General features: G+C 44.7%; 1 protein-coding gene across 1 annotated transcript; it reads right to left on the bottom strand.

The window, feature by feature from the left end:
• Nucleotides 1–29,522: 29,522 nt before the first annotated feature.
• On the bottom strand, nt 29,523–102,185 carry LOC141989953 (SITS-binding protein-like). The gene is made up of 13 exons (XM_074956895.1): nt 102,013–102,185; nt 100,124–100,200; nt 97,318–97,486; nt 96,152–96,596; nt 84,912–85,083; nt 76,841–77,048; nt 76,170–76,320; nt 74,297–74,497; nt 71,682–71,950; nt 65,141–65,277; nt 51,049–51,170; nt 48,183–48,362; nt 29,523–31,724 (listed from the first exon to the last, which is right to left on the bottom strand). The coding sequence occupies exons 3-13, from the start codon at nt 97,362–97,364 to the stop codon at nt 31,551–31,553; spliced, it is 2,106 nt and encodes a 701-aa protein (XP_074812996.1). The 5' UTR covers nt 97,365–97,486; nt 100,124–100,200; nt 102,013–102,185; the 3' UTR covers nt 29,523–31,550.
• Between the last annotated feature and the right edge of the window lie 41,994 nt (nt 102,186–144,179).

The following is a 144,179-nucleotide window of genomic DNA, read 5'->3' as shown; positions in this document are numbered from 1 at the left end:
TGCCAAGATGTCCTGGGAGGTGTGCTCCCAGCCTGGAGCCTGCATCGGAGATGTTACAGAAAGGTTGTAAAGGCTCATCTGTCTCTCTGATCACTATCCCATACTGCTCATTCATGTGGACATTAATGATACTGCTCGGCATGACCTGAGTACATGGAAGTAGAAATGAAGGTACTGGGGGCATAGGCTGTGTTCTCGTTCACCCTTCCAGTTCAGGGCCCAGGCCCAGGCAGTGACACATGCATCATGGAGATGACTGCATGGCTGAGCAGATGGATCGCTTTGGCTTCCTTGACCATAGTATGATGTTCCAGGAAGGTGGTCCACTGGGAAGGGATGGGGTCCACCTGACTAAGAAGGAGAAGATTATCTTCACACATCAACTTCCCAACATAGTGAGGAGGGTTTTAAACTAGATTCAAAGGGGGCAGGTGACAAAAACCCACAGGTAAGTATAAAGAAAGGTGACCTTAACAGAGATCTAGATGTTAGGGGGGGACACACATGAAGACCAGAAGGAGGGGAGAAGCAGACCAGTTGAAAGTCTATGGGTAAAGATAAAAGTGGGGGGAGAAAGGTTGGCATCATGTAAGGTCTATAGGTCCTTGTCTAAGATCACCAGATCAGGAAGAGGAGGTGGATGAGGCATTTCTACAGCAAGTAACAGAAATATCCAAAACACAAGACCTGTTAATAATGGGGAACTTTAACAACCTAGACATATGTTAAAAAAAATGGCAAAACTAAAAATTTCCATTACATTTTTGGCATGTATGGGGGACAACATTTTGTTTCAGAAGGTGAAGGAAGTAACCAGGGAGGGCAGCCATTTTAGATTTGATTCTGACCAACAGGGAAGAATTTGTTGAGAATCTGAAGGTGGAAGGCAGCCTGGGTGAAAGTGATCATGAAATGATGATTTAATGATTTTAAGGAAAGAAAGGAGTGAGAGCAGCAGAATAAGGACAATGGACTTCAAAAAAAGCAGACTAACAAGATCAGAGGACTGGTAGGTAAGATCCCATGGAAAGAAAGTATATGAGAAAAGGAGTTCAGGAGAACAGGCGGTTTCTCAAGGAGACAACATTAAAGGCACAACTTCAAACTATCCTGTTGTGAAGGAAAGATAGGAAGAATAGTAAGAGGCCAATATGACTCCAGTAGGAACTCTTTAATGACCTGAAAATCGAGATGGAATCTCATGTAAAGTGGAAACATGGATGAATTGCTAAGTAGTAGTAAAGAATAGCACAAGCATGTCGAGATAAAAATCAGAAATGCTAACGCACAAAAAGAGTTATACTTAGGAAAGGCTATAAAAGGCAATAAGAAGAGGTTCTATGAATACATTAGGAGCAAGAGAAATACAAAGGAAAGTGCACGTCCTCTACTTAGCTGGGAAGGAGAGCTAATAACTGATTACATCAAGAAGGATAAGGTTTTCCCTGTTTTGCTTCAGTCTTCACTAAGGAGGTTAATGGTAACCAGTTACTCAACACAGCTAATTATCAACAACAAGGGGAAGGAACGCAAGCCAAAATGGAGAAAAAATAGGTTAAAAATATTTACATAAGTTAAATGTATTCTAGTCAGCAGAACCAAATGAAATTCATCCTAGGGTACTTAAGGAATCAGTTGAAGCAATCTTGGAACCATTAGCAATTATCTTCAAGAACTCATGGCAGACAAGTGAGGTCCCAAAGGTCTGGAGAAGGGCAAATGTAATACAAAGGGAACAAAGAGGATGCAGGAAATTATAGAAGTTAGTTAACTTTGATTACTGGAACAAATTATTAAACTGTCAAGTGTAAGCACCTAGAGGATAACAGGTTATAAGAAAGAGCCAATCTGGATTTGCCAAGAACAAATCATGTCAAACCAACTCTAATTTCCTTCTTTGACAGAGTGACTGGCCTAGTGGATGGGGGGAAGCAGTGGATGTGATTATTTTGATTTTTAGTAAGGCTTTAGCGCAGTCTCATATGACATTCTCATAAGCAAACTAGGCAAATGTGGTCTAGATGAGGTGGGTACACAAAAGATTGAATGACTATACTCAAAGAGTAGTTATCAATGGTTTGTTGTCAAACTGGGAGGCTGTATCTAGTGGGGTTCTACAGGGGTCAGTCTTGGGTCCAGTACTAGTCAATATTTTCATTAATGACTTGGAGTGGAGAGTATGCTTATAAAATTTGCAGTGACATCAAGCTGGGAGGGGTTGGAAGCACTTTGGAGGACAGGATTAGAATTCAAAATGATCTCAGCAAATTGGAGAATTGGTCTGAAATTATCAAAAGGAAATTTCAATAAGGTCAAGTGCAAAGTATTATTCTTAGGAAGGAAACAAATCAAATGCACAGCTACAAAACAGGGAATAATTGGCTAGATGGTAGGACTGCTGAAAAGGTTCTGGGGATTATAGTGGATCTCAAATTGAATATGGGTCAACAATGTGATGCAGTTGTGAAAAAGGCTAATATTCTGGGGTACATTGACAAGAGTGTCATATGTAAGACATGGGAGGTAATTGTCCCGCTCTACTTAGCACTGATGAGACCTCAGCTAGAGTACTATGTCCAGTTCTGAGTGCCACACTTGAAGAAATATGTGAACAAATTAGAGAGAGTCCAGAGAAAAGCAACAAAATGACAAAAGGTTTAGAAAACCTGACCTATGAGGAATGGCTTAAAAAAAAAAAAAGCTGGGTATGGTTAGTCTTGAGAAAAGATGACTGAGAAGGGACATGATACTCTTCAAATATGATAAGGGCTGTTATAGAGAGGACTGTGATCAGTTGTTCTCTGTGTCCACTGAAGTTAGGACAAGAAGTAATGGGCTTAATCTGCAGCAAGGGAAATTTACCTTAGATATTAGGAACTTTCTAATTTATAAGGGTAATTAAGCTCTGGACTAGGTTTCCAAGGGATGTTGTGGAATCCCCGTTTTTGGAGGTTTTTTAAAGAACATATTGGACAAACACCTGTCAGGGATGATCTAGGTTTACATGGTCCTGCCTCAGTGCAGGGATTGATGACTTCTCGAGGTCCCTTCCAGCCCTACATGTCTATGATTCTATGTCATCGCCATCTAGTGGATAGATTCAGAATGTTGAACTGTGTGCCATGTACCAAGAGCTGAGCGGATAGTGCAAATTATTTGTGAATATTTCTTTGAGTTCTAAAACAAGTTTATTAGTATTATCTATTATTTGCCTTACAGTAGTTCTCAGAGGATAGTGCTCAGAGGCCCCAGTCAGCAACCAGCCTGCACTGTACTCGGTGCTGTATAAATATGCTAGTCCCTGCTCCCAAAGAATTTACAATCTAAATAATTCAACCGTGTTCACAACCCTTTTTTGCTTGCTTTCAATGCACATTCAATGGTTTGAACTTTACTAACATGAACACTTGCAAAAACTAGGTTTTAAGCTTGAACTTTCACTGACAGCAAATTTCAGTGTGCAGCCTTGTCTTACTGTAGAACAGATGCTGCTATGCTACTTTTCCAGGGCTGGAATCTTCACACACTTGCAGGATGGCAGGAAACAGTAGAATCCTCATTTCAAGGGACAAGTGGCACTATAACCCCTTTGTCTTGTTTTTGACTGTCTCTTTCAACCCACTGTCTTTAGAGTTTCTAAAAGAAAGTTCAGGGGCTCATGGAAAAATCTTGGAATTTGACTTTCTTGAGTCCTGTGATAAACATACTTCCAGTCATGCAAGACTAGGGTGATTCAGAATTTAACTAACATGCTTTATAGTAGACAGGAGAGGAGAGACCAGTAGCTCCTATAGAAAAGTAGAATCTTAAAGTGCCTGTGATGTGGTTCTCAATAAAAAGGATATTGCTGAGCTAATTATTTTTGGTTTTCACTGTAGACCAGAACTCATTGCCATTTCTTTAATTAAACAAACTTATTTTTCACACACACAATAATAAAGGGCAAAAATGGAAGCAGCATGGTCTAATGGATAGAGCATGGGGACTCGGGAGACCTGGATTCTACTTTGGGATCTGCCACTGATCAACTGTATGACCTTAGGCAAATCACTTCACCACTGTGCCTCTGTTTCTCCTCCCACCCTTTGTCTGCCTTGTGTATTTAAAAGGTAAGCTCACTGGGGCCAGGAACTAACTTACTATGTGTTTCTATACCATCAAAGACAAGAGGACTTCATTGGCTATTTGGGCCTGTCGCTGCTACTGTGAAACTAATAACAATAATTAATAACAATTGTTCGTAATGGGTATCCATGCTGTCTGACCCATTTAATTAATGGTGCCTGAGCCAAAACCCATTGAAGTCAGTGGGAGTCTTTCCACTGACTTTAATGGGCTTCAGTTCAGGCCCAGGGTAAGCAGAGCCTGTGGAAAAGCATGGTGTGGCAGTTTTACTACTTTTTTGGGTGGGTGGGGTGGTAAATCTTTCCCCAATTTCACACCAAATTTGCCATAGTAGGCAGCATGAGATTTGTACTGAATATAATTGGATTCCTCTGTGGGAATGGATTGAAAGATTTCCTCATTAGTTTTCTTCTAACCTGGTCCTGATTCCTTGATTACTAGAGCTTTACAGCTGAGGTACTTATTTGCTTATAGCCCCAATCCTGCAAATTACTGTGTGTGGCCAGACCTCTGTGCTCACATAAATTTCCACTGACGTCAATGACACTCTGTAGCCTCAGATTGGTACCAGGATCTGCCTGCATGAAACAAGCTGCAGGATTGGGGCCTCATTTATTCCTTATGAATTTTTAACCTTAACCCCCCCCCCACCCCCCCAAAAAAAAATCCCAAAAACCCCCCAAACAAACAAAAAGGTTTTGGTTTAATAATTGCTTTTGAATTCACTGATGAATTTTGTTTTGCATTTCCCTTTTTGCTTCAGATACTGACTGCAACATCAATAGCAAATTCTGGACATTAACAAATACACGTTCTTGAACATAAAAAATGTTCAGCAATATTTTAAAAGCTGAAAAATCACAAGATTCATAATTTAGTTTTCATGTTCCAGTTAAGTCTATTCTATTTTGTTCTATTCAGAGTCTTATGCACATCACCATAGTATCTGAGTATCTGTCAGAAGTGCAGTAGGCAATTTGACTAGCACCTATCACATCTAGTTCTTTCTTTCCTCCTTCCTTCCCCAGAAGGAAATTGTAGGGGGTTATTTTTTAGTATGTATAATTTAGCATCTTTATATGTACACCATTTTATGTATTTATATTAGAAAAACAAGACTGAGAAAGTGTGTTTGCACTTGGAGAAGAGGGTGGTGAGGTTTGCAGTAATCTTGACCAAAATGTATCAATATAGAGTATTTTGAGTCTAAAGGCAAGCACCTAAAAAAAATATTATTTTTCAGATTTTTAGCAGAAATTGAAGTATTTAATTCTGTTTAACTGGCTCAATGAGGATTTACAGATGCTGGGAGGTTTATTATTCTGGTTTGTGTGTTTATTAAGACCTTGGCTAGTCAAAATATTTGCTACAACCAAAAGAAAATAAAAACTGAACTACAGACTTCAGCCCCTTTCAAGATGTGCAATGAAAACTGAGACAGTTTACAAATGATTATTAAGCAGTTGGTGGACTTTTTACAAATGTTATATGTTGTCAGTGGACTTTGTCCATAAGCACACTGTGGCTGAACAGACAGTGTCAAATTCACCCCCTGTGTTATTCCACTGACTTCTGTGGTTTTTCACCAAGGACAAATTTTGCCCAGAATGTCTAAAAAGCATGTGGTTAATAAAGATCCAAAAACAGATAAGGAAAGGTGAATGCAACCACAAATGATAACAAAATTTGTAAAAGCATTTTCCAATACTGAAAGAAGATAGTTTATAATGATTTTGTAGAATGTTTAGTGCAAACAGATGAGCTTTAGAGAAAAAGTTTTCACAAGTGATTTTTTTTTTTTAAAATAAAAAGTTTCTGACAAGGGGGTAGTCTTCCAAAGCCATGTGATCTGCATTCTTGTTTCCTTCTACTTTTATTGCTCATACAAATTGCTCTCAAGGTTTATGTTAGTGGAGATAATGGCTTTAGGGACTGCACAAATGCCCTGCTTAGCAATTAGGATAATATCACACATCATGCATGCATTTTTTTAAATTTAATGAAACACCAAGGGAAAAATTGGCTAACTTTAGACTGTCATCTGCGTATGGAATTATTAAAGCATGTAGTGCCAACAAATCTGAACATTGCCTTGAATGAAAAACATCTTATTCTAGGAACATTAAGAAATTGAATCAGTCAGTCAGTGGGCTCAAATGGCACCTATATACAGATAATGCTTCTGAGAAAGATTTAAAATGTATAAGTCATAGGAAAATGCAATATTCCCATTTCACAAAGTTGTCTAAGATTATAATTAATTATATTTGGCTCCCAATGAATTCCATAGCTAGGTCTGGTAAGGAATGGTGTCCCTAGCTTCTGATTGTCAGAGGGTTGAGATGGATGGCAGGAGAGAGATCACTTGATCATTATCTGTTAGGTTCACTCCCTCTGGGGCACCTGGCATTGGCCACTGTTGGCAGACAGGATACTGGGCTGGATGGACCTTTGGTCTGACCCAGTATGGCCAATCTTATATTCTTATGTCTGGAGCGGTGTTTCTCCTAGTATGGTTTAAAAGAGGAAGGCATTCTTCTGTGTGATCAGTGCCTGATATTTATGGGAAAATGTTAGGCTCTTCACAGTGATCGATTTTAAGTGGACTTCCTAGGAAATTGAAACTAAATTGCTTTAAATCATGAGTCCTATATAGCCTGAAAAGGTAAAATTTTGACAGTTACAAGCATCTGAAAGTGACCCTGAAGAAAGTAAACCTATGCAACCTATTAGACATTACTCAACTTAAAAAGAAATCTTGACCCATGATGTTATAAAAGTAACCTAAAATAGGCTGCTACATCCATATTTAGGCTCCTAAATAAGAGATCTTCTTTTCAAAATTGCTGACCTTAATGGGAATTGAAGGGCATAAAGCACCAGGCCACCTGTCGAGGTTCCCTCCCCACTCTGAACTCTAGGGTGCAGATGTGGGGACCCACATGAAAGACCCCTGAAGCTTATTTCTACCAGCTTAGCTTAAAAACTTCTCCAAGGCACAAATCCTTCCTTGTCCTTGGATGGGTACTGCTGCCACCACCAAGTGAGTTAAACAAAGATTCAGGAAAAGGACCACTTGGAGTTCCTGTTTCCCTAAAATATCCCCCCAAGTCCCTTCACCCCCTTTCCTGGGGAGGCTTGAGAATAATCTACCAACCAAATAGGTAAACCAGGTTCTTAAAAAACTGAACTTTATTATAAAGAAAAAAAAGTAAAAGAAGCACCTCTGTAAAATCAGGATGGAAGGTAACTTTACAGGGTAATCAGATTCAAAACACAGAGGATTTCCCTCTGGGTAAAACTTTAAAGTTACAAAAAAAAAAAACACCAGGGATAAACCTCCCTCTAAACATAGGGAAAATTTACAAGCTAAAGACAAAAGATAATCTAACACGCCTTGCCTTATTTACTTACTCTTTTTGCAATATTGAGACTCATTTTAGGAGGAGTTTTCTGACCCGATGCTTCTCTGCTTCCCCAGAGAATATACAACAAAGAGCACAAATAAAGCCTTCCCCCCAGATTTGAAAGTATCTTCTTTCCCCATTGGTTCTTTTGGTCAGGTGCCAAGCAGGTTGTTTGAGCTTCTTAACCCCTTACAGGTAAGGAGGAATTCTAGGCTACCCTTAGCTGTATGTTTATGACACCACCTATATAGGAACCTAAATGTGAATGTAGGAGCCTAACATTAGGCTATTTTTGAAAAAAAATTGGCCATAGGTGTTAAATTGAACAGACCTGTTGGCCAGTGTGTTCAGTACCTTGCTGAAGAGTCATTTCCAATATGATAAAATCCTTTGTTAGTGCAGAAGTTTGAAAAAAAATAGGCCCTGCTGCCCTCATGTGGCTAATGCTAACAAAAAGAGAATTGAAAGAGAGAGAAAAATCTCATGTTTCAATCAATCTCTAACTATTTAGGGATTAGGCCGTCAAGGGGTCAGATTACCCACATCTGCCTACTGTGCGGGTTTTTGCCCCTACCTCTGAAGCATTTGCTACTGGCCCCTGTCAGAGACAAGATACTTGACTAGATGGTCTAGGATCTGACCCTATATGGCAATTTGTATGTTCCTATAACATGAGAAAGTGCTGTCATACAGGAGAATTTAGCCCTACAATCTAGAAACCTGATTCTCTACTACCTCACACTTTGTATGGTCATTTACATCTGTGCAAAATGAATATAAAATGTAGCCAAAGTAGGACTCTCCATTCACTTGTAAACACACACACACACACACACACACACACTTATTTCCCTTCTCCCTTTAGTCTAGGCATCAAGACTTGGAGTGTGTGTGTGTGTATTTCTATTGATATAGATATAGGGAGCCCTTATGTCTGTTCCTTTTCATAAAGTTCTTTTGCTAAATCTGGTCTAAATGAATCACATCTAATTCATAACTGGCATTTAATAACTGGAGGTTGAGAGTGGTAGAGACAGCACTGCCAACTCATATGATTTTATTGTGAATCTGATAGTATTTATCCTAAAGCCCCAGATCCTGCAGTCATGTCAGTGCTGGCAAATCTCAGTTTTCATGTTAAAATAAAAGTAACTTCTTGACCTCACATTTGCAGAGAAAAAGCTTGAAAATGCAAACCCTAAAGGCTCAAAAGACAGAAGGAAAATAAGACCCCCAAATTTATTATATTAAAAAAAAATCATGATTTTTGTACGCTTCAGGTTGACAACACGGATAAAATTTGTAACAGAATGTTTCAAGGTTCTACCATCTTATTTTTTTCCACATTTCCACTTTAAGTGCCTGCACAAATTGTTCTGCTCTCTGATTTTATACTAGATTATAAGCAGTGGATATAGGGTGATTTTAATTTTCTTGAGGAATATTTGAAATTCCCCCAAAACTGAGAGCTAATTCTAAGTTTATTTCTCGTTTCTTCCCCAGTACTTCCTGGATTTCTCATTTCATCCTACTCTAGTATGAAATATGCTATGAGAACTTCTTGAACCAGTCATGGGATTTTCCTGGTGGTTGGCTGTAGCCAGAAAGCAGATACTTTTGCAAAACAAAACAAAAAGTCACCCACCACTCTAAACCAGGAATGTATTTTTTTGATCCCTGACTTTCCAGTATTAAACTGTAGGCCCCAATCCTGCTGTGAACTTCACAAAGGCAGACCCCTTGTGTCCACATGGAGCCCTACTGAAGGCTAACAGCACTCCACAGGGCACAGGGGTTCCTCTGAATGAAGCTCATTGAAGATCAGGACCTTTAAATGTAATTACTATTTCCTCTAAAACCCCTCTAAAACAGAATTGTTTAAAAGAGCTTAATTTTCTGCATTTCTTTTGACGTTTTAGAGCAGAGGTGGGCAAACTACGGCCCGCGGGCCACATCCAGCCCGCGGGACCCTCCTGCCCGGCCCCTGAGCTCCTGGCCCAGGAGGCTAACCCCTGGCCCCTCCCCCACTGCTCCTCCTCCCCCCGCAGCCTCAGCTCACTGTGCCGACGGCGCAATGCTCTGGGCGGTGGGGGTGGGAGCTCCTGGGGCAGTGCAGCTGCAGAGCCCGGCCTGACCTGGTGCTCTGTGCTGTGCGGTGGTGTGGCTGGCTCCAGCCGGGCAGCGCGGCTGTAGCGCCGCCAGCCACTGGTGCTCCAGGCAGCGTGGTAAGGAGACAGGGAGCAGGGGGGGTTGGATAGAAGGCTGGAGAGTTTGAGGGGGTGGTCAGGGGCCAGGGGTGTGGATAGGGGTCAGGGCGGTCAGAGGACAGGAAACAGGGGGGTTGAATGGGGGCAGGGGTTCCGGGGAGGGGCAGTCAGGAAGGAGGTGGGGTTGGAGGGGGGGTTGGATGGGGTGACGGGGGGCAGTCAGGGGTGGGGGTTCTGGGGGCAGTCAGGGGACAGGGAGAAGGGGTGGTTGGATGGGACAGGGGTCCCGGAGGGGCAGTCAGGAATGAGAGGAGGGGTTGGATGGGGCAGGGGTCCCACCATCAGGTAACTGGGGGGTTGGATGGGGCAGAAGTCCTGCGGGGGGGCCGTCAGGGGGCAAGAAGCAGGGGTGGGGACGGATGGGGGGCAGGGGCTGGGCCACGCCTGGCTGTTTGGGGAGGCATGGCCTCCCTTAACCGGCCCTCCATACAATTTCCGAAACCCAATGTGGCCCTCTGGCCAAAAAGTTTGCCCACCCCTGTTTTAGAAATTAGTTAAGTACTAATTGGAGGCCAAATTCTGCCACCCTTACTCACCTTTAGTACCTTGATGTTGATGGAACTGTTCATGAAGAAAGGTACTATTCAGCATGGAGTAAGGATGTGAGAATCTGGCTGTAAACAAACAAGGAGTTACAGTCATTCCTCTCCCTCTCCATCTTTTTATGACTTGCCACTTTGAAACAGAGTAAAATCAACACTTATTTATTTAGCCTGGGATTTTCAAAGGGTTCTAAGAGAGAGAGGCACCCAACTTTTATCTGCCTTCAATGGGAAGTAGGCACCTCTTATAGGCCCCTTTAAAAATATCTTGGCTTTGTATACAATAAATATCAAACATTCTCAACCCCTCACAAATGCCTGCAATTATCTCCCCTGAGTGGGGTTAACACAGAGTAACTTTTAAATGGGGTGTGATGCTGGCAGACCAGGTGACAGCTCATGCTGAAATGCCAGGTCAATTCACTTGTGTATTAGTATAGATCGAAGCAATTGTTAAATGGATAAGGGTGTATTTGGTGTTTTAACTTCATGAAAACTAATGGGATGTTACATGCATTGTGTTTACTTATCTGTAGCCTGTTATAATGTATAGCAAACATTTACGTTGTAAATGTTCCTGTAGCTAAATAACCCATCAAATGCAGAAGCCACCTTGTGGTATTCAAATGACTAACTTTAACAGAAAAATGCTAATTTCAAAGCAAGTGGTCATTGCTTTTGATGATCAGAGGTCAAAGACTCTAAATGCATTCCTCACTCTCTTTCATCAAAGGAAAAGTCCACATGGGTAGTGACGCTGCCAGCTTGTTTTCTGTAATAAGAAGCTATAAGAATGGATTAAAGGAAAGATCCTTCATCTCTGGACTGTTTGGATTCTAACAGGGTGGAATAACTGGACGAGAAAACGGAGATCCCTAGAGTTATTGTGGGTAGCCCTGAGACACTTTTGGGAAACTGGCAGTTTATTACGTCACTGACACCATTTGGAATTATAGACTGTGACTCACCTGTACCTACATTTTACCTGCTTTAGCTTCTCAATTACTCATTCTTTTTTTCTCAGCTAATAAACCTTTAGTTAGTTTACTATAGAGTCGGCTACCAGCGTTGTCTTTGGTGTGAGATCTAGAGTACCAATTGGTCTAGGTTCAGTGACTGGTCTCTTGGGACTGGGAGCAACCTGATGTGGTGTGATGTTTGGTTTAAGTGACCTTTTATCACAAAGTCCAGTTTGTCAAGGTGGGAAGATAGCTGGGAGAGTTCAAGGGGACTGTCTGTGACTCCATGGGAAGACTAGTATAGTGATCCAGGAGTTCACATTTGTTACTGGCTTGGTGAAATCTAATTACAGAACACACCACCAGTTTGGGGTGTTTGACTTGTTTTCTCACAGTCTGCCCTGAGGTAAGCACTCACAGCTGTGAGCTACTCCAGACAGTGTGACATGGGGAAGCATGCAAATCCCGTGGGTTTTGCCCAAATGCATGCAACTCATAGACGTTAAAGTCAGAAGGGACCATCATGATCATCTAGTCTGACCTCCTGCACATTGCAGTCCACAGAATCTCACCCACCCACTCCTGGAATAGACCCATAACCTCTGGCCAGGGGTGGCTCTACCAATTTTGCCGCCCCAAGCAGGCGCCACCGAATTGCCGCCGCCGCAACAGCACTGGAGCTGCCGCTGAATTGCTGCTGTGCCTGGAAGAGCAGCGGAGCTGCCGCCCAAAAGCCACGGCAGTGGGAAGAGCGGCGGAGCTGCCGCTGAATTGCCGCCGCGGGACACGGACTGCTGCCCCATTCTGAATGCCGCCCCAAGCACCTGCTTGGAAAGCTGGTGCCTGGAGCCGGCCCTGCCTCTGGCTGAGTTACTAAAGTCCTCAAATCATGATTTAAAGACTTCAAGTTCCAGAGAATCCACCATTCACACTCGTTTAAACCTGCAAGTCACACATGCCCAGTGCTGCAGCGGAAGGTGAATCCCCCCCAGGATCCCTTCCAATCTGACCTGGGGGGAAATTCCTTCCCGACCCCATAATATGGCGATTAGTTAGACCCTGAGCATGTGGGCAAAACCAACCAAGCCGACTAAATGAATATATATGCAAATTTGCCATTTGCTAGATTTTTGTCAGGGGATGTTGGCAGGTCCGTCCCTCCTGCCATCACCCTCCCAGCTGGAGCCTCTGGTTCTTCTGGCTGCCATTAGCATGGCTGCCCCATTGTCATTTTCAGGAGTGAATGCAGACAGTGGTTCTGCATATGAGATCTTTTTGCTTCCTTATATTTAAAGGGGTCATACCTTCCTAATCCTATCAGGGCATGTATCATCACTTCATTGAACGACTGTCAATTCTGGAGGCTCCCTGTTGGATTTTCAGCAGCCCAAAGGGTCATTCATGCCTCTGGCACCTGCGTCACCCAGAGCGTCTATTCCAATATTCTGGTTGTTATAACCAGTCTCTTCCAAGAGAGGGAATGTCATGCCTTTAAGTAACTATATGAGTGGGTTGCAAGGATGGATTGGTACTCACAGGAGAATGTATTAAATTATGTTTCCCCTTTCTTTGCTTTACAACCGAGGGCACTAGCACAGGGGAAAGTGAACTCTAAAGACATTGGCGAGAGCAGCTGGTGTTTCCAACGGAGTTCCAAGGAATCTGACAGCACTCAACGTGAAGTTTCAGTGGAGGCAAGAACAATATTAGAACATCCAGCAAGGGTCTTGTGTTGCTATTGTTGAACCACTGGCCAATAACAAGTATCAATGGTGTAAAAGTTGTCATATGCAGGGCAGTGTTAAGGAATGTGTTTACATGTAAGGAAAATGTTTAATAGCCAGATCGCCTTAGTGGGATGAGATACATGACAGGGCACCCTCCGTCTAAGAGAGAAGAGAATTTTTTGTTTTTAGAAAGTAGCATGATGCACTTTTTTCCCCAGAAGATTTTGTTTGTTATTGTCAAAAAAGCAATACTAGACCTGTAACGCTAAATTACTAAAAAGAAAAACATTATGGATTTGGGTGAGAGGGAGGAAGGGATCATTCCTGAATAGTTAATTCCTTTGAAAGAGAGTCTCAGTTACAAAAAGTTGGGAAACCCTGAACTAGATGGACTATTGATCTGGCCTGTTATGATGGGCATTATGGTCCAAGATTTATTCACATATTTATCTGTTCCTAAGTAAATATTTATGCTAGTACATTATCATCCGCCTGGTTTATATCTACTGGTATCTTGCTGGCAAACCAAGCTGGGCAAATACTATACAGATATTACATCTAATCTATTAGCAGGATCCTAACAAATAGAAACAGCTGATAGTTGGAGCTGATTTGATTTCTGTTCAAACTCTTTATGTACCAGCCAAGAAGTCATGTTCCAGGAAACAGGGAGACAGGAACAACACTGCTTATTTACCAGGTCACTGACTCTTTGAGATCAGTGAAGTTCTGCACTTGGGCCATTCATTGCTGCTGCTGCTGGATCTCCTGCCTGAAATGATACCAGTGCATTCGTGGGTAGGAAAAGGGGGAGAGAGTGGCCATGGAAATGAAAAACTGGAACCCTGCCATTTTGCAATTGAAAATCCCAATTTATACTGGTTTAAAGCAGTATGATGAAGATTCCATTTTGTATGGAATCTCCTATCTGGTCAGGTTCTTATCATAGAATCATAGAATATCAGGGTTGGAAGGGACCCCAGAAGGTCATCTAGTCCAACCCCTGCTTGAAGCAGGACCAATTCCCAGTTAAATCATCCCAGCCAGGGCTTTGTCAAGCCTGACCTTAAAAACCTCTAAGGAAGGAGATTCTACCACCTCCCTAGGTAACGCATTCCAGTGTTTCACCACCCTCTTAGTGAAAAAGTTTTTCCTAATATCCAATCTAAACCTCCCCCATTGCAACTTGAGACCATTACTCCTCGTTCTGTCATCTGCTACCATTGAGAACAGTCTAGAGCCATCCTCTTTGGAACCCCCTTTCAGGTAGTTGAAAGCAGCTATCAAATCCCCCCTCATTCTTCTCTTCCGCAGACTAAACAATCCCAGCTCCCTCAGCCTCTCTTCATAAGTCATGTGCTCTAGACCCCTAATCATTTTTGTTGCCCTTCGCTGGACTCTCTCCAATTTATCCACATCCTTCTTGTAGTGTGGGGCCCAAAACTGGACACAGTACTCCAGATGAGGCCTCACCAGTGTCGAATAGAGGGGAACGATCACATCCCTCGATCTGCTGGCTATGCCCCTACTTATACATCCCAAAATGCCATTGGCCTTCTTGGCAACAAGGGCACACTGTTGACTCATATCCAGCTTCTCGTCCACTGTCACCCCTAGGTCCTTTTCCGCAGAACTGCTGCCTAGCCATTCGGTCCCTAGTCTGTAGCGGTGCATTGGATTCTTCCATCCTAAGTGCAGGACCCTGCACTTATCCTTATTGAACCTCATCAGATTTCTTTTGGCCCAATCCTCCAATTTGTCTAGGTCCTTCTGTATCCTATCCCTCCCCTCCAGCGTATCTACCACTCCTCCCAGTTTAGTATCATCTGCAAATTTGCTGAGAGTGCAATCCACACCATCCTCCAGATCATTTATGAAGATATTGAACAAAACCGGCCCCAGGACCGACCCCTGGGGCACTCCACTTGACACCGGCTGCCAACTAGACATGGAGCCACTGATCACTACCCGTTGAGCCCGACAATCTAGCCAGCTTTCTACCCACCTTATAGTGCATTCATCTAGCCCATACTTCCTTAACTTGCTGACAAGAATACTGTGGGAGACCGTGTCAAAAGCTTTGCTAAAGTCAAGAAACAATACATCCACTGCTTTCCATTCATCCACAGAACCAGTAATCTCATCATAAAAGGCGATTAGATTAGTCAGGCATGACCTTCCCTTGGTGAATCCATGCTGACTGTTCCTGATCACTTTCCTCTCATGTAAGTGCTTCAGGATTGATTCTTTGAGGACTTGCTCCATGATTTTTCCAGGGACTGAGGTGAGGCTGACTGGCCTGTAGTTCCCAGGATCCTCCTTCTTCCCTTTTTTAAAGATTGGCACTACATTAGCCTTTTTCCAGTCATCCGGGACTTCCCCCGTTCGCCACGAGTTTTCAAAGATAATGGCCAAGGGCTCTGCAATCACAGCCGCCAATTCCTTCAGCACTCTCGGATGTAACTCGTCCGGCCCCATGGACTTGTGCACGTCCAGCTTTTCTAAATAGTCCCTAAGCACCTCTATCTCCACAGAGGGGGGGCCATCTCTTCCCCATTCTGTGATGCCCAGCGCAGCAGTCTGGGAGCTGACCTTGTTAGTGAAAACAGAGGCAAAAAAAGCATTGAGTACATTAGCTTTTTCCACATCCTCTGTCACTAGGTTGCCTCCCTCATTCAGTAAGGGGCCCACACTTTCCTTGGCTTTCTTCTTGTTGCCAACATACCTGAAGAAACCCTTCTTGTTACTCTTGACATCTCTTGCTAGCTGCAGCTCCAGGTGCGATTTGGCCCTCCTGATATCTTTCCTACATGCCCGAGCAATATTTTTATACTCTTCCCTGGTCATATGTCCAACCTTCCACTTCTTGTAAGCTTCTTTTTTATGTTTAAGATCCGCTAGGATTTCACCATTAAGCCAAGCTGGTCGCTTGCCATGTTTACTATTCTTTCGACTCATCGGGATGGTTTGTCCCTGTAACCTCAACAGGGATTCCTTGAAATACAGCCAGCTCTCCTGGACTCCCTTCCCCTTCATGTTAGTCCCCCAGGGGATCCTGGCCATCTGTTCCCTGAGGGAGTCGAAGTCTGCTTTCCTGAAGTCCAGGGTCCGTATCCTGCTGCTTACCTTTCTTCCCTGCGTCAGGATCCTGAACTCAACCAACTCATGGTCACTGCCTCCCAGATTCCCATCCACTTTTGCTTCCCCCACTAATTCTACCCGGTTTGTGAGCAGCAGGTCAAGAAAAGCGCCCCCCCTAGTTGGCTCCCCTAGCACTTGCGCCAGGAAATTGTCCCCTACGCTTTCCAAAAACTTCCTGGATTGTCTATGCACCGCTGTATTGCTCTCCCAGCAGATATCAGGAAAATTAAAGTCACCCATGAGAATCAGGGCATGCGATCTAGTAGCTTCCGTGAGTTGCCGGAAGAAAGCCTCATCTACCTCATCCCCCTGGTCCGGTGGTCTATAGCAGACTCCCACCACTACATCACTCTTGTTGCACACACTTCTAAACTTAATCCAGAGACACTCAGGTTTTTCCACAGTTTCGTACCGGAGCTCTGAGCAGTCATACTGCTCCCTTACATACAGTGCTACTCCCCCACCTTTTCTGCCCTGCCTGTCCTTCCTGAACAGTTTATAACCATCCATGACTGTACTCCAGTCATGTGAGTTATCCCACCAAGTCTCTGTTATTCCAATCACGTCATAGTTCCTTGACATCACCAGGACCTCCAGTTCTCCCTGCTTGTTTCCAAGGCTTTGTGCATTTGTATATAAGCACTTGAGATAACCTGTTGATCGCCCCTCATTCCCAGTATGAGGCAGGAGCCCTCCCCTCACAGACATTCCTGCCTGTGCTTCCTCCCGGTATCCCGCTTTCCCACTTACCTCAGGGCTTTGGTCTCCTTCCCCCGGTGAACCTAGTTTAAAGCCCTCCTCACTAGGTTAGCCAGCCTGCTGGCAAAGATGCTCTTCCCTCTCTTCGTAAGATGGAGCCCGTCTCTGCCCAGCACTCCTCCTTCATGGAACACCATCCCATGGTCAAAGAATCCAAAGCCTTCTCTCCGACACCACCTGCGTAGCCATTCGTTGACTTCCACGATTCGACGGTCCCTACCCAGGCCTTTTCCTTCCACGGGGAGGATGGACGAGAAGACCACTTGCGCCTCCAACTCCTTTATCCTTCTTCCCAGAGCCACGTAGTCCGCAGTGATCCGCTCAAGGTCATTCTTGGCAGTATCATTGGAGAAGCAGGAAGGGGTAGCGATCCGAGGGCTTGATGAGTCTCGGCAGTCTCTCCGTCACATCGCGAATCTTAGCCCCTGGCAAGCAGCAGACTTCTCGGTTTTCCCGGTCAGGGCGGCAGATAGATGACTCCGTCCCCCGGAGGAGAGAGTCCCCGACCACCACCAGCCGCCTTCTCCTCTTGGGAGTGGCGGTCGTGGAACCCCCAACCTCAGGACATCGCATCTCATGCCTTCCAACCAGCGGAGTCTCCTTCTGCTTTCTCCCCTCAGACATATCATCTGGTCCACTCTCCGCAATGGTACCTGTGGAGAGAACATGAAAGCGGTTGGTTACCTGTGTCTGTGTTACTGGAACCCGGACATTCCGCTTACCTCTTCTGGAGGTCACATGTTGCCAAGCTTCTTCACTGGCCTCTTGGCTCCTCTGTGCAACCTGCTCTATATCTTTAGAGCTTTTTTACAGAGAGTAAGCATACGGATTATTTAGAGGATGATAGTGGGTAAACTTTATTTACTCTCTATTTAAATGCACATTGAATTGAAATGCTGCTGTTTAACCTAATTAATTTAACTACATAAAATCCATCTAATCCTTTCATCCTGTAAGTATCAGTCCTGGCTAAATCCGATATAAAATGCGCTGGACCAATTTTGGGGGTGGGGATGGAAATTTGTGTCTTCAGGATCCCCCTAACTGCTGGTCTTGCATTAAGATGGCACTTATATCCAATGTTTATTTATGGCCAGATGCTGATATCCTTACTCAAACTGAGTAGTACTTTAGTTCACAAGTAGTCTCATGTAGTTCAATGCAAATAATGTTTCTTTTCAGTGTGAGTTGTGGTTGTGACTCTGGCCCTTAGATTGTAAGCTTTTCCAGGCAATGTATCTTATATATAGGTTTGTAAAGTGCTATGTGTGGTTATTATTTGCATTACAAAACACATATAATTAATAGGAGCTGTCCAGAAACTGGAATTTCTATTCAATGGGAAATTTTAACATTCTGAAGTTTGTTTTCATTCCAAACTGGAACAAAAAGCCAAAATGTAGCAATTTTCAATAGATCAAAAATGGAAAAAATAAATTCTATTTGAGACTATCAAAACATTTTGTTTAGATAATGCTGAATGATTTCAATAGTGTCAAACCATTATAAAATATAAAAATTATAATTCATATTATACATATTAAAATATATGACAGGTTTCAGAGTAGCAGCCGTGTTAGTCTGTATTCGCAAAAAGAAAAGGAGGACTTGTGGCACCTTAGAGACTAACAAATTTAGCTCACGAAAGCTTATGCTCAAATAAATTTGTTAGTCTCTAAGGTGCCACAAGTCCTCCTTTTCTTTTGTTAAAATATATGTATATTAATGTCAATATTTTAACATATTGTAAAACCAGAGGAATTGAAACAATACATTTGAAATGAAATGTTTTTACCTTATGATTCTTTTCAGCTTTTTCCCCATTTGAAATTTCATTGAAATCAAGACTTTCCCATTAAATGTTTTAATTTACATTAAACTGCATTTTGTCATAGAAAACTGTTCCACTGAAAAAATTTCAATCATCACTAATAATAACGATGCTTATTGATTAGAGTAGGAGTGAGTAAATATATGCCTGAGAACAGTAGAAGGAGCTTAGGGAAACAGAAAGGAGTGCAAGAGGGGGAAATAAGATGACTGAGCTCTCATTTTTGTGCAAATTTATTTGGCTAAAGAACCCAGTTTAGCCTTGCTGACTGCTTACAGCAAAAATACAACAGGCATTCTCTCTCCAGTGGGGGAGGTCAGCTAATGACTTAAATGTAAAGTCTGTTTTATTTTTTTAAAATTTGGTCCAGCATTATTGATCACTCATTTTCCAGGCAGATCGGTCCTTCAAAGAATGAATCCTATTTTAAATCCAACCTCAAACACTCCGTCCTCCCAGCCACAACCTCACCGTGAGCCCGTGGAGATTCAACGGCAGTAATTCTCAACCTATTTACCATTGCGCGCTGCATATGCAGCTCTCTGGGTGTTATGTGGGCCGCATCCACACAATACAGATGCTACCTTTACGGCCCTGAAGATGTCATATGGGTCATAGCTGTGTGCTGATTGGGCTGCAAGCAGCCCGTGGGCTGCGGGTTAAGAACCACTGGTCTAAGGGCTTGCCCATTCTCAGTTCATTCAGCATTTGATGGCTAGCAATTCAAGTGCAGTCAAGGACATGCCAGTGTTTGCACAGAGGTAAACGTTGATTAGCTCAGTTGGTGCAAACCCCACCTAATCCTTGTCTATATTTTGGGATCAGTACTGGTGCAGCAACACTGACTACTTGCTCTCAGTCACTGAATCATGATTAATTCCCAAGGTCCCAGGAAACAAAATCTAAGATGGTGGCAGAACAGAATTTACCATCCTTCATGTGTCAAGAAAAAAAGATTTTTCTTTATATATTGTGGTTTGTCATCTAATTTTTATATAATGTTCATGTTATTGGACTAGTACTTGCTGGTGCCAGCTATTGCAGTTATCAATTGCTTTAGCAAAAGACCTTGGCGTTTAATCTTTCATAAAAGCCTTTTATTGCTTTGGATCCTCCAGGGCATTGGACATTATCCTCTAAGTGTCTGATCTGAGATGACAAATTGTCAGAAGGGACCACAGATTCTCTTTCCTGAACCAGAGAAAGTCCCGTGCCTAATGTCAAGTTTCTTAATGCTCGAGTACGGCAATCTCATCTATCTAGTTCACACTCCATCCCTCTGTTCCTGCTTCACACTCCATCCTTATGGGCTAGCCTTTGAGGTGGGGCGTTTCATTGCAGAAGAAAAGAAAGCCAAGGGGGAAAGGAGGAGAATCTGATCCCTGAAGCCAGTGGAGATCAGTTCTAGTGGTTGAAACCTGATCTCAGGCCTGTCACTGGAAAGTATCCCAACAAGCACCAAACAATAGTGTCTTCCCTGATTTTGGATGCAATATCACTTTGTTCCAGTGGTGCATCAGGCAGCCTTGTACGCCTTTCTGTAGCTGGGACATGAAGAAATCGGGTTGGGCTCATATTAATCAGCTGCTGCCACCACATCCAAAACTTGCTTAAAAGGATTCCCTTCTTAGCTGAGATGCTCCCCAACTCCTCAAATCATCTGAATGATACTTGTCTGAAAAGCAGACACACCTTCACTGCCTATTGGGGTTGCGGAAAGGAGAAGGAAATGTACTAGTTAGAAGTCAAAAGCAGAGATGGATCTGCACAGATTGAAACCAGCTAGTAGCTGTATTAAGGAAAGTGAAATCTTCTGATGGCAAAAGGAAGTGTTTGGCACACTGGACAATATATACAAACATTAAAACACTAAATAACTTGCAATTTGAAGGGCTGCAGAAGCAACTCGCTCTTCTCCCAAGGAGAGGGAACATCTTGTGTCATTCTAACAGCCCTCTCTGGCCCACCCAAGAGCAGCACTGTTTTGGTTATTTTTTGTTTGTTTTGTTTTGTGACTTTCAGGCCCAGATCCTAACTGTGGTGTGACTCCTTCAGCTTAATCAGTACCTTCTATTTGTCCCGTCTTATAATACAAGACCAAGGGGACAAGCACCGGAATGGGTTACCTAGGGAGGTGGTGGAATCTCCTTCCTTAAAGGTTTTTAAGGTCAGGCTTGACAAAGCCCTGGCTGGGATGATTTAGTTGGGGATTGGTCCTGCTTTGAGCAGGGGGTTGGACTAGATGACCTCCTGAGATCCCTTCTAACCCTGAGATTCTATGATTCTATGGTTCAGTGAAGTTTGTTGTAGCAAATTCAAACCTATATATACAATACACAATTAGCTTGAGGGTTTCCATTGCCACAAGATATTATGAAGGCCAAGAGTTTATGAGGATCCAAAAAGGGATTATATATTTATATGGATAATGAGAATATCCAGGGTTGTCATAGATACTAGAAAACACCAACAATTAAAGAGTTTTGGAAGGTATATAAACCTTCCTGCTTCAGGGCATAAACAAACCTCTAATGGGGTTAAGAAGAATCTTATTGCAGGGTTTCTTGCACCTTCCCCTAAAGCTTCTGGTACGGAGGTTGGTGACTAGATACTGGACTAGACAGACCATTGGTCTGATCCAGGATGGCACTTGCTGTAATCCTTTGTGTTACTGGCATAGTCTGGCCCTGGAGCCTAGTAGGATCATACAAGTGTCAGGGGATTCTACCTGCGATGTAGAGTCTTCTACACCACTCCCCTTCTACATCACCTGCACAATAGGTGCAGCTAAAAGAAAGTGATGTGTGTGAGACACTGCTATCCGGCAATGATCCCCAGCTGCAGTTTGAAATTGGCATACATTAGAGCAGGCTGAGGGCCACTCTAGCTTATGCCAAGGGACCCAGGTAGGCACACAACTAGCCCCATGATCAGAGGACAGAAAAAGTGAATTTTATGCCACCACCTGTCAGAGACCAGGGCACAGGTAGTCCTGCCTAGTGGATGGAGCATGAGTCAATAGCTAGGAATAGGAGCCCAGCATCAGAGTGGTGTCAGAAGCCAGAGTGGACATCAGGAATCGGAGCCGAGGGTAAGAGTCGGATTACCCAGGGTGAAGAAAGGCAGGAGGAGGACTGGAACAAGGTTGGGAACGTGCAGGTACTGTTACAGCCTTGAGCAAATGTTTTGAGCAGCTATCAGCCTACTGCTGCCGTTGGATTTAGGAGCACGGTAGTTGGTTCCTGCAGCCAGTCAGGCAGCCTGGCCAAGCAGGTGATTCTGCAGCAAACTAACTGTGATTCAGCTGTAAGTCCTCTATTGCTCACTAGGGAGGTGGAGCTAGGTGGACCCAGACTCAGCTGCAAACCCTAATTCCTGCCACCCCCTGGCTTGCACAGTGTGCCCCTTAGATGCAATCAAGGATCTGGTCCTTGGTTTTTACACTGTATCAGTAACAATGCTGCAAATCTCTGCTAATATTCCTAGGAAGTTGTGCTAGTCCAGGTCTCACTAGGAATCTCCTAGAATATTTTGCTAGATTGACTGTCAGTCACCAGCAAAGGCTGATGTTCAATACCATTTTAATACGTTAGCCCTGTTCTATTCTTGACTGTCTGTCTCTATAACGACACAATCTCAAACACGCCATTCATTCTGTGACATCTTCAGTTTACACAATCTGTTGCACTTAGCACAAGTCAATATAAACGAAGTAACAGGCTGTAACTAAGAACAGCAGGCTCACCATGTGTCAGGGCATACTTCTGTGGGCGTTGCTTACAGCCATCGCCCTTTTTGAGTGTGTACGTTAAAAGATTGTAGTGAGTTTGTTTAGTACGTAGTGTGAAAGGCCTCCATTTTGAGGGGTATCCTGCAGGTAATTGACCTTTTGTGTAGTTCATGCCTTGGAGGAAATCTATAAGTTGCAGGAAGACCTAGGAAGCTGCAGCACTTGTATGACATTACCAGTCATATTTATTCCACCCAAGTTCTGCTTGCATTTGGATCAATATAGCACTAGCTCAGGTTTTTAAAATTACCTTTCCATCTACAATGATGAAGTTGTCTTATGAGCAAGGGCAAGCTCAGTTGCCATTTCCTTCCCCTTACAAGCTATTGAATGTTTAATTGTGCACTCTGGCTCCAATCTGGCAAAGTGTTTCTTTAAGCATGGGAGTAGATCCATTGACTTCTCTGGGACTTTACCTGGGGAGGTGGTGGAATCTCCTTCCTTAGAGGTTTTTAAGGCCTGGCTTGACAAAGCCCTGGCTGGGATGATTTAGTTGGGGATTGGTCCTGCTTTGAGCAGGGGGTTGGACTAGATGAGCTCCTGAGGTCCCTTCCAACCCTGAGATTCTATGATTCTATGACACTCCTGCACCTAAAGTTAAGCATGTACTTTTTGCTGGATGGGACCAGAGTCCTCAGCACTGTGCATGACTGAATCCATAATGATTTAGGCAACATTAATGTAAAATGCCGTATTTAAGCATCTCATATTACACATGGGTTTTCAGCCCTCCTGTCTGAGTGACCTCTCCCAAATCTACCAGTATGAAACCATAATCTGCAGCACTAAAGGCACCTAAATTCAGTATTGATTTTTAAACACCATTTGGGTAATGAAAGCACTCCAGTACCTATATAGAAACTTTTTTTTGATACTTCAGAGATCTCCAATCCATTCAAAAGAGTGACAAGCAAGCTATAATAACTTAAAAATTGAGCAGAAATTTTGGAGCATAGCTAGATAATCCCCACTAGATGTCACCATCAGATAATATTCAAGAAGCTGGTATCTCAGTGTACTAGTGCAATTGGGGGGGGGGGGGGAGGGAATGAAATAGAAATGAGATGTCCAGTTAAGGGTGTGGATGAGGAAGATGGGAAAATACAGTGAAAGAACTTGAGCTAAAGAGCAGCTCCTTATGTAATCAGGAACATCTGTACAAAGCTCAGTCTTCTGCAGGACACTCCAATTCCTGTAGCCCATTAGACAAAGAGGTGCTTACAGATTCCTATAGATGTATCTGCTTTTCTGATTCCTGAAATACCTATGGGCTCCCAGCAGTGCTTAAATGGTCTGTGTAACAGAAAAATCCAATGCGCACCTTCTGCCTAAAAGACATTTCTCGTACTATGTAGTGTAGGAAAGAAAAGGGCTGCCACATGGATCTGACTTATATAGTCGGTATAATAACTACAGACTTTTCAAGATTTATTGCACCATCTGATTGTTCTCACCAGCTTTGTAGATCTTCTGCTTATATTAAACAGCCGTGCTCTAAAATGGCTGATTGCTACATATGACTCATAAATTTGAGATGATCTCTCATCACCCCAACATCTGGGAGTGGTGGTGGGAGACATCAGCTGGTCATATACCTAAGTAGGAACTAAAAAAGGAATCAGCAGGGATTTGCCCTGCCACATTAGATTATTGATCCATGTAGGATTCAACATGGTGAATCTTGCGTCCTGCTTCAGAAAAAGATGAATGCTGCCCCGTAATATAGTTAGTTTTGGGCAAGGCTGTACGTGGTGATAGGGGTTGGAGGGGCAAAAATTCTTGCTTCCTCCAACAGCCAATCAGCTTATGTCCAGAAGCATGAATTTCCATAAGCTATATATTGAGAAAAGATTGTAGTGAGTTTGTTTAAATTGAGAAAAAAATTACATTAAAAGGTCAAGTCTAAAAAGTCTATCTCATAATTCCTTAATTTGGTAATCTAGTTTATTACATTTTACATGCCCAGAAGGCTCCCAACCACTTGGTACCAAATAATAAAAATGATTATTCTGTGCAGATGTAAACCTTGCCTTTGTTCACAGGAGATTAACACAGGCGTTCAGGTTAGAATGCAGCCTGACACCCAGCTCAGATGGCTCTTCTAGTTTCCCTTTATCTTTGTATTTCAGAGATCCCTCCAGGATCCTCACAGCATAAATCCCCCCAAACACTGGGGAAAATAGCTCGGTAGGCAGGCGATTAATTTTTTCCTTCTATCTCTTAATCCTTTCCTGTAGCCCCCAAGTAACCTTTGGGATCTCATTGCAGAAAACATTAGCCATATAAATCACTCAGAGCTTCTAGATTGCCTCAGACTTCAAGCAGGCTGCACATACCTATTATGTAGTTATGGCTGAAGGGGACACTTCTTTTCTAACCCTCGTCTTCAGTTGCATATAACTTTCTCAGCAAATTACCTGTGGGCCTCTCATTTCTCATGCTTGGTTCAACACAGAAGTATTATTATTTCTTTTAAGTGTAATAAAAAGCCATTCAGCCATTTCTGACTTATCCAAATGCATCCTGGAAGAGGAGAGTGTTTCTCAGCTCTCGAGAAGTTCTTCAGCTGCCTTTTAGTGCTCAAATCTCTAAGGCTTTGTCTACACTAGCACTTTTGTCAGGAAAACTTTTGTCAGTCACGGGTGTGAAAAACACCCCCCCTCCCTCCCCGAGCGCCATACATTTCACTGATAAAAGTGCTGGCATGGGCAGTGCTATGTCGCCGGAAGACATTCTCCTGCTGACAGCTACCGCCGCTTGTTGGGGAGGTTTAATGATGCCAGCAGCGACCTTTATCTACAGCTGAGCCGCTGTAAGGTCTGCAGTGCAGACATAGCCTTACATGAATTTCTTCTTAAGCAGCAGGTAACCGTCTCTGAGAATACCTAGAGCTCACGTTTTGCTCCTTCTCTCTGACAGCAAGGGCTGTTCTTAAGGCCAAATCACTGAGCTAGTGCCTGAGTAGCTGGATGAGTGCTGGGAATATGCACTGGGAATATAGGACAGGGGCACAGCGGGGACTTCCCCAGACTTCAAAATGGCTGCAGAGCGATTCCACAGAGGATGCTTCTGTCTCTGTTGGCTGGAGTAGCCCTGCATCCCTTATGCATCCCTCACTTTTGCTAGCAGCCTATTATGCGGAAACCACTATGATGGGGCGTGTTTAGTACACAGGATTTGCCTTACTGGAGCAGGCCATTGGTTCATCTACTCCAGTATTCTGCCTCCAATAATATCTGATGCAGATAATGGCATAAAAAGATCCAGTGGCTAGAAACTGAAACTAAACACATTCATAATGGAAATTAGGTGCACTTTTTTAAAGTAAGGGTAATTAGCCCCTGGAACAACTTACTGAAGGATATGGTGGATTCTCCACCACTGGAAATCTTTCAATCAAGACTGGATATCTTTTTAAAAGATACACACTAGCTCAAACTCAACTTATTGGTATCAAAACAGGAATTACTGCAGGACATTCTATGGCCTGGGTTATGCAAGAAGCCAGACTTGATGGTCTTAATGATCGCATCTGGCCTTAAAATATTTGAATCCATAACTGAAAAGGAGGTAGAAATATAATAACTTTGTTAAACAACATCATCTCATATACTGCCCTATAATACTGAAACATGGGGTATGTCTACACTGCACCTGGGAGTGAACAATAGTCCATTGTCCTGCACTGTGTCATTAACGACAGTGTGAAGTGGGTGTAACTTGTTACCATTCTGACTGAGTAGTGTTTTACATCCACTTTGTACTGAAGTAAATGGCTGCAGAAGGTTCCCAGGATCTGAGAATCAGGCTCCCAATGTCCAGCTCTCTTGTCCTTAGAAGCATCATTTCCTGTCTTTCAGTCGTGAATACCATGATCAGCAGAGCCTCCCCAAAGCAAAGGCAAATTATTCAGCTGGTCCCCTGGGAATATAAAGTGAAAGTGCTCGAACAATTTTGAAAGCCCCAGATGTGCAAGGGGGAGCCATTGCTTCTCTTACAGGCTAAAAGTCCAGCTGAAGCTGTCTGCAATGCTAGACTCATAACTTTCATATGGGGAAGCTGAAGTGTACTGCAAGGCTCTGGGCTTCATTTCTGACAAGGAAATGCATTCACAATCTGCCAGTCTTAAAGGGATAATCACTCTACCATTTCTTTGGCCAGGGCTCCCTTTTTTTAACATTCAGTTGCCTGTTTAACCTGCTAGGGGGAAGGGGAATAGAAAAGAAATGACTTTACTAGTTTTTCTAAAGGCCAAGGACATCAAAAGCAGCACTGTCCATCGCCCACCTCTTTTCTTCCAAGATATTTTAGGGAGTTGATTTTTAGTACAAGCTGGAGGGTTGCATTTGCTTTGTCTGGGATTTGAAGGTACTTAATCACAAATCAGACTTCTGGGAGAGGACACAGACTCACATCTTCTGTGACTAAATGTAGAAGTATTTGGGTCTCATTCAAATCTAGATCCAGCTTGTCAGAATAAATTTCAGTTCAAATGGGTGAATCAAACCTGATCCTCATGCTCAGTCTCTGTGTCCTGGAAGATCATATTTTATCCAATAAAAAAAGTTTCAGTGGTGCAGGCAAGAAGCAAAGACTTGCAGCCCTAAAGATCAACTTTTCTATAGAAGGGGAAATCGTGCTGAATCTGGGCTCTGCAATGACAAGCTTTGCTGAATGGCATTGTCACATAAAGACCGTATCAAGCTCTTTTAATAAAATGAGAGCTGCTCAGACTGCAGCAGGAAGTGGCCACATGAATAATCTTGTATCATTACCATGACAGCTTTTAAGAACAGCAGCTCTGCAGAAAAATGTCATCCCATTTCACAAAAGGGTGAATTACTAATGAGCTGGTTCCTTATTGTGGATGGTACCCTCTCCTGTCTACCTTTCAGATTCTTGCCAACCTTAAAATCACCTCCTAAATGCACATGATCACAGAACGAAGTACACTCAGAATGACACCTTTGTCTACGTTGGGCCATAACCTTATGTTCAGGGGCTGTTAATGGGCTGATGTAAAGCCACAAAAGCAAAGGAAATGAAAGTATTGTAGCACACACCTTGAACAGTATGTGAGATTATCCAGCATTCACAGACCTCTGCTCCACCCGGGACAAAGTGCCAACGAAGCCAGTGAGCAACAGCTCACAGGTTCCTAAGCTGTGGTCCATGGAGCACTTGCTAGTGGGCTGTGGGAACTGGCAGGTCACCTGGGGTCAACTCTGCTCCTTGTTTCTAGCTGCTAATTCACATTAAAAGAATCTAAATTACGTAATCACTCTCCTAATGGATTAACCTTTCCATATAAACAATAGCTGTGGTTGGTACTGGGGTGTTGTGCGATCGTGAGGTGGCAGTGGTGTCTGCAAGAATGAGACAATCTCTGTATTAAAATGTGATCTATGCCAATGAAAACACGAGACCCGCTGCTCTGGCCCAAATTGCCAGGGCTGGTCAAGTTCACACTAGACCAGTGAATAAAGTGAACAGAAGGTGGGGAGCACTCACAGCACCAGCCAAGGAGAAGAGGGAGCTGTGGGGACTGCCCCTTACCCAGCCAGGGAGATTAGGGGGAGCTCTCCCGCTCCTTACACTCCTCCTTACTTTAACACTGTATGAGACGTGTCTGTGAACAGCCAACCTGTCTCATCGTTTCCATTGAGGGCCCCTTGACAACTGTCAGAGAGGGTGGCTACCGTCATATAATCTACTGCTGCCTCAAGCCAGTGATGCTAACTGGAATTCCTGGTTCCTGAAGGGTTTTGAATTGCAAACCCCATGGCAACGAGACTCTGGAGTTCTGTGGCTTCATTTAATTTCTGAAGGGTTTGTGTTATTACCGAAAGAGAGTACATTTAAGTAATCTCAGGGGAAAGGGGGGGTCTGATAGCAAACGCATTCACATTTCACCAAAGTTTGGGGTATAGCTTTTAATAAAACATGCTGCCTCCCACTCACCTGAAGCCATCCTCTTCTGCTGGCACCCCCACTGTGGTTTGCTAGGAAATGAACTGTGAATCTGAATCTGACAGCAAGGAGCCCAATCCACAGCTGGTGTAAATCAACACATTTCCATTGGCTTCACCAATTGATAGCAGCTGGGAATCTGGCATTGTGCCTACAAGGGAGGGGGAGAAGCAGCAAGAGTGGATGAACTTCAGCAACAAAGTTTCCATTTTCATACTGTGCCGAACTTTAAAAAGAAAACAAAACAAGAACCTCCAAAATAGTAGACCTTCTTCTAAGTAGGTGGTTTTTCATTTTTTTCCATGCAGCGTCAGCTGCTCTTTCCCAGCATTTACTATAGTAGACCCTCTAGATCCATAATACAAGGTGAATGTATGATTAAGTACTTATTAGTACTTACTCTGTTTGCACAAAATCTGTTTTGTTGATTGGGTTGCTTTTCACTGGATTGTGGATGGGCAACCATGCAGAATTTCATTTGTGCTAAAGGAAGCAATTGGCGGGGGAGGTGGGGGAATTAAATGGGGGAAAAGTGCTGGATTAAGAGCCAGGGAGGCCTTCTCTAGTACAGGATGGGAAGCAGTACAAGCTTGCCCCTGACCTGTCAATGTGCCTGAAAACCCCAATTCAGAGAGACCACTGCTAGGGCTGAGTGGTCAGTTCCATGTCTCTACTGCCTAAATTAAAAGACCCAGCTCTATTGCTCAAGGCTGTAGCAGTTTCACCAACCTCTATACACGGCCCAGCCACCACTAGAGGGGCACAGAGGGCTACTATGAGTGTGGTACATTTGCTAAGGGTGCCTATTGGAATCAATTATGTTGGGTGTGTATTTTAGTTTTTTAATTAACAATACAACTTTATTTCATCCAAACTTTACCCTAAAATGCTTTACAAAGTTATTGTAAATCATACAATTGCAGCGTTAAACAATATACAATAGCTGCATGAGGGAGAAACCAAGCAGAGGCCAGAAAACAAAATAACAATTTAGAGCTGGGGTTTGAAAGAGACAGAGGGTTGATCACTCAGTGAGACATCCCAAGGTTCTTCCAGATGGCAGGAACTGCAGAGGAGAGGAAAAGGCTCTCACACCGAGAGTACGGGGAGACTTAGAAGAAGTCAGTGCTCGATAAGCACAATGTTGGAGGGGAATATTGAAAGGTCCTGGTTTGGAGCGGGAGGCTGAAGCAAATTCCTCTTTTACAAACAGCCAAGGTCTGATGTGGATATTTGGACGGTGCCTGCAGTATCAATTTGTTTCATATAAATTGCTGATGAGACTGAACACCTGGAGGGGACCATGTCGAGTTACAAGCTCAGGGCAGCAGCTAAAATCTATTCTGTTCTGTCTGGGCTCCATTTAAAAGGCCACTCAGTGCTGTCAGAGCAGCACCAAAAGGCATCTCTTCTTTGCCAGTCTCTTCTGTCTCCTACAGTATGCAAGTTGTTTTCATGCTAAACTTGTACACCGTGCCATAGCAACCTCCTGTGCATGGTCAGAGTGAGCCCCTTCCCTGTGTGGCACACAGGGCTCCCCCTCCCATACACAGCCTTTGACCCCTTGCGGCACCCTGCATTTTGACACTGCTCTTGGGCCCCCTCACACTCCAGAAAGTCCTAGATGCTCTTGATAAAATTAGGAAAATCCTGAGTGGTTCCTGATCTAAAAGGAAGACCATGAGAGAGATCATCAGCTGATGTAAATCGGCCTTACTCCACTAACGTCAATAGAATGTGATACCCGTTGAGCATCTGGCCCGTTTATCCCAAGGGTATGACAAAGCAGTAAGACATTTCCTATGAGTGAAGTTGGGTACTTGTCATGGGATACACAAAGAAATTGTACCATTTACATTAATTTTAGCATTGAAAATCTGAGCCGCCCTCCTATATATATGCACCCCTCGGTACTGTCATTTGAATTCACTCGGAAGCTGTTCCTTCCCTCCAGTTATGCTAACACTATGTATGTCCAGCCTCTGCAGCGTCTTATCAGCTACTAAGAACTCATGTGTTTGCTGAGCTCCTAACATTACAGAAAATAATCTTCTCTTTGTAGCCTCCTAGAACCTTTTGAATGTTTTAAGTGTTGCCATTCTAGAACATCCTCAGTGTATTGAGTCCCAGCTGCTGCATAAGACACACATCCCTGTGCTTCAAATAGGCTACTTAGTTCCAAAAATAAGCAAAGGCTGATTTCAGTTTTGGGGTGTTCCCAAGCCATGGGAGGGGGGCACTCTGAAGTGAGAAAGCAGGGGCAGAAGGCAGCAGACAGGATAGTCTCTAAAGCTACACAAGGCAAATAATCATCCATAAGGAATGGAGAAGACGTCTCACATTTGTGACCTGCAGCCACACATTACAGAACAGTTTTCTCTGCCCTCTCCTTTTTTTGTAAGTTTTGTCTAATAATAAGACACTAACTTTTTCCTAGATGAAAATAAAGACATTGACACAAGACCCAGAACTGGATGCTGCAGGTTTCCCAAATGAAACATTGCAGTCTGTAGAAGGTAGGTGATGATGCAATCCTGTTTCACTAAGACTCTGGCCGGCAGTTAGACCTGGTCAACCAAGACTGTTTCTTTTCAAGGCAGCCCTGCTGTCTGTCCATACCTGGCTCTGTTAGAGCTTCCTCTTTACTTTAATTATTTTTCCCCCCAAACAGGGGAATATTTCCAGTAGACATTGAATCCATCTGCTTTCTCATTACCCTGTGACTTTGAGGGTGTCTCTCTCTCACTACTAGTTAATCAGAGACGTTCCTGGTAGTTAACACACAGGATAGGGTCAGATGAACCTGGATGATCTCAGCAGATGTGCTACATGTGTGTATTTTTTGTACCAAAGCTCCTGCAGTATTTCACTATTTTAGAACGGTAGCAAATCACAGTAAAAGATTTAAACACCTGTATAAAAAAAGAGTTCCTGGAAAAGCACAAATGGCTGAAAAGGAAGAGAGCCTGTCTTGTCAGCATCGCTCTTCTGAGAAGTAGGTGACTCTTTTGAGAGCTGGGACTGCCTGGAATCTAGGAAGCTTTTACAAAAACTGGCACCTCCACAAGACTGACTGAGTAGTTCCTGATTAAGGTTCCTCCATCAAACACCTGGGCGGTGTTGGTGTCCATCCATGTGAGGCCTTCCCCAGGCAGGTAGATGTCTCTCTGAACTCGCCCTTGTTCTGTAATTGGGGCAATCAGTACCTGCATTTAAAAGAAGCACAGCATTCAGCAGGGCTAGGTAGAATTTACTGCAGCAAATCTAAGCAAACCGAGGGCCAGATTCAGACAAGTGCAACTGAATGGAAATCCATACAGTCTTCCATAAGTTCTGAATGAGTGAGTTGCACCCACTATCACAAGGCCAAAATTTGGCCCACAGACATTTCTCATGCAGACCTGGCAGAGCAAGAGATTGATTAGCACCGGCCAGAACCTTGGGTATGTGCCCCACTTGGCTCTCTACACACCCAAGCAGTGCCTCCCCGTCTACACGGCTATTTTTAACAGTGTCGTTTCCTGCTGCCTCCCCTCCACCACAGCCTTTCCCTGCCACAGGTGGCTACACATACCAGTGTGGATGCAGCCTGATTTTCACTGCCACATGTAGCTACGCATACCTACATGCCACTGCAACGGGTGTGCAGTGTAGCCATAACCTCACTGTCTCACCTGGAGGCCCCACCCAACAGCAGAGCCCCATTGTGTCAAGTGATAGTCTGTTGCATGAGTGCTCTACAAAAGAGATGTCTGTATACATGTAGATAATAGAGCTGGTTGAAAATTTTCCAGTGGAAGTTTTCCACCGGAAAATGCTGATTTGATGGAGTCCAAACGTTCTACAGGAAGGTGTCAGTTCTGTCTAAACTTTGAACAGAAACCAGCCAGCCTGCTTGGTTTTCTGTCGGCCCACTAGATGGCTGGTGGGGGAAGCTCACAGGCTCCCTGGGATTCCAGAATCGCTGGCTCCCCAGGTGATTGGCTCCACGAGGTGCCTGGTGATGTGTGGGTGGGCTGCCAGGCTTCCCAGGCTCCTGTGCTCCCACTTGATGTATGGTTGGGCTGGCCGGCTCCCTGGACAGCCCGGGTCCCTGGAATTTTTTGAAAATTTCTGTTTCACAGGAAACTTTGCATTTTTTGTTCCAATTCATAATGATTTTTTCCCCCAGAAATGTAAAATTGCCCACTAAATGGAAATTCCTGTTTCCAGCCACCTCTAATACAGAGTTAATAGAAAAGCTGCCAGTAGACCACACTCAAAAATATGCAGCATTGTTCATAGGCTTTTCAGGAAAAATAAAAGATGGCATGCACTGCAAATGGTTTCTGGTATGCAGTTCTTTACGTGGAGCTCTTATCAGCCCCTTACCTGAAAAGCTTGCATCCTAATAGACAAGACAGACAAAGGGAGAGAGAAAGGGGATGTTGTTATTCCATTTTACTGATGGGGGAAAAGTGACAGAGATGAAATGATCTTTTAGTGGGTCCCTTCTGGGGCCTTAAACTTTACGACTATGAGATTAAATGACTTGTTTAGATCACACACTGAGTGCAGCTTGGCCAGACCCAGGGATCTGGCTCAAAGTTTGCTCAATAGCTTAGATTTTGTCATTTATTATCACCTCATATATTTGCTCAATAGCTTAGATTTTGTTATTTATTATCACCTCATATATTTCTGGCATAATAACAATAAATAGTAATAATTAATAATAAAGGCTGACTCTTTTATTTTAATTAGGAATAAGATTATTGATTTGGATGGGAGAATTCCCATTGACGTCAACAGGCTTTGGAGCAAATCCAGAAAGCCCTGTAATCCTGCAAGGAAGGCTGCTCTCATGCTATATAAGGAACATTTACATCAAAATTAATGGTCAAGACCACACTAAATTGCACTCGCACCAATGTGTGCCCCTTCCATTGCTAGCTGATTGTTGATTCTAATTTAGACTAGGCATCACTAATGTACCTAATCACTATGGTATCTAGGCGCCAATTAAAAAAGTGTGTAATATTTTTTCCATAATGGACTCTACTCTGCTTCCTTTAGCCGCAGTTGCTTAGTGTATGACTTTCCCCCAGCTCATTTTCTGTTCTCTTCTTTTCTCTATCCAGAAGAGCTGACCTTAAACTGCTACAGTTAGTCCACAGTGGTGCAGGCTGCATGATTTACCTGGAATCTGTTGGCTGGTAACTTACTATATAGCAGTGCATTAATACTCTAGTTGACTATTCCTTGGACTCAGTGTGAGAGTCTCCATATTTTTTCTGTAATGGCTCAGGAGACACTGAAACTGGGATTTGCAAAAGAGACTCGGGGAGTTAAAGCTCCCAGCTCCCACTGAAATTCTGTCTCTGTCTTCACTGCATAGCTAATCCAGGGGATTGGCACCCAGGGTTAGCCTAGCCCAGGTGAGTGTCTGCACAGCAGAGCCCTACCCGCGTTACTGTGTGGTCACTGTTCTGCACTCACCTGTGTGTGTCTGGGGGCATATCTAATGGTTCTTTGGGCTGAAATGCTCTAGGATTCTTTCCCAGTCCATTGTGTCAATTGCATGAGAACTTGTCTGTCCTTTGAGGGGAATTGTGGGAAGGGCATTGGAGGACTATCAAGCACTTGAGTGATATTTGTCTGCATCCTCGCTGCAAAGTGGAGGGTTCAAGTTTAAGTGGAGCTTGGGCTCTAACCCATAACCCCAGCGTGTAAACTAGGCCAGGCTTAAAGCACCCCCAAATCCAGGTCAGAGGTTTTTATGTGTGTACAGTAGGGGTGTTTGAGCTAAAACCCGGGTAAAAGCCCAGGTTAACTCTGCAGTGAAGACAGTTTTTCTGGACTTTAGATACCTAACTTCCTATATTCCTTTAAAAATCCAAGCCTGATGCCTTCTTGTGTGGATAATTGCTTTGGATAAAAAACCCCCGAAGAGTTAACCCCCGATTAAATGATTTTCATTCTGAGATCTGGAGTAACCTTGTGTCCTCTAAAAATACCCCGGAAGCCAGCCTCTCCAGTACGCCTCCTTCATGATAATCCACAATTTCCAGGGAATTTTAAAGCTCTTTTTTTTTTTTTAAATTTATGGGAAAAGAACAGTTTTTTAAAAGATTAAAAGCTTTAGTTGATGGATGCATCCTAATGTCTTTTTTCCCTTCTGAAAAATAAATGGCAAATTCCAAGCTCTTGAAAATATTTATCACTGAGAAATTATTTCACTTCAGAAACTGGAAAAGGCTTTCTGGAACTTACACAAGTTTTGCAAAAAAAAAAAATGCATTGCCTTTTCGAGGGAAGAGTCAGCTGGTTTTGCCTAACTTTGAACCCACTAAAACACTGTGTTTTTTATTCAAATTGAAATGTTACTAGATCTATGTGCCTCTTCGGAAAGACTGAAAAAGCAAGGGGGAAATGAGAGAAAGATGCTAATGAGAAAAAAACCACTATTCAAAACAATCAACATTCTATAAAAGGCCACTTACAGATAAAGTGACCACACATACTAAATAAAAAACGGGAGTTTTTTGTGGTGACATTTTTAAGCTTGTGAAATACGCATGCAAAAGTGCACTTTAAAAAAACACAAAACACTGTGCTGGTGTGATCCTGACAGCTGCTGGCTCAACTGCCACGTGGGCAGAGGGAAAGATTTTTTTTCTTCCAGTATCTCAGTAAATTTATCATGAAAAATGGAACAAGTGCCATTAACATTCACGTTGAGCTAAGAAACAGCTTTGATAGTGCCTATGCTCCTTTGGCTTTTCTCTTTATGCCAAATACTGTTTATCACACTGAACACTTGTTCCACTGGGACTGTGTATTCCCAGTAAACCCAATGCAAATTTTACTCAACATAATAATATACCGTGAATAAATATTTTGTAGTTATTTAAAAAAAAGAAAAAGGTTGACTGATAAAATGAACAAAACGGGCATTTTAAGGAGTCCAGAAAGAAGTTCTCAGGACATGAGAATATTATGGTAAACTAGAAAGACAAGGTGGGTAAGTTAATATCTTTTATTGGACCAATTTACGTTGGTGAAAGAGACAACAGAAGTTGGTGCAATAAAAGATATTACCTCACCAACCTTGTCTGTCTCATATCCTGGGACCAGCTCAGCTACAACACTGCAAACAACAATGGTAAACCAGGACCGTTTTGGTGAAACCAGGTCATATGGTCACTTTACTCATTGGTGCCTGCTGAGCTTTCAGCTATGGTTCTTCTAGCCATTATTATGTGGAAGATTAGATGGCTGGGACTGGGTTAAAATAATGTTTGCCTGTTCCAGTCATAGGCTGGTGACATTTAACTTTCACCATAGTGTGACGTTATTGACATGAACTGTGACCGTATAGATCATTGTTGCAACCAAGGTCCTATAGTCGCACCAAATCTTGTACAAAGAAGGTAAAGTAAGGTGTCTATAGAAAGATTGTAATTTGCTAGTTATGATTATGCTGTGTGTATCATTTTTGTATTTGAAGTTATGAATATTGGCTATGTACTTGTATCTCAATGTTTTTGATTCTAAGTAGCATCAGTGAAGCATTTGGTCAGCTTCTTGAGAAAGGACTATTCTGAGTAAATGTCCAAACGAGAAACACTTAACTGACAATGGACTTTGGGAGACCCCAGTCCACATCTGAGCTTTCCTGGGAACGTTCAAACTAACATGTAAACAATGGCGTTGGCCTGCAAAAAGCTGAATCATTCATGGATATGTGACTTGCCCAGGTGGCTACAAACTCATTCTTGTTGCTGTGATTTTGCACAGGAGAACAAAAGGGTTTCCGCCCACTAGAGAGAGAATGTAAAAGGCCCTGGAAGCCTCTCCATTTTGTCTTCAGCTGGCTTAAGAGATGGCCTCTCCACCCCAAAGAAATGCCCAAAAGAAACTGGAACAAAGGACTGTAACTACGGACATGTGAGTGATTGCTGGACCCAGTCCATAAACCAAAATGTTGCTCTGAAAAGGATTGGGCCCAGACTAGGAAGGAGTCTAGTCTGTGAAATAATCTTATTGGAACATCTCTGAGGGTGAGATTTACCTGTGTTCAGTTTCCGACTGTATTAGGCTTAGACTTGCATGTTTTGTTTTATTTTACTTGGTAACTTACTTTGTTCTGTCTGTTATTACTTGAAATCACTTAAATACTACTTTTTATACTTAATAAAATCACTTTTTGCTTATTATTTAACTCAGAGTAAGTACTTAATACCTGGGGGAGCAAAAAGCTGTGTATTGATGTTATAGAGGGTGGACAATTTATGAGCTTTATACAGACTAAAACGGAATTATTTGGGGTTTGGGCCCCATTGGGAGCTGGGTGTCTTGGTGCTGGAGACAGGAGCACTTCTTAAGCTGTTTTCAGTTAAGTCTGCAGCTTTGGGGGGCATGGTTCAGACCCTGGGTCTGTGTTGGAGCAGACTGGCATGTGTGGCTCAACAAGGCAGGGTTCTGGAGGCCTAAACTGGCAGAGAAAACGGGCTCAGAGGTAGTCTCAGCGCATAAGGTGGCAGTCCCAAGGGGGTCTCTGTGACCGAACCCGTCACACATAGACTATTATTATCCTTAAGTATTATTGGTACTATGGTAGCACTTAGGAGCCCTAGTCATGGATCCCATTGTACTAGATGCTGAACAAACACAGAATTAAGACAGTCCCTGCCCCAAAGAGTTGACAATCAAAATATGAAACAAGAGACGACAGCTGGAAACAGACAGGAGTACAAGGTTTACCTATCCCTCAAAAGATTAGTATAATTGTTTCCCTCTCATTTTTGAAAAACTATGGAAGGAGTTTCTAAATAGTGTGGCACTGTAGAGAAACTGTAAATTTCTAGAGAAATAACAGATTATACACAGGATCATATGATGGCTTCCTTTTCTATGTACTCCATGAGCATTGTTGCGACATCCGAGCACCTTTCTGGTTTTCTATTCCATATGGTTATCAGCTGGTCAAATAATTCACTGCAAATAATATTCATTGTGAATTTGGGCCATTTTTCCATCAAATAGTTATTCACAAATGAAAGAATTTATTAGTTGGCTGGCTCTGTGGAATGCTTTTGACACTGTTATGTTTACTTTTAATACTGAAGCATTTTTAATGTACAGGGATGGCAACGTCTCCTAGCTTTCCTTCCTCTTATTTTTCCCTCCATTGACATTCTGACTTCGCACTTTAAGGGCATAAAAAAGATGCAGTACCACAATTTGCTGCAGTGCTATCAAGTGCCAGTACACCAAATATTTTCCAATGTATCAATGCAACAGCCACAGTCTCCGTGTTCTCTTCCTGTGTCTTCACAGTGAATTTAAATATGCATGTAGGAAAGGATTTACAATGGGCCAGATCCTTCTCCCATTTCAAATCAATGGATGTTTGGTTATGAATTTTAGTAGGATGAGGATTGGGCCCAAAAGCAGGGACCTTCTCCCTAATCCAATGTCGCTGATGATGCAAAGCTCAATGAAATCAATCAAGCAACAATTTTTCAGCCTTACCAAAATGGCAGTTTGTATTTTGCCTTGGAGAAGGTGCTTATAGTAATGGAAGACTGTCAAAGATTCAGTTCAGTTAACTGTCCTATGATTTAGATCCCTCGCTACATTAGTGGTTGGACATTTCAGAACAGTTTTGCATATGTCCCAATACTCCCTGGTGCTGAAGGTGCCAGACATTACACAAGAATGGCCTTTTTTTGCTATATTTTAGTACTTCCAGCCCCAACGAGCTAGGCTGCATCAAAATGTAAAATAATAATATCCAACCTCTTTCTGAGCTCATAAAACGTTTGGCTCAGGTTTGTTTTGAATGGTGGAATAGGCTTCTGCTTGCATCAGTTCTGATTTCATCAGAACCACTAGAGATTGATTGCGGTATTTGCCTAGAACACACTAAATTGTATCTTATTTTAGGAGCCGAACTTTCAGCCAAACTTTGGCTCTCCACCTTTTAGGAGATAGATCTGAGGTTGTTCTGATCTTTGTTCTTGAGCTTGTGGTATCTTAACAGAGAATATTTTCCTGCTAATGCAGATCACATTACTGTACTGGAACTGTCTGATTCAATTGCACAGGAGATTTTTCAATTCAAGGGGTTTTCAAGAAGGAAATATGTTTTCGATTGCTTGTGATTGTAACTAATCTTCAACATTACAGCCAAAATTCCAGACCTTTGTTATTGTAGAAATGTTTTCTGTGAAGTTTATCATTCAAGAACATTTTCCACGGTCAGCCCGGATTTGCAATCGGGACATTCTTCATCCCAAATTATTGGGAAAACAAGGGATTTGAGACAATTGAAACGAATAACTAAACGTACAGGTCACAGAATGCTAGGGTTAACTCACCACATTTTGTGAGAGATGCCATGGAATCTTTAATGATCACAAGTGGTCAGGGTTCTGCTCTTTCCTCTAATCAAAAAGACGGTTACTCCAGCTGCATGAAAACATCTTACTGGGGCACTGGTCCAGTATAAAAACACATGGCCCCCTACTGAAAATGGGAGTTTTATCAGTGATTTGTGAGTGAGCAGGATTTGGCTTGCAGTGTTGGAACTCACCTGTCAGAAATAGGGGGTGGAGTATGGGGTGCCTGTTTCATCCAGTTTGACCTCCCATCCCCACGGTCCTTCTGTGAACTGTTGGAGCTGAGCCCTGGCATAATTCCCAGACTGCTGATATATGATAGTCAACCCCGACGCAGCCAGAAAAGCCCACCTAGCCCACAGATTTCAAGATCAAATAATAAACACAGATAATAAAATATGTTTTCAATTTAAATGTTTATACTTCTCTCCCTGACACACATGTGTTGTTCTCCTTTCACCCAGGCACCCAGACAGCAACTGGAGCTGGGGCAAGCTGCATTCTGACTCGCTTCGCTCTGCTGGCTGTTTAACCCCTCAGCTACTGGTGACTGCTTTGCTGCTCGTGGTGTCAAGGGAATATCAGGAAATGGCCCAGTGCCTCTGGCAGTGCAAGCTGGTACTGTCACTCAGACTCATCCCAGCATGCCTAACAGCACAGCACGTGCCATCACAGAGACACAGTTTGACAGTGCAGTGAGTGACATTGTCTATCCTCAGTCTAGCACATCTGGCCGCCACTGGGGTGCTGTTCCCCAGATGTGCTCAGCAGCACAACGGGCACCAAGCCTAGACTCAGTCTGGCACACGTGGCAGCAGCATAGTACGAGTGTGGACCAGGTAAGTCTGGCGGCCCAGCCGATGGAGTCTTGCGGATGCACATCTGAGACCGTGGTGGGATACATCACACAGACACAGTCCAGCAGGCACCGTTACCCAAGTAAGCCAGCTGTTTGGCAGTACAATGAGGGGCATTGCCTGGAAACAGCTTGGCCCAGGAGCGGTGTCCAGCAGCAAAGCAAGTGGCATCACCCAGAGGCAGACCATGCCCGTGAGGTGCCATCAGCCAAATGAACCCAATGGATCTGGCAGAAAAGTGGGTGGCATTGCTCAGAAACAGCTTGGCCTGTCCAGTTGGCATAGCGGGCAACTTACCCAGATCTAGCCCTGCACATTTGGCAGCACTGTGGATGTTGTCACCCAAATGCATCTCAACACACTGACCAGTGCAGGTGTCTTCCAGGTGTACTGAGTAGGTGCCGGTGCACAGCGAGTGGCATTGCCGGATGTAGCGCGGCATGTCTGACAAAGCGGAGAGACCCGTTGCTCAGGTGCAGCCCAGCACGCCTGGCAGGACAGATGAAGCCCTGACCTGGACACCACCTCTCTGTCCTGTGGCACAGTGAGTACCAGCTCACAGATACAACCATTATGTTCAGTAGCAATCCATTTGTTGAAACTAACTCTGAATCTGTATGGTGACAGGTTTCAGAGTGGTAGCCATGTTAGTCTGTATCAGCAGAAAGAATGAGGAGTACGTACTCCTCATTCTTTCTGATCTGTAGCAGACGTGGCTTTAAGGTTGTTGCTGGACAACTCACTAGGGCACCAGTGAACCTGGGACCTAAGGAATGGGCTGGACAGGGTGCCTGCGAGTGAAAGGCCACACGTGGAAACATGTGGCTCTCCAAAGAATACCATTTTTTAAAGCTGTCTTCTGGGCTTTGATCTTGCATACTGAAATTTCCCAACCCTGAATGGGGGAGGGGAGATTTGTGGGGGGAGAAGAGGTGGCACTCTTTGAACCAAAATCCTGGATCCACTCATTGTTAAGTATGTCTATTACAGTAGAGCCTGGAAGTCCCAGTCAAAATCAGGGCCCCATTCCAATAGGTGCTGCACACACATATAGTGAGAGAGTTCCTGTCCTGAAAAACAGATAATCTAAATATTATTATTAGTTACTATTTGTATTACCATAGTGCCTTGGAGACCTAGTCATGGACCAGGGCACCTTTGTGCTAGGTATTGTACAGGCATAGAACACAAAGACAGTCTCTGCCCCATGAAGCTATTAATCTAAGCATAAGACATGAGACGACAGATGGAGACAGAGAGACGGGAGTACAAGGAGACAAGATTAAGGCAATAGTCTCAGCACATCAGCAGCCCAACCACTGTCACGTTTTTTTGTAGGCATCATGAGAAAGGAGAGTTTTATGGAAGAATTGGAAGGTGGCTAATGAAGTAGCCTGGTGAATGTCTCTGGGGAATGCCTCCCAAGCGTGAGGGGCAGCGTGGGAGAAAGCACAAAGGAGCTTGTTTGAAAATGTAACAAGTGGGCAGTGGTGCCAATTGAAGGCAGGAGTCTACGTCTTAATACTGAATGGGAAATGATAGGTAGGATAGGGACAGGCTAGGAAGTCCTAAACAAAGCAGAAAAAGGTGCGGAAAAGGAAGCCTCATTGTTTTACCTATTGAGGCACAGAAAAAGACATGGGGACTTGCCTAAGGTCACACAAGAAGTCTGTTGCAGAGCTTGGAACTGAACCAGGTCTCCTGAATACTGGTGCAGAAGCTTAACCACAAGATCACTCTTCCTCACACGAACTAGTGGAGGTTCAAACTCCAGCTCTGATGTCAAAGGGAATTGGATTCAGTGTTCATTTTTGGACCATTATAGAGGAAAAACTTGAGCTGAAAACTCTGACGCACGTATGAATCTGGAACTATGCTTTGTGTCCGACTCTGCCAAGGAGGTAAAGTCTTGTACCTCACAGCTGGTGGTAAACTGTGAGGGAACAGGGATATGTGCATGGGGCAAAGATTGCAGCTGCAGGGTTGAGTCTTTATGTCTTAAACAGAAAAAGTAAAGCTCAAAGATGGAACGTGGCCATGCTGAGCAACTTGCGGTATGTCCTGCTCTGCCAAAGACAGTTAAAACTCCCAAAGATCGAGTGGAGATTAAGGAAAAATCAGCTCTCAGGCAGTTCAACTTGTGTAGCAACCTGTGACTGGTTGACAGTCACCGTGACGTTGGCAGTATTGCTCGGATGATATTTCCAAAGGATGAAAAGGACAAGGCAATGAAAATGGTTCGATGAATGGAGAGCTCTCCATATGAGGACAGACTGAAAATATTGGGACTGCTGGCTTTGGCGAGCAGACAAAGTACATGGTATAGAAAATGGCACATGGTATCGAGCAGGAAATCAGAAGCGGAAAACCACTTAGGGGCTACATTAGGGACAGGCAAAATGAGAGATATCCCAAGGTGCAGCTGTGCGAGTGCAGGAGAGGAGGGATAAAGAATGCTTGCCATAAGACTATCAAAAGACACAGAAATGTACTTGCTATCCTTAAAGAATTTGCTCCATCCCACACTCGAAAATTGCTCATCTCTGACATACATTATCCTGTATCATCCCTAAAACATGACCCATGTGCCCACACAGAGCCTGATTTTAAAAATAGTCTCAATTTTGGCAAACACACTTCTCTAATCCAAATTACTTGTGCTTACAGTTAACTGCAGGTCCAAATGCTAGTACCTGAGGCCAAGATTTTTAAAAGAGACTAGTGACATTTTGGGTGCCCAGCTTGAGACCTCTTGAAAGGATATGATTTTCAGAGGGCAAACATAGGGCTGGATTAGGGCATAGGCATGATAGGGCCACACATAGGGTCCCAGCACCTGGAGTCATGCGATGACTTTAGATTCTAAGCTTTTATTTTTAAAAAAATCTCTAGCCCTTATGGCTGTAACGAAAAAATTGAAAATTGGCCTAGTGATGTCTGCCCGAGTCTGCAGAGAGCCTGAAATAATGACTCAGAGATGTGAACTGTCCCATGCATCTCAAAGGGGTGTGAACTCTGAGGTCCAATGTCATGATGGTCCCTGCCAAGACCACCCCAGCAGAAGACTCTGTTTATGTGAGGTGACAGGAGAAAAGTGTAGTAGGCCTGGCCCACCCACCGAAGCAGATACACTTCAGCTGTTAGGTTACGGGCTGAGGGACACCCTGCTGCCACTTCAGAGGGAAGAAGTAATCCCTGCTGCTGCTTGGTGGCCGAGGGGTATGGGGGTCCCATTCTGCTGCACTGACTCTCTGGGATGTGAGGGGTCCCTGCCACCAGCCTCCACTATGGTGCAGGGGCTGTAGGGTGACCAGGTGTCCGGTTTTGGACTGGAATACTGGTTGAAAAGGGATCCTGGGGGCTCTGGTCAGCATTGCAGACCGGGCCATTGACTGTCTGATTGGCAGCGCCGCACTTCACGTGGCTTTTGGGAAGCAGCCAGCATGTCTCCCCCTCCGGCTCCTATGCGTAGCAGGGGTGGGGAACCTAGGCATGGGCCAGATCCAGCCCCATGGTTAATTTCATCCGGCCCGCAGCACCCCGCCACAGGACAGGAGCCGCTGCACTGGATTGTCCTGCTGCGGGGGGAAGCCGCGAACCTCCATGCTCCCGCCCCCCACCACCCCTCCACGGGTGAGTGAGTGGCCCATGATTGATTTTTTTCTGTGGGTCAATGGCCCATGACAGAAAAAAGGTTCCCCACCCCAGAGCCCTCCCTCCTTCCCCCCGCACCCTAACCCCCTGCCCCAGCCCTGATCCGCCCTCCAAACCCCTCATCCCCAGCCCAGAGCACCCTCCTGCACCCCAAACCCCCTCATCCCCAGCCCCACCCCAGAATCTGCACCCCTAGCCAGAGCCCTCACACACCCCCAGCTCCCTGCCCCAGCCCAGAGCCACCTTCCACACTCCGAACCCCTCGGTCCCAGCCCGGAGCACCCTCCTGCACCCTGAACCCCTCATTTCTGGCCCCACCCCAGAACCCGCACCCCCAGCCCAGAGCCCATACCTCCTTCCACAGCCCAACCCCCTGCCTCAGCCTGGAGCCCCCTCCAATACTCCGAACCCCTCGGCTCCATCCCCCAGCCCAGAGCCTCCTTCGGCACCCAAACCCCTCATCCCTGGCCCCACCCCACAGCCTGCACCCCCAGCCGGAGCCCTCACCCCGACTCGCGTGCCAACCCACTGCCTCAGCCTAGAGCCTCCTCCCACACCCTGAACCCCTTATTTCCTGCCCCACCCCGGAGCTCACATCCCCAGCCAGAGTCCTCACCTCCTCCCGCATCCCAGCCTCCTGAGCCAGCCTGGTGAAAACGAGCGAGTGAGCGAGGGTGGGAAGAGCGAGCGATGGTGTGTGTGTGTGTGGAGTGGGGGCGGGGCCTACGAGAAGGGGCGGAGCATGGGCGGGGCTTCGGGGGAGGGGAAGGGCAAAGGTGCTCGATTTTGTGTAAGTAGAAAGCTGGCAACCCTAAGAGGCAGGGGGCCACAATGGGTTGCATGTCCTGGTGTGCCTAGAGTCCCAAATTGCCTGAATACATCTCTGGATGGATGCCTAACACTTTCTGAGCCTTAGGCCACTTTAAGGTGTCTCAGGTTTAGCAGTAATGCAAAGAACCTACAGCGCAGGCCTGTGTCCTGTAAGACACTGGCTCCAGCAGTTAGCATAAGGCTTGAGGCCTATGAATTTTGGCACAGATAAATGGCCCAATGGTCATTCCTAAGTTTTGGGGAACAGAATGTTTAAGGGGGAAGTTTGCACATAATGACACCGGCAACCACAGGAAGATGAGCTAACACCAGCTTTGGGATATTTTAGATAGGAACATCTGCAGATGTCTGACCACAAGAGGGCCATGGCAACGAACTGACATATATGATAATAATTTGAGATCATTAATATACTCACCTGTAGGAGAAGGGCTCCCCAACATTAGTAGAGCAAGGAAATACAAATAAGGAAGTGGTGTCAGCACAGCATATTATAAAGGTTGTAGCCCAGCCTGTGTGCAGAGGGAGAGAGAGATGTAGCCCTTGGGAGGTGCCAGGATGATGGCCACTGGTGAGGATGAGGAAGGTGATGGATGGTGAGGAAGATATTAGTTAACATTTCAGGTTGTTTTGCAAGGGATGGTGTGAGTATATGGATGTTCAGATGTACATTCTCTATTATCTCCATCTACCTTGCTGGGTTAGAGTGCTTGCAACTTTGCTAAATGTATTAATAAACTATTACAAAGACAGACAGTTCCTAAAGTGTGAGTGTTGCAACAGTGCACATCAGGATTCCCAACTGAACAGTAATTTTAATAATACTGGGCCCAATCTTGGGACAAGAACCTGTCAAACCTCAGAGTAATACCTGGGAATTCCTAAGTAATCAGTATAATTAATACACAATCCATAGATCAGGTTACAGGTTGGGCACCCAAAACCAAAGCACCCCAAATCTTTAGTCACTTTTGAAAACTTTGGCCCAGATGACTGTTAGTCTCCAGGACGATATTCACTTTTAAAAACCAGGCTTTAAAATTTCCACTGCCCATTTTAAAACCCTTCAAATCAAAGCTACTTTTGGCAAAACCCTACCAAGGAACTGACACATGGCGTCGTATTTTGGATGGGTTTTGAAACTGAAATCATCATTCTGTTTGTGACATCACAATGCACTGCTGTGGAGATGAATGTGATGTCCCAACAGAAGATTCTGACTTCAGGGAATAAACCGCAAATGAAATCTTAAACCACCATGATCCTCGGTTTTTATGCAATTTTTCGAATAATCAAGAGTTAGAGAAGAGATAACGAAAATATACAATATCAAAGCCGATATATATTAGAAATAAGTTTTTCAAAGTTTTAAATGAGTCATCAATTGCTCTTTGAGCATACATTCTAGATTTAATAAGGCCATAACTAGATGCTAAATTTCACACCATTTATAGGCTAAGTGAACACTTAGTGAGTCTTAATGCAATGAAAGAGAGAAACTGCAGAGGCAGATAGTCAATAAACTCAAAGCTATAAAAGCCAAGATCAATGTGTGAATATTCCAAATTCACAAAAATATTTAGACATTTAAATTAACCTTGATACGATCAAATAAAAAAGCTCCCAGGCAACTTAATTAGATATCAGCTGAGTTTGAAACTCTACTGGAAAATGAGTAAGAATGTTAACTGCTCTTTAATATGCTGAAATTGCCTTATATATGAGCATCTAGAGGGTCAAAAATAGCCTCAAGCAAGTTCACCAGCCTGTTTGTCTACAGCAGGGGTTGTCAAGCTGGGGGTCGGGACCCCTCAGGGGGTCACAAGGTTACTACATGGGGGGTCGCAAGCTGTCAGCCTCCACCCCAAACCCCGCTTTGCCTCCAGCATTTATAATGGTGTTAAATAGATAAAAAAGTGTTTTTAATTTATAAGGGGGGTCGCACTCAGAGGCTTGCTATGTGAAAAGGGTCACCAGTATAAAAGTTTGAGAACCCCTGGTCTACAGGCTTTAATCCCTTCAGCAGGGCATAGACCTCAGCCTGTGCGGATACACCAGGCAATCTCAGTTTTCCTTCACATCATGACCGTACTTGGGCAAAATTTTTCAGCTGATACCTTTTTTTCAGTGAAAAATGCATATTTGGGCTTCAATGTTTAATGAATTCATGTCAGTTTGACTGAATTTTTATGGCTGAAAAAAAAATTTTTTTTAAAATCAAAACGTTTCCATTTTTTCAGTTTTAAACATTTTTTGCTTCAAATTTTTCTCTAATTTTTACTAAAAACCTCAAAACCATTTTGATTTTGTCACAACAAAATGTTTCATTCAACTGAAACTGAAATTTTTTGACATTTTGATTAGCTGAAAATTGACTCAGTGCTTTTCATTTTCAAAAACATTAACGAATGCCAGTGAAATGTCTGAATATTATTATTCTTACCCCACTTTACAAATGGGGAAACTGAAACAAAGGTTATGTGACTTGTCCAAGACTACAGAAAGTCAGTGACAGAGCTGGGATCAGATTTTAGGAATTCCTGGCTCTCAGCTTTTTGCCTCTCATCTGCCTTTTGCATGGAAATAGAACAGAAAAATTGGCAGAAAAAAAGTAATTGGTTAAACAAACAACCGAATCGTCTATGAGTAATCAAGAAATGCATTATAAACTGCAATGCTGTGCGCTCTCTTTTCAGTAATGGAAACACACATAGCTACAGGGGCATCATCCAGTAGCCAACATTGCACCTAATATTTATTTTGATTTCCAAGTTTCAATCTTTTTTTGTAAATTCTCAGCTCCTCCTCAAAATTAGAAGAGTCAATAAACACCTGATTAACCTTACAATAATAAACTAGATGCACACAGCTCAGTGCTCCAGAGAAAGCCTATAACAATAGGCAAGCACACAGCCCTGCTCCCACAAGCAACCAAGAGGGCCTCTGCTAGTGCTCACAACCAACCCTATGAGAAACAAACCAGTGCACATGTATAGAGGATCCTACAGTAACAAACCAATGATTTTCCGCAACTGGACTGGTAGGGGTCATTAAGGAAAATGAATGGGCAGAGGAGATGAATGAAGTTTCAGATAGTTGGAAATTCCTGTCTTTTATACCAACGCTATAAGTGGCAGCTACTTTGCCAAAGCGTTGTAAACACAGCAGTGAAATACTGATGCTGCAGGGGTTAGAGGAGACTTCAGAGAACATCCCATAAATCAAAATTATTCTTGTGTAGTCTTTGCCAAGCTCTCCAAAGGTAGGGCAATTGGAGGGAATTCAGAGAAGTGCAACAAAAATGACGAAGGGGCTGAAGCCTCTGACTTATGAGGAAAGATTTTAAAAGCTAACTATGCTTAGCTTGGCAAAGAGATGACAAAGGTTGGGATCTGATCACGAGTGCAAGTATTTGGATGATATAAATGTCAAAAGGAAAAAGTGTTGTTTAGGGTGGGCAAAGGGCCCATAACTAGGAGTAACGGGATGAAACTCAAGAGAAAAAAATTAGGTCAACTACCAGGAAACAACTGGCAGTAAAATCTGATAGGCTGTGGAAGAGCCTCCCCAGGGATGTGGTGGAAGATCACTCACCAGAGCCATTTAAAATTAGACCGAGAAAAGCACTAGAGAATATAGGGGGAAATCTTCCATTGGCCTCCAGGTTTGGATAAGTGCCAATGACTTAATTGGTCTTTTCCCTCTTTAATGTCTGTGGGCTTAACCCAAAGCCCACTCAAGTCAATGGGAGTCTTTCCATTGACTTCATTGGGCTTTGGATCAGTTCCTATGTTTCTAACACAGGAATGGCATTTAATTTGGAGCATTCAGTGAAGATGGATCGGGAGTGAAGTGCAGGCATCGGGGGTACCTGGTCTTAATGATAATCTTAAATGTTGCTGCGTGCAATTAGTACCCAAATCTCGATGTTTCTTACCTCGTCTCCAATGAGGAATTCGTCATCTATAGTGAAGGTGACTGGGTCATTAGGGCTGAGCCACCACAGCGGCCGGAAGATGGGATACCCCCAGGAGAGCCATTCCTTGCTGAATTTTACAATGAGCGGGACAACAAAATCTTGATGCCTCTGTATGTATTGCCTAGTGAGATTCAGTACCTGAGGAGAAGAATTTAGCATATTCTCTCACTTAATAGATGGCAATATAAGAGCAGAAAAACGAGACTTTTAAGCCTACTTGTGTATTCCTGGAGGAAAAGAGTAGTTGCCCAGAAAAGCAGACACAGTAAATCCTAGCAGAATGATCAATAGACACACCAGACAATCATGTGCAAACAGCTGTGATAGATTGATAATAGCTGTAGCTATGAACTCCACTAGGAGCTGTGTGTATTGGTAATATCCCCTTTGGATGCATCTCTTCTAACCCATAAATGATTAACCCTATGTTACTCACGTAGAGGGTGTGATTTAAGCACTCACTCTCCCACCCTGAATTTTCACGAATCATTTCCCCCTTATAGGTTTCAGAGTAACAGCCGTGTTAGTCTGTATTCGCAAAAAGAAAAGGAGTACTTGTGGCACCTTAGAGACTAACCAATTTTATTTGAGCATGAGCTTTCGTGAGCTACAGCCCCTTATAGTCTCCCTCAGCTCCATGGCCGAGATCAGCCTGCTTGATTCTATTCTAGATACTTGCTGTTTCAGAGGCAGCGGGAGATGTGCATACAGAAGGACACCCTGTTTCTCTGACTGTCATTTCTGCTTCTGAACATTCGGCAGAGTGTTCCCTTGAAGTGCAATCATCTTGGTGGAAAGTCAGCTCTTCAGGGGTGATCCACCGCCATGCTAAACTGGGGAGCACTGGAAGTGCATTATCTCCCAGGCACTTATTTGCTTCAAGGAAAGTCAGGAGCGCAGTTCTGCAGTGTTCTGTTCTACCACCACTCTTCTTCTATGTGTATGTGGAACTGCTGGGAGAGATAGCATGACTTCACGGGCAATGGTGCCATCAGTATGTTGATAGTACACAGCTCTAGGTATCACTTTCATCAGACCTGAACAGCGGGGAGTGTCACTTATCACTGCTTTGTTGTTATTGAGGGTTGGATGAGAGTGACCTGGCTACAGCTTAACCCAGACAAGATAGCAGTGCCCATAGATTAGGGAAAGGACCTTGCCAGTCCAGTAGGTGTGGTTTGCTTCCTACAGTTCAGGGGTATTCGCTAGTGTTTGTCCAAGGGCTTGGCTACACTTGCAGATGTAGAGTGCTGGGAGTTAAACCAGCCTTCGGAGACAGCAGTAGGGAAAACGCTGCTGTGTGTTTACACTGTCAGCTGCAAGCGCAGTGGCGTGGCCACATTAACAGCTCTTGCAATGCCACAGAGAGCAGTGCATTGGGATAGCTATCCCAATGTGCAAGTGGCTGCAGCGTGCTTTTCAAATGGGGGTGGGGGTGGAGTGTGACAGGGAGTGTGTTGTGTGTATGTAGGGGGAGAGACAGTGTGTTTTGGGGGGCAGTGTGTCAGCATGCTGTCTTGTAAGTTCAGACAGCAGCAGACCCCCTTCCCCCTCGCCCCGCCTCTCTCTCTCACACACACTAACAGCAGCAGCATTCCACAGTAATGGGTTGCTTTGTCCCGGAGCAGATAAGCAGCGGGCTGTCAGAAACGGAGCTTTGAAAGGGGATATCCACATGCCTGCAGCTGAGTTCAAAACAATGACCAGAGTGGCCACTTGACTTCAGGGGATTATGGGATGTTTCCAGAGGCCAATCACAGTGCAGTAATGCAACACATCAACCACACTGACACCTGGGCATTTCAGCCGGGGCACAGCAAGCTTTATGCTTCTGGTGGAGGTAGATTACAAGGAGCTCTCCAGCTGCAGAATCCAGGCGCTCTAAGTGCCTTGCCAGTGTGGACACCTCAGGAGTTAGGGCACCCGGGGCTGATTTAATGCGCTCTAATGTGCAAGTGTAGCCAAGCCTTTAGTGGTGAACAATTTGATGGTGATTTAGGTTGCCTGATTGCTCCTGGAATCTCAGGTGGCACTGGTAGCCCAAAAGGCATTCTCTATCTCCTTTAGGTAAGGTATTTCTCTCAAACACAGACCTTGCATTGTTGTTCATATCTTTCTGACTTCTAGACTGGTTAACCGCAATGTGTCCTGTTCTGAACTGCTCTTGAGAACCTCTCAGAAGCAACAGCTGGGGCAGAAAGTAGCTTGCTAACCTGTTGAGCAAGTTTAGCCATGGGCACTATATTACAGGAAGTGCCCTGGCTTTCTAGAACAGCTGAAACACTTGAGCCAACAGACCCTAGATATAAACATCTGGGGCTCCAGAAGCAGGGTGTTCGCACTGAACTGCTCTTGTCCTGGAATTCACTTCCTTCACTGATCTGACTGAGCCCAGGTTTGTTGATTTCAGCGGGAGATGAAGGTTCTCAGCATTATTGAAAATCCACCCACACTTGTTTAGGAATCTATGGATTTAGGAGCCTGACTTCTTATTGGTTATTTGTTCCTGTTACTTTGGGATTACTTAATGTTTCCAATTTAGAAACACTGAACAGAAATGAAAATCCATTCTTCAAATTGTGTCGGGGGAGCTTGTATTAATGATTTTTATTATTTTTTTTAAACTCTGAATTCTGAACCTTTTGGCCTTGAACATCTCTGTGCCTCAGCTTGTTCACCTGTAAAAAAGAGAGAGTAATACCAGCCTCACGGGGGCGTTATAAAGCTCTGTTGTGATCTTTGGATGAAAGGTGCTACAGGGCAGTTTAGCTGTCCCGTGTGCATCAGGGAGCATGCGTTGGTGTAGTACATGGAGAGTACGTACCCATTCGTCACAGCAGACCCATGGCGGAGTGCTGAAGGACATCACAGGAAGGAACGTCACAATCTGCAGCCAACGAATATACAGCTCTTCTTCTGTCAGGAACTCATTTGCCAGGGTCCCTCCTGCACAGGACATATTCAGTTTGTGAAAAGGCAAATCAAAAGTGTATGTGGAACCCACACACCTCCTGGGTGTGGTGTTCTGTCCCCTCTAGTGGCACTGAGACCATTTAGAGATTAACGAGTCCGCTACAGCCTTAGCTAAGAGCCTTGTGGCTTTTAGCTCATGCAGTAGAGGCTCATGCATTTAGCTCCAGAGATCCCAGGTTCGATCCCGCCTGCTGAAGACTGGGGTCTGTCGGTGTGACATAGGCAGTCATTTATAATGAGATGCTCTAATCCCAGGATCTGCGTTGCTGCAAGGTGCCAGACAGAAAACCCTAGAAGTCCACAGTTTATCCACAGTACAGGCAGTAGCAGCTTCCCCTCCTACCCCCAGCCCTGCAATGTAATTCAACCTGTTCTGGAGGGGTAAGAAAGTACTTCAGTCCTCAGGCCTATTCGCTCCTTAGCCTCTCTGTCAGACAGCAAATGAACATGCAAGTCAGAGGCCCTGGCTGTGGTCACTTTCCCACGGGGAAAAGAGGGCTGAAATCACTGACTCAATACGTACAGGCCACAGAACAGCTGGCACCTGTGACACGTCATCACTAGTGAACAGGGAAAGCAATAAATGAGTGATGAAGAGGTGAAAGATTGCATTTTACAGTGGGCAAAATTTTCAAAAGCAGCTCAGTTCATTGATTTTCAAAGGGATTTATGTTCCTAACTCTCTTTAGAAAATGTTGCCCATTATCAGCCCCACAGTATAATCCTTACCTCTTTACAGGAAGTACTATGTAATTCTTTGTTATTTGTATTGCAGTAACACCCAATGTCCCCAAATGAGAATGGTGACCCATGGCGCTAGGCGCTGTACATAAACATAGTCAGATCCTTCCCCCATCAAGAACATGCATTCTCAATAGACAAAGGATATGTTATTGCCTTTTGACAGATGGGGAATTGACGCACAGAAGGATTAAGTGACTTGATCAAGGTCACACCAGGAGTCTCTGGCAGAGCTGATTTTTGAGCCCAGGTCACCTGACACCTAGTCCATTGCCTTAACCACATGCCCCTCCCCTTCTTAGATGGCTGAAACTCACCTATGTCAAGTACTAAATGCAATAGCTTTTAAATGTGGTGCAACGGCTTGACCCACATTTCTCTCAATAGAACAGGGAGCAATGGCATGTTAGTTATTGTGGAGGCTTCCTTTCTTTCCAGTCCTCTGAGCCACCCAGTCACCAGGAAGCCTACAGAGTACTTGAGTTTTCTACTTTTCCAGATTGTTCTTTTTCTCCTGTTAACCTGGGATTAATGTTTCCCATTTAGAAACACCCAACAGGAATGAAAATCAGGACTTCAAACTGAGTAAGCGGCAAGATTGTAGTATTGATGTTTAATATTTGAAAACTCTTCCATTTTAACAAGTCATGTGATCATACAATAAACTGGGACCCAGGGTGGATCTTAAGTAGAATACCACCGTTTTTTCCCACGTCAATCTGACCAGTGGGCTAAAAGGAGGCTCCTAACCCATACTCACAATCAAGGGGGGACGGAAATTGGGCATAGGAACAGGCATATGAGAGAACAGGCATGTGTAGCAGGCAGCCTAAGTGAGTTAAGCACCCAACTCCTATGGAAATTCAATGGGACTTGTGTGCCTAACTTCCTTAGCACCCTTTGAAAATCCCAGCCTATGTCAAACTTTTAAATGTAAAGTTATGTCCTCAATTGATGTAAATGACCACAACTCCATTGAAAGAAAGAGAGGGTCCAGCCCATTGGCTGTAGTTTTCTATAGTTTGTTGCTAGCTGATCAGGTACACAATGAAAGAAAACAGCCCTGACTGTGTGATTGAAACACTAGTGAAGGCGGGAAGATGTTATTTGTTTGGAGGGAGGATCTCTAGAATGCATATAGCAGATTGAAAGATGACGGGTTGGGCGACATCTGAACGGAATGAGGACTGATAGTATGGCTCAACGGAAGTTCAACAAATCCAAGGGGAAACCTTTAAACTAGAGGATGAATGGGACAGGCCTATTCGTAAGTTTAGACAGCAAACAGGAACAAGATACGGACAAAAGAAGCAGCTATAACAACAGGAAGGGTGGAGTGAGAAAGCAGCTGGCATTATCAGATCAGGTTAACATTGCCTCAAGGGCCAGGACTACATAGGACACTTCACCTGCAAGCTATCCCTGGATACTGCTTTTTCCGGTATATTTTGTTCCAATTCTACATCCGCACCCCAAGCAAAATAAACTACACGGTAAAAGCACTGCTTTGCTGGCCTAACTGCACCTCCACTCAGGGCTTTTGGCAACACAACTATGTCAGTCAGGCATCACAAAGCTTCGCACCTCTGACCAACCTAGCTGTTCCAGCAGAAGTCTATAGTGTAGAGATGGGAGATTGTCCAAATTTAGCAGTAGTTAAATTACCCAGGTAGACTTTGAAGCCTCTCTCATTTCCCACCTCACTAAGGAAAAATGGGTGCAGTAGACTTCACATCTTAGTGAGGTGGGAGAGGTCACATCTCTTCTGTGCTATGGTTTAGCTGGTGACATTTTTATGCCAGCCTGGGTTAGAAAGGGAGCAGTCCCTAGGACAACACTGCATAGCTAGACCAGGACCAGATCCTCAGGCAATGTAACTCTTTATCCAAGTTATATGGAACTACATATAACTAAGGCTAAGGATCTGGCCCTGTGTACCTGCAGCAGAAAAACTATTTCTTTTGTTTTTGTTTTTACAAAAATCTAGATTTTTGTGGACAACAGATAATGCAACATTGGTGAGTAAAACTGACTGCATTCTTTAAAAAAAAAAACCCCACCGGAAAATAGTGTTTGTCAAAAATATTTGAGTGTGTGTGTGTGTGTGTGTGTGCAGGGGGGATTGTTTTGATTAAGTTTTTCATTTCCCAAAAGCATGTTGGGGGATTTTTTTTTTCTTCAGAATATTTGGTTTTGAAATGACCAGGTAAAACCTACTTTTCCCTCCCACTTTCTGTTAGTTTTTAGACTTTTGTCAGTTGGAAAACTAATAGCGTGTTGAAGCGTTAACACTTGAAAATATGGTTTTAAACAAGAAAAAAAGTGTTTCCCTCTCACTGGAAAAAGTTGAGAAACAGCAAGGAAGGGTGGGAAAGTGAAAAACAAAAACACCCCACTCTCACATATTTTTGGAATTTCCCATTGGGAAAATTTCAAAAGGGGATTTTTTTCCTACAAAAAATGTTTCGAGAAAAATCCTGGTTTTCCAGGCTTCTCTACTTGAAAGGGTAATGTGTCTGAAAATATGTTAGTCTGATAAGGATTTTCCACTGTATAGTATTTGAGAAGAAGAAAGTCATAACAGCTACAGAAGCAAGCATGGTTCAGGACACCACAGACCAGATCCTCAGCTGGTGTAAACCAAGATAGCTTTGTTGAAGTCAATGCAGCAATGCTGACTTACCACCAGCTATGGATCTAACCCCACATGTTCCGCCACAGGTGATTATGTGGAGACAAAAGTTTTCCAGAGAGTTTCCAAATGAGTACAATTGGTTGGTCTATGAACTGATCTATTGGTCTGACTGAATGGGACAGAGAGAGGGCAGGTAAGGAAGAAAAGGTTAATGTTACTGGCCATCTGACTGCTGAAATAAAATATGTATAAATAAATAAAATAAAATATAATTTAGGTCAGTCCATGCTATGGAGATTTAAAATTAATTAAGTGATGCAGTGGTAACTCCAGCTGGAGTATCACAATGCACAGGCTATAGTGGTTGAATTACAGACAAATGTTCTAGATAAATCACCTGCTGAAAGAAGGAAAATCTTTAACTTTTTCTCTCACCTTCTTTCTTTTCAGAACTGAATGGTTTAACAGCAATGCCAGGTTTCTGTAAGTCTTGTCAAAGAGAAAAGCAGCTACAGCACACCACTCCAGCAAGCTAAATATATACAATTTTATAAAATCCCAGTGAAAACTGTCCTTTTCTGTAACTATTTTCTGCTGATTACCAGTATACTTATGTAAACAGAAGCTATTTCCTTTCTAATCAGCCTCCTCTTTCTCTCAGATTCATTCAAACACAATCCAGTGACTGTGAAAGTCATTTTGACATCACAAGACCCTAGACTGAGGAGTAACTGAATGAATCAAGCAGCAGTAGGGAAGAGATTATTATAAAACAAAGAAACTTTGTTTTGTTTTGCCAGAATCTTGGTAATTACCACTGAGAAAGGCATTATGGAGAGATGAATATCAGCAGAAAGCCAGAAGGCATTTGGACATGCAATATATTCCATTTTCCAATGTTCTCAGGAGATGAAATTCATCCTTTAGTAAGGGTCTATGCTGAGGATTTAAATGGGATTTAAATAATATACAGACCTTGTGCTGATCCTCTGCCCTGAGGGTGAATTTTACCCAGAGTGAGTAATATGGAATATGGGTGTCATGAGATTTCAGAAGTCATAAACTGGGGAAATAGATGGCTCTGGGATAGGAAGATTTTAATTTCTAAGTCGCCAGCTTGAATCCAGCCCAAGTTATTACTGGAAATGGGCATAGGCACAGAGCTTAATTTGTACTGGGGCTTAGCCCTGGCACCTCTTTTCATGCTAGGGCACAGCCCGCATGCCTCTTCCACCAGAGGCATTTAATAAGGCGTGCAATTCTACACCTGCGTGCAAGTCATGACCTTGTATATACTGTGAGTGCGAGGTCATGCTGTGCGGGCGATACCATTTTGTTCTACAAAATGGCATCCTCCATGCGGCATGACCTTGCCTGTATGGTGGACGCCATTTTGTTATGCTTGAGCCCCGGCACTTCTTCCTTCTCAAATTAAGCACTGCATTGGAGACACTGGGCCAGATCCTCAGATAATTTAAATCGGCCTAGCTCCACTGGCATCAACTGAATGCTTCTTGGTCTCAAGCAATAGGGGATTTAGGGCTTGGGAGCAGATTGGATAGCTGATCCTGCTATCACAGGACGGTAGCAACCTGGAGGTCCATGGTTTGTGCCCAGATTCATGACACTATGCCACAGGATTTAAATCCTTAGTTTTTTCCAAAGTTCTTCCAAACAAAATCAGTAGACTAGATATTGACCAAACACAGAGGGCACTGACCCCCAGACACAGCACTAGAAAGTTTCATGCAAAGAGTAGCACCACCGGGATTACTAGCACTCATTCTAGGGAAGAAACTGAGTTCAGATAGGGTCTGAGATGTATTCCTATTCTCCCTGGCTTTGTTGCTCCTTCCTTAAATAGCTTGGTGGTAATAATCTGGGTCTGCTCCATCACATGGAAAATGGTGGAGGGGGCAGGGTACCAATGACTAATTTAGAAGAAACACATGGGATAAATGGAAGCAGATTCTGATTCCCCTCTGAAACACTAGACAGTCGCTTGAGGGTTAAAAAAAAAAAAAGGAAAGGAAAAGAAAAAGATAATGGAACTGGTTGTGATTTAAAAACCTACTGCAGGCATTAAAAACCCAGATCCCCTTCTAATAGTAAGAGGCTTTCAGAAACAGAGTATTTGTTTTGTATAGCTTTACAAGTAACAGCTCACTGTACGAATATAGAGCCCATGCACTTCTACCACCTAAGCCTGGAAGGAAAGCTTCAATATTGAACTTGCTTCTCGTACACACCTCTTGCCACCAGCCTCCCTCATTTTTCTTCTTCATTATTTGTAGTGTGGGAGCACCCAGTGGCCTAAACCAGGATCAGAGCCCCACTGGGCTAGATGCTGCACGAGCACACAAGTCCCTGCCCTGAAAGAATACAAGCTGGGAAGACACTTGTCAGCTTGTCTTTAACAGTACTGTGTATGTTCACATGTGCCACAGTACAGGACAACCGTTAGCACCCTCACTGATTTCCTCTGGTGTTTTTCTCTCTATTATATTCTCCATGGGGATAGGTTGGGTTGCTAGTAGAGAGTTCAATGAAGATAGAAAAACTTTGTGCTGTATTACTCGCCAACATGTTCAAAAACAGAAGTTAGCTCCTAATGGAAAAGAGGAGACTAAGGACAGACATGATAACCGTCTTCAAATACTTGAAAGGCTACCATAAAAAAATGGAGAAAAATTGTTCTCTCTTGCCACAGAGGGCAGGACAAGAGGCAATGGGTTCAAACTATGCAGGGCAGATTTAGATTAAATCTCAGGAAAAACTTCCTAACTGTAAGAACAGTAGGACAGTGGAACAGATGCCTAGGGAGGTTGTGGAAGCTCCTTCACTGGACATTTCCAAAAGGAGGCTCCATAGCCATCTGTCCTGGATGGTTTAGCCCAGGGGTGGGCAAACTTTTTGGCTTGAGTGCCACATCTGGGTATGAAAATTGTATGGCAGGCCATGAATGCTCACGGTTCCCAGCCAATGGGAGCTGCAGGGGCGGCGCTTGGGACAGGGGCAGCGTGCGGAGCCCCCTGGCTGCCACAACACGTAGGAACCGGAGGCAGAACATGCTGCTGCTTCCGGGAGCCTCATGGTGCCACGGCACGTGCAGAGCAGGGCAAGCCCCGGACCCCGCTCCCCGTCAGGAGCTTGAGGGCCAGATTAAAACATCTGAAGGGATGGATGCGGCCCCCAGGCCGTAGTTTGCCCACCCCTGGTTTAGACACAACAAATCCTGCATCTTGACAGGGGGTTAGACTAGATTACCTTTGTGGTGCCTTCTAACCTGATGATTCTATGTACCTAGATCAGTGGCTTGGTTATCAGATGCACTGACTTCCCATCACGCACTTTGACTTCAGAGGGAACTGTTGGGTGCTCAGTACTTTTGAAAATTGGGGCACTTATTTAGGTTTCTAAATATGGCTTTAGGAGCCTAGCTTTAGGTACCCACTTTTGAACATCTTGTCCAGCTATGCCTGCATTACCAGACATTTCAGAATCCCTGAGAGTAAAAAAAATCTCTCTCTAAAAGTATCCAACTTACCCATTTGTAAATCAAAAGCCTGGGGATGCTATTGGCCATGAATGTTATCACCCCAGTAAGTTGCTCCAGGTAGGGACGCTTAAGAACAATACATCTAGAGGTGACGGGGCAAAAAACAGTGCTGCTCTGTACTTCAAGGTGGAGGGAGAGAATGCTCAAATTGGCAGGCACTTGAAGATCCTAACATTGGCTAAGGCTGTCTCCTAGTAAAAGCTATTTTTAAAGCAGGAGAAAGGACTCAAACAGAAAAAAACCCCTATTTTAAAAATGTGCTTGAAAAAGGTGACTGAAAAAATAACCATTTTAGACGGTGCAGGTAGCACTCCCTATAGTTAAGGTTGCCCACAACTTTTCATTTGTAAGACCCTATTTTCTGTTGTTTATAACCTTGCCAAACTGAAACCCTTTGGCTGAAGTTTTCCACACTGGGTGTCTGCCTGTTGCTGAACTCTTTGGGGGAAACTTTCAGCAAAAATAATTCAGCTGTTTCCGAGAACAGGATAAGGAAAAAATATGTTGTCTTGCCCATGTTAGTGAAGTGGTTGTAGGAATGTTATTTTTAGAAGCGCTAATGTCTCCAGGCTTTGGAGCAGAGACTTGAAATTTGGCAAGGGGGTGGCCTTTGTGACAGGAAAGTGTCTTTTGCTGTTTCCATGAAAAAACTACCCAAATTTGTCCAAGAAAAAATTACCGTTCATACACACTCAATAGAGATGTGTTAGAGTTTGGCTTCTAAATTCTCCAACAAGTCTGTCTGTACTGAGCATGCTCCAGCCCCTCACAGCTCCTACATGCCGCTGGACTGTGCATGCACCATCCCCGCGGTGTTGGGGCTGAGCAGGACTTTCCCTGCAATTGCTGTTTCAGGCTGCTCTGGGGCAGGGCACTAGAACTGAGAGCAGGGACACTGTTTGCCCTGTGCTCTCAATGCTCCCCCTGCTGGCATCTAGGTCATGAGGAGAGAGAAGAAGTTGCATGACACGGAATGCAGTAGGGTAAGGAACATATGGTAGGGAGGACCTGGGTAGAGAGGGGTTGCAGATAATGCTAAGTATTCTGAAAATTCACACCCTAAGGGCCAGATTTTTAAAGCTATATAGGAGCCTAAAGACACAGATAGGTGTCTAGTAGGATTTTCACAGGCACTCTTGAAAATCCCACTAGGCACCTATCTGCAGCCTTAGGCACTTAAATACCTTTAAGAATCAGGCCTTCAGCATCACATATCAGGCACCCAAAATTTGTGGACACTCCTGACTTTAATTTCTCTGTGTGTCAGTCCCACCATCTATAAAATGGAGATAATACCAATCCTACACGTCACGGGGATGTTATGAAAATAAATTAATTAATGTTTAATGAGAGCTATAGAAAAAAACCATGAGGAAATTAATTATTCTGTCCTTAGGGCAAGGTTTGAATAGTGTACATTAAATAAGGCCTAGAGCTATACGATGAGTGATGGGAATAAAACAAAATTCACTGACCATCCTGCACTGAATGAGGGAAGAGTCCTGTGGAAAAGAATAGTATGTGCTCATGTCATTAAAGATTGTATCTTAATGGATATGCACAAGGGGCCAAATGAAAGTTGTGCAGGAAACCTAAATTCTGATCTTTTCTAAGTTTGTAATGCTTAATGTTGTTTTGACATAGGCTTTTTTTTTTTTTTTTTGGATGCACTGTAATGTTGTATATACACTTAAAGGAAAAAAAGGGGGAAATCTCATCATTATTAAGATAAACTCCTTTTAAGGGTGTGCTTAGACAGGCCAATAATATACTTCTGGGTTTGGCTCTGCTAAAGCAAGTTTTAAATGCGAAAAATGAGCTGTATAAAACAATATTAAATTAGACCTGAGAGAAACTAAGTGCTGCTCTGGCCCTGCACTGCCTGAGGGAACTTTAGCCAAGCACGTTGTAAGCAGGAAGCCAGAAACGTCAAAGAAAGTGTAAACAACCTGTGCAGATGCGGCTCTAATGACAACTCTCTCCCGCCCGCACCCCCGCCCGCTCTGGGGGTGTTTTTCCCCACATCTCCCCTCTGACAGGTGTGAATGATTCAAACAAACCCCACTGCAAGAGTGAGATGGTCAAAAAGGAGGAGGTTCTGAGGTACATAGACACAAGGGGCAGCAACTTCATATTAAATTACTAGCTCTTAATTACACAAAAGGAAAACAAAAAACCGTGCAGTTAAATGCAGCCTCACAACCTGGCATCCATCCATCCATCCACCTCTCTGTCCTCTTCACTGATGAGAGAAGGAAAGACACAGTCTTCACTGGCCCAGGTCTGTCCCCTTCTATCAGGATCTTCACCAGTTTGAACCTCTACCATAATTGTGTCCCTATAGGGAGTGAGTCAACAGTCCCCCTCAGTTCTCCATCTAGGGTGAACAGGTTTCTTCCTTGAGGGCACAAGGCACCACTCACTCCGATTTTGTCCACTGGGATAAGACGGGTTCTCCCAACAGGGCATGAGGCACCACTCAACCCGGCTGGCTCCGAGATGATGAACATGGCTCTCTACAAATGATCTGAGACATCTACACTGACCCGTGGTTGTGCCTCTGGAATGAACACAGTTCTGTCAAAAGGCCACTGAGCTGCCCATCAGCCCTGGCTTATGTCTTAACTTAGCAATGGTTTCTCTATGCAAGGATCCTCTATGAATGATCCAGAGCTACATCATGGATTGGATCATTTTGTAGGTTGCAATGGAGGAAGAGGAAGTTCCTTTCCCTCAGGAGACCTAGGTACTTTAGCAAACTGTGCTGTGGCTTTGTACTTGGACTACTGAGGCCACACCCCAATCAGCAGGGGGAGCTGTTGAGCAACTCCATAACTGGGCTGGAATAAGGGCTTCACACTGGGGTAAACTGCACCAGTGCAAACGATGCTGCCTTCATGTAAGTAGAGTTTGCAGCGATGGTTGAACTCCCAGTGCTGATAAGTGTCACCATGAAAATACTGGCTGGTCAAGGGGCGGTGGGATGCACAAAGCCTTGGAAACAGGCAGGGAGAACTGGAGGTCCTGGTGATGTCAAGGAATTATGACATGATTGGAATAACAGAGACTTGGTGGGATAACTCACATGCCTGGAGTACTGTCATGGATGGTTATAAACTGTTCAGGAAGGACAGGCAGGGCAGAAAAGGTGGGGGAGTAGCACTGTATGTAAGGGAGCAGTATGACTGCTCAGAGCTCTGGTACGAAACTGCAGAAAAACCTGAGTGTCTCTGGATTAAGTTTAGAAGTGTGAGCAACAAGAGTGATGTAGTGGTGGGAGTCTGCTATAGACCACTGGACCAGGGGGATGAGGTGGATGAGGCTTTCTTCCGGCAACTCGCAGAAGCTACTAGATTGCACGCCCTGGTTCTCATGGGTGACTTTAATTTTCCTGATATCTGCTGGGAGAGCAATACAGCGGTGCATAGACAATTCAGGAAGTTTTTGGAAAACGTAGGGGACAATTTCCTGGTGCAAGTGCTAGAGGAGCCAACTCGGGGGGAGCTTTTCTTGACCTGCTGCTCACAAACCGGGTAGAATTAGTGGGGGAAGCAAAAGTGGATGGGAATCTGGGAGGCAGTGACCATGAGTTGGTTGAGTTCAGGATCCTGACACAGGGAAGAAAGATAAGCAGCAGGATACGGACCCTGGACTTCAGGAAAGCAGACTTCGACTCCCTCAGGGAACGGATGGGTAGGATCCCCTGGGGGACTAACATGAAGGGGAAAGGAGTCCAGGAGAGCTGGCTGTATTTCAAGGAATCCCTGCTGAGGTTACAGGGAGAAACCATCCCGATGTGTCGAAAGAATAGTAAATATGGCAGGCGACCAGCTTGGCTTAACGGTGAAATCCTAGCGGATCTTAAACATAAAAAAGAAGCTTACAAGAAGTGGAAGGTTGGACATATGACCAGGGAAGAGTATAAAAATATTGCTCGGGCATGTAGGAATGAAATCAGGAGGGCCAAATCGCACCTGGAGCTGCAGCTAGCAAGAGATGTCAAGAGTAACAAGAAGGGTTTCTTCAGGTATGTTGGCAACAAGAAGAAAGCCAAGGAAAGTGTGGGCCCCTTACTGAATGAGGGAGGCAACCTAGTGACAGAGGATGTGGAAAAAACTAATGTACTCAATGCTTTTTTTGCCTCTGTCTTCACGAACAAGGTCAGCTCCCAGACTGCTGCGCTGGGCATCACAGCATGGGGAGTAGATGGCCAGCCCTCTGTGGAGAAAGAGGTGCTTAGGGACTATTTAGAAAAGCTGGACGTGCACAAGTCCATGGGGCCGGACGCGTTGCATCCGAGAGTGCTAAAGGAATTGGCGGCTGTGATTGCAGAGCCATTGGCCATTATCTTTGAAAACTCGTGGCGAACGGGGGAAGTCCCAGATGACTGGAAAAAGGCTAATGTAGTGCCAATCTTTAAAAAAGGGAAGAAGGAGGATCCTGGGAACTACAGGCCAGTCAGCCTCACCTCAGTCCCTGGAAAAATCATGGAGCAGGTCCTCAAAGAATCAATCCTGAAGCACTTACATGAGAGGAAAGTGATCAGGAACAGTCAGCATGGATTCACCAAGGGAAGGTCATGCCTGACTAATCTAATCACCTTCTATGATGAGATTACTGGTTCTGTGGATGAAGAGAAAGCAGTGGATGTATTGTTTCTTGACTTTAGCAAAGCTTTCGACACGGTCTCCCACAGTATTCTTGTCAGCAAGTTAAAGAAGTATGGGCTGGATGAATGCACTATAAGGTGGGTAGAAAGTTAGCTAGATTGTCGGGCTCAACGGGTAGTGATCAATGGCTCCATGTCTAGTTGGCAGCCGGTATCAAGTGGAGTGCCCCAGGGGTTGGTCCTGGGGCCGGTTTTGTTCAATATCTTCATAAATGATCTGGAGGATGGTGTGGATTGCACTCTCAGCAAATTTGCGGATGATACTAAACTAGGAGGAGTGGTAGATACACTGGAGGGCAGGGATAGGATACAGAGGGACCTAGACAAATTGGAGGATTGGGCCAAAAGAAATCTGATGAGGTTCAATAAGGATAAGTGCAGGGTCCTGCACTTAGGACGGAAGAACCCAATGCATCGCTACAGACTAGGGACCGAATGGCTAGGCAGCAGTTCTGCGGAAAAGGACCTAGGGGTGACAGTGGACGAGAAGCTGGATATGAGTCAGCAGTGTGCTTTTGTTGCCAAGAAGGCCAATGGCATTTTGGGATGTATAAGTAGGGGCATAGCGAGCAGATCGAGGGACGTGATCATCCCCCTCTATTCGACATTGGTGAGGCCTCATCTGGAGTACTGTGTCCAGTTTTGGGCCCCACACTACAAGAAGGATGTGGATAAATTGGAGAGAGTCCAGCGAAGGGCAACAAAAATGATTAGGGGTCTGGAACACATGAGTTATGAGGAGAGGCTGAGGGAACTGGGATTGTTTAGTCTGCAGAAGAGAAGAATGAGGGGGGATTTGATAGCTGCTTTCAACTACCTGAGAGGTGGTTCCAGAGAGGATGGTTCTAGACTATTCTCAGTGGTAGAAGAGGACAGGACAAGGAGTAATGGTCTCAAGTTGCAGTGTGGGAGGTTTAGGTTGGATATTAGGAAAAACTTTTTCACTAGGAGGGTGGTGAAACACTGGAATGTGTTACTTAGGGAGGTGGTAGAATCTCCTTCCTTAGAAGTTTTTAAGGTCAGGCTTGACAAAGCCCTGGCTGGGATGATTTAATTGGGGATTGGTCCTGCTTTGAGCAGGGGGTTGGACTAGATGACCTCCTGAGGTCCCTTCCAACCCTGATATTCTATGATTCTATGGGGAGCGGCAGGTGAAAAATAATCTGAGGGCGTTGGGAGCAGCCGTTCGTAAGGCTGTGATCAGTGGGAGCTTGGCACCAAATTACTAATGAGGAGCAGAGCCCTAAGTATAGTGTCCCTTCACAGCCCATTGGGCATCTTTACTGTTAATAGTCAAAGATCAATTAATTGCCAAAATTAGGGTATCCCATCATACCATCCTCTCCATAAATTTATCAAGTTTAGCCTTGAAGCCAGATATGTCTTTTGCCCCCACTGCTTCCCTTGGAAGTCTTTTCCAGAACTTCACTCCTCTGATGGTTAGAAACCTTTGTCTAATTTCAAGTTTAAACTTCCCAATGGCCAGTTTGTATCCATTTGTTCTTGTGTCCACATTGGTACTGAGCTTAAATAATTCCTCTCCCTACCTGGTATTTATCCCTGTGATATATTTATAGAGAGCAATCATATCTCTCCTCAGCCTTCTTTTGGTTAGGCTAAACAAGCCAAGGTCTTTGAGTCTCCTTTCATAAGACAGGTTTCAGAGTAACAGCCGTGTTAGTCTGTATTCGCAAAAAGAAAAGGAGGACTTGTGGCACATAAATTGGTTAGTCTCTAAGGTGCCACAAGTCCTCCTTTTCTTTTTTCATAAGACAGGCTTCATTGAATGCAGTGGGGCTATGCTAACTTACACCAGGTGAGGCTCTGGCTCAATACCTCAAGGAGCTGGTGCACAGTTCCTTGGGCTCCCACTATGCCACATGGCCAGTTCACAGTCTACCCAAGAGACGAAAGTGGATGCAATCTATGCCAGTTGATACAAATTTACATGCAGTCCTCAGGCTCCTGGCATATTTTCAATGAGCTGGACACAGTTAAGGTGCCCTTGGTACAAAGTTAAGGAGTTCTTTGAAATCTAATCCCAAGGAACCTAGAAGCATATGGGTTTCCTATTTAATTTGATAAAAACCTTTCTTTAAATTCCCTGGTTAATTCCTGTTAATAGTAAATCAAATAAACTTGATGTGGCATAGAATAGGATACCAAAAAAACCCCCCTGAGGCTGTGTCTTAATATAGCTTTCTATGGTTTTTAGCAGCTTGCTGATGGAGTTAGCAGACCACATGCATTCTTCCTGCTGTAGCAAGAGGCAATGCTTCGACCTTACAAAATTCATGCAGAATGGTCGGGGATACGAACAGATCACAAAAATATATTACCTACAGCATCCGGAATGAAGAAGTTGTAGCCAAGAAGACTGTAGTGAAGCACAGAAGGTATAATTCCCTTCAAACCAGCATAGCTCCAGTCCGACTGGAGCGGGGTCATTTGAATGAAGAGTGGCAGATGGTTAGATCTAGGAGCAACAAGGGCAGATGAACAGCAAACCAGAAAAACACATGTAATGTTTAGTAAGCCAGGCTGCCTCAACTCTTTCAGAAAGCCTTGCCTGCCTCGCCCTGTGCTGTGACATCTGTCAACTGAGGGTGTGCGCACGCTGGAGCGAGAACGGATAGTCTGAACCCCTAGGTAGAGCTTGGGGTAGTTAGCCCGTCCTGCCACCTGTGCAGCCACAGATACACTGCTGTTTGTGTGTCTACCTAGACTGGAAATTACACCTCCAGTGCTAGTGTAGACATACTCTGAATGCTCATCCCTTCTAGAACAAGACACCTTTTGCCATTTGCTTACATTTTTCAATACCTAGATGACGTCAGTGTATTTTAGCAAGAGTTTATTTGTATGGTGATGTTGGAACAATTAATCTGTCTGGCTTTAGCAAAGCGTTGTCCTCCCCGCTTTTGTCCTGAAATGGCTAGGTTTATTTCTAACTCTGCTCTTTCATTGTGCTGTCCTTGCAAAACTCTTAGTTTCATGTCATGTAAAGCTGGGTAACTTCATGTTCCAGTTAGGAATTCTGTTATTTTTGCGGTTATAATAGACATAGGTTTCACTTCATGAATTTCATATTTATCTACATTATTGTCTGGTTGTATTACTGTGTTTACTGCCCTGCTATTGGTATCAGCTGGGGCAAGACCTTATTCGATTTTTATTTCAAGTATGGACTAATTCTCTCCAACTTCAGCATCACAAATTGGGATCTAGGTTGTGCTGAAGATTAAATCTAAACACATTTCCAAGCAGTCTTCAACCAGTTTATTAATGGCTCTTTTTGGGCGTGGGTACGTACATAACATAAGACAAACACAAACACCAACACCTTCTTTTCAATCTAGAAGTCATTTCCTTCTGCCATGTTTAGGTATCATAAGTCAAATGCAACAGGCTACTCTTCGAGTGCACAAATGTCCAATACAGATAAAAATCAACAACTGGTCTAATAGAAGTTAAATTCATGGTTAGGTGCCTCTCCCTTGCTGTCTGCCAAAATCACCGAAGTCTTTCATTGTGTTCTTTGAGGTCTCTAGCCCAAATCAGAATTTCATCCATTATGACTTTCACCCCTTCGAACTCCTCACAAGTCTTTACACTGTTTGATATGCTCTGGAACACAATTAACAATTAAAGGCACACCTTAAAACACCCAAACAGTGTCTGAAAAGTCACTAACTTAGAACTTGACACAATGAAGGTTCTTCATCTAACACTGAGAATATTTTTGGTACAAAGTGTTTGGCCCCCAATTCTTCAAGTTTTAGTCATATACAGTTCACATTTTCTGACTTTATTTAAACTACATGGATTGATACATATTCTTAATTCATTTGGCTTTCAGTTTACATGTCTAGAGTTAGATCTGTCTGTAAGTTGATCTAAATTTTCAGTAATTACTGTTTTTTCCATACCGTTAAAATTACACTTGTCGGTATCTATAAGCATAAATTTTTTCCCTTCATAATTGGACCACTAGAGTAAATTGACTTGTTTCTCTTAACTGGAATTTTTCTTTCAGATACCCTGAGTCTCTGAGGTCATTTGAGAAGTCTCTCCAAATACAGCCTACACTCTCTGTATGCAATTTTATGGTGTTTTCAGCAAACATATTTTTAACTAATTTCATGGGTAGATAGGTTTTTAGTCTTCAAACAGATGACACCATCTGCATTTAACTGTTTGAAAAGATATTATTTTTTACTGGTTTCTAAAGCAAATTGTAATAGTTATTTGCCTTTATACCAGTATTTTCTGACCTGAATATGAAACAAGCTTTACTTTAATTTTCTGTATCCTTTCCTTACCTACAGTATTAGATATTTAATGGAATAACACTACATTGTACTCCAGTGTCTAGGTTAAAAGGCTACAGTTCTATCATTAATGCTTAGCTGTATTTGTTAGTCTGCAGCAGTAAATTCTCCAGATACTACCAACAAAGAGATCTGAATTGTAGAATTGTTTGCCAAAACAGAGACACTCTTGAGTTTAACTACAGTTTTTGACATAGCCTTGAAAAATTATTTTTTCATTGCTTTCACACCATATTTGACCAAATGCTGGGTAATTCCTTGGCTAATGTTCTTGACCACATCTAATGGAGAGAGATTTTGATTTTGATTTCCTTCATTTCTAGTTTTGTCTCTTTAACATGACGAGACTGGACTACTTGCTTATCTGTGCCAGATCATCAAAAGCCAAAATCTACATTTCACTCATTGGCCCAACAACATGTCTAAAATGTGGGTTAAATCATCTTTTCCACAAGTTTGCCTCACTTGGTCATTTTGTATTCCATATACAAGCCTCTTGGTTATTAAGAGTCACATTATTCCCCAAATTCAAGTTTGAGCTTTAATCACCGAGTTAGTCACTTATAAATTAACTGACTCATATTGCCCTTGACTATGAATTTTTAAAAACTGAATGTCTCTCAGATGTAATATTTTTCTAGGTTTAAGTAATTCTAAAATCACAGACATGTAGGGCTGGAAGGGACTTCACAAGGTCATCTAGTCCTTCCCTCTGTGCTGAGGCAACATTAAGTAGACCTAGTCCATCCCTAACAATGTTTGGCTAACCCATTCTTTAAAACATCCAGTGGCGAAGATTCCACAACTGTTGTGGGTAACCTGTTCCAGTGCTTAGCTATCCTTACAGTTAGAAAGGTTTTCCTAGTATCTGTATACATCATCTATGCCAAATCCTCTTTATGTCTTCTAGTCCCTCCTTCCATGTAAAAGCATCAGACGTTTGCAATACTGCTGATCCTGACATGCAGAGAAACATTATGGCTGGCATTTTAGTTGCTTTCTCTGAGTTCTCCAATAGTACGAGAAAAACATCAAACTGTTTACATGCTAACACCGTTTTCTTGTGAGGAGTCCTTGCAATTCCAATGGGGTCGGAGGAAGTCAGTCCTCCAATTTTACTTTTATGTATCTCCTGACACCACATAGTATTTAGCAAGCACACAGGAGTTAGATTGGCTAGAGAGAAGGTACAACACTTTTATAAACGGCATGAGCATCAGATTCAGACTGCTCCAGCTCCTAGAAACATTTGGACATTTCCAGAACAGTCATTAGCAGTGTCACTACTGCAATAGTGCCATAACACCTATCCTTACAGTACTCAGCAAACCCTTCCTCATGGCTTTCTTATTGCTCTGTGTGCCATTACTCAAGGTCTGACCCAATGCCCATTGAAGCCACCGGGAGCCCTTCCATTGACTTCATTGGGAATTAGGTTGGGCCCTCAATGCACAGTCAGGGGTCACAAGGCTTCTGATAGCATATTGTCTCTGGTATAGGTCCATAAGATAGTTTGGGTGTTGCTTTTCTGGATGTGCAGTCACAGCCAGATCCTGCAGACTTTACTCCAGCAAAACTCTCTGTGAAGTCAACAGGAATTATGTGCAAGCAAGGATTAGGGAAAAACTTCAGGATTTGTGCCTAAATGCTCTTAGGGCTCTGAAGTGGTGACCTTTGATTTTAGTAGAACACCGTTAACTAGGGGGTTCTTAGCCTTTATCACACTGTGACCCAGGCCCAACTGGGTAATTTAGATTACAAGATCTTCAAGGCAGTGATAGTGTCTTTTAGGTATCTAAAGATATGCCATGAATATAAATAGCACCATAAACAATGAGCAACAGTACTACTAATAACAGACTGATTGGTCCACAGGTGCTCCCAAAAATACTTTCTGGTGATGCTTTCTCAGAGGTGACATGGGATTTGATGCAATGGTTTATGGAGCAGTTCTGGTACCTGAGAGCTACTAATCACAAGTGGCTGAGCAAATCTGCATCAACAGATGACCAGCTTGTAGGAACAGCTTGCCACCCTACTGCTTTCATTTCCTAGGTGATACCTGACACTCTTCTGAATCGTCACAGACAGCACCGTCTTTCTGAATCACTGTCAGTCCCACAGCCGACTTAGAAATGTCTTTGAACTAGGCATTCCCAAGGAGAGTTACAGCCTTTTCTTCTTTTAAATGAACCATTTAAAATGATCTTTGTTTCCAATTTCCTGAAAAAGCCTCATAAGAAGCTTGAAAATATTTATTTCCCAAATAATTTGTATCCCTTCACCATCTGGTAAATACAAGAGATCCCAACGTAAAAACAACAAAGCTCTCCACTGACATAGTGCCTTTAATCTCAAAGTGTGTTGCAAACATTAACTGACTAATTAGGCCTGCTGTGTGATATGTAAAGGCTATTTAGAGATCACTGCAGGGCTTAATTCAGTTGCATTCGATGAAGTGAGCTGTAGCTCACAAAAGCTTATGCTCAAATAAATTGGTTAGTCTCTAAGGTGCCACGAGTCCTCCTTTTCTTAATTCATAATGAAAGAGGTGCCAGGGATCAATCAATTATTTACTTTAATAACTTATGTGGCAAGCCCAGAGGTGCCGGGGCTATGAACTGCCAAGCCTAGAGTGCCAGGTCTCAGCCCTGGCAAGCCCTGGCACAAATTAACCACTGATCTCTGTCCCTGCCACTGAAATACACCCACTTCTGGTGTGGAATATGGCAGCTGTGGTAGTGTACAGCAACATTACAGGAGAGAAAGCGAAGAAGACTGTATCCATTTGAAACTACAGGTGATAATTAGGTGGCAAAATAATTGCTCAGACTGGACTTTGGCTAAAACACTGGAGTTAATGTCCCTGCTTTGCAAAAGGTGCTGTGGGAGCTTGGATTGCCATAAGTGGCCAAGACCTTGGATTTGTGTGTCATCCTATAAACATAACACACACTGAAAAACAAAAACAAAAAAACCCCCCAGTCACAGGAAGGGAAAGACAAAGCCCCCTCACACACTCACGCTGCAGGACAAGCCCTCCAGTTGGGTCATTTCAAGAGACTTGCAACTGTATCAGGACAGTCTATCATTCTTTATGGCCATTTAAAATTAACATCATTTATCACTAAGGAAGAGAGAGAGATGGAGCCTCAGCCTGTTTGCTCTCATAATACTAATTGGGCTGGATTTTCTCTTTGGGAAACAATGATTTGTGTCCCTGGATTCTAGAAGCTGCAGCAGAAATTTATTGGCCAGCCCCATTTTGCATATTTCCTCATTTATGTGCCTGCAAAACGGTATGTGTAGATTTGATCACAATTTTCTAGCTGAAACATTTTCCTACCAAAATAAAATAAAATAAAAAGCAGGGAATTAATAAAAAAAAATCCTGAATTTTTCTGTGGGGAAAAAAAGCCATTTTCAATCTTTTTTTTTTTTTGAGTTTTGGAATAAAATAAACATATACATTTAATTCTGCTTTGCACTTTTCAGCAAAGGAACTGAAATCAGCAAGAGCCAAACCAAAGTCTAACGGTCTTTGGCAAGAACCTTTCCAGTAGACTCTGCAGTTTAGTTCTATGAGCCCCCCAACCAGAAGATCAGCAAATTGTAGCTTGCTTGGGTAACGGGTTAATTGACAGGGTAACAAGGCACACGGGGCAGTAGACCCAATCACCCAACCACTTCCTTGTCCCTACTGGGGCTGAATCCATCCCAGCAGTGTGTGCATTTTCTTTCCAGTGACAAGTTTCAGGAGTGGTGCTTTCAGATTGGCAGGGTTAGTACATCCCACAATAATGGTGCGGCTGCAGGCTGGGAGGAGCAAACTGCCATTATGGCCCAGATCCTCAAAGGTATTTGAAATCAATGGTAATTCAGCATCTAGATGTCTTTGAGGATCTGGGCATGGCGACATCTGAGCTGGGAGGTGTGACTCCCAGCTTGGATAGACGTACCGGCGCTAGCTCTGCTTGAGCTAGCGTCTAAAAATAGCAGTGTGTCCCTGGGGACACAGGCAGCTGCTTGGGCTATCTGCCCTGAGTACAATCCCACCTGACCTCCGGGTACATAATGGGGCACCTAGCCCGAGCTGCCACACATGCTGCTGCTATTTTTATTTGCTGATTCGAGTAGCCCCAGCACGGGTATGCCTACGTGAGCTGCAATCAGACCTCCTACAGTACAAATGTGGATGCACTCTCTGCTTGCTTGCATAGCAGAACTGGCAGCTGCCATTAGCTGGTCTGTTTGTTCAGTGGGAGATAAACCAACCACTGCTCTCCTCCACTGAAGCCAATTTCAGATAAGGGGCATGAAGATGAGTTACCCTGTGTGCTTTAAATTGTGCCACATGCAGAGTCTCTCATTTCACAATGCCCACCCAAGTTCCCATGCAGGGTTCAAACAGGGCTCCCGTACAGTTCACCCTCTTCCTTGGCTGTTTGGACCCTAGCCCAGCTATCCTGCTTGCACTGAAATAGGACCAACTGGAGGCTTTTGATGTCTGTTTTCATTTCACCTTTCGAGCGCTTTTCCTGAGACTCACCTTGTGACGGCACTAATTATTGTCGAATTTCCCAGCGTAGCTACCATAAGAGCAAAAATGCCAATGTATTTATCCCCTTCCAGTTCTTTGGGTGGCTGGACTGTCTGTTCCGCAAATGTGTTTCCTTCAGCACCTTCAAAAGTCACATACTGCGCTCCCAGTCTCTGCCACAAGAGGCTCACCCTGTCCATGTACCAGTTTCTTGCAGCATCATTGGTCACATTCAGCCGGACAGAAAACTGCCCTTTCCACTTGGTAAGCAGAGGAGTCTGTGATACAGCAAGGGTATTATGAGGCTGGGTTTGAACCATTATACACTTACTAATTCCAGAGCGTCTACCGTTACACTAGCTAGGATAGAATTGTAAAAGCTCTCAGTCCCCATGCACCAGGACATAAGCTGATCACTAGGTGAGGTCAGGAAGATGTTCTCTCCCATGATATAATATGCCATGTTATTATTTTGCATTATTATTAATGTAGATAGCACTGAGCTTTTATTTTCTTCTGAAGCCAATGGCATAGGGCATTGTTAGAGATAATATTCTGGATGTATACTGGTTGGGCAATCCTTGAAGTGACTTGTGGAAAGCATGACTTGCTGACACACGAGAACTGGCAGCACTGTATTGCTGGTGAAAGGCCTGATCCAGTGCCCACCTGAAGTCATGAGGAGTCTTTCTAACAGGCTTTGGATCAAACCCTAAGTGCCCACGCTTCTCTCCAGGCTATTGACAGCAAGCCTGAAAATTCCTTTAATTGAAAATCAAGCTTACCAGTAAAAAATCCTTTGTAAATTATGACATGTGTGTCAGTGAATAAATATTGAAAAGAGCATCGCGAGGTATTTTTCATTGTGATGGGTGGACCGGCCCCGCACTGCGACTGAGAGAGTTAACCCTTCCCTCCTAGCAGAGGAAGCCATGCCCCTGAGGCTCTGCTGGGCAAGCTCCAACTGGAAGTCAGGTATAAAAGCCTGTAGAACTGTTCAGTCAGGGCTGGTGGCTGAGGAGGAAGGCTCAGTGGAAGTGCCAGCCCAGGAGCCATTACAGCCCTTACCGGGGAGAGCTGAAGAGCCAGGAACCTGGACCAGAGGCTTGCAGCTATCAAAACCCCAGGAAGTGTCTGGTGCTGAGAGCCCTGGAGACCCTGTTACTACAGGGACTATGGTGACTGGAGGACTGGTAGGAAGAGGCCCAGGGAAGGTAAGGGAGTGGTACCTCCCACCACTATGAAGTCAGCATGTTTCAGTCGGATTCCCCGCTGACCCTGTGGCAGATCATTCCACCCCTGACAGGGCCCTGGGTTGGAGTGGTGAAGGTGGGTGGGCCCGGGCTCCCCTACCGGGGGTCACTGCCCCCCCATTTTTGAGATGACTTAATTCCCTAACCCCTTGCTTGCCTCAGAGGATTTAGAGGGACTCTGGCCATTGGGCCATACTACTCTAGGAGTGTACTATATGGACTCTGGCTGCCAGGCTGCACTATCCCACTAGGGGGAGAGAGTTTAGAGGGACTCTGGCCATTGAGACACGCCATACAGACTACCGAAGGGGTAGTAGAACAGACGTAGGTGCAGAAAGGCAGGGTTACTCCTCGCCTCCCCCTAGATCAAAGGGGTGGGTGAGGTACAAAGCCCGCCACATTCATACTTAACTATTTATTTTATTTTGATTTCAGATATCCTTCTGGAAGCTTGAAATCTACTTGCTTACCAAAAAATGATCTGCATTGCTCCGCCATGTAATGGTTCATTATTGTAAGATTTGCCAGGAATACTGAGTTGCATTTGTAATCTACTGTAGGAGAGTGTGGGTCTTTGCCCCCTTCTACTGGCTGGTCCTCGTAAGAGGCCAGTGATTACTACAGCTGCCAGCTTCAGGCCTTAGTCCATGAGCTAAAGTGGAAGAGACTCAAGCTTTTACCACTAATGGCCCAAGAGAGGTTGGCTTTGGCTACAAATACCCTGGTTTTATCATGGTAGGCTTGCAGCTGGGTACTGAGTTATGGGTACTGCCCATTTATTGTAAGGTTGCTTATGAAGACTGGGCTTATGGACTATCTTCTAATTTAGAACTGAAAGGGGGAAAGAGTTATATGGGCTTTTCACAGGAAATGTAGGAAAAGATATAGATAAGACTATCTAATAATTGGCCCCACATTGACCTAACTGTGCCTGGTTTTAAATCCAGTTACAATGCACATTTTAAAACATTTCATAACTTACTCTCTGTAGTAACATACCCCAGTGCCACAAGAGTACTGGTATGAAACTGAGCCTCTAGCAAAAGAGATTTAGCTTTTTAATATAGCACACATATCTGTGTCAGTCAGGAGTTATTTTGGTTAACAGACAACTAAAGTGGGTAATATTTTTTTCAGTGACACATTCTATTAAAAAATCCAAGATATGGCTTTACTTATATTAAATGTTACATGTCTGAGACTGGATCACTAATATTTAAACACCGTCTAGTGTAGTGTGCCGCATTGATTATCTATTACTGCGGAAAGAGTGTTTAACCCGCCAAGTGTTTCTTATACCTGTTGGCTTCTTCTGAGTTCAGACTCTCTAGATTTAAGTGATTGGATCAGAAAAGCAATATAGGCTTGTACCGGGTGGCTGTCGAATTTTGATTGGAGGCTCAGCCAGTAATTTTCTTTGCCCTCTTGCAGAGACATCAGAAACAGCTGGGAGTTAATGCTTGTGTACGGGGACAGAGTTATAGAAAACTTCAGAGGTTTAATTAATGAGGGGTCCCTGGTGTGTCTCAGAGCATGCATCTTCCTGCTAGCCATGGGCAAGTGCATATGGTCCTGGAGGGAAGGAAGAGCAGAGTGCACTATTAGTCAATACTTTGAACACAGGTCATCAAGGTAACTTGAAACTGATGGCCAGAGAATGCAAGGCTTGGCAAGTCAGACTAGTTAACAGCACAGTCTTTATGAGTAGCAGTATCACAGTATCATGTAGATGCTCCAACTGAGATTGGGGGTCCCATTGTGCTGAGGGCTGCACATACACTGAATGAGAGAGAAGCTCTGCTCTGAAGAGTTTACAATCAATATAGACAAGATAGAAAGACTAAGGGACTGATTTTACAGTTGGGGAACTGAAGTAAAGACAGATTAAGGGGCAGATTTTCAAAAGAGCTCAGCTTTCATTTAAACCACTTAACTCATTGAGAACTCCTGGGAGCTGAGCAATTTTGACAATCCAGCCACTTGATTCAGGTACCTAAAATGGGAGCTGAACTCTTGAAAATCTGGCCCAAGGTCACACAGGGAGTCTATGGCAGAGCTGAGAACTGAACCCAACTCTCCCGAGTCCCAGTTCAGTACCTGAACCACAAGAAATTCCTCTCAAATTAAATAGCCTTCATCATCCCTTAAAAAAAATAACCACAACCCACAAACAATTCAGGAGCACACTAAAGGTAAGCCTACACTGCAATCGAAGGTGTGATTATAGTTTGGATAGACATCCCCACATATATACCAGCCTTTATACTAGCTTAGCACAGCTAAGTGAAGATGTGGCAGTGCGGGTAAGTACGTGTAAGTACGTGTGTTCCTAGCCTGCACTGCCGCATTGTCACTGCTATTTTTAGGCATGTTAGCTAGATGAAAGCTAGCTCAGGGATGCTCTCCCGAATGCAGATCACACCTCTGACTGCAGTGTAGATGTACCCTAAGTGCAAAACAACTTGTATTATTCTTAAGATTAGATTTAGAAAAGTACATACCCCCTCTTTAATGATGTGCTTATAATTACCTTACATGCAAATTACTAGAGCTAGTCCAAAAATGGTCATTTTTGAGAATTTTTGAAAACTTCAAAAAAATTTCATTTTTCAGGTTTCAGAAAGGATAATTTTTTTGTTTGTTCAAAAAATTATTTTATTTTTTTTTTTGCAAAAATTTTATCCCATTCACCCCCATCTTCTCTCTCATTTTTCCATTTGGCCACTGAAAAAGGGGGTGGCAGGGAGAGGAGAAAAAAATAAGCCAAAAGCTGAAAGTTTTTAGTTTTCATTTTTTTTCCTAGAGAAAATTTAGAAAAACCATGAGGTTTTTTGTTTTTGAACAAAGTCGATTTTCCAATGAGAAAAATTATTTGAAAACTTTTATCCAGCCCTACTGTTTGCCATAGAGATGAAGGGGTACAGCCTCAGATAACATCCAAACCATCTCCGATACTCTCCCATTCCCCTCCACACAACCTTTTCAAAGGTTCAAATATTCCATTACATTCTCCCACCGACCAAACCATGCACTGGTCACCACTTCTTACCTTTGGGGGTGGGACCTCTTGGAAGAGGTAGCCCTCTCTGCCATATCTCCTAAAGTAGATCTCTGGGGGCATAGGGTTTCTACATCAAAAAATGGCCCATTCCCTGCTCTAGAGTAGCAGAACCCCATCGCCCCTTTTTCTGGGCTTTCCTAAGCAGTCCCTCAGTTTGCCCTCACCCAGCATAAATGCACATACCGCATTGGAAAGTAACATTGTGGAATGTTCATTGAGAGCAATTAGCCCCTCCCCGAGATGATGTCTTTTCAATCTGTTGAAGAAAGACCTTAATCCTCGCTCCATTTTGGCAGCAGAATCTGCTGCTTTGTAATGCCTCCAGATTGGCAACCTGCATCAGGATAATTAAAAAAAAAAAAAGGCTTGCTTGATCTTACCAGATATTTATTATGTCTAGCCTCCCACAGCTGGGCAGAAGATACATGACACAAGGTCTCTGAAGACAGTGTGTGTACAGGGGGTGTGGAAGAGAGTAAAAGGAGGAAATGGTTGGAGAATACAACCCCCTTCCCACCAAACAGTATATGATCTAGATCCACTTGGAGCATTACTTTAGATATTGATTGCAGAAGAAATGGGAATGTTCCTCCCCAGTGAACTAGGCTTTTGGATCTTTGCTTTTGAACCAATCAATTAATGGAGCTACTACTGAACACCAGTAGAAAGGGAAATGTTTTCATTAAATTTCTTGTTTTACATTCACTGGGAGACTGCATGACTCAGGGCACTGGGTACAGAGCTTTTCACTCTGGATTGCTGGTGGAAATCCATCCCAGTTCAATAGGGACCAAGGGTTGCTGCCACTGGATAGTTGTTTTGTGCCTTCTGGAATGGGAAGATTTTTCTCTTACCCTAATATGTCAGTGTTTGGCAGCCTCCTCTCCTGCTCTGAGAGCTGACTCCCCACTTCCTGGTGGGCAGAGGTGATGTTTTGACTGATGCACACCATGTACTGTAGGGGGAACATGGATATGCTGGAAGGGCTCTCCAGACAGAAGTGCCTGTTGCTCTCCACTGAGAGGGAGATGGGGACATCTGGTGCAACTGTCACTGTCACCCCTTTAGAGACAACAAGAGGCAGCATTAAAGTCAGGGAACATCCCCATTTCAGATGCCCCCCCTTTCCTCCTCCCTCCTGCCACCCAAATGCCTCTCTTCTCCCTCCATGAACCCTCAGTTTGCTTCTAAAAATATTCAGGAATCCCTAAGACTTGCCTCATATTTCCTCCTCTTTCTGTCTGTGGTTGTACAAAAGGACATCTGAAAGAAATCACGGGCTAAAGGGGAACTCTCTGAACTATCCACAGGCTGGAATTTGGTCACTGTGGTGGGACTGGACCATGCCATCTATATCCAGGGTGTACTGCACCCCAGATTTGCTCACCACTCCGAAGCAGTTGGGTGGTGGAATAAAGTAGTATAGTCAGCTGAGACCAAGGTCATGCAGAGGGTTGTGTGCCTTTTGGGTCACCAGCCATCTCAAGAAGACTTTGTGGCTTAGGCTGAATAGAATGAGAACAAGAAGACTGACCTGCCCAGCCAGACCCTGAAATTAATCACTTCCAGAAGAAGGGGAGTCATAACATCATCTTCCTAACCTTGATTAGTTTTTCCTGTATCCGAAGACGCCCCTTAGTGAAGTGCTGAGTGCCAGCAATCACTGTCTGGTCCACAACTGCAGTTACAGGTCCCTACACCACACAAGTTAGAGAGTTGATGAGTTCAAACCTGTTTTTCACTTTAAATATTTTATTTTTCCTTTTTGGGAGACATCTCTACTTTTTACCATTTTAGGGTGTGCATGCGTGGTTGGATGCTTATAGGTGTAGTAGATCCTGTTAAAGACACAGAGGGAGGAACCAGAGAATATTCCCTAAACTTTGCCTTAAAATAATACAATGTGTTTGTTACTTGTTCTCAGAAAGTCTTCATAGAAACAAAACTGTCATTGTTCAGTGAAAAAGTTGGTAAAACTTTCTTTTATTAAAGTATCTTGGTAAAGTTTATATTTGAGGGGAGAAGAGGAAACAGATTAGCTCAGAGGTGGTGTTAGCCCAGTGGAGACCTGTAAAGGAGCAGACTCACCCCTGCGGCACCTCCTACTGGCTGTTGGGAATTAACACTTTTCCAGCCTGGAGTGCCCTCTGCAGGCCGGTGATCCACCCAGCTCTGGCCCCTGTGTCCCTCACAGACCCCGGTGTCCCTTTCTCTGGGGTTCTTCCCCCTGGCAGTACCAGCACACTCTGCCTCTCCCCTTCCCAGGGAACCCCCAACCCACTATCCCCATCTTGCCTCAGTCTGGGCTACTACCAGTCATTACCAAGCCCCCACTCCCTGGGGCAGACTGCAGTGTAAAGGCCACTCATCATAGGCAAGGGGGTTTGGACCTGTTACCTTCCTCTGCCTCCCAGTACCTCTTGGGCCAGGCCCCACAGCCTGGGGAGTTGCCAGCCTGGAGTGCCCCCACTCAGCCTGTGTCTTCCCCAGCATGGCACTACTCTCAGTACCCAGGCCGGCCGGCCCTACTCTCTCCCAGCCTAGAGAGAGACTCCTTGGGCCCTTTTTACACAGGCCAGCTGAGGCCTGATTGGGGCATGGCCCCGCTGCGGCTGCTTCCCCAATCAGCCTTCCCCAGCCACAGCCCTCTCCAGGGCTGCTTTAACCCCTTCTATTTTAGGAGCAAGGTAGCCACCCTCCTACAGGACCCTAAACAGAAATATTTTGGGAGGCTCGCCACACAACACATAATATAAAGCAAATAGGAGCCTCCTTGAGCTGCTCGGGGCCCTAAGCAATTGCTCAGTCTGTTTATGCCTAGCGCCGGCTCTGGGTTATCCTCTGTACCTAACAGTGTATGCAAGAAGGAAAGCTTTAATTGACTTTTGAGACAGCAGCACAGATGTAAACAAATTTGGTTTCTATACTAAAATATCCACCCAGCTAAAGATTGGTGTCATTCCTGAGAGTAAAAGTTCTGACTGGTTTGTAATTAAGCAAACAGTTATCTCCTTGAACTTCTGCTTTAGGATTAAGAACTGATTATTTGCTGTGTTAATCTGATTTGACTAAACTGATTTCATGCCAGTATTGCTGCTAATTAGTTCAGTTGACCTTAATTTGATAATGGAGTTGATTAACGCTGAGTTTGATAGAAACTGTTGTAGTTTAGCCTTATTGATATGATCTTTTTGATTATTTATTATTTTTAATAACATAGACAGAGCCATTTTCCCCCTAAGTAAGTAATCTGGGCCCAAAACATAGAGAGCCTTTGGAGGGCATGAGCTGATCTACCTTGGAGCCCAGGTATTCCTCCCTAAATTAATGCTTTGGTTCTCACAACTGGGAATAGAAACCATGTCTCCTGAGACCCAGTTTGATGCCTTCTCCATTGGCCCACATTGCCTCTCCTCAAGTGAAGCTAAACTTCCACCTTCAGCGTTCTGATACCGCCCTTGTATTCATGGGGGTGGGGGCTCTACATTAAAAGTTTTCATTAACCATTTTTTAAATTTCACAAAAACATTTCTGTTCATATTGGCTTTAGCAAGATCCTTCTTGTTTCCAAAAAAAAAAAAAAAAAAAAAAAACCCATAAGGAAAAAAACACACTAAATTTTCACCCTAAATTATTTGATTTCTTGACAGGGCTGGAGAGTGAACAAAAATCTGGATGACACAGCAGGGCCATTAGTAAAAGGTGAAAGAAATGTAAGGAATTTGAAGAACAGCAGAATTCAAAGGCCTCCAACTGAGATCAGAGCCTCATTGTGCTAGGTGTATATGTCCAGAATAACACATTATCTGTTTCTTCTTTCCAGGGAAGAGACCAAGTGTGGGGGGGAAAAGGAAGCACTACTGTCTCCCATTTTACAGCTGGGGCAGTGATGCACAGGGAGATTAAGTGACATGCCTAAGATCAGACAAGGAGCCTGTGGTAGGGCCAGGATCTGACCCCAGATCTCCTGAGTCTTGGTACCTTAACCGTCAGACCACACTTCCTTTCCAACCTAGCTAGAATAACTACAGTAAAACTCAGAATCTGACTGAACCACCATCCCCAAAAAGAATCTGCATTGGAGCAGAGCTTTCCTTGTTGGGGGAGGAGAAGATACATTTATATTATATAAAGTTGTATATCAGGCTTTTGAACTCTTGTCTGAGCAGTGAATTATCTATAAACTTCCTAGGCAAGCAATTTCTTTTGTCCTCATTCTATTCAGCCTAAGCCACAAAGACACAAACCAAAAAAGTCATTGTTACACATTGGATTTCACTAAAACATTCCACTGCTCAGTTGCTGGGACCCGTAAATCCATTTCCCATGACAGATTTTATATTTCATGCATGAAAGTTTAGTTTACAAATCCAACATGACCCTCTCAGTCTTTGAAGCCTGTAACTCAAAGCTCTCAATACACAAGCTCTGATTGGGTTTTCTACATCTAGGTCTTGATCCTGCTTCTGTTGAAGCCAATGGCAAAAGGAACATTGAGTTCAGTGGTCCTGGATCAGGCCTCTAGTTTCTGCATGAGATTTTGACTTCTAATCAGCTCCATAAATGTTTGTGCAAATACACATGCTGTCTGACTGGTATGGACATCCTGCCATAATGCTGCCAAGAGAAAAGCCCTTCGTTGCCTCATTTAGCATTCTGAGGGTACTTCTGTTAAACAAGCAGAAGGCTGTGGATGTGTAAAAACCATCACACAAACTCTCACGGGTCTCAAATCATGATATACATTTCACACCCTTCTATTTGCAATATTACTAACCCAGAAGGTTCCAAAAAATCAGGAGTCCAGGCTCCCTAAAATCACGCGATTGGCTTAAAAATCATGACCTTACAAACAAATTGTGCGTGTGTGTGTGTGTGTGTGTGGGGGGGGGGGTTTCTGCCTTTTCATTTTGGAGCATTTAGGTTGCCCTCTAGTTATGTTTCAAGTTTTCTCTGCAAACACGAGGGCTAGACACGTTTTTTTTAAATGAAAGCTGAGATTCTCATATAATCACCTGATTCCAGGAGTTGGGGCTTCAAGAAAAGTACCAGATACCATGAGACTCAGATAAAACAGAACTGGCAGCAGAGTCATACATTATATTAGATTCTGACTTTGACTATGTGTCTGCACAGATGAGCAGGAGCCAGGAGGTAACAGGAACTACCCCATACACTGCTAGGCTGGCTACCTAGGCCTTGGGATTGGGTGCTGTGATGCATGGCGAGAAAGGGTTAAACATCCTGCAAAATAATTAACCCAGGGAAGATGTGGGGAGATAATGTTTGTGAAAAGAACATCCTATGTTGTAAATGAATTGTAAACCTGGGATATCTCAGTATTCATCTCTCTTTAAAATGTGCTGTGAATGGTAGAGGAACAAGCAAATAGCCTTATGTTAATTCCTATAGCTAAGTACCAGTGATGGAGGGAGGGATAGCTCAGTGGCTTGAGCATTTGCCTGCCTAAACCCAGGGTTGTGAGTTCAATCCTTGAGGGGCCCATTTAGGGATCTGGGATAAAAATTGGGAATTGGTCCTGCTTTGAGCAGGGGGGTTGGACTAGATGACCTCCTGAGGTCCCTTCCAACCCTGGATATTCTATGGACCCCCTTCAAAGTCATCATAATTACCTTTTGTTCCCTGAGGAATTCCAACTTGTCAAAAGACATGAAATTGTATAAAAGATCCTTGGGTCCTGATTCTGTCATCTCAGATCTGCTTAGACTTAATCAGGGGAACTTTGAGTCACAAGACTGAGGTCCCAGTTATGCTGGAATGCCCTGAATATGAGATTTGGACATTGGACTATAACCTATGAACTGAAGTCTGAAGGAACTCTTTGCATCTACAAAGCTCACCGTCTCTGTGAATCTGAACCTCAACGAATTGAACTCATGTCTTTATGTATATTGATCTTTTAACCATACTCCCTCTATTTTTGTTTTTAATATATTTTAGTTTAGTTAATAAGAATTGGCTGTAGCGTGTATTAGGGTAAGATCTGAAACATTCATTAACCTAGGAGGTAATGTGTCGAGTCCTTTAGGATTGGTAGAACCTGTTCTTTTATATAATAAAATAAGAGTTACAGAAACTTTCATCATATTTGATGTTGGTACCCGGATGGAGGCCTGAGGCTGGATCACTTTAAGGCAGGGGTCTCAAACACGTGGCCTGCGGGCCACATGCAGCCTGCGGAGTTATTTCCTGCGGCCCGCCATAGGCACCGACTCCACCGGCAGCCAAGCTCCACTCCTTCTCCCCGCCTGAGCGCGCCACGTCCCCGCTCCTCCTCCTACTTCCCAGCACTTCCTGCTGCCAAACAGCTGTTTGGCAGTGCTTAGGACTTTCCGTGAGGTAGGGGGAAGGAGCAGGGACACGGTGCGCTCAGGGGAGGAGGTGGAGAAGAGGCGGGGCCGGGGCGGGGATTTGGGGAAGGGGTTGGAATAGGGGCAGAGAGGGGGAAGAGTTGGGGCAGGGACTTTGGGGAAGGGGTTGGAATGGGGGCGGGGAAGGGGTGGGAAGAGGCCGGTCAGGGGTGGGGACTCATGGACTAGATGAGCAGTTTGAGGTATGAAGTTCAGCATGTATGATTCTTTGCTGTGAGTAGTTGGGAAGAATGTTAAAAGTGGCAATGTATTTTGTATGAATAGTTACTTTAAAAAGCTGCTGCCATTACAGCTATGTTGATAGACTGTTAGTGTAGATCATTATCAGTGTTACTGACCGCGTAAGGAATAGTTACACATGTTTATATTTTATTAATACCCTTCTTTGCATTACAGTTTAAGAAGTTAATACATTGACTTTTGATAGCATACTATATTACTCTTCCTTTTTTTCATTTTTGACTATACTTTTGTATCGTTGATGAGGCCCTCAAGCCAATGTACTAGTCCTCATATGGCCCTCATGGTGATCTGAGTTTGAGATCCCTGCTTTAAGGGAACTGTGTTTGGACTTCTGAGTAACGAGTAAAGTCATAAAGAAGCTGTTTGTGCTGGTTTGGTGAATCTAAGTATTGGAATATCCACCAGTTTTGGGGGGATTGTCAGCCCCATTCTTTGCAGTTCACCCTAACTGAGTGACCGCAGCTGGCTCCTCACTTAGGACCCTGGTCACAGGTGTATAGGAGTAAACACTGCTATTTGTCTACTTCCTTCCTTCCTGAAGCAGTTGGGTGGGGAGTGGGTGGAGCCTTGGCTTTACTTTCTCTCCAGCTTGATGGCCAGTGTAGATGAGCCAGCATGTAGAATTGGGCAGAGGTAGTTTGCTGATACTGTTAGCCAGCACTGTGTGGCTACCTACCTTCTAGGAGCAGAAAGGGAATTGTGACCCAAGTCACAAGGTAGATGTAACATACACAGGAGGCTCTTGCTCATGATTGTGCCTAAAGACACAATCCAGCCCTTTGACTTTATAAGTCTCTTCATTCCTGAATTTTAAAAAATGCAATAGATTTGAGACTTGGGGACTGTCGGAGGAGTTTGTGGAAGCCGGGGAGGTTAATAAAGGAGGGCTAGATGACTAGTATCACAGCCTCAGGGAGAGAAAGGAAGTGTCATGGGCTATACTTGGACACTGGAATAATGAGGGAAGGAATAGGCAGGCAGAGGAGTAAGAGCAGAAGGATCTGATTGGCCGGGGGACCAAGAATGGTTGCAAGCCAGCCAGAAGGGCTGCATGTAACTGCAGCTGCGCCAGGCACTCCAGGTCTAGTCCTCAAATGACACTTCCAACTGCATGTAGCTTGTCAGCTGGCAGAGACAGACATGGAGGAGTTGGTACCTGTGCAAAGGTACCAACTCAGGCAGCTCGCCCATTGCACCACCTTTCCCTCCCCAGTCACACTGCTATTTTTAGTGTGCTGGCTTAATCATAACTAGTGCATGTGTATCTACTTGAGCTGGAAATTACACCTTCAGCTGCAGTGTAGATGTACCCTGTCATCAGAATGGCAGCACCTCTACACCTGCTCTACACAGATGTAACTGTCTACCCAAGGTGTGGGGCAGTGGAGACTCAGCCCTGCAGGGAGCATGTTTAAGGAATTGTGCTCATGACTGAGTTTCCATGCACACCCCCTGAGCCACCATTTAATCTGTTCTGCTAGCACTCGGCATGAATGGAAGGAGAAGAATTTCCACAATGGATTCTGCAGCCAAAGTAGCAGCTGAAATAGTTATCTGTGACTTTCAGTAACCGATGCCACTAAAGACCTAAACACACATGCCATGTGCCCGGCAATGATACATAGTGCGAGCTGCCAAGGGCTTTTCCAGTACTGTATCTCTGGGTTGCCCTCAGTGAATGATATTGTCAGATCAGCATGCATTGCAAAGAATAAATAGAAGATTTCTCTGCCAGGGCAGATCACTGGCCCATGTAGTCCAATATCTGGCTTTTGGCATTGCCAGTACCTGACGCTTCAGAGGAAGGGGTAAACACGTAACCAGGTGTGCAGTGTTGTATTTTGGAACTGGGATCTTGCAGATCATCTTTTACCCTGAGGCATGAGATCTGATTATCCTTTATTCTCTGAATGTACATAACTACTAGAGATATCAGTGTCATAAAATTATCCAGTTCTTTTCAAAATCCAGTCACAGGGACCTCTTGCAGCAGTGAATGTTTCAAATTAACAGTGTGAAGAGAAAAGATAGGGCATGCAATTTGGCTAATTTGTTAATGCTCATAGACACCAATGGATCAATGGAGGGGCACATGTAGATGGCACTTCCACCTTTGGGTCACAAGATCTTTGGTTCAAGTTCCACATTAGGAGAATGCCAATGGTCCAAGCCAACACTCCTTCAATCAGTAAAAGTATATCCTAAATTAGGATTCCCAACATCCAAAGCTGTGGGTTTGCTAGTTAATGTCAGCAGCAATGAGAAATCACAGCAAGGAAACTCTTCTTACCTGTTGATCCCAAAAAGTATTTTTCTAAGACAGATCCATAGCCAGTGGGATTTTTGGTGAGGTTGCTGATAACAAATGGCTGGGACTTTGTATTCACATTGTTCAAAGGCCAGTGCTGGGCTCTGATGCTTGCTCCTCCGTACCAGGAGACATTAGTCATTGAAAAACAATCCTGCAACCAAACACAGAGCTCTGTTACAAATGAAGATAGAAAACTTTGTGCCAGGGACTGGTACATAGGATAATACATACATAGGGTAATAAAGAAGTGAGAGAGGGCTCTTTACAGTATGTGCTTAGAAAGGGAACAGGTTTAAGTGGATTGAGCAAGGAACTCTGTGCCAGTGACTCACTGGGGGGCCTTTGGAAAGTCAGAACCTCCATGTCTTAAGCTTCCCCACTGGTAGCCTCCAGGATAATGACATTTCCCGCACTGGATGCTGTGAGGATTAAGAAGTGAATGTTTTCCTAGTGCTTTGAGGCAGACTGCTCTGCAAGTGCACAATACTACCAGTGTTGCCAGCCCCAAATATTCAATAATAATGAGACAGTCCTTAATCCATGAGATTTTAAAAAGATATATCAATTGTAGGTACTTTTTCTTTGTCTTTTGGTATCTGAGCTTTTAACTTAACTTGAAAATGTGACTCAAATGTTTCTTCACAACCATAGGGCTAGAATTTTTTTCTTAGATGAAAGCTGAAATTCTGCATAATCACTTGAGTCCAGGAGCTGAGGATTTATTAACACCAAGTATTGCAAGACTCAGTAAAATCACAAGAGTTGGCAACACTGTTATTCTATCATCTCAGGTACTATGTACATTACATGCCTTAAAAAGTGTCTACTTCTTATCATTCAAAAACTAAAGGCGATACTTTCCTTTTAAATCCTCTCAGTGGATCTTGTCCTCTGGGGAGTTCCACACATGCAGGGAAGGTGGAATATCAAAGCAGATATCTACTACCATGTGGACTCGAGAGGGAAATTTTGGTCCAGCTCCCTTACCCTATTGATTTTTGATGGTTTGCACTTCTATAGATACAGCAAAAGTACTACAAATATTGTTCAATGTGTATTTTATTATCTATATTAAAGCGGACCAGGAAATATCCCCCCCCCCCAAAAAAAAACCCCACTGACAAAATATTGTTTTAATACAAAAAAACCCAAAATCTGGATGTTGATCAGGTTTTTGGCAACTGAAAAGTGAGTTTCTAAATTTATTTTTACAAAAATTCAATTTTTTGATGAAATTAGGGGTTTTTTGTTTTGGAATTTCCATTTAATCAAAACACAATTTTCCATCTAAAAGCTGACAGAAGGTTTTGACCAGCTGTGGTCTATATACGAGAGAGAGAGCATGCAGAGAAGAGCAGAACTGCAACTTTCACTTTAGCTGCTAATGTTCTGACCCAAACAAGTAACCCTTATTTAAAAAATAAAGAAAAAAGCAGTCCTTTCAGGAAAACAATAACCTACCAGTCTAGATTCTTTTTATTTTTAAATATAAGAACAACACTCAATAGCAGCGCATCAAAGCATAAACCTGATATAGAGATGGTGGAAATAAGAGTACTAGATTTTTAAGGCTAGAAGGGACATGTGCTGGAGTGTACAAACCCCACACTGGGGACAGAGGGTTAAAGAGCAGATCTGAGCCCGGGAGGCTCTGCCCCGACATATTTGCTGGGAGTGCTCACAATAGAGGTGGAGTTTAAAAAGGCCCGGCACAGCTCAGTCAGGGAGGTCAGTGCAAGTGAGCAGAGTTGCTCTGGTAGCTCCTTCAGGGATACAGAAGGAGTCCAGTGCCATCTGGCACAGACCTCAACTGGGAGATGCAGGCTGCCAGTGGAGAGACAGCAGAGCGCCTGTCTCTGAGTGAGAGGGAAGAACCTCCAGACCCCTTTCAGTTGAGTGTACATTGCAAGTCAATAGCCAGGCAACCACTAGGCCTTTAGAGAGACAGGGGCTGCAGTAGGAAGTGACCCAAGGAGCAGTCTTGGTGATACCCTTGCCTTTGCTGCACATCTGAACTGCCAGGCCCAGGGCCCTGGGTTGGAGCTTGGTGGAGAGGGAGGGCCTGGGTTCCCCTACAAGAAATCCACAGACTTGAGCCACTAGGTGCTACTGCCAACCTACGGACTTGAAACCATAATGGGGAATAGTGTGAGAGACCACCCTGCATCACAGGACTATTATGATAATAACATGCATCACACAGGCCATAGAATTTCACGCAGTGGTTCCTTCCCTGAGCCCAATAACTTGTGGTTGATTTAGAATGTATCTTTTAGAATGATATCCGGTCTTGATTTAAAGAGGCCAAATGATGGAGAATTTACCACATTCCTTGGTAATCTGTTCCAATGGTTAATTGTTAAAAATGTGCATCTTATTTCCAGTCTGAACTTTGCTGACTTCAATTTCCAGCTGTTCTGCATTTGTCTACTAGATTAAAGAGCTCTGTAGTACCAGATATCTTTTCCCTGTGCAGATCAAGTCACCTGTTAACCTTCTCTTTGATACACTCAATCTATTTATCTTAAGTCTCTCTCATCATAAGGAATGTTTTATAGACTACAAACCATTCTTATAGCTTTTCTCTAAACTCTCTCCATCTTTTCAATATGCTCTTTAAAATGTAGCTGTTGGAACTGAACACCATATGCCAAGGGTGGTCTCACCAATGCCATACAGTGATAACACCACCTCCCCACTCCTATTCAATACTCACCCCTTTATACATATTGTGTATCCCAGCATCACCCTGGGAGTTCATGCTCAGTTGGTTATATACAATTTCCTCTCCCCCACCCCACCATCTCCTTTTCAAAGTCATTGCTTTCCAGAATGCAGTCCCTTGTCCTGTAAGCATGGCCTACATCTTTTGCTCCAAGGTGCGTGACCTTGCCTTTAGCTGTATTAACGCATATTGGATTGTAGCAATCCAGATCATTCTGCATCAGTGAGCGGTTGCTGTTTGCCTCTCCACCAGTCTGCGTCCTCCACAAAATTTAGCGGCGATAATTTTATATTTTCTTCCAGTTAACTGACCCCAAAAGGGCCGAGAACCAATCCATAGGGGACCCCCCACTAGAAACCCTCCCCTCAGAGCTGTTAATGGGGAATTCAGAATGCTTTCATATCCATCAGGTAACCTGTTTTCAATTCATTTAAAACAGGTCATGTGGATAGACATAAAGAACATGGACAAGGAAGGGACCAAATGGGGAAAAGAAAAGCTGTGACTATACCATCCCCTGGGCCTGGCCAAAGGAGGAAGGGGAACACGAAGAACAGTAAAACCACTGAGGGAGGCTCTCGGTGAGCTGTTCATTAAAGCCGGAAACCCGCCATTCAGTGTTGGTTGGGTTTTATTCCCCCTCTCTAGCTTTTTCTACCCCTCCAGTAACGTTCTTTATAAAACAATAATTAAATGAAACACACACTGAGGTATAAAATGGCAGCGATGTACTTTATCCAGAGGGCTGTCTTGACCTTTGTGATCTGCCTGTGAATAACTTCTCAAATACCTACCACTGTTTCTTGAGTTTTGAAATAGGCACTAGTCCACTGCAAGAGAGTCACAAGAAAATGAATACTCTTAGGTGGTAGGATATGGAAAATAGTGCCTCCATTTAAAACAAAGCACTTAGAAAATATTTCTGAAACAGTTTGTGTCAAATATGTCTAGTATATCTAAACAACGTAGCCATCCCACACTCCTGCGAATAGAACCCTTCAAGTGGACAGGCAATGAAAGTGAAAAGTGACAAATTCCAAACAGTTAAAAGGAAACATTGTTTATACAACAAGCAACACGTGGAACTCACTGCAACAAAATTATCCCTGAGGCCAAGAGCTTAGCAAGATTATACATGTATGCTCACAACAAGACTATCCAGGGTTACAATAGTGAATAATGCAAAAACTAAAAATAGTTTCAGATAAGATACAGACCCATTTGCTTCAGAGCATAAACCAACTTCTGGGAATGGGGTACAGTGGGGCGGAGTGTTAGAATGTCCATTCCCGGGGGGGCAGGTTATCCCATAACTACCTCCTGCAGTTTCTTGCACCTTCCTCTGAAGCAGCTGGTGCTAACCACTCTCAGAAAGAGATTACTGGACTAGACAGATTGCTGGTCTGATCTAGTGTTCTTACGTTCCTTTAGAGCACAACACACCGTCATATATCATCACCGTCTCTCCCCCATCCCCTCTCATTATAATAGGATGTGTTGGTATGTTACTGTTCGTAGCCCTGGTTCAGCAATGTACTTAAACGCACAAGCCTGCCCAGAACACTAGTTAATTACTCGGTCGGTTAGTCTACGTTGAAACCTAAGCTGCAGCAGTTTCACTGCTCCGGTGCCGGAGCTAGCTAGATTGAAGCTACCTCAGGTATGTCTACACCAGTTGCTATCATACTCTGTGATCGCAATGCAGACACACTCAGTATGTGAGGAGTGAAGCATTAAAATAAAACCTTTCAGTAAAGAAAATGGGTTTGTGGAGAGATGAGAAGTGCTAATATCCCAGCTGAGCTCTTTCCTTTGGGCAAGAGAAACAATCTGAAGAATCCTCCCTCTATTAAACATCACTATCGTACAATAGCATGCCTGCAAACCTGCTAGTTGCCTTTTTTCCCTTTCAGACATATGAGAAACTCATTGTTGGCCTTGAGACCAGATAGCCTCACATTTCAGAATCTTCCCCTCACAGATCTGGACAGACATTTATTCCTAGATGCTAGTGATATTTGTGGATGCAGGACCTGTGCTCAAATATTTAAGTCCTTTCAAAATTATGAAAGTAACCAAGGATGCTTTGCTGTACATTTAATATATGACACCTTTCATTCTGGAGAACCAAATTCCAAGGGGCTGTGAAGACAACAGGACAAATTCTGCCCGCAGTTACATCAGCTTAAGTCTAGAGGAGCTCCAGTGACATCTACTGAGCTAGTCTAGATTTACAGTGGTGCAAGTGTAGGCAGAATTTGACCCACAGCTGTTTATAGTAGCAAGCACTATTTTCCATCTCCATATTTTAAGATATCCCAGTGGTTAATGCTATAACAGTCTATGTGACCACGAGCTGAACCTTCCAATTTAGCCCTCCTCACCTGGAACATGTTCCTCCAGGCTCCACTCAGCTAGCTGTGGATTTACTCCTGCTTCTGTAGAAGTCAATGGGAGCAACTCATTGATTTCAATGGGAGCAGGAGCGGGCCCCATATTTGCCAAACACTGGGTTACTCATAGAAGTTTCTTTCCCCTAAGGGCTGGACCAGATTCAGCGGAGCTAGATCAATTTATGACAGCAGAGAATTTGGCTCTCCGTCAATCCAGTAATTATGTAAGCATGCTCAGCACGATAACATAGGCATACTGATCTTGCCATAAGGTTTCCAGGCAGACATCATACAATAAATAACTCTGAGGATAATCCTAACGTTGGCTACTTACTGCTCTCATTGTAATCCCTGACTTGAAAAGGACTTTCTTCCTCAGAACTTGAAAGTCTCTCCTGTTTTCTCTAGCATCCAAAATGCTACAACATGGCAGGCCAGGCTTGCTTTATGACATTAGCAGAGGGTAAGCACAACTCTGTATGTTTCATATTAAATACACAGCTGACTGTTTTATTTCATAATCAAAAGAACAGATCAAAGCACCATCTTCCCCATGCTGCTTGGCCTCTCGACTGGAAGACAAAGGAGCTAGTTCTAGTCCTGGATTACATTGGCTTCTGCTAACTAAATCCCAGGGGAATGAGTGTCAGGACATCCTCCATAAGCAGGCTGCAGCTGTATCCTCCCAGCCACTGGGGTTTCTGCAGCTGGGCAGTATCACCAAAGAAGTGGGCAGTGCTCGCTGAAGAGGACTCCTGGCCAGGAGATGTGCTGCTTCAGCAGAATTATCATGCAAAGGAGCTTCTGCACCTCCTGTGTCATGTGGCGGGAGGGGTAATTGGTGCGGCAGTCATGCATGGGGTGGGGATAGGTTAGAGAAAAGGCCACCGGATCCTCAGTTACTATAAATTCAATTGTCCTAACGCAATGTGCAAGTGGCACCGAGAGGTTGCAGCCACAGGGAGTGGGCTGAAGGGATTATTACTCTGCGGCTCAATGCTCTGGCTCCAGCTAGGGGGTGTGTTTGCATCCTTGACCCTTTCACGCTTCACACTCACAAAGCCCAACCTCACTGAGTTTCTGCAGGGCGCAGGGAATGCTTTGAGGCAGTCTATGTGGTACATACGTGCCGTCCAAAAAATTCCTGTAGCAACTGCGTAGGAGCCTCTACAGCCCACGGCAGTTCTTACTCAGGGCAGTGTAAAGTAGGATCTATACACTATGTACAGAATCTCACGTGCTACACGGTACATTTAAGCCCTGTCCATACAACAGCTGAAACCATACCAGCAACATATATATTCTTGTAACATCTCAGGCCCATCCTTGCTACGTTATAAGAATATATATTATGGGGGGAGCTGGGGGTGAGCCTAGGTTGCCAACCGCTTCCTATTATAAAAGATTGTTGTGACCTTTTCTGTGAGAAGCTCTCAGACCTTCATTCTTTGTAGTAGGCCTTTGATATTCAGCCAGGGGAATCCCCATGGGCTACAGAAATGCCTTTTCTTTCTCCTAAGAAATTCCATTCAGGGTTGGCTGAGATATATGTAATTGTAGATTTTAAATCACCATTTCCCTTTTCTCACTTGCGTCCCTCAGGGAACTTTTGGCAGCCAGCCCAAATGGCTGATCACACGGTAGGCAGCTTCCAAAATAGCCAGAGCAGAGTGTGGAGAGAAGAGTGCCCATCCAGGCTGTACTCACCTACAAGTCCCTGGAACCAGCACAGGGCCCCAGTGGCCCGTTTACACATACACACTTATACCCCAGGGTACCGCATGGAGCAGAAGCTTGGCTCCCTTAACTACTAGGCAGAGAGAAAGAGAGAGAGAGAGAGAGAGAGACATGGCAACACCCCCATTCCCAAATCCTGCAAATGGCACCAGACACCAACCCCGCATTCCAGCAAGACGTGAGGCAGGAGCTCCCCCCACTCTGGGGGTTGGAGAGAGCAAGAGCCAAGCTGGAATGGGCTTCTTCCTGGACCCAGCACCTGGACTCAGCAATCCAATCCCCTCCCACCTTCCCACACCTGGAAAACAGCCTTCTCCTACCACTCACTCATGTTGGTCCTGTAGCTCACGGAGCAGCAGTTTGTGCCACAATGCTGAAGGCTTGGGATACAGATCCTGTTGATGATCCATGATTTGGGGAGTTGTTACAGTTGCGTGCAACAGAATCTGTTTTTATCTTAACCTCCCCCCCGCCCCAAAATTGCTCAATTACACACAAAATGCTGCTTTAAAAGAATGTATGCAGTGTTGTTGTAGCCATGGTGGTCCGAGGATATGAGAGAGACAAGGTGGGTGAGGTAATGTCTTTTATTGGACCAGCTTCTGTTGGTGAGAGATTTTCACCAATAGAAGTTGGTCCAATAAAAGACATTACCTCGCCCACCTTGTACCTTTCAAAATAATGTTATTTATGTTGAAGAGTCAAGCACCTGAAAGTTAGGAAGTGCCAGATTTAGGATTACAACCATAATCCGATGAAGCGAGCTGTAGCTCACAAAAGCTTATGCTCAAATAAATTTGTTAGTCTCTGAGGTGCCACAAGTCCTCCTTTTCTTTTAACCATAATTCAGGTATGCATTATGGTACAGTCTTTACACAATCATACTATTATATCTAGGGTGACCAGACAGCAAGTGTGAAAAATCAGGACGGGGGTGGGCGGTAATAGGAGCCTGTATGAGAAAAAGACCCCAAAATTTGGACTCTCCCTATAAAATCAGGACATCTGCTCACCCTAATTATATCTATAGGATCCTGCATTATTCTGCGCAGAGAATAGATGCCCACTGAGCCAGTAATTAAGGTTGCATGAGCCATCACACATGGTTTTCCTAATGGTACTTAACATTGCAACCTAAATAATGTTCTTTTAACATAGTGTGTGTGTGTTTTGAGTTTGTGGTGACTGGTTCTTTAGCTTCAGGAAGGCAATATAAGAGACTGGTCAAGCTGCTAGGAGGAAATCCAAGAAGGGATAGTTTTAAAATGTTTCCTTTGCAACAGCTGCTAAATATTTTAACAAATATTATGAAAATTCAGTTTTCTGAAGTTACTGTATTGAACTTGAAAACCAATTCAGTCACTAAAGTGTAAAACGTGAGTCTTTCTACACTTTACATCCTACTCCAAGTGCAAATCTCAACGCATCCTTAATTATCGAGTCCCTATTGATGCTGCCATAATATAGTATATGTATTTCCCCCACTAAATTTTCCTCCCCAACATTGTACCAAGGTCCCCCAGTGCTATCAACGGTGCCTCTCTTCAGCAAGGCAAGCAAAACAAATTTGGAGATTCCAGGTCAAGGTGTTTTGGTGACATGATGAACCAAAAAACCGCTAAGAATATTTTTCAGAAGAGTCAACAAGCTACTGCCAATCCATAATACAAAACAAAGACAAACCTGGAAAGTATCAAGAGTTACGTGGCTTTTCCCCCCTTGCCTCCTGGTTTCCTAAACCACCTAAATACAATCAATTATATTATTTCAGTTCAAATGCTCTTGTTGCCTCTGCTCTTTCTAAACCTTCCCTTTTTGCCAAGCAGCAGGATCAGCGAGACTTAACCTCCCACATGACTTCAAATTCTCTGGCAATTAGAACAAGGCCTCTTGAGTGCCTCTGTGAAAGCCCAGATGTATTTCAAGGGGGAAAGGGGATTTCTGGTTGTTTAAGCATTAGCAGCTAGTCCCACTTACACCTTCAACTACTAAAAAGAATGACCAGCTCCAAACTCTGTGCAGTGATTCGTGCAGAATTGGGGTACCGGGGAGGGAAATTCAGCTATTTCAAGTGGGCTGTTTCAGTTTGTATTCAGCATTGCAAATGAACAGCTGAGTCCATGAAAAACAGGCGCTACCAGCCAAACAACTGTGACTCAAAGCCAGCCATAGATTACTTTAACATATTTGAGCCTGATCCTTAGCTGGTGCAAACTGAATAAGTCAATGGAGTCATGCTAACTGACGCTAGCTGAGGATCTGGCCCTATATGTGTAACTATGGAATGCAGTCAAAACAAGACACAGAACCATGTCTCACAGGATTGTTTCTATGGCTCAGCACAGAGAGAGGATTTATTGGTGTCACACAGTGCATCAGTAAATGGCTTTAACTATTAGGGGGTTTATTTTTGTTTTCTGGTGTAAACTTCTAAGGACATGGAGACAATCTGGGGCAGATTCTCAGTACAACTGTAAAAGCCAGCCAGCCAGCCAGCAACATTTATAATTTATCCTATGTTCTGATAAAGGGACATATACGGCCAGCTAATTTGCTGGATTGTTTCCGAAAAGACCTTTTATTTCCATTTCATTTTCTCCTCTCTGACCAGCTCTGTTGCTGCAAGTTAGAGACACTGCTCAGCTCTCCCAGCTTAATCCCTTTCACCTTTTACAACCACATTCACCCCCTACTCTCCACTGGCCTGGATTTGAACCTATAACTGTCTGAGGAATTTCACCTTCCCCTGAAGTCAGCAGGGGTTGGGGGCTCTCAGCATGGTGAAGGATCAGACTCCTGTTTCCTACCTTTTTTGAAACACCTATGTGTGTCGGAGTCCTGCCTTATTCTGATTGATTGAAATCTACAAGAGAATAATTATTCTCTGTCTCCTGATAATATGAAATGTGTATTCGTGGCTCAGGTTCCTATGGGGTCCCTTTGAGACTGATCCTAAATGTCAAGAAAAATTTCTGAATCTCTGAACTCTGTAATGGTTTAACTACATTGTAAAATATTTTTTATTTGGGTGCTAGTGAGGGACAAATTCTACCGAAAAACAGGGCAAATCCACTCCTGTCCTCAAATTGAATGTTTCGCTGAGGTGGAGGAATTTGGCCCAGAGTATTAAAATAAAGATCCTCCGCTGATGTAAATCAGCATAGCTCAATTGACTTCAGTAGCTGATTTCTACCAGCTGAGACTCTGGCCCACTAACCGTTTCTGACTTTCCCCACATCATATTTTCCAACAGTTTTTGATTTTTACTTGGAAAATGATCAACTCTATCCTACTCATCACCTTGGCAGTATAGATCTGAAACAAACTAAAACAAATCACACACGTATGCTACACTCCCCGATTACGTTCAAAAATTACTCCAAAGCAAAGTGTGTTTTAAATGCGGATTTACTGTACAGCTAGCAGAGATGTCGCTATCTAGATAATGTATAGATCAGCAAAGAAATCAGATTTTATTAATGTTCTCAGTGCTGACACCTGATGTATCAGGAGAAAGGAAAGTGCTGTGCTCAGATCCAGACGAGTTGATTCATTCTTCCGTTTCCTAAATATTGTATAACAAAATACTCTTAAGCCCTCTGTAAGTCGCAAGAACATCACACAAACTGAGGGAACACAAGAGGAAGTTCCCCAACTTTTAGAATAGACAGAGAAGCAACTTCTGAAACCTGGTACAGTGACAGGATTTCAGTGCCAGTGCAAATATGTGGTAGGTATTTATTTTACAGAAGTTCTTTTTAGTTACAAACAGAGGAAGAAGGGTGCTGCCGTTCTCCCACCAGGGGCCATTGGAATAAATCTATTGCAACTGTGTTTAGGAATAACCTTTTCTAGCTTTTTGATTTTAAACACCATTGTTATTTTGTATGTGTTGGTGTATATATGTATTCAGTCTCTATCTAAATGTGGCTTTCCTGCCCTCTAGTTAACATCACAGCACTATGAGGAGGTAGCTACAGTTGACTGGTTGAGTATTATTAATGTATTTTTAATGGTGACAGTAGCACCCGGAGTGCTTTGGAGTACCCATCTGTCTAGGATTTTGTATGATCACCCCATCATTATGTGGTCCAGATGCCTTCCACAAAAAGTAAACACACACAAGATCTCCCTCTCTCTTCCAGCCCTGCCAGAAGGACAAGCTTAATGTTCTTTTATTTTATTTATTTTAAATTATAATAGATATATAAGGCCAGATCCTCCACTGATGTAAATTGGTGTGGCTCCATTGACTTCACTGGAGCTGTGCTGATTTATACCAGCTGAGGATCTGGCCCAAAAAGCACCAGGATGCATTAATAAAACAACACATTTCTTTTATAACTAAACCAAATCCCCATTACCTTTAGTGTAACCTTGCAGTGCAGAGGAGTCCAGTTTATCCTGTAGCACTCTGTGCCAGCAGAGGGACCAGGTTCGAGGGAGATCTCCAGATCCGCCGTCGCATCCCAGGTATAGCAGAACTCCGTCTTGTTCAGCCAGCACAAGTTCTTCACAAAGGGCTGCTCCATGTCTGGGAAGTTGCCCACATTGATTTCCACCAGGGTCTTCTCCTCGCTCAGGGTCTGCAGGACGAGGGATAGGGACCTTCGCTCCCAGATGAGACCACTGGTGTTCCCTCTCAAGATCCAGTTCTTGTTTGGCTGGTCCACCACTTGCCAGTAGATAATTCCGATGGTCATCACGAAGAAGACAGCCACCCCAAGGCAGGCAATAGCTCCCTTCCAGGTCTCATTCATCTCCTTGAGCCCAGAGTCCCACGTCACCTCTGGGATCGGACTCTGGTTCCTGGGACGAGCATGGGGCATTTTACACAAAATTATTAAAGCAATCTTGCAAGGAAACCTTCTGCTTCAGGACACGGAGCTCTCTCTTTCGGAACCTGCTGGGAAGCTCTCTTTAACTTTGGTTATTTCCCCCTCCTCTCCAAAAATAACTTCACAACTTCCCCCTCCCAGAAATAAAAACAAGTAAACCCACTTCTTAAAGCTTTCTTCACCACTCAGCACATGTTGCTAAAGGGGAAGTTATTCTAGCCAGCAGTGCACTAGCTGTATAAAGGGAGAGTGCCTGCAAAATATAGCTGTAAACGTGTGGTGTCTGATCCATTCCCCCTGCCAGATTTGTCCCAGGTGCTTGAGCTGTGACGTTTCTCTGGCATGCCAGACTGTGCCTAATCAGGAACACTGTCTGTGGCCCTATAGAGAGAAACATGCATTGAAAAGCTTGGATCCTGTATAACCATTAGATTGGGAGTAAGGGAGGGGGGAGCGGGCAGCAGCAGTTGTATAGGGAAAATGCAGCGTTCAAGTCTCCACGCAGCTTTGGGTTCAGGCTTGCAATGCAGCGTTAAGGGGACATGTGGTGCAGAGAAGATCACAGTGGATATTTGCTGATTATAAAGAGAAGGGTGTGAATGGGATTCCCCAAAAGTGCAAGTCACTCAGGTAAAAGTTTAACAAGTTCTTTAGCCCTCCCTCCCCCAAATAGAAGCGTTAGATTAATCTACCTGTTGCGTAGTAAAAACTGGAAGCTGTCTGTAAAGCATAATTTCATTCAAAACCTCATGTGGTGTAGATCAGTGTAGTACCCTTGATGCCCATGGAGATATGCTGATTTACACCAGCGGAGGATCAGCTCCGTTCTCTTTACAAGTGCTCGGCGCTCGGTTGGGTTTCCTGCATGTGAAATAACGTTTGTTTCAAAGGAAAAACATTGCTTGGCTTTTTTCCTTCTCTCAAAGAGAAACACTAATACGAGCACATCTGCTCAGGTTTAGGTGAAGTCTCTGTGAAAGTCACACTTCCCTGTAACAGTGGCATTAACGCATGCTGACCCATGTCATGCAGGGCTATTAATCTTCAGAAGTCTGGCCCGGCTCAGATGACTGGGTCCAGGAAATAAAGCGGAATCTTTTCGCCGCACTCACTCTGTCACACTTCCTATTCAACAGGGGCATGCCTGGACCTACAATGTTATTTATATTTATTTTGCACAGCCTTTGAACTAAGATGCTATATATGAGGGTGGTGTTATGGGTATTTGTTCTTTGCAGGGCATTTCAATTTCTGCATGGTGGCATTGCCATGAAAAGACAAGATGCCGTCTCCCTGACTTAGAAAGAGGCATAAACACAAACACAGAATGGCTGGGTTTAGTCAGGTACCTGTGGCCCCCCCAGCTCCACTTGCGGCACTCAAAGGCCCGATTCTCCTCTCGCGCTAGTTTCCACAGAGAGCATGATTCATTTCGTCTCCCTAAGGCAGGTAAAAATTAATTGGCTTGTTTCCCAAACGTTACCTTTTCACGTAATCAGCTGTCACCGACGCACGGATGTCATGTGACCGCTAATGAGCTGGTTTTGATTCCCAGTACATTTCCAGGAAGAGTTCCAAGTGCTGGCTTTATCCTATAAATCCCACATGGTTCGGGACCCAGTTACCTAAGGGACCACCTGTCTCCCACACCATGCTGCCATTGTGGAGACCGGCATGTCTGAGGGCAATTGATAACAAACAAATGCAAGTGGATAGGAGGGCATTTTCTTTGACAGGATCTCTTGAATTTACTTCCCTGCTTGGTCCAGCAAAGACTGGATTCATTCACTTCCAGGCAGGCTGCTAAGCCTCTTTTCTCCTAGGCATTTAGGCTCAGATCCAGCAAAGCATTTAAGTGGGAACTTAATTTTAAGCATGTGACTGGTCCCACTGACTTCAGCTGGATTACTGGTGTGCTTAACTTTAAGTGCTTTCCTGGATCAGGGCCATAGTGGGGCTGGGGGGCTCCAAAGGGGAGAGGCCGGAGATGGAAGGGTGAATTATATGAAGTCTCTCACTACAGGATGCAGTTGGAGAGAATGTCTTTAATCTGTTCTGTGGAAGTCTATTTGAAAAAAGGCCTCTGGAAGTCTGATGAATCAGCATATTGTCGTGAAATTTTTTTTTTAGGTTTTCTAATGGAGTGCTTTACACTTTGAGAGGTGGATAGAGGAGTGCTGGAAATGTGCCAGAGATGACTAAATAAAATCAAATACGGCTTCGATGACTTCGCTACTTTATGCGTAATGCATCTCTCCAAACTCAGGCTCCATCTTCACTACAAAGAGTGTGTTTACACTGAGATATTCCAACACAGTCTAAAATCCTGGCGGAGACAAGGGATTATATTTTTTACCTCATTGTAGCTAGTCAAGGTCAACCTTGGACCTTCCACCTATGGATGACTTTGGTTAGCTACATCAGACTCCCTGTGCCTTGTCTCCTCTAGGATTTGACATCAAATTAGTGATCTCAGTGCAAACACACACCTTTTATCTGCCGTGAAGCCAAAGCCTCATACTCAAAGCTTTCATACATACCCTCACACTCTGTATCTGTGTTCTGTACTCTGTAGGCCAGATCCTTGGAAGGTGCAAATTCGCATAGGTCCATTGGCTGCAATGTAACTAATCCAATGTATACCTGCTGAGGATCTGGCCCAATAATTCACTCGCTCATTTTAATCTAGATTTTGAGCTCTTCAGGACAAGGGCTGTGGTTGTTATATATTTTATCATGTGCCTGGAATATATTTGGTTGGTTAAAATATTATTATTTTGGTCAAGCCATTTCCTATCGGTTCGATTTAAATAATAAATACCCAGCTCTGACATAGTGCTTTTCATCAGTCGATCGCAACACGCTTTACAAATAAGTTGCTGATTTTGTTAGCCACATGGCCACCAGTGATCATATCACAGCTAGGGTGACCAGATGTCCGATTTTATAGGGACAGTCCTGATATTTGGGGTTTTTTCTTATATAGGCACCTATTACCCCCCCCCCACCCCCACCCCCATCCCGATTTTTCACATTTGCTATCTGGTCACCCTAATCACAGCTTTCATAGCATGTGATAGTGTGCCCATGTCTGTATTTCAACAGCCCTTTATAAAGGTTCAGAAGAATCCTTTGAAAGGAGCAAAACTCCTTTGAAATACCCATGGAAGTTAGCTGGGAATTAAAAAAAAAAAAGGTGCATGGAGACTGAATAGTGTATATTCACGTTGTGCGCTCTTTGGATTGGGTACGTTATGTGGTATGTTTCTGTGTCTTCATTAGCTAAGTGCAATTCTTGGAATCAGGTGTTTAGTGCAAATACTAGAGAGACAAGCTGGTAGTGAGCTAACCGGAAAAAGAGCTCTGTGTAGGTCGAAAGATTGCCTCTCTCTCTCACCAACAGAAGTTGGTCAATAAAAGATCTTACCTCCCCCACCGTATAGCTAATATCCTGGGACCGACACGGCTACCACAACACTGCATAGAGCAAATACTCACAGTTATGGATTTGAGATGTGCTGGCTGCAAACGTCCTGTAGCGTTTGTTTAAAAATTCACTGTTCAGATGAACAAACCTGTAGGTATGCACACAAGGGGCACAAACACTGTCATTTTGATATCCAAACAAATATTCACAGAAATGTTTCTTGCAGCACTCGCGCGGCTCTAATCAAGAGAAAGGGGAAAACTAATTAAAATGTGAGGTGACACAGAGAAACAGTTGTAATTGCGTATTGACATCTAAGCGCAGACTCTGATCCTGCAATCTGCAATGCTTAGGCAGAATGCCGTGCTGGCATCAAGCCCCACTGTCTTCAATGGATGATTGTGCAACAGTCTGCCCACGTGCCCTAAGGGATGAGGAACACATTCAGTGCACTAATGAAGACTTCACTCCTGGGTACACAGCCCCAGAGAGATGATAAAACAGAGGCTCTCCATCCATGGAGGAGGCAGGAGCAATGGAAGGTCACCTGGCTAGAACATGGAGTGTAAGCTATTTTTAATTTTTTTTAATTTGTATTGCTTTTATTTTGTGATTTTTTTTCTTTGTTGTCAATCCCACACCAAATAAACCTTATTTTGTTTACGGTACCTGGAACAATTATCTGGGGACAGGGATTGCTGGACACAGCTACGGAAAGGGAACTGGCTTCAGACCATAATGAAGGCTGAGTCAACGAAAAAGTAACCTCAGATCCAGAGGGGAGAGACAGAGATAAGCATCTGTCATAACCATATAGCTAAGGGTAGCCTAGAATTCTTCCTTACTTGTGAGGGGTTAAGAAGCTCAAATAACCTGGTTGGCACCTGACCAAAAGGACCAATGGGGAAAGAAGATACTTTCAAATCTTGGGGAGGGGAAGGCTTTGTTTTGTTTGTTCTCTTGGGAAGCAAGAAGCACCAGGTCAGAAAACTCCTTCTCCTATAAACCATCCTAAAAGTCTCTCATATTACAAAAACTGTAAGTAAAAGCCAGGCAAGGCGTGTTAGATTATCTTTTGTTCTGCTTGTGAATTTTTCCTTTGCTAGAGGGAGGTTTATTCCTGTTTTTTGTAACTTTGAAACTAAGCCTAGAGGAAGTTCTGCTGTGTTTTTGAATCTTTTGTTACCCTGTAAAGTTATTTTCCATCCTGATTTTACAGAGGTGATTTTTACCTTTTTTTAAAGTAAAATCCTTCTTTTGAGAACCTGAATGATTTCTCTATTGTCCTAAGACCCAGGGGTTTGGGTCTGTGATCACTTTGTAACCAATTGGTTAGGATATTATTCTCAAGCCTCCCCAGAAAAGGGGGTGTAAGGGCTTGGGGGGATATTTTGGGGGAATGGGAACTCCAAGTGGTCCTTTCCCTGATACTTTGTTAAATCACTTGGTAGTGGCAGCATACCCTCCAAGGGCAAAGAATTTGAGCCTTGGGGAAGTTTTAACCTAAGCTGGTAGAAATAAGCTTAGGGGGTCTTTCATGCGGGTCCCCACATCTGTACCCTAGAGTTCAGAGTGGTGAGGGAACCCTGACAGCATCCAATCAAAAGCAAAGGAACCATGAGGGCCTGCCCACGAGAGGAACAAGAGCTAGTATAAGTCAGTGTGGGCACAGGGAGAACTTGGTAGTTGCAGGGCCCAGTACCAACTGGCCACTTAACCAAAAAATAACTGAAACCAACATTTTTTTATGCAGTAACATATCCCAAATAAACCACACCTCAGAGAAGAGAGAAACAAACTCCCTCTCTCTCCAGAAATGATAGCCACTCCTACCCCACAAACACTGAATTAAAAAGAAAACTCACAGCTTTGAGCTTGGCTCTGAAGGATATTGCAGAATTGCATGTATCAAGGTAGAGATGATTCCATAGTCACAGACTGTTGATGGAAGAGGCCTTACCAAGTTATGCCGTCAGGTGGCCAGCAGTTCCATCCTGCAGATTTTAGTAGCCACAGCACAAGACAGGGCAGCACACAATGCTTCAGGCAGAGCAGTCTGGTGTTATCCAAGGCCTCAAAACACTACCAGTGATATCCTGAAATGCACTTGCTGAGCAACAGGCAGCTACTGCAGCTGTCAGAGACAATGTGTCAGCGATGCTTGTGGGTGGATGCCCTTGAACAATCGTGCTGCTGGGCTCTACAAGAGCCGTGAGTGGTTTTCAATGACAGTCCTAAAATGAAATACCTTACAGCCATCCAGCATAAAAGTCATGCAGATACAGATCTACTGCAGGAGGGTCTGTGAGAAAAGGAGGGTGCCACATAGCAGTGCAGATCATTGTTGGGTCCATGCTGGCTGACAGCAATTCGAAAATGGCGCGAGTCTGCCCAGAAAGGAAGTATGGGGCGGAGACAGCAGAAACATGGGGCCTGTTTATTACAAACCATAATGCAAGTCAGTCCTTAACAAAGAGCCCCAAACACAGTCATTTCCCACACCCAGGGTATATAGGGTTTTACGACTCTGCTCATCCCACCGGGCACCCCCACCAGTTTCTCTGCTGGGAGTCCTTCCATACCATGCTACGGTGTTGTCTGCCACACCTAGGCTCCTTGTTGGTCCTCTTTTGTTGCTCTGCCAGGACTGCCACCCCAATCCTTCTAGCTGGAGTGCAGCCCTGCTCTTCCCAGCAGGAACCCCCACCTGACCCCAGCATCTCTGCCGGGAGAGCCTCCTCACCAGGAGAGCATCCCTCACTCTCCTGGCCGCTCACTGTTCCCCTTGGTCCAGCTCTCCATTGTGGAGACATCAGCCCCTGCATTGCTCCCCTGGCTTCAGCCCTCTCCGTCCCTTGGCTTCAGCTCCCCAGCTTAGAGCCAGCAGGCAGCAGCTGCTCCTGCTCCTCCTCCTCCTGCTGCCTGCAGCTGTCTCCAGACCTACCTTGGGGAGGTCAGCTGCAACCCTCCCCTGCCCCCCTTGCTGCTCTCCTTGCCTTCAGCCTTCGCCCCCAGAAACACGTTCTGGCTCTAGCAGCTCTTATCTGCCTTTTCTGACTGACTCTTGCAGCCATCACCCACGAGGTTGATTGGTCGGTCAGTCACAGTCTCTCTCTTCTTCATCCTCCTCTCCTCTTCAGCACCCAGGTTCCCTGATCCTTTATAGTTCCACATGCTGCTCCCGCCCTCTTAATTGGCCAGACTGGGAGCCCCTGTCCTGGCATAAGGGGCATTGGACCTACTTCATTCACAGGAGCCAGCCACCCTGTGACAACCCCTTTTAAAATTTCTCTCTTAGTTTTCACTTTTCTTCTGCTGCTCTAACTTTTTAACAGTTGAGAGAGTTTTGAAACAAGAAAGAAAGAAAGAAAGAAAGAAAGAAAGAAAGAAAGAAAGAAAGAAAGAAAGAAAGAAAGAAAGATCCTGCTGGAAATCCTTCATTCTATTGCATTCAGAGGGGGTGGGAGGGCAAAGTCTCAAAATTAAAAAAAAATATGGAAAATTTTCAAAAATCCAAGAAATGGTTCTGCTTTACAACTGTTATTCCTTTTTTTTTTTTTTTGGACCAGTTCTAATCAGGACATCCCAATGTATTTGGCCCTCTTGAGAGCCAGAGGATTGTTTTCTGATGTGCATGGAAAGATGAGTGCATGAAGGTTGAGTGTGTGTGCTGCACAGGGGATATGAAGGTGGAGCCTGGGTGTGTAGGTGAATGGTGTGTAGAGGATTGCAGTGTGCACAGGTTGTATGATAGTCAGGGATGAAGGAAGTGATTTTGTTTGGGGTATTTGTGTAGAAGGGTGTGGTCTGGATGTGTGTAATTAAATTGTTCCTCAGTCTTCATCAGATCTGTATTCTAATCATTCAGTACATTATCACTTTTCAACAAACAGTATAAATAATGTTCTTACAGTGTAGTTTTACCGTACAAAGTAAATATGTACAGGTATCCTCTTCCCACTCAGCAGATCTGCTCTGTGTGCAGGGGTGTTCAGAGAGCCCTGTCTGCTAACTTTGGTGACAAGTAAGATTTTATTACCATTCTCTCCTGTTATCCTGAAAGAACCTATCCTGAGTGAACTAGGATTTTTTGTCTTGCACATCAACCAAATTCTATTTGCAGGGCCACCCGCGGAACCCCATTGTCTTCATATCAGTTACATCTGTGCATTTCTACTCAAGGCAATAGAGGTAATTGAGGGCCTCATCTGAAGACAATGGAGCTGCACGGGTGTCACTGAAGGCCCAGTTTGGTCAGCAGAATCTTTATTTCAGTGATGAGGATGTACCTACAGAGAAAGACAATATTTGATAGAAGAGAGCTTTTTTATCTAGCAAACACATGCATAACAAAACTCCAACTACTAGAAGTTCCAGCTACTAGCAACTTCAAATTGGAAAGAAGATGCGGCTTTTTAACCACTAGAATCACTTACCTAGGGATGTGGTGGATTCTCCATTGCTTGCTGCTTTTCAAAACTGGAGGTCTTTCTAAGACATATGCTATAGCTCAGTGGCTCTCAAACTTTTGTACTGGTGACCCCTTTCACATAGCAAGCCTCTGAGTGCGACCCCCCCTTATAAATTAAAAACACTTTTTTATATATGTTAAATATATAAATGCTGGAGGCAAAGCGGAGTTTAGGGTGGAGGCTGACAGCTCACGACCCCCCATGTAATAACCTCGTGACCCCCTGAGGGGTCCCGACCCCCAGTTTGAGAACCTCTGGCTCAACCAGCAGTTGTGAGCTTGATGTAGGAATGACTGGGTGAAATTCTATGGCCTGGGTGAAGCAGGAGGTCAGACTAGATGATCATAATGCTTTAAAATCTATGAGAAGATAAAAAACCCAGCTTGACTTTCAGATCCCTGTTTCGAGCTTGTAAGTCTGGTTTTGGTGGAGGGAGGAGGGCAAACCTTTTACTTTTAAACTGTGAAAATTTGATTTGAAAAACATTGAGACACAGTGACACGGCCACTATGCCATTGTTACAAAACCACTTTTCAGAGTAACAGACGTTTCATTCAATTAAAAAATACAAATATGTTACTAAAAATATTTGTAATACTTTGTTAAAGATTTTTTTAAAATCTCAATTAATGGTCCTTAATCTGCATAGGATTCACACAGGCTCTAAATTATAATGAGGAGGATGCAAATGACATGCCAATGTCTTTCTCGCATACTGCATTGTAACCCACCTATCTGGGGAGAACCAGGCAGGTGGACGTCAGGGTCTTAGTTTTATAATCTTTCAAGTACCAATGATGTCTCAGTGCTACTGGCCAAGCAGTATTACAAGCTGCAATGCAATAACCCAGGAAATACTGCATTCAGAATCTCATACAGAGTGCCATTGGAGCCAATGGGAGCCATTCTATTGACTTCAATTGGCTTTGGATCAGACATTCAGAGCCCTACTCATCTCCCACTCTCATCAGTGGCAAGTTTTCCATCGATATCAGTGGGAACTGGATCAGACTGTCAGCAAGGCTGGAGCTCCCAGGAGCAATAATGACCCAAGATGGCAAGATCTATGAGTTCAAAGTTCATACAAGTAGGACACCTCAGCTACCTGTATATGTCTGTGTACCATGGAGAATCTTTAAATCCCAGCTCTGTTTATCAATAGGAAATGGCAAAGCCCAAAGATTGTCGGGGTAAAATAAGGAGCAACTTGGTTCCACACCCCAAATTCAAACTGAACCATATTTCAGGTTCACAAGTTTGGTTAATTTTCCCCCGTTTTTTCCACACACCTCTGTGCTTCTCAGTTTGGGCTTGATCCAGATTTGAAAGCACCAAAATGCTCAAGACACACACAGACACACACGCACACACAGTTTTTATGCTATTTCCAGTCTGGTTAAAACGAGGAAATCTTGTGGGAGACATCTGATAGATTATCATTCCCACACCTCAAATACTACATAGATTCCTTATGAGAAAGAATGAGAAATGTGTAGAGGTTCAGAGAACAGAAACAAGGAGAATACTGGAGGGACTGAGTTAAGAGAGAAGATTAAAAGAGTTAAATTAATATCGCTTGGCTAAAGAGTGAAGTATGTGAAGGGTGTAAACAGCAAGGAGGGAGAGGAGCTATTTAGTGTGATACACATGGGGCACAACTAGAAGTAATGAGGTAAAATTTAGGGTGAATATCAGGGGAAGACTGTGAAATAGCTAAGGCTGTGGAATAGGCTCCCAATGGGAGTGGTGGAAGCCCCTTCTCTATGGGACATTTAAAACTAAAGGGGACAAAATCCTATTCAGTGTCCAATATGGAGAAATCCTGCAGTAGCAAGGAGATGGACAGCTATGGTTTGTAGGGTGTGGGCCTGTATATGCAAGAGGGGTGGGGTTCCAGGAAGCAATTCCTCATGGATGAAAGATGGACTTTAGAAGCACAATAGCCTTTGGTCACCAGTAAGTGGGATGCGAGAATGGGTGCTGGCCCAATCTGAGCCATCCTTCAAAAGGCAGGCAGAAAGAGATGTACTATCTTGAGGGCAGTTCAATATTTATCTAGCCTAGGAGGCTCTCATATTACTGCTTTTAATGGTTATTCTGTACATCAAGGCCTGGCCTGCACAGAAAGTTTCTTTAGTCTCTCTTGTTTAGTTCCAATATTGCTTGACTCTGAATCCAAGCGGGAAGATTCCCCATTCTCTGCAGAAAATGGGGTTGGTGGATCTGTTATTCTCAAGGTGGTCTTAATGGATTCCCCTCTCTTCAAGACAGTAGCTGAGATTTTTCAAAGCCAGCTAGAGGATTTAGCTGCACAACTCCTATTAATTTTAATGCATTGTGCATCTAAATACTTTAGCAGGCTTTGAAAAACTTAATCTGTGCTCCCAAATTAACAATCTTTGGGGGAAGCAGTTTGAACCTTGTGTCTGATTTAAACTGGGTGGAAACTTGTCCCTGCCCTCTTGTGAATTGTCTTTTCTCTGAGCACGGGTTTTAACAGGTTTTTTTGCTGGTCATAAATCACAGTGTGATCCAGTTTCTTGGAACTAACAGCTCAAAACTGCAGTTCACCTTGTTTAGTCTTCCTCAAATGATCTTGAGTGTTTACCTTCCACAGCCAAGAAAAATGGCTTTTCGTTGACCTGACTGAAGGGAAAATATTGGTGCACTTCTCCTATTTTTCAAAGCAAGGCCGACCTTTTCTTCCATCTCTTCGTCTCATGTTTATCTTGGAAAAAATCAACCTCCTCCTCTCTGCGATGGGATGTTTTTCTTACTTTGCTCGTGTTTGAAAGGCTTTTGCCTCTAGCCCACAGCCAACCAGCCAGAACAAGGTTTCTATAAAAGATTAACACATCTCTTTCACAGTCTACTATATTCCACTTTGTCCATTGCCTTTAACGTTTTCCCTCACTTCAGGCCATTAGTCTGCTTGTGGCTTTTAGCCTTCTGCACACATGCTTTTCGACCAGCTGTCTGGATATTCTCTAGGCATCCATGCCCTAAGGCTCAGAGATGGATAAACATGCATAGTTTCAATGCCCACTTTTTGGAAGCCATGATGCATCACAACATGACCGTATCCACAGCCTAGGTCATGTAGGACACCACCCCTGCCTAGTCAAAGCAATGGAAAGACTCCCATTGACTTCAGTGGATTTTGGTTTAAGCCCATAGTAAGTAGGTTCAGGTGCACAACAGTGCATGTTGAAAATCCCAACTCTTCCATTGTCTGTCCTCTCTTTCAAGGATTACTCACTGGCCTACTGTGTCTAGCACAAACTATCAGACTTTTTGATACTTTTGTAGGTGCCATAGGAGCCTTGTTTCACCACATGATGCAGCTCAGCTGTGGATTAAGTTATGTGATCCCCAGATATAACTTGTATTTTGGTTTACAAAGCACTTTTGGCTGGAAGTTGCTACGTAAATGCAATAGGCCTGATCCCCTACTGCACTGCACTTTGTGTTATTTATTTACACCAGGGCAATGTGGGTGTAAAACACTACCATTGTTATGTGGTAGCATTTTACACCCATGTTGCACTGGTGTCAATGACTGTGAAAGGTGTAGGGCAGTGGAGAATGAGATCTAGAATATCACAAGCTATGTGGTTCTACCTCGGGTCCTGATCCAGCTCCCTTTAGAGCCAATGGGAGTTTTGCGATTGACATTAATGAAAGCACTGGGCAAACTGGTGCGTAATGTTTAGAAATATGTGATCAGCTAATACATAAAATAGGTCTACAGAACAATTGGTGGTATGGCCTTCACGTTCTTGAAGATCTAGGCACAATTTAAAGAAAAAATCCCCAGTAACAATGTGTTTCACAACAGAAGAAATGCACAGAACTAAGAAAAATAAAAGAGGGGCATGCGTGTATGAGCAGAGCAAGGTGGAGATGGACAAATCACAGAACTGGATGGTGGTCCAAGAAGGTTTGTCCTCAGTTTCAACATTTCACACAGATAGTTTAGCAATCTCAAGCTTCCAAGGGCTACAGATAAAGCTCCTGTGTGATCTGTCTTATCCAGAGGTGGGCAAACTATGGCCCATGGGCCACATCCACCCCATGTGACCCTCCTGCCCAGCCCCTGAGCTCCTGGCCCAGGAGGCTAGCCCCCAACCCCTCCCCCACTGTTTCCCTTCCCCCGCAGCCTCAGCTCACAGCTCTTGCCGGGCAGCGTAGCTGCAGAGCCACGGCCTGACCCGGTGTTCTGTGCTGCGCGGTGGCGTGGCTGGTTCCAGCCGGGCGGCGCGGCTGCCAGTCCTGGTGCTCTGGGTGGCACGGCTGTACCGCTGCCAGCCACCGGTGCTCCAGGCAGCACGGTAAGGAGGCAGGGAGAAGGGGGGGTTGGAGAGAGGGCAGGGGAGTTCAGGGTGGTGGTCGGGGGTGGGGGTGTGGATAGGGGTCGGGGTGGTCAGAGGGCAGCAAACAGGGGGGTTGAATGGGGGCAGGAGTGGCAGTCAGGAAGGAGAGGGGGGTTGGATGGGGCGGCAGGGGGCAGTCAAGGCAGGGGGTCCATGGGCGGTCAGGGGACAGGGAAGGCTGGATGGATGGGGTCCCGGGGGGGCCATCAGGGGACAGGAAACAGGGGTGTTGGATGGGGCAGGAGTCTCAGGGGAGCCATCAGAGGGCAAGAAGCAGGGGGGGTCGGATAGGGGGCAGAGGCTGGGCCACGCCTGGCTGTTTGGGAAGGCACAGCCTCCCCTAACTGGCCCTCCATACAATTTCAGAAACCCGATGTGGCCCTCAGGCCAAAAGTTTGCCCGCCCCTGGTTTAATCTGTGCTCTAGATAAAAACATACCCCCCGAGCTGTGTCCAGCAGTGTAGTGTTGCCAATAGCAATGAAGGTGTCATAAATATAAAGGGAAGGCTAACCACCTTTAAATCCCTCCTGGCCAGAGGAAAAACCCTTTCACCTGTAAAGGGTTAAGAAGCTAAGATAACCTCGCTGGCACCTGACCAAAATGACCAATGAGGAGACAAGATACTTTCAAAGCTGGGGGGGGGGAACAAAGGGTTTGCTCTGTCTGTGTGATGCTTTTGCCGGGACCAGAGCAGGAATGCAGGTCAGAACTCCTGTAAAGAGTTAATAAGCAATCTAGTTAGATACGCGTTAGATTCTGTTTTGTTTAAATGGCTGATAAAATAAGCTGTGCTGAATGGAATGGATATTCCTGTTTTTGTGTCTTTTTGTAACTTAAGGTTTCACCTAGAGGGATTCTCTATGTTTTGAATCTGGTTACCCTGTAAGGTATTTACCATCCTGATTTTACAGAGGTGATTCTTTTACTTTTTCTTTAATTAAAATTCTCTTTTAAGAACCTGATTGCTTTTTCATTGTGCTTAAGATCCAATGGTTTGGTTCTCTGTTCACCTATGCAAATTGGTGAGGATTTTTATCAAGCCTTCCCCAGGAAAGGGAGTGTAGTGCTTGGGGGGATATTTTTGGGGGGGAGACGTTTCCAAGTGGGCACTTCCCCTGTTCTTTGTGTAACACTTTGGTGGTGGCAGCTTTTAACCTAAGCAGGTAAGAATAAGCTTAGGGGGTCTTTCATGCAGGTCCCCACATCTGTACCCTAGAGTTCAGAGTGGGGAAGGAACCTTGACAGAAGGGTAGGATTTTCAACAGTGCTTGAGTGACTTTGCACAAGTCCCATTGACTTTCAATGGGATTTGTGTTCCTAAGTCATCTTGGCACTTTTGAAACGCCCACATACAAAGCATCTCACATGACACTGGAGAAAGGATCTGATCCCTTCACTACCAGAATGAATTACAGGCATTAATGATTGTCAATGGGGAAAATAATCACGTATCCAATAAAGACTTCTTAGAAAGTTCGGAGTCCTTGTTAATGAACTTGGTCTGGTTTTGGGCATTAGTAGTGGAACCACCTTTTTACCTTGCTCTTCTTTGCACTATATTGTAAATATGGTGATGTATCTTCTGCTTCTTTGTCTGTAATACAATTCCCACCATCCTCATCTCAAGAGATATACCATAATAGTCCCCTCAACCTTAAGTCTGTGGCCCTGTTGAGCATTGTGATTCCCCACCCCCCTTTTATTATATTGATAGGTGTAATCTACTAGATAAATCAATAATTGTCTCCATAGAAAGACTAATAACTGATGGGTGGGTTTATAATCTACTCCTATCTCATAGTTTTGCTAAAGTATTTTTCCCTTCTTGGGCACCAGTACCCAGTGCTGGGCTATTGCCACATTTGTGGGTGCCAGAATTGCTGCAGTATGTGAGTGCTCACTTTGATCTTCTATCTCAGCAACAGCTGTCGCCTTCCCTGGTCTCTCACTGCTGGGAACAGGCTGGCACACTGGCAGCAAACCCTTCCCAAGAGGTGCTAAGAATTCTCTTCCTTGCATTCCTTGCTTTCCCTATGTTTGGCCAGCAGATTCTCTCAGCCTCTCCCGTACCCCCTTCTGTGTTACATAGTGGATCTCCTCAGCCCCTCCCAGGGGGTTTCTGCTGCTTGGTCCTTATCATTCTCCTAACCCCAGGCTGTTTCTCTAGCTGGTTTATTATGGGGCTTTGGCATTTGCTTCTCCCTCCTCCCACCCAGATACGCTCACTCTAGTTCTGCCCTGAATAGCGTTCATTTTCCAGCGTGTGGAGAGTGCTGGGAAAACCACGACAATAACATCAGGGAAACTGACAAGCAGTTGCTGGTACTTTTATTTTCCTGCTTGTCTTCATTTTCTTTTCTGTCTGATTCCTAAATCTCCTTTTGAATGTTAACAGATTGAGGCTGGGCTTAGTTTCCCTTCAGCTTTCTGAGGTTTCAGGGTCAGTCAATGCAGCCTTGACTTCTTTAGCTATTTAATTCATTGACGAGTTTAAGGCACAACAGAGCACATTCTCAACAGGTGTAAATTGGCCTCATTTCATTGACTTCAGTGGAGCTGTGTCCATTGATACCAGCGAAGGATCTGACCCTGACACCATACAGATCCTCAGATTATTAAAGGGCAATTACTCCTGTGAGCATTTTAATACTGGGTGGCTCAGGGGGTGGGTAGGGGCATAGGGAACCTTTTATTCTAAGTTGTTAGTTTAAAACAACTCCCAGATTTTAGTGACAGCTGTTCAGTGGCTTATTCTTCTTAAATTAGCCCGTGGCCCCGTCTTAATAGACAGCAAATGTCCACAGCACAAAGCCACCACCCATATACAATTTATTGGGGTCACACACTTGTATGATCAAACCACTGGAAAATTACCTTGTACCACAAGGTAGGCAGCAATATATGTATAGGGTCTACATCACTGCAACAGTAAATTTTCCCCATGGCATGAGCATTCATGAAGGGGGAACCCCCCACATCTGACAGGTTTAGGGGACAAGTCAGGGATTGAATGGTCCATAGAGACTGAACTCCCCTCTTACCCTTATCAGTGTTCCCTCCAGGTCAGAGTGGGCCTTGGTGGAGCTATCTGATGGATGCGTGCATTTCTGCTGCACTCCTCTCTGGTGACAGGTGCTGTCAGTGAGTCCGGCACCTCTACCTGACACAAAACCTGCTTTAAAAATAAATACAAAGCATTCTGCTGTGACCCCACAACAACAGTATACGTATATTATTCCTAACCAACACACAGTAATTTATACTTACCCATAAAGACAGCCACAGGCAAGCACAATAGCTGCTTAGAAGTTGGGGTACTGCTACCTAATCCGATATTCTTACCACTCGACCGGCTTTCCCCAAATGCCACCATTTTGGAAGGTACCACTTGATGTATGCATCTTGACACCGTCGTACCTTTTGTGTTAAGTGTCCTTGACTTTAAGTTTCTCAGAACTCTTCCTCTCTCCAGTGACTGCAGCCATTTTGTTCTTAACAGGAGGAGTTGCTGAAGCCCGTTACAGAGGAGACATACACTTGATGCTTTCCAATTGGTACATTACTTTTGTTTTTTCTTGCTGCTGTTGCCTTCCTTAATCTAACTTGTTTAACATATAGGGCTGTTCTTTCTGCAGGGAAACAGCCACCCCGCCATCAAAACACTCACAGGGAGAGATCACCACCTCAGGAATCAGCCATGCTGCGTATTTAAAATTTCACATTTAGTTACAATTGAGCATTGCGGAGAGGATAGCCATTGCTAATGAGGAACCTAGTTTGTGATGCTAACATTATGGGAACGAGTGCCAGAGATTGTTCAGGAAAAGTCTCTATCCTGCTTTCATTTAAAAACAAAAAAACCCCAAACCCTTAAGGCCAGTTCCTCAGCTTGTGTACATCGGTGGTGCTCCACTGACGTTAGGGGAGCGCCGTCGATTTACACCAGCTGAGGATCCTGTATGTTTAATTTGATGGTGAAGTTCTGGATAATTGTACTGGAGTCCGGCATGTTTGAAGCAAGCTTACAGTTGCTGTCATTAATCCCCCATGCTGCTGGTAGTGGTGTCATACGTGATGTCTTCCTTAGCAAGCTGGCATCAGCAGAAGCTCTGAAAAGCCCAAGTATAATAAAAAAACCCTTTATTTCCCAATATAGTCACAGCTTATTAGCCTCCCCCTCGCCCCCAAGCCTGTGACCTTTCAAACTGCTGGGCTGAGCAATTTTCCCTTAGTAATGCTTGTGGGTACTAGATGATCATTTCCAAGTTGGCAGCCTTCCCTTTTGCGGTCTCCAAACACTTGCCATGTGAGTGTTCTCGGTACCAATGCCCCAGCTCATGATGTAGCAGCAAGGCTGAGATGGGAGGAGAAAGGAGGTGGGAGTTCACAGGTGCCCTGGAATGAAGCCTAGGCCTAGTAAGGATGAATCAGAAGGATGGTAGGAATAACTTAATTGATACTAATGTCTCTATCCTTTCCGAGAGAGGGAGCTTGCTGAGATGTTGTGTTTCAGCTGCTTTAAATGTCTCCCGCCTGGTGACTCACTTGGAATAAAGCAAAAAAGAACAAAATGTCCCTGCGCTTCATCACTTTCTACTAGAAATAACTAAATGGGAATCAAGCACCACGGTCTGAGTAGCTCTCATTGTAAAATTCAATCCGAGGATTAGATGCGTACTGTACAAGAGGAATAAAAGTAGAACCTTCGGTTGCACTTGCCAGGATAAAGTTACAAGGGCTGTCACGCCGGCTGCAGGGCACCACCCGATCACGAGTTGAGATCAGGAAGCCATCTCCCCTCCTCCATGGTACAGTACTGTACAACTGGCTGCCAGCTATTTGGGAGAGGGTTCCTCTTCTGTCTGAAGCAACCAAAATGAAGTTACCCTGCTCTTGGAAAATCCCCTGGGTATTTTAGGATGCAGGGAAGGGGACCCTTCTGAAGACTAAACTCTGTGGTCTCTGCAGAGGGGCTAGGAAAGTCTGCCCCATCCTCATGTTTTAGTAAGGGTGAGGGGGAATGGGACAAAAATCTTCTATGGGCAAATCTCTGCAGAAGACATTGTAGGGAGCAGGGTGAAACCCGATGATGAAACACAGCTTTTTTGTCTCTAACTTCTGAGAGTTTCTATCCTGAGACGTAAAAAGCTCTGCAATTAAAGGTGCGAGGAAGCCCGGCATGAAAACTGGCCGCAGCATTGCTGAGTAGCACCTCTCAGTGCTGGATCACATATACTACCAGACACCCCATTTCATAGGTGGGAAGTGACCCTTGACTTTAGGGAACTTCAGAAGACACCTGGGTAGCTTAGCAATTATTTATAATAACTATGAAACAAACAGCAGGATTTGCAGTAAAATTTAATGATAATATAAATAGTCGTGGCATTTTAAAATCACTGCCCGGCTGCTGTGGAATATTCTATATCATTTTATTATCATATGCTACTGGCTCAGAGAGTCACAATATTTTCCTGGGGAAGAAGTCATAGATCCTAAGGCCAGAAGGGACCATTACGATCATCTAGTTCTAGTCTGACCTCCTGTCTAACACAAGCCATAGAACTTGTCCAGAATAATTCCTAGAACAGCTATTTTAGAAAAACAATCTTGATTTAAAAGTTGTCACTGATGGAAAACCCACCATGAGTCTTGGTAAATTGTTCCAATGGTTAATTACTCTCACCATTAATAATTTACACCTTATTTCCGGTCTGAACTTGTCCAGCTTCAACTTCCAGCCATTGGATCGTGTTATTAAATATTTGTTCCCCATGTAGATACTTATATACTGTAATCAAGTCTATCTTTAACTTTCTCTTTGTTAAGCTAAATAGATTGAGCTCCTTGAGTCTACCACTATGTTTTCTAATCCTTTAATCATTCTTGTGGCTCTTCTCTGAACCCCTCCAATTTATCAACATCCTTCTTGAATTGCAAACACGAGAAAAGGACACAGTATTCCAGCAGGGGTCACACCAGTGCCAAATAGAGGTGAAATAACCTCTCTACTCCTACTTGAGATTCCTGTTTCTGTGTCCCAAATCGCATTAGCTGTTTTGGCCACATTACACTAGGAGCTCATATTCAGATGATTAACAATTACAACCCCCAAATCTTTGTCAGAGTCACTGCTTCCCAGAATAGAATCCCCCATCCTACAAGTATGGACTACATTCTTTGATTGTAGATATATACACTTACATGTATTAAAATGGATATTGTTGGTTTGCGTCCAGTTTGCCAAGTTATACAGATTACTCTGAATCAGTGACCTGTTGTCGTTACAACTCCTCCAATTTTTGTGTCATCTGCAAACTTTATCAGTGACGATTTTACGTTTTCTTCCAGGTCACTGATAAAAATACTAAAAACAGAGTAGGGCCAAGAACTGATCCTTGTGGGACCCCACTGGAAACAGACCCACTCAGAGACGATTCCCCATTTACAATTACATTTTGATTCCTATCAGCCAGTTTTAATGCACTTAATGTGTGCCATGTTAATTTTATATTGTTCTAGCTTTTTCATCAAAATATTGTCCAGTACCAACTCTAATGCCTTATGGAAGTCTAAGTATATTACATCAACACTATTATCTTTATGAACTAAACTTGTAATCTCATAAAAAAAAGATATCAAGTAGGGCTGTCAAGCGACTAAAAGAATTAATCATGATTAACTGCTCTATTAAACAATAATAGAATACCATTTATTTAAATATTTTTGGGTCTTTTCTATATTTTAAAATAAATTGATTTCAATTACAATACAGAATATAAAGTGTACAGTGCTCACTTTATATTTATTTTTATTACAAATATTTGCACTATAAAAAATAAAAGAAATTGTATATTTCACCTAATACAAGTACTGTAGTGCAATCTCTTTATAATTACTACAAATGTAGAATTATGTACAAAAAGTAACTGCATTCAAAAATAAAACAATGTAAAACTTTAGAACCTACAAGTCCACTCAGTCCTACTTCAGCCAATCACTCAGACAAACAAGTTTGGTTACAATTTGCAGGAGAAAATGCTGCCCATGTCTTGTTTACAATGTCATCTGAAAGTGAGAACAGACGTTCGCATGGCACTGTGGAGGCTGGCATCGCAAGATATTTACGTGCCAGATGTGCTAAAGATTCATATGACCGTTCATGCTTCAACCACCATTCCAGAAGACATGCATCCATGCTGATGAAGGGTTCTCCTTGATAACGATCCAAAGCAGAGCGTACCTATGCATGTTCATTTTCATCATCTTAGTCAGATGCCACCAGCAGAAGGTGGATTTTCTTTTTTGGTGGTTTGGGTTCTGTAGTTTCCACATCGGAGTGTTGCTCTTTTAAGACTTCTGAAAGCATGCTCCACACCTCATCACTCTCAGATTTTGGAAGGCACTTCAGATTCTTAAACCTTGTGTTGAGTGCTGTATCTATCCTTAGAAAACTCACATTGGTACCTTCTTTGTGTTTTGTCAAATCTGCTGTGAAAGTGTTCTTAAAACGAACATTTGCTGGGTCATCATCCAAGACTGCTATAACATGAAATATATGGCAGAATGCAGGTAAAACAGAACAGGAGACATACAATTCTCCCCCAAGGAGTTCAGTCACAAATTTAATTAATGCATAATTTTTTTAACGAGCATCATCAGCATGGAAGCATGTCCTCTGGAATGGTGGCCGAAGCATGAAGGGGCATATGCATGTTTAGCATATCTGGCATGTAAATAAATACCTTGCAACTTCAGCTAGAAAAGTGCCATACAAACGCCTGTTCTCACTTTCAGGTGACATTGTAAATAAGTAGTAGTCAGCAGTATCTCCTGTAAATATAAACAAACTTGTTTGTCTTAGCAATTGGCTGAACAGGAAGTAGGACTCAGTGGACTTGTAGGAGCTGAAGTTTTACATTGTTTTGTTTTTGAGTGCAGTTATGAAAAAAAACTACCTTTGTAAATTACACTTTCACGATAAAGAGATTGCAGTATAGTACTTGTATGAGGTGAATTGAAAAATACTATTTCTTTTGTTTATCATTTTTACAGTGCAAATATTTGTAATAAAAAATAATAATATAAAGTGAGCAGTGTACACTTTGTATTCTGTGTCGTAATTGAAATCAATATATTTGAAAATGTACAAAAACATCCAAAAATATTTAATACATTTCAGGTGGCATTCTATTGTTTAACAATACGATTAATTGTGATTAATTTTTGTAATTGCAGTAAATTTTTTTGAGTTAATTGCGTGAGTTAACTGCGATCAATTGGCAGCCCTAATATCAAGTTAGTTTGACAAGATCTATTTCCCGTAAAGCCATGTTGATTTGCATTAATTACATTATCCCCCTTTAGTTCTTTATTAATTAATTCCTGTACCAGTTACTCCATTATCTTGCTTGGGATTGATGTCAAACCAATGGGACAAGGCCTTCTCCATGGGTGGATGGGGAAATTTACAAAGCTTTTACCTTTGATGGCCCACTTAAATTTTGATAGTCCTCCTGGATGGGTGGTGGGGATGATTCCCATGCCTGGGTTCACAAGTTCAGAGCAAACATTTTCAAACTTATAAAGGAAAACTTACATCTGTCCTTATAGCATGGAATACAGACATTACAAGTGAGATTAATGCTTGCAGCAACTTACAAGCATTTCATACAGTCTAAACACTAAATACATTCTTATAAGACTAATACCTGTTTTGAACAAAACTAACATACAGGTGAGCTGGTTTCGTTTCCAGCTATGAGTTTGTCAGTTCTTAGCTAACGCCTATGGCCTTGGCTAGAGCTGGCACTTGGTTTACCAGTGTCACAAACTGTATTTGAAATCTTCACATTTTGCTACTTAGTGCAGGATCTCACGAACGAGAGAATAAAATTGCTGCACTCCTGCAGTGGCCATTCCCCTCTGTGATCCAAGATTTTTTTACCACTTTTTCCACATAAGCATCTGAAATAATTATTTACTTGGAGTTTTTAAATGTTGCTGTAGGTGTACACTGACTACCAAAGGGATATTAGAAGCCCATTGGCTGATTTCTCGTCAACTGCGGAAGAGAGACAGTTGCAAAGTAATTATCTCCCACTTACGCCTGCCACTGAAAAACGACTGGATTCTTGCTCCAAAGCTCAGTGGGCATCTCTACACGTTTGTTAAGTCTGAGGCTCTAGCAATCTGGAGATTTTGTGCAAGTGAAGCATAATTTGCATATTTGATTAATATGTATCACCTTATTTAAATAAATGACAGGAAATATCCCGGTTATGAGAACTTAAGCCTGACAAGGCTGCAGTGTGGAGTGGCTGTAGGAACATGGGAATTGTTATGCGGACACTGGCCTCTCCTTGGGTTGGTATCCATGCAACTCTGGGAGCTCCGTGAAGGACAAAGCACAGTCTTAACCCAGGGAGAAGCAATTGTGCAGACAACGTGACACTGTGAAATAGAAGCTATGTCTACACTGGGACACACACTTCCCCATGTTTAGGCTTGTGCATGTATCCCATCCCTCTGCTTAGTGTTCACATATTCTGTGCTGGACATGAGGACAACCTGTATACATGCGTCCCCCCTGCTGCTGTTGGTATGTGCATTTGGTATTAGCATTTCAGGGGTGGTATCCCACAGTTCTGTGCATCACACGAGACACTCTGGGAACCTCCTCGCAGTATGTTGTTGGTACGGTCTGCTGCCTTCACCTATTTGAGGATGGCAGTTTCCACTTACCCCTCTCTACTGTCCAACTTGGTGGAAGACATGGAGCGAGTGACAGATGATGTGTTTCCGATCCTTCATGCAGGACAAATGTGCTTTTGTTGCAGCATGCGACCAGCAAGAATCTTGCACGGATGGGACTCTAATCTTTCTCACAAGCTGAAGATGGGTGATCAGAACAGTGATTGATCCACTGTTGCCTCATGATACAGAGACACAGGAGAGTGCCTGTCTTGCAACTGTATGTTTATGGATGGACCGTCGCTTCTGGACCAGGAGAATCAGCACAGGGTGGTGGGATCACATCATCTTGGAAATTTGGGACGATGACCTGTGGCTGCAGAACCTCAGAATGAGGAAACAACGGTTTCTGGAGCTCTGTGAGGAGCTGACCCCAACCCTACCATGGCAGAACACTCCATTCCACAGCCACGTGCTTCTATGCCGGTCTGGGACTATTGCCCTCTGGAACCTAGCAACTCCAGACCGCTACCAGTCAGTCACAAACCGCTTCAGGGTGGGGAAGTCTACTGTTGGGCTCTTATGGGTGCAGGTTTGCAAAGTTATCAACACTCATCTGCCTATGACTGGTTGCCATCACCAGAGTTCCAAAAAGAATAGCTGGGTTCCAGAGAATAGGGTTTCCGAACTGCGCGGGGGCCATTGGTGGCACCCACAATCCCAGTACTTTGCCCACTGAAAGGACAGAGTGAGTACCTCAGTCAAAAGTGTAATTATTCACTCACTGTTCCAAGCTAGCAGAGGGGAGCCTGCACGAATGCGGAGAAGCAAACCACATCAAATGCCCCCATCATCCCCAGGCCAGCCCCTGCAGCTTCAGGGAATCTGGCTCCTTCATCCAGTGAAGAGCAGAGAAAGGAGTCACAGCTACTGTACTGTGGTCCTTGAACTTTCTGATTAAGACCATAAGCCACTCACCTCCCTACTGCAAAGGGATACTGCAGTGTGTCTGTGCAGACACTGCAGCAGGCCCCCTCCCAGCCCCGCAGTCTTTCTACCAGCTTGTGAGACCCCAGGGACCAGGAATGCTTGAAAACATTTGTACTGTGATAGAGGACCGCTGTCATGTTCCTCAGAGCAGCAAAAGCTCCCCTTCTCCTTCCTGTACATACCCAGCCCTGATACTAAACCCAGCCACCCCTTGTGCATGGCTCCTGTTTGTAAAGGGCAGGGGAAGGAGGTTACTGTAGTGAAAGATTGTGATCTTGAAAGGAGTCAAAAACAGCTGTAACTTTGGAGAACCAAAAAAGTTCCCCTCATCCCCTAACTGGGCTTTTCCCGTCCCCTCTCTCACTGTCAGCCAGTTGGCTGACAAACCTCACAGACCCAGGGACAATCCAAGAGTTCGCAGATAACCTGTGCTATAGCTTCTGCCAGAAGCTTTATAGTGGTTCGTGGTAATTCAATCAAATTTTCAATTGGCAGTTGTGTCTTGGTCAGGGACCGTTTGGGCGGGAGGAGCCTTCCTGTCCTGCATGCCGCCCTGGAGAAAGAGGGAGGGTGGGATTTTAATTTACCAGCTTTGGGGTTTGGTTCCTGCTGAGCCTCAGGGTCCGCCTCTGGCTCATCAGAAGGGGCTTGTGGAGCTGGTTCCTCCAGGTAGGGGTGCAGGATAACGTGCTCCTCTTCCTCTGGGTCTCCCAGGGCCGCCTCCTCCAGTCTCCACGGCCTCCTCAGCATACGGTTGGGTGATGAGGCCAGTGGGGGGTGAGTCACCTCAGGCTCGGTACTGGGAGCCTGGAGAGCACCTGGTCCAGTTCCTTGAAGAAGAGGCACATTGCAGGACCCCTCCTGGAGCGACTACTGGAGTCTTTTACCTTCTGGTACCAGAAGAGTCTGAGGGACTTTACCTGTTCATAGCCCAGGGCCGGAGTCCAATGAATGCCTTCCTGTGCCAGCCTCTCCAAAACGTCTCGGTACAGCTGGATGTTCCCGGTGCTGCGAGAGAAGCCGTAGAGGACGGCGTTCTCTGACCACACATTGATAAGCACCCGGATGTACCTGGCTGATCAGGAGGCAGCTCTCAGAGCAGGTTCCATGAACTGGTGCAGGGAGTGCAGTGGAAAACAGAAAGTCATCAGCGCAGCTCCCTGCTACTGGTGAGAAGTGTGGGGGAACGGGACCTTTGTAGATTTGGGTAACAGTCAAGCAGGAAAGGGTCAGTGCATTGTGGGAATGGGGCTGGAGGACAACTGAACCCAGGACCTGTACACACTCCTTAGCCCCATCCACACTACAAAGTGGTTTAGTTATGAGGCTGTGCCACAGCCCAAGGGATGTTCAAACCCACGCCCCTGAGGTGCGCTAGCATTGTTGCCCTGGGCACTCCTTGAAACCCATGCTTCTGGGGTTTAGATGTGGATTGCAGGGGGGCTCTGGTACAACCATGTGCATGGATCAAGGTCTAGTCACCTGTGTACTAGCTAGAGAGATGTTTTCTACTCCAGTGTCCCAAGTATGAAGAAGTGCAAGGCAGAGAGATTCCCGCAAACTATCAGGAATCAATCAAAGACATCTCCTCAAAGAGCAATGAGGAGACACTGTGCCTGGCCCTGGGGAGAAAGGCGAGACAGCAGAGGGGCATCACACTACACAGCAGGTTCCCACTAGTGATCAGGGATGGAGCATAATGACAAACGGATACAGTGGAACGAACCCCAGGCACAGCCTTATAGCCCGGTCCTGTCTGGGCTGTATCTTTTCCCTACACTTTGGCATCCCTTGTCTAGCTTGTCACATCAGCAGAGTCTCTGGCTATGTCTATGCTGCCATAAAACACCCCCAACTGGCCCAGGTCAGTTGACTCTGTCTCACAGGACTTGGGCTGCGAGGCTAAAAATTGCTGTGTAGATGTCCTGGCTTGGACTGGAGCCTAGGCTCTGAGACCCTCCCCTCTCGTGGCGTCTCAGAGCCAGGGCTCCAGCCCCAGCCTAACTGTCTACACTGCAGCTCGAGCCCTGTGAGCCAGAGTCAGCTGAGCTGGGCCAGCGGCGGGTCTTTAATCGCAGTTTAGATGTACCTGCTGAGTCTGAAGCCTCTGGCTGCCCCTTGTCCAGGGCTGGATGGTGGAGGGCCGTGGTTGGATTTCTGGACCTTGCTGCTTGCCCTGGGCTGGGAGGGGGAACTGGCTGTTCCCTGCCCTCAACTAGGACATACTCTGTCCTTGTTCCCTGGCAGTAGGGCAGCGTGTCTCTGGCTGTTTCCTGGCTAGGACTGCCGCTCCCAGACCTGAGTCCAGGGGAAGATGACTAGAGCACTGCCCAGTGCTGTGCTAGCCATAGCTCTAAGTCCATGGCCATGGGACTGTTGTGGGGGCAGGGAATAGAGAGGGGATTACAGAAATCCCTATGGTTAGTATCCTCCAGGAGTCCATTAGTCCCCCATGAGTAATCCTATCCACACAGACACAGCCTAGAGTCTCCCCTCAGCTTTTCACCCCATTCCTTCCCCCCAGATTAGGCTGTTAGCACTTCAAGGTTTCTGTCAGCTGTATCAGTTCAGAGAGGAGGCCCTTGGCCTGGTGCCTGCCCCAGTCTCGATCCCCGTGCCAGCGTGAGCGGGGAATCAGATATGGCAGGGCTGGGTGCACAGCTTGGAGCAGATACCAGCTGACGTGAAGGCTGGGCCATGTGGGGAGTGCAATGGGGACAGGCTGTTTGACCCCATTGGGAGAGGGGTGGCCACTTGGTGGGACAGGGTGGGAGATAAACATTTTGCTGTAATGTTTATGAGAGGGCTCATGCTCCAGAGGCCCATCACTGGAGCAGGGAACAGCCTCTCTGTCCTCCAAAAGCAATGCAAGCTTCTACACGTTTTGCCATATGGCCGAAGCGAATGTACATCTAGGTGGATGAAGTGGGGTATTTCAGTTGATAAGCCAATTTAAGCTTTGGCCTCTTTGCTGAGGCTCCCGGTAAGGGGACCAATTGGTGTGGTTTTGTCATGCAGGCAAATCCTATTCGCACCGCATTCACACACACACATGCACGGTAACACTGATTCTCAACCTATTTACCATTTTGGAAGGCATATGTAGCACTCTGTGCATTACATGGGCCACATCCAAACAATATATACACTATCTGTGTGGCCCTGAGGATGTCACATAGACCACAGCTGGGTGCTGATTGGGCTGCAAGTGGCTCATGGGTTGAGAACCACTGCACTGTAGCATGGGAGGAAGAGTGCTCTGAACACCGCCAGGAAGTTCACTGCATATAGAACCAGAGAGTGGCCCTTTTGAGTAGCAGACCTAGACTAGCCCTTTCCTTCACAATGTTTACCACACTGACCCTTCGCCAACAGCCCGTCAAGTAAGAAATACTCAGTTGAAAACCTTTGTCTCATGCCAACATATTCCCAGGAAAGCTGGCCAGAGGAGTACACGAGGCCTGCTCACCAACTCTGCAATAACACACGCAAGTCTAGACTCTTTTTAACATGAGTTTGGTACCAGTCAGATGCTGACAGAACAGGGGTGGGCAAACTACGGCCTGCAGCCCGTCAGACCTTTTAATCCAGCCAGCAAGCTCCATTGCCCCGTTCCGGCTCTCCAGCTGGGAAGCGAGGTCAGGGGCTTTCCCTGACCTGCTCCGCCCACTCGGCACTCCTGCACGTTCAGGACCTGCATGATGGGCGTGAGGACCCCCATGTTACTCCAGCTCCGCCTCACACGCCATCAGAGCCTGGAACATGCAAGCCCACGTGCCTGCTATTTGTTGGCTTAGGTGACACTGATGTTTGAGTAGTGTTAATTTTCCATTGTTAATTTCATGAGCATTCATGGCCCACCATACAATTTCCATACCAAGATGTGGCCCTCAGGCCAAAAAGTTTGCCCACCCCTGTTAGAAACTGAACCCAGTTTATTTTTAAAAGGAGAGTGCCTGACTTTGTGTGATTGAAATGGATTGCCTATTACATTTCACAATGGACACCATTCCAGCCAGGACACAAGTGTAGGAGCCTTCCGGCTTTCCTTCCTATGCTATTTATAAAATCCTGTTACAAGACACTAGAAGTTTTATTGTTATCAGCAGTTTTAACACCCTGCCTGCTGCAATGTAATACTAGCCGCATACACAAAAAGGGGATTTCGTGTTTGTCAATCAGGTCCACCATTACCTCTTGTTGACCCTCATGGCTCATAACCCCACACTGATCATTAGCTGTGCGGCTTGTGGAAGCCAAGCACGGGGCAGACCACATAAGGTGGACAAATCAAGCAGAGTCCAAGTGGCCCCAATTTACCCAACAGCAAAGCAGGTTTAGCAGGTTATGAATCTCACTGGAGGCAGGACCTGGGGTTTGTTCCTCAGTGGGTGTAAATCAGTGGAGCTCCACTGAAGTCAGAGCTATGCCCATTTGCACCAGCTGAGGAACTGTCCCCTTATTGTACTAAAACAGTATTTGTTCAATACATGGGGTTACAGTGGAACAACAGGTCTGCTCTGTTCAGTGTCCTGTGATCATCTGTAGAGCTTTCCAGTCAACATCTATATCTTGACTGTGTGCTACTATGAGATACTCATGGAAGGCCCTTCTGCCCTGGCAAAGCCAAGACTGCACCAATAAGTTAGTGCTCTTTAATTAGCCTCTTTAATTTTGTCAGCACTCTCTATTCTGAGTTTTTCTTGTTAAAGTAGCATGTGCTTCCCCCCACAAGAACCAGACGTAGGCTTCAGCTAGTTTAGTAAGTCCATATTTCTCCCAATAATGGCACCATTGTATGGACAACTTTGTTTTTAATACTTTTAATACTTTAATACTTTAATGGCTTTTTTTCTTCCCAAGCTACTGGTATCCCACTTCTGTCTCCACACACACTGCACTGCTACCCTCAAAGGGCTTTGTACGCTGATCAGTCTACCCAGCTAGCCTCCCTTTGCTCCCCCAATGGTGTGGGCTTCTACCATATTCCAGTCTGCGTGTGTCAAAGGTTAGGTAAAAAGTTCAGGCACATGAAGGATCTTTGATTAGCAATGTTATCTGTAGATTTCCAAATGGGCAGCTGAAGATATTAAATCACTGAAGTCTATCATTCAAATGCACCTGTATCTATATCTTTTACATTCAAATGAGCTATAAAATTGAAGCGGGGATCACTTGAGTAGGAATAATCAGAGAACTCCCTTAATGGCCGGAACTCTGCAGGAACAGCTGAGTAGCAGATACTAACTACTAATCCAGGGCCATCAGATGACAGCAGCTGGAGGGGCCCTTTGGTGTAATGCAATATCCAGGCAGCTGTTTATAGGAGCTGCTCTATGGGATCAGCTGCAGGGGCAGGAGTACTATGGATCCAGGGCTCTGAATTGTAACTTTCATCTTTTGAAAGTTCCTGGGTCCCTCAGAGGGGAGATTGCATCCCAAACAGGAGACAGATGAATCGGATGGTCCTTGAGATCTGTTCCATCTCTGAATTCTCCTGGAAGGGAGCAGGCATCTTGGTTATGTTCCTGGGTGGTGACATATACTAGCTGTACATGCAGCATCAGGAATGGATCCCACAGCTTCGGCTGGCAGGGGAAGAGGGTAGCATGTTAGATGTGTTCGTAGAAAAGTGATTGAACAAGGCTGATCTGAGTTCCGTCCCACAGAGGGCAGCGGTGCATGCACCGATCCCATGCATCATTCTGGTGCATCACATTCGGAAGTTATTCATGCAGCTCATAGCAAAACATGCTTCTCAATTACCCCTCATTACGAGGTATATCGCTCACATCAGACCTCAGAGGTACCTGCCTCTCACAATGCCACAGTATTCATAATTCATTACTGGCAGATGCTAACTTCCCAAAACGGAGGCCTACCGATTGGAGCTCATGAAGGATCAGCTCCTTCCTCAGCTTCATGGTATCACGCCTGTCACTGGGAGGGCGTCAGGGTCAGGATTGCACACTGAGGCTGGGTGGGTTGAGGGGGGTGCATCATCGCCAGAACGATCCAATCAGCATCCGGGCCGCAATAGTCACCTACTGTCATTTAGCCAAATTAGCTCTTCTCCACTGGGGGCAACAGAGCTGAGCCCCTTTCATACCAGCAGTGAATCTGAGCCAGTGACTGTGATCCTAAAGCCTGGCCAGAGGTGGAATGAAAAGCAGCAGAATCCCTATGGGTCTTCTTCAATGGGGCTGCAAAGGCACCTGCAGCTAGGCAAAGGAATCTGCAATTAGAGTGAAGCATGAGCACCGAAGGGTAATCCATCAGATGATATTCAGTGACTGGCTGACATTTGAATCCACCAACTTGGTCCATATATTTTGGACACTGCAGGATTCAGAAGGTTGGAACACAGCAGGAGATGCAAATATTCTTCACACTTTACAGACTACAGACCTTCCCGTCTCACTCAGCATTCTGTAGCCACTTTGCACAAGGAAAATAAAGCCCCCACTGGACTGCAATGCACAGCAACTAAGTTGCTTGTGGCCAACAGCCTTAACAACATGGTGAAAAAGCTTCCAGGGCTGACTTTAAAATGAGGATTAATTTGACAAATGCTTTGCAAAAGCAAGATGAATGGGCGGTGATGCCAGACTAGAATTTTCAATGCCCTGTATTGTCAAGCAATAACACAGGCAGACTGTACCATTAGATCTTGTACGGTAACGTCATAAACGTACACTATTCCTTCTATTTATGGATGCTTCCCTAGTGCAACTAAATGACAGCTTTGGAACGTTCAGTAAAATTGCCCCCAATTTCATTGCTTTTTCTTTCCTCGGATGTTTTAGCAAATATGTTTATGGTGAACATTCAGTTAGGGATTACCTACCATACTAACTTGCTGATAAACCTCAGGGGTGAAACCCTGGTGCCACAGGCTTCAGTAAGGGCAGGATTTCACCGCAGGTCTCTATTAAGTACTAAGCAATGGGGGAAATGGCAGTGAAAGGACATTACACCCAATGATATTATCAAAACTCTGGCTCCATGTGGCCTGATATTTTTTTTACATTAAAATCTGTATATTGATAGGGGAGTTTGTCACCTTGCCTGTGGCTGCTGCCATTGGGGAACTTTCTTATCCCACTCTTTCCTAGCCCCCCCAAAATGTATCCACGCATGCCCATGACAAACGACCATTTGAGTGGACTGACTCCTATGATTTTCACTGGGAGTTGCCCCTAGACGCTAATAAACTGGTAGAAAATACAACTGAGCACGTGACAAAAAGTCCCAGGATGATTGCTTGTGCAAAAAGAAAAGGAGTACATGTGGCACCTTAGAGACTAACCAATTTATTTGAGCATAAGCTTTCGTGAGCTACAGCTCACTTCATCGGATGCATCCGATGAAGTGAGCTGTAGCTCACGAAAGCTTAAGCTCAAATAAATTGGTTAGTCTCTAAGGTGCCACAAGTACTCCTTTTCTTTTTGCGAATACAGACTAACACGGCTGTTACTCTGAAACCTGCTTGTGCAAAGCATCGTGTGCTTCATTGTCTTTCTTAAAGATCCGGCTAGTTTGCACAGCACTCGGTTGCATCCTATTTGTTTCCCCCATTGGAAAACCCTTGATCCACTGCTGGGGAACCTCATTGGGGTTTTCTCCTCCTCTTCCCAGAACAAGGGAAGTAAACAACCAAAGGTTTCCACTTTCTTATCTTCCTGAGCCTTCTGCACACATTTATTCTCCGGTAGCAGACAGGAAAGGCTGTGAGGCTACAATAAAGGTCACAGCCTTGTTAACAACACTTACCTTCTTTGGTAAAAGCGCTTTGAGGTCTCCAGATGGAAAGTTCTAGAGAAGGGCTAAGTATTGTTATCATTACTCCTTCCTCCTGTTTTAATGATAAGGCAAGTTCCTATCATAAGACCCCAGAGTAACCCTTGCCCTGTGCAGGTAGCAGACTAATGCGGAAATCAGAGATGCAGGAAATTAATAGGGGAGGGAGAATGAGATGCTGCTTTGAAAGGACTCGATCAGCTCTCACTTTTATATCTATTTGTATGCAGCAGCTCCCCTCCCAGGCAGAAAAGCTGGAGGTTATTTGCAATGCAAGGCTGAGCCAGAATCTGCCTGTTTCCTAACCTCCTGGGTTAGCACCACCACCTACTGGATCACAGTAGTTAGACATTTCTCCGAGCTCTTTTCTAAATGAGACTTCCCATGAGGAAACATTAAAGGCACATAGACACAGTAGCTGGACAGGGATACCCCTTCGCCCCTCCCCATCATTGGAACAACATAACCTGATCCTGTAGATTTGTTTTTTTTATAAAGGGATTAACAAACTAAAAGGAGATTTTCAATTTGAAACTGACAAGATATTTTGTAAAGTTCTAAAGCCTTGGATCATGGCTTATTGCACCATTTTTGCCTGATGCCCAATTCTGAGGATCTCTCTAAGACACCTTCTATCTGGTGGAGAGAGAAGAGCTTCCACTCTGCCCGCCAAATTCATTGCTGCTGTCGCTTCAAGGAAGTTAATGGAGTTACACTCTCGATTAATCCAGGCCGATGTGACTATTAGATTTCTCTCTCACTCCACTGGTGATGGGTACACACCATAGCAGTCAGTGGATCATAGGGACAACATTTTGAACATCCCCCCACCCAGTGCATTGGCAGTGCTCTTTGCTTTTCCTTTGACCATTTCTGGAGTACCCCTTTGGAGGCCTGTTGGCCTGCTTCCCCAGCCCAGGAAGGCCTAATGCTGCCCCCAATTCTCTTTCAGGCCCTTATCTCAGGCAACAATAGTTTAACTCAGAACTCTAATGCAAAACAAAGCTATTCCCCTGACCACGACAGGCTACAGCAGCCCGTTGCTCTACACAGCTCTCACCTCACTCCTCGAGCTCCTTTCCAGCTATAATTTTTGCACACCTTTACAGGCATCAGTGACCTGACCCATCCCAGCAGGCTCCAGCCTCCTACCCCGCCTCGCGCCCAACTCCTTAAAGGGGTAGACCATCCTGTTAGACCACCGTTAGTGATGAGTGCCTGCTGAGCCCTGAGCAATGGTGAACTGACCCTTTCTGTAACCCTGGCCTGCTTCATGGCAAGTAGGAAAAACGTGCTTTCCCCACCTCAGCCTTCTGTAGTTCTGCATAAGGTACTGATGCTGACTTTGTCAGCAGGGAAAACTCCTAGTGTACACAAGGCCTGTGCTGAGTTGTCAAGTGATCAGAGAACATTCAGCAACCCACAGCAAAGCACCAGAGCCAAAAGACAAAGCAAGTAGTCCCTTGTTTAGTGCGGCCCCACAATTTATGGAACGGGGCGGTCTGTGCCTTTTCCAAAGCCACATTCTGATTGGCTGGTTGGGCTTTCCATGATGCAGCTGTGTGGTAGCTCCCACTGATTCTGAGAAACGGTAAAGGGTGTAAAAGATGGCCAGGTGATGAATAACCGGATGGACTCTACAGGTATCACAATGTAACTTTACAGTAAAATTATTCTCCACTTATTTCATAAAGTTGCCCATTCCTCTTAATCACCTCCTGATTCAGTCACATTTTAAAATTACACTCTTTTAAAATAACTTTTTAAAATGTGTTTGTGGGTATCTGTTTTCTTCCCACTCTTAAACATTAACTGCACTGTTACTACCTCTCTCCATTCAGCGTAACAGGTCTAAGGATTTTCTGTGAGTTTCCACTGAGGAGGTACCAGATTCAGGCAGCTGGGAGTTAGCGCACAGCTGCATCATCAAAGACCCAATCAGCCAGTTAGAATGTGACCCTGGAGAATCAGTGTCCCCAGCCCGACTTTAATAATGCACAATACTTAACATTTTCTAGTGTGTGTATGTGCTCAGCTGCCCTCTATTGGATAGAATATGTCAGACAAATTCTCCAGCAATGATCTGACACTGGCTACAGGATCTAAGCCCTAGCACCTTATGGAAACGTTTGTTTAGCTCAAGTTATGCAGGTATGCATTTGTGCAGCAGGGAGTCCTATGTCCTGCTTTAGCCAATGGCCATTGGGTTTGCCTAGATATGGGCCTGTTTCGCTCATTCCTTGCACATTATTTCCACTTGCATATGACTCCCTACTGCCTCTGGATCCCTTCTCCCTGCCCCTGCATAATCAGTCCTCTCTTGGTCTTGTTTAAAGCAAGGACATTTTGATTGTGTCTCTACAGCTAATCCAGCACTGCAGGAGTAAGCATTTAGCATGAAGAACAGAGAGTGCCAGATTTTGTGGCTGTGTATAACCCTTGGAGGTTAGGGTCTTTCATCTCCACAGAGAACAAAATAGTACAGTCTCCTTATTGGAAAACTTCTGCCTTCATTACCCAGCAAGGGGGGATTGTGCCATGTGCCACATGCTGCCAGCTGGAAGATATTAAAGAATAAACGAATGTGCAAAATATCACTAAGTCTCAGTGGGATAAAAGAATAAGAAGAGAAAACAAGGTTTTTAACATCCTGTTTTTGATCCTCTGCTGCATACAGGCCACCTGTCAGTGTGTGTACGCAAGCAGTTATTTCTGTGAACAGCGATCCACAATAATACTGCATTTTCCAGATTTGGGTTCCAGCCCCTAAAGTTAGTTTAAACCAGTTCTGTGAGCTTAAGCCAAACTGCTTTAAACATTTAAGCAGAAGAGCCAGTACCATAAAGCTAATAATGGAAGAAATTCTGCCAAGTCTCACTCATTAGGGATTAATTGGAAGGCAGCTTAAAAAGCCCCTGATTCTTTTGAATAAGGGGTTTGCAAAGTGTTTCAATGAGACATTTACAATTACATGCCTAATTTTTTCATACCTCGCTCGTTTTCATTGGTGTGGCTTTGACAGAGCCCAGAAGCAACCTTTAAATCCTTCCTTTTGGAGGTGGGGACCATGGCTGTGCTGTGGGACTGTAAGTGGGGATGGGTGTACTCAGGGACCATGGCTGTGCTGAGGGAATGTACAAAGCTGTTTATGCACTTGCATTTGTGAGTGCTGGAATCCAGGACTGGCCTTTGACATTTGGGGCGGAACTGTGTTATATTTTTCATCACCCACTTCTCACTAGGGTGACCATATGTCCCATTTGGGCCGGGACAATCCCTTTTTTAACCCCTGTCCCAGCCATCCTGACTTTTTTGGCAGAAGTGGGTATTTGTCCCATTTGTTATTGCTGACTTGATCAGTTGGCAAGAGCAAACAGGAAATACGCCCACTTCTGCCAAAAAAGTGGGATAAAGTGTGGAGAAATGTGCCGGGGGGGGGGTGGTGGGGGGGACAAGCAGCGATTCCAGCCCCACACAGAGGGGAGGCAGGGCTCAGGTGGCGGGGGGCGAGGGGGAGGAAGAGACAGGGCTTGGGCGAGCAGCTCAGGCCAACCCTGGAGGGGAGGTTCTAGGGCCATCAGCTTGGGCCAGACCCGCACTGTGTCCTGTTTTTCCCTTTGGGAAATATGGTCACCCTACTTCTCACCTCAATTCTGACCAAATTCCTATCCACCATTATCAAATCATTACGCACTGGGCTGGGGGTGTGGGAGGAGAGAAAGTTAATGATATACCCCTCACACTTAACTGACAGGTTTCAGAGTAGCAGCTGTGTTAGTCTGTGTCCGCAAAAAAACCAGGAGTACTTGTGGCACCTTAGAGACTAACAAATTTATTAGAGCAGAAGCTTTCGTGGGCTACAGCCCACTTCATTGGATGCATTGAATGGAACATATAGTAAGAAGATTAGATAGATAGATAGATAGATAGATAGATAGATATATCTCTACACACATACTGAGAAGGTGGAATTTGTCATACAAACTGTAAGAGGCTAATTAATTAAGATGAGCTATTATCAGCAAGAGAATTTTTTTTTCTCCTGCTGATAATAGCTCATCTTAATTAATTAGCCTCTTACAGTTTATATGGCAAATTCCACCTTCTCTGTATGTATATATATATATATATCTATCTTCTTACTATATGTTTCATTCAATGCATCCGATGAAGTGGGCTGTAGCCCATGAAAGCTTATGCTCTAATAAATTTGTTAGTCTCTAAGGTGCCACAAGCACTCCTGGTTTGGTTTTGTTCTTTTCACACTTAACTGCTTCACTTTACCGGAGTGGGTAAGAGAGCATCAGCACCACACCACGCTGTTGCTGCAGAATTGAAGCCCACTTGCAAGGCACTTTCTGCCTTAGAGGCTGGTTTGTAACTCTGAAGTTTTAAGGCTCTTTACATGGAAAAGTGCTAGGAATTTACTCCTTAAAAATGAAGAAGAAGAAGAAGAAGGTGGAGAGGTTCCTCCTCACTCTTCTAATTCCCCCTATAAATAGGCAGGATGGGGGCCTTGGGCCATCATGGACCTTAAGGCCAGTCTGATCACCTAGTCTGACCTTCTGTATAACACAAGCCATAGAATCTCACCCCATTACCCCTGAATTGAGCCCAATCATGTATTTCACTAAAGCAGAGAGACAAGGTGGATGAGGTAGTATCTTTTATTGGAACATGGTGAAAGAGTCAAAACTTTCAAGCTACATCAGGTCTGGGAAAGGTGCTCAGACCTAAATACAAGGAAGAACAAATTGTTTAGCATTAAGGCGTTAACAGAAGTTGGTCCAATAAAGATATTACCTCACCCACCTTGTCCCTCTAATATCCTGGGACTGACACGGCTACGACTACACTGCACACCATTAGCACCTCTGAAGTCATAGGACAAAAAAGGGAGGTCAGTGGGTTACGGATTGTTGTAATAAGCCATACACCCAGTGCCTTTATTAAGAAGACCATGATTTTTAGTGTCTAGCAAAGTTACGAATTTAAGCACGTGAGCTTGTATTTTTAAAGTGTTGTTCAGGTCTTCTTGGAGGATGAGAACTGATAGGTCTGATCGAGAATGATTGCTTTGTGGGGAGAAAGAAAAAGAAAAGAAAACTTGCACAACACTTTCAAAAGACGAGCCTGGGAGCTTAAATTCATAACTGTGTTAGACACTAAAAATCATGGACTGAATAGAGACACTGGATTTATGGTCTATTACAACAATCTATAACCCACAAAGAAGCCCCCCTCCCCCAATCTGATTCCCCCCTTCCCCTTCTTTTCCTCTCTATGACTGGAGGGGTGTTAATGGGCCACTTCATCTCGAGTGGGTGTTAAATTACTTACACTAAACAATCTGTTCCACCATGTATTTAGCTGTGACACTGAGTATCTTTCCCAGACCCGTCAAGTATCAGGGGGTATCCGTGTTAGTCTGTATCCACAAAAACAACAAGGAGTCTGGTGGCACCTTAAAGACTAACAGATTTATTTGGGCATAAGCTTTCGTGGTAAAAAACCCTCTTCTTCAGATGCATGGAGTGAAAATTACAGATGCAGGCATAAATATACTGGCACATGAAGAGAAGGAGGGATAGCTCAGTGGTTTGAGCATTGACCTGCTAAACCCAGGGTTGTGAGTTCAATCCTTGAGGGGGCCATTTAGGGATCTGGGGCAAAAATTGGTGATTGGTCCTGCTTTGAGCAGGGGGTTGGACTAGATGATCTCCTGAAGTCCCTTCCAACCCTAATATTCTATGAACGTGTATCTCCAAGGTAACTATTGACAATGGAGACCAATGATCAGACCATTAACTTGGAATGACTGCTGGCCAAGAGAACTAAGGGAGTTACCTCACAAGTGAAGAACCAGTGTTGACAGGGCCAATTTGATCAGGGTGGATGTAGTCCACTCCCAATAATAGATGAGGAGGTGTCAATTCCAGGAGAGGCAAAGCTGCTTTTGTAATGAGCCAGCCACTCCCAGTCCCTATTCAAGCCGAAATTAATGGTGTTAAATTTGCAAATGAATTTTAGTTCTGCTGTTTCTCTTTGAAGTCTGTTTCTGAAGTTTTTTTGTTCAAGTATAGCTACTTTCAAATCTGTTATAGAATGTCCAGGGAGATTGACGTGTGCTCCTACTGGCTTTTGTATGTTACCATTCCTGATGTCCAGTTTGTGTCCATTTATTTTTTTACGTAGGGACTGTCCAGTTTGGCCAATGTACATGGCAGAGGGGCATTGCTGGCACATGATGGCATATATCACATTAGCAGATGTGCAGGTGAATGAGCCCCTGATGGTGTGGCTGATATGGATGGGTCCTCTGATGGTGTCGCTAGAGTAGATAAGGGGACAGAGTAGGCAATGGGGTTTGTTACAGGGGTTGGTTCCTGAGTTAGTGTTTCTGTGATGTGGTGTGTAGTTGCTGGTGTGTATTTGCTTCAGGTTGGGGGGCTGACTGTAAGCGAGGACTGGCCTGCCTCCCAAGATCTGTGAGAGGGAGGGATCGTTTTCCAGGATAGGATGTAGGTCGCTGATAATGTGCTGAAGAGGTTTTAGCTGGAGGCTGTACGTGATGGCCAGTGGTGTTCTGTTATTTTCCTTGCTGGGCCTGTCCTGTAGTAGGTGATTTCTGGGTACCAGACCTGAAGAGCCCCTGTATAAACTCAAAAGCTTGTCTCTCTCAAGACTCAGCTAAATAGATGACAGTCAAATGGAGAGGAACGACCTATGAATGCTCAAGTGCTCCATCACACCACAACCCTGAGTGTGCCTGACCATGCTCTTTAATACATGAGACTCAAAGGAGCCGTTTGAATGAAGGGGAGCTTTTATTTTAATTGGCTGGTATTTTTTCATCTCTGAAATCTTGATGAATAATCTCCAGAGCAGACATTACCATAATTGTCAGTTAGTCTTTGAGCTACAGAAAGGTTTAATTATAAACACTGTGACAAGCAAATCTAAATGAATTCCCCTCCTGCAAAAACCTCTCCCTGAGCCAGATTTGGCTCTCACTGAACCATTCTGCTTCTACAGCATGGTAGGTTTTCTCCTGTTGTTTTGTTTGTAGGACCATTTGTCTCTTAGCAGCCCCCGCAGCTCTGGCTGACTCTTCCCACCTGCAGGCAGATTCAGCCACTTCTGCACCTCTCATATTCGCAGGCTGCCTGGGAACTTCCTTGCCCTCAGTGTAAATTACAGCAGAGAATTACTGCCCTTCATTATTTTCTGACAGCAATAGCTTCTTATGAGCCACCCTCCATCCTTCCCTCTCCTGACATGTCCTATACCAGGGGCAAAGAGTAGGCAGGCCTATGTAGCACAATTGGGGGAACTCCACACCAGCCACAGAACCCCCTATTCTGGAGTTATTCTCCGGGGCTATTTCTGCCTGGTTTATGGCCGAGCAGCCTAAGCAACAGACAGGACAAGCCAAAACTAGGCCCAACAGGAGCTGGAGGTGTTCGGCACGGTGAGTCTCCAGGCCTTTGTTCTGCTCTGACCTTACAGTCATCCCCTAACAGCCAGCTGCAACATCAAGGAGCTTGTAATGCTAAATGGGGATGGTGCAGCTGTAGCAGAGGGACCCTGAAAGAACGCAGATGTCAGTCTCAGGGAGGCATCCCCAGCACTAAGAACAGGGAGACGGAACTCAGACTATGCAATGCATAAACAAAGGTGTCTCCAAAGAAAATATATTGCAAAGATTTCCAGCTGGCACTTTGGCCCTCATCCCTGGACAGGAGGGGGACTTTGAACCCGCGACCCAAATTATTAAACTATAGTTTGGATTGAGGGTTGTTTGAATTTTTTTTTTTTTTAATATCTGACAGTCTGTAGCAGTATGAAGAAAAAGTATTTACTCTTCCATCAGCAATCTGCATACAATTACCTTCAGGCAGCAACATCAACCGCAAAGCCGCAGCTGGGTGCCAGGGATTTGCCAGCTGTAGAGTTATCAGTACCTGCAGCATCCTGGGGTTTTACTTTCAAAAACATGCCAAGACGTACAGGATTTCTAACAAGTATTGGCATGTTCCTGCAAGGGAGAGACGGAGTTTGCTGACAGGATGCTCTGTCTACTCAGCAGGTTACTCCAGAAGGAACACCGAGTTCTCTTGGCTCAAATGAACTTCGCATAAAACTAAGAAGCACTTGTCCCCAGGAGTCATGTGTTTCCAAGCAAGCAGCAGAAGAGATTCTGAGCTAGTTCTAGATGTCAAGCTGCAGCTGGTCTACCACACCTGGAGGTAAAAACCCCCAAACAACCTCATTATAAAGGAAAGCTGACTGGGCTCAATCAGCTTTTGTGGAATGAACAGCCTGCTGGCTGATGTGACATGCAGAATGAGACTGATGGTGACTTACTTTTAGACAGCACCCTTCTTTCAGGAGGATCTTGCCTGGCTTGCACACAATGCATCCTAACTGACCAACTCTTTAGGGACCCCTTCCCTCACTTATGGGGAAATGCAGCCACCTCTGGGGTGACAGGAGGCAAAGAGTGAACAATACACAACAAAACAACATAATAGTTTAGGGCAGGAGTTGAAAAATACCCACATTTTACAGACTCCGCATGACCACTAGGCAAAGCAGTGGAGGGAGAGGGTGGGAGAGCCAGAAATCAGCAATGTTACACAAATTCTTCTGCACAATGTGGTGTCTGTGGGGATTGGAATAGCAGGGGAACCACAGGCAAGGATTAAGGTGCACAGGCAGAGCTGGAGAAGGGGGTGCAGCACTACAATAGCAGGGGTACTGCAGGTCAGGAGTGAAGTGCCCTGGCGGGGCGGTGGAAGAAGCGTACGTATATCTCCTGCCTGCCTTAAGCCAATGGTACTGGTCATGTTGTCTGGCCTTTTATGAGCACTTACGGCATGATCCACTGGCATCATTAGAAAGACACCCTTCGACTTCAGGGGGCTTTGGCTCAGCCACTCTGTGTGCTCTCCTATTTTAAATACCAAAACAGAGTGGGCTGATTATTTAATTTCCCCCACATGCAGAGCCTTGCACACGGATGCATAGAGGCAGTGCAAAGCTGATGGAAGCCGGGAGTTTGTGACCAAAGAGCGCCATCCCCTCTGCTTGTGGGTTAGAACTCTGCGTTGTAGCAGATGCTGGGCCTAATATGTTTTAAAACAGGGGTGGGCAAACTTTTTGGCCCGTGGGCCACATCTGGGTAGAGAAATTGTATGGTGGGCCATGAATGCTCATAAAATTGGGGGTTGGGGTGCTGGTGGTTGGGGTGAGGGCTCCGGCTAGGGATGCGGGCTCTGGGGTGGGGCCAGAAATGAGTTCAGGGTGCAGGAGGGGGCTCCGGGCTGGGGCAGGGGTGCAGGTAGGGGGGTGAGGGCTCTGGCTGGGGTGTGGGCTCTGGGGTGCAGGAGGGTGGAACCGAGACATTAGGAGGGCGGGAGGGAGATTGGGGTGGGGCAAGGGGTTAGGGTGCTGGAGGGGGTTAGGGTGCTGCAGGCTCCAGGCAGTGCTTACCTCAAGCAGCTCTCAGAAGCAGCAGCATGTCCCTTCTCCGGCTCCTACATGGAGGCGCGGCCAGGCAGCTCTGCGCGCTGCCCTGTCTGTGGTCACCGCCTCTGCAGCTCCCATTGGCTGTGGTTCCCAGCCAATGGGAGATGCAGAGGTGGAGTGCAGAGCTGAGCCCCTCAGCTACCCCTACGCATAGGAGCCGGAGAGGGGACATGCTGCTGCTTTTAGGAGTGCACAGAGCAAGCCTCTGCTCCCCGGTAGGAGCTCGAGCGCCGGATAAAAACGTCTGAAGGGCCGGATGCTGCCCCTAGGCTGTAGTTTTCCCACCCCTGTTTTAAAATGTCAAAGAGAAACTCAGGACATGTCACTAATAAAAATATCAGCTGTAAGGATCCAGATCACTGAAGTCACATCACTGTAAAATGCAGGGCTGGGGACCATTACTGCAGACTACTTGGCTTTTTTTTTTTTTTTTCCTTTTTTTTTTTTTTTTTTTTAAGGGATGCTATACAGGATACTCAGCCCCACCCCAAGCATTCAATCAAGCCCCTGCAGCCTAGTTGTTAGCAGGCCAAAGGAACCCCCACTAGCAAAGTGCCTCTGAAGGGCTGCAATCATTTGAGATTGACAGAAATACCGTTTCTTTCTAATTATAGCACATGAACAAGACAAACAGCCCGCCGACCTTTGGGAAGTGGCTAGAGATTTAAATAAGGGCAGCGGGTACGCTAGGCTTCTGGCTAAAAGCCATTTCTGAATTCCTTTCGAGATAAAAAAAATGCAGGGGTCAGTTCAGGATAAAGACCCTCCGGGACTGAGGGCTGGTTTCTGCCTGGCGGCAAAGGAGGATTGAGAACTTTTGCACTTGTTGCCTCAGAAGCCTGTCCTCTGCCTAGCTCTCTGCTTCCAGACTGACCGCCTCTTAGTCAGTTTTATTCATTCATCATAGCGTGGCAGCTGGGGCTCCAGGCTCAGCCAGGGCCTCCGTTGTGCTAGGTGTTGTACATACAGAGGGAGAGACAGTCCTGCCCTGAAAGAGCTCATAGTCTAAATAGACCAAAGTACATATTATCTCCATTTGACAGACGGAGAGCTGAGGCACAGATATTAAGTGACTTGCCAAAGGTCACGCCGGCAATGCTGGGAATTGCACCCAGATCATGAGTACCAAGCTAGCGGCCTAATCACAAACCTGTCCTTTGCTACCTTTAAAGCCTCATGTTATAGCTACTGACCTTTAGGGTGAATGGGCCTGGGCAGGGCTATCTTCAAAGCGGTTAAATCTTGCGGCTTGAATGGGCCACAAGGCGCCGCCGTTGTGCAATGTGAGGTGCTGCCCCGCTTTCCAAGCTAGGCAAACTGCCTCATTTGGACACCCCTCAGTTCTTCCCAGGCCTACAGTGAGAGAGAGCACAGGCCAGGAATGGAACCATCACCCCCTTCCTGGCCATGCTGGGCACTACCCCTCGCTGCCCTGTGTGAACACTGGCGAGGGAGGTGTGTTTAGAGTGGGGGGGGGGTGGCGTTGCTTTGAAGGACTCACCTCAGCACTGAAGTGCAGTAGAAGTTCAGTGACAGCACCTACGTCCTCTCTTTTCCCACCATGTTCCCTCTTCTTTAAAGAAGGAAGCATAAGAGACATGCTGAACTCTTCTTTGGTCATGCCCCGACATCCTGGCTCAATGCGGGGAAATCATCTTGTGCGTCAGACCACAAGGCCGAGGCCTCCATTTCCTCCAGCGCAAAGGCTGGCGCCAAATACCACATTGTTATTTTAAACCGTGCAGAGCGGCACGAAATGTTTGAACGACATTAGCCGGGAAGTGCTTGCCAAAGTTTTCTGGGAGTATGGAACGCTGTGGCAGCCAGGAGGACGGCGAGTGGGAGAAGTTACCACCCAGCAGGACTGGCGGGTGTGAGGAGAAAGTAGGTTTAACGGGGCCGGGGGCGGGGGGGGGGGAGAAAGGGGAAAGAGTAAGCTTGGAGAGTCTGGACAGTGGTCAGTCCCATTTAGATGATTATTATTCTAAGTACAGCAAGCCACAAAAGCACTTAGAGGAGCGGAATGGAATGCCCTGGACTCTTGAACTTTTGTTCCTGGCCCTGGAGTTTTTTTTATCTGGTCAACGTATCTTCTTAATGGGGCTTTCGATACAGAACAAAGCTGCTTAATGATCGGCTTTTGCTGTCCAGTTGCTGCGTGTGTTAGCTGCATGACTCTCTTCTGGTAGCTTGTACCCAGGGCTTTGAGGATGCTCCCATCCCTTAGCACAGACGGAAGTCCAGTTTGCACCAGCCTGACAGGGGGCACTCGTGCGAGAAGAGGACAGAAGCCAGGACAACGAAGTGATCAGTATGGCAACATCAGAGGTATAAGTGGCTATTTTTCAGGCAGCCTGCAAGACGCAGGAGCCCTACACAATAGGACAATAATCATCTGGTTTGGCTGCCAGGCCACAAAACACAGCGCCTGCCTCACAGAGTTCAAACCATTAGGAGTGGTACATAATAATCACTTTCCTGGGGCTGAGGGAAAGGCCCCTCTGGGCTTTGCACTTGTCAAACTCTGTCCAAAGCCACCTCCGCACATCCTCTCCCACTTATAATCTGGGGTTGGATCTACACAGTAAGGTCATTGAGTGCAGCTAAGCCATCACACCCACTCTTCTCCCACATGGCTGGGTTCCTTGGCAGGTCTAGCTATGAAGCCAGGAGGACAGCAGCTGCTGCTCCTCTCCCAGGGGTTTGCGTTTTCCTTGGCTTTACAAGGTTTCTGGGGGATTGACTGCTGGGGAGAGGAGCCAGATTAACAGACTGCTGGAGACTCACATCTGTTTGCTCCCCAAATAGGTACAGCAAGGGCAGCACCAGTATAAGCTTCCCCCATGCTGCCCTGTGATCACCCTTAACCCTGAACTGGATGGCTCACCTCTAGGGCTGAAATCCATGGCCAGGCTCTTCTAGTTCTTGGCTTTGTTATCCAGATGGGAGAAAGAGAGAGAGAGAGAGGGGAGAGAGAGAGAGAGAGAGAGGTGGGGTGGGGGGGGGAATGGGGGAGTGGAATGGCCCATTTTAACGCCTTCTCTGCCAGCCAGGGGGTAGCCTCTTCATACGCAGAGAATTTCCAAAGGGGCATGATGTCTAGAGCAGCTGTTGAATCCCCTTCACTCAATGGACGTGGCTTGACGGGGCACAGCAGCAGTAAAACCGAGGCCTAACATGGAGACCATTCACTAGCACCCAGGGCATCAGCTGGAAGAAAACTGGGGAAGGGGGCCATAGCCTCTTCTCTGCTGGGGGACCCTCAGGTGGGCTAGGAAAGTAGATGTAACAAGCACAGCTGGCGGGGGGGGGGGGGGGGGAGGTGTGTGACTCAGCACATTGTAGATGCAACCTCAAGCTGCCCAATCCTGCTGGAAGCCCAGAGAGGCGAGCAGGACAAGCTGGAATCCCCTTAAGATGCTGCTGCCCCATGCGATGTAGGGGTGAGCTAAGCTCAGAATCTCTCGCTCTAGGTTCCCCTGGACAGTGCTCTGACGGGTAGAGTGCTGTAGGCTGTTCCTAGATCCAGGGGCAGCTGGGTCCCAGAAGGTGCCCAGGGGGAGGCTAGATTTTGTGATACAGTCTGGCCAGAGGGCAGGAGGAGAGTAGAAGGAAGAAAGTTTGCTATAAATTAATTAAAGCACCTGAAGCCAATTAAAGCACCTGAAGCCAGTCACCTGATAACCCCCCTCCCCCGCTTCAATCAGACAAGGGAAGGTGTTGAAGCAGAGTGGATTTGGGTTAGAGCAGAGAGCAGTTTGGAGGGAAGCAGAGGAGAGTTTGGAGAATTGCTGCCGTGGGCTAAGAAGACCAAGACCCTAGGTAAAGGGGCACCTGGTTTGTACAGAGGGAGGGTAGGAAGCCTCTGAAAGTGTGGGCCCCTTACTGAATGAGGGAGGCAACCTAGTGACAGAGGATGTGGAAAAAGCTAATGTACTCAATGCTTTTTTTGCCTCTGTTTTCACTAACAAGGTCAGCTCCCAGACTGCTGCGCTGGGCATCACAGAATGGGGAAGAGATGGCCAGCCCTCTGTGGAGATAGAGGTGGTTAGGGACTATTTAGAAAAGCTGGGGCCGGACGAGTTGCATCCGAGAGTGCTGAAGGAATTGGCGGCTGTGATTGCAGAGCCCTTGGCCATTATCTTTGAAAACTCGTGGCGAATGGGGGAAGTCCCGGATGACTGGAAAAAGGCTAATGTAGTGCCAATCTTTAAAAAAGGGAAGAAGGAGGATCCTGGGAACTACAGGCCAGTCAGCCTCACCTCAGTCCCTGGAAAAATCATGGAGCAGGTCCTCAAAGAATCAATCCTGAAGCACTTACATGAGAGGAAAGTGATCAGGAACAGTCAGCATGGGTTCACCAAGGGAAGGTCATGCCTGACTAATCTAATCGCCTTTTATGATGAGATTACTGGTTCTGTGGATGAAGGGAAAGCAGTGGATGTATTGTTTCTTGACTTTAGCAAAGCTTTTGACACGGTCTCCCACAGTATTCTTGTCAGCAAGTTAAGGAAGTATGGGCTGGATGAATGCACTATAAGGTGGGTAGAAAGCTGGCTAGATTGTCGGGCTCAACGGGTAGTGATCAATGGCTCCATGTCTAGTTGGCAGCCGGTGTCAAGTGGTGTGCCCCAGGGGTCGGTCCTGGGGCCGGTTTTGTTCAATATCTTCATAAATGATCTGGAGGATGGTGTGGATTGCACTCTCAGCAAATTTGCGGATGATACTAAACTGGGAGGAGTGGTAGATACGCTGGAGGGGAGGGATAGGATACAGAAGGACCTAGACAAATTGGAGGATTGGGCCAAAAGAAATCTGATGAGGTTCAATAAGGATAAGTGCAGGGTCCTGCACTTAGGATGGAAGAATCCAATGCACCGCTACAGACTAGGGACCGAATGGCTAGGCAGCAGTTCTGCGGAAAAGGACCTAGGGGTGACAGTGGACGAGAAGCTGGATATGAGTCAACAGTGTGCCCTTGTTGCCAAGAAGGCCAATGGCATTTTGGGATGTATAAGTAGGGGCATAGCGAGCAGATCGAGGGACGTGATCGTTCCCCTCTATTCGACACTGGTGAGGCCTCATCTGGAGTACTGTGTCCAGTTTTGGGCCCCACACTACAAGAAGGATGTGGATAAATTGGAGAGAGTCCAGCGAAGGGCAACAAAAATGATTAGGGGTCTAGAGCACATGACTTATGATGAGAGGCTGAGGGAGCTGGGATTGTTTAGTTTGCAGAAGAGAAGAATGAGGGGGGATTTGATAGCTGCTTTCAACTACCTGAAAGGGGGTTCCAAAGAGGATGGCTCTAGACTGTTCTCAATGGTAGCAGATGACAGAACGAGGAGTAATGGTCTCAAGTTGCAATGGGGGAGGTTTAGATTGGATATTAGGAAAAACTTTTTCACTAAGAGGGTGGTGAAACACTGGAATGCGTTACCTAGGGAGGTGGTAGAATCTCCTTCCTTAGAGGTTTTTAAGGTCAGGCTTGACAAAGCCCTGGCTGGGATGATTTAACTGGGAATTGGTCCTGCTTCGAGCAGGGGGTTGGACTAGATGACCTTCTGGGGTCCCTTCCAACCCTGATATTCTATGATTCTAAGCCCCACAAGCTGAAGGGCAGGAGATGGAAGTAGCCCAGGGGAAGGAACCGCTAGTTCTTGTGGTTTACCACTATCCCTAGGGCCCCTGGGCTGGGACCTGGAGTAGAGGGTGAGCCTGGGTCCCTCACTCCACTCTAGGACACTAGTGGGGCAGTTAATACCCTAGTTCAGGGGCAAGCAATGGTGCCCTGGACCTGCCCTTCCCCCTGCCCCCCAAAAGAGAAAGCATGAGATCCATAATAGTAGTGCCAGCAATTTGCCACAGTTTGCAAGAGGCCCTTTCACAAGGCGAGAGAAGGGGCTAGAGGGACATTAACATTCCCAGTAGCACATTCCTGTCCCTCAATGGCTGGAAAAGCAGGGTCATTGTTTCTGGAGCTGCCTGTCCATAAAACCCCACCTAAGCTGCTGCTGGGTGTGGGGGAGCAATGGAAAAATCTCCGTGCCATCCAGCTCTGCCCCGAAGGTGACTTCTGAAAGATTATCTGCTGAAAGACTAATGAGAGCTGCTGCGAGGCTGGCCTAGCAAGCTGCCGGCTTGCAGGGGTTGTTTCCAGGAGCAGCCACGCTGCAGAGGGAGGTGAAACAGCAGCCAGAGCTACTGACACAACTTGAGACTGAGGCTTGTCATCAAACATCAACGAAGCCCCTCTCTCCCCTCCATGCTGCCGGGATCATCTCACACAGGAAGATGCAGAACAAAGTGGCTGGTCCCCAGGGGACTGGACAGGGTGAGGTGACCAGACCCTAGGGCTGGAGGCAGGCAGTCTGTGTCACTGGCACCTTCCTGGAATGATGCTCTTGTGCGGCTTTAGGAAAAGTTGACTTTTGCCCCCTTCTGTCCTGGATTTCCCCTCCCTCCCCACCGATGCACTGTAAAGCACTGAGCGGCTTTTCAGCTGTCAGCTGAGAACTGGCTGGTGTCCAGGGCTTGAGGCTGACCGGCAGTGCCTGGGAAGATTTCTGCCTGCTGGGAAGTGGAGCCCAGAGAAGGCTCTTGGGGGGAGGGAAGAATTCCAGAATCCTGCCCCCAACCCGGTCTCTGTTAGCCCAAACTCACAACATGACTCATCTTTACCAGCTACCATTTCCCTGCAGGGAGGAGAAGGGTCACATTTTTTAAGAAGGCATATATAGGGGGGTATACATAAGCATCTGCACCTGTCAGGAGGTAGGACTATTGGGTGAGAGCAGTAGGAAGGTGGCCTGAGGCTTGGGTGACGGGCGGAGGGACATCTTCAGGCCCTTTGTGGGTAGGGGTGGTTTTGTTGTGGGAGATTATTTTCATGGCAGGAGAGGGCGAAATGGAGGAGCCCGGCAGTCCAGGCCTCAGAGTTCTGGAGCTCTGCTTCAGTGCGCTAAGGATCAACGTTGCCAAGCTAGTGTCTCACGCATGCTGACAGCTTGGCGTGGTGAAAGGCACAGACCCCCAAAAGTGGGATGGTGAGAGGAGTGTCCTTCACCTCCATTGCTGTGCACTGATTTAACAGTGGAGGTGTCCCAGGAATGTCATATGGTCTCTTCACTGTGTGTTTAGTTCGAGGCTTGTTCCTTTGCAAGGTGCCGGCAGGAATGACTCTCTCGTATCTGTCTTCTGCAGGATCTCACCTACTGATGGAGCTTCAGGAAGGGCCTTCTAATCCAAAGCCCTAGAGCCATAACAG

Source organism: Natator depressus, chromosome 6, assembly GCF_965152275.1.
Source record: "Natator depressus isolate rNatDep1 chromosome 6, rNatDep2.hap1, whole genome shotgun sequence".
NCBI classification, from domain to species: Eukaryota; Metazoa; Chordata; order Testudines; family Cheloniidae; genus Natator; species Natator depressus.
This window is presented reverse-complemented; position numbering and strand designations above follow the sequence as displayed.

What these genes read in the sequence shown, in the direction of transcription:
- LOC141989953 (XM_074956895.1), bottom strand. Translation starts at nt 97,364, where the DNA reads ATGAAATTATGCTTTACAGACAGCTTCCAGTTTTTACTACGCAACAG. An exon ending in CAGTTTTTACTACGCAACAG is followed by an intron (nt 96,597 to 97,317) that starts GTAGATTAATCT and finishes TGCTCGTCCCAG; the next exon opens with GAACCAGAGTCCGATCCCAG. An exon ending in CCAAACACTGACATATTAGG is followed by an intron (nt 76,321 to 76,840) that starts GTAAGAGAAAAA and finishes ATCCTGATGCAG; the next exon opens with GTTGCCAATCTGGAGGCATT.